Genomic DNA, 144179 nt, shown 5'->3' on the forward strand with positions numbered 1-144179 from the left:
CTACATAAAAAATTTTCATTTATGTTCATTTAAATTATACAATGGACTACAATATGTAAATGTTTCATGATATTTGTTATATTATATCACCTTTATCTATCAATATTGTTGAAATGAAGATCAAATAGCTGTATGTTGAAATATGTTGAAAAAGTCAAAACTTTACATGGGGTGTACTTACTTTTTTACGTGACTGTATATATATAGTGTTGCGGATATGAGGACTGTATATTTTTTTGATTGTGTGAATTATTATTATTGTTTATTCTGCGCCTCCTGCCTCCGGAGCTGTGTAAAGGTCAAAGGGCATCCCATAATTAGTCCATAAAGCATCCACACCACAGCCAATCATAGAATACCCCTGTTCAATAGTTATATCTTATTATGTGTTTTAGGGTAAGGCTGTGTCTCCCATTAATTGAAATACTCCATTGCACCAGTGAAAGAGATAGATTCCCTTCATTCCCCACTCCCAACACTTCCATTCCCCCCTTTTCGTCAATTGCAATTCGCATTGCCAACTGCATGTTGGGCGGTTTTCCCTTCATCCGCCATTGACCACGAGGCAGGGTTGGGGAAGAAAGGCGGGTCCCCACCTCGTCATAGAGGGGAGGAGTGAGTCAGCCCCACTGAACCAACCACGAACAAGGGGTTGGACTTGGAGAGGGTGTGGAGAGAAACATCGAGGAGGTTCGCGAAGGTTGAGGGGCGGGGCCTATATAACCCGCAGGCAGGGCGTGTCCAAGGCAGATGAGCTTTGACGGGATGAGCTACGACAAGAGCGGAGTGTGTGGTTTTTTTGGTCAGAGCTGGGTTGGTCGTCAGTGGTGGTCAGTGTTTGCGGAGAGTGGAGGGGTTGCGTTGAGTTGTCGGTGGTGAGGAAGAGTTGGACTAAGCAAGAGAGAAAGAGTCCTGGAGTTAGTAAGAGAGAGAACCCGTCACGCGAGAAAACCCGTCACGCCAGACCCCCCACCAGCAGCGTTGGCTTGGCTCCACCAAGCAGCTCCGACCCGCTACCCCGCGCACACGACAGGATCGGTGGCATCGGCGGCCGTCCGAGGTCCAGCCCGACCTCCCGTGCGGGATCAAACTCCAGCCAGCTCCGGGCCTTCCTCCAGCCACCCACCTCCTGTCATTCCTGCCTGCAATTTCCATCCATTTGCGTACGTGAGTTTGTTTTGTTCGTGCTGTCCTGGGTAGTAACAATAAGTCTGTATAAGCTAAAGATTGCACTGTGTCACCTGCGTCTCATGTCCCTGTAAATAAACGTGACTGCTTGCTTCCTACTTATATGTGTAAATAATAAATCCAATTACTCTTCTGTCCGTCTTCTCGTCTTATTCCTTTTCCTCTTTGCATTCGGTCGTTTTAGAGTTTTCCAGATTGGGCAGCTGCGGTGCGATACGGCCAAAGTTTGGGTGGAATCGGGTTCTAGTCGGGGAATAACTGTTCGGTCGCGGTCATACCAACCGCTCGGTCAAAATAACATCTTAACCGCGTCCGCTACAATTGGTGTCGAGGAGTGGGATACGAGGCCCGAAGCGCGCTTAACGCGCTCAAAATTACAAAGTGCTGGAAATTTGTGTTGTTGTAAAGGAAAACCCGAATTTTGAAATCGCGCCATGGCTGGTCAAGGCGATCGGATGCCGGTGGGTGAGCTAGAGGAGGGGTTAGGAGTAACCCAGGATCAAATGGAGGGGAGCAATGAGGAGGCGGTTGAGGGAGTATCAGACGCACAAAATGGCGCTCTCGCGCACGTGGTATCAGACGCACAAAGTGGCAGCTCGCACGAGCGCGGGGTAGCCGCGCCCGCTGCGCAAATAGCGGGAATTGATGTGCGGGACCTCATGGCGCAGATTAATGCAGCCATACTAATGGCAAATATGGGGCTAGAAGCAAAAATGGATGCTCAGGGTGAGTGAATGGGACAAATGGGGAACCAGATGGATGCTCAGAGTGAGCAATTGGGGGTAATGAGGGACGAAGCGAGGGGTACCGGTGAGGGGTTAGACAATAATTTTAAGGGGTTAGACAAGAAATTTGGGAAGTTAGACAATAATTTTGAGGGGTTAGACAACGGGATAAAAGAGGTGAAAAATGGGTTAATGGGGTTAGAAAATAGGATGGAGGACAAATTGCGGGAAATAGGGGAACAATCTGCCCGGGAAATCAAACTAATGGGGAACCAGATAGAGGAGGTGCAAATCGGGTTAGAAAGTAAACTGGATGCTCAGAGGGATGAATTGGGACAGATGAGGGTGGCATCTACAAAAGAGAGGGAGGAGATGAAAGAGGAGATACGACGAGGTGTAAGTGAGGAGGTTTCGGGGCTACGCGAGGAGGTAAAGCCAGGTGAGAAGCGTATGGAGAAAGAGGTGAGGAATAATACGGCGAGGTTACAAGGGGGAATAGAGGGTCTGACGAAGGGAGTAGAACAGCTGACATTGGGACAAAAAGAACTAGTGGAGCAGGTACAAAAGAACACTGCGGTACTAGGAGGGTTAAAGGCGACACAAAAATAAATTAAAAATGACTTAATAGCGACACAGAGGCAATGTCAGATGGTACGTGAGGGACTGACAATGAGGTTGGACGAGGTGACAGAGGTAATGGAGACGAAGGACCGGCAGGTGAGGATGCACCTAGAGACGGTCACGGTAGCCTTAGAGGACGAACTTGAGGAGACGCACCGGGAAATAAAAGAGGTGAAGCAAAAATTAGAGGAAGTGGAAGAAGAGGTGAGTGAAATTAAGAAGGGACGGACAGAAACTAAGAGGGAGATAAAGGAGGAAGTAATGGAATTGGTACAAAGTCGGTGCTCAACTCATGATGTGCTGCTCACTAACCAAATAAAGAGTCTGCAGGTGGCAGAGGAGGTGAGGAGACGAGGTGCCAAGGTGAGTGGCGATATACGAGGAAATGTACATGATGTGAGGGGAGCTTCAGTCGGCTTGGGGATTGGTTTGGATCCGGGTGTTCGTGAGAGGCCGTTGGTGAAGTGTGTGACAGGTCAGGTGTGCGAAAAAAGAGGTGTGCGAGAATGTCCGCCCATGGGGTGTGTGAGGAAAAAGTGCGCGCCGACCAGTGAGTGTGCTGTCGAGAGTGAGTCGGTCGTAGCGCGTGTGCGAGGGAGCACATGGAAGCGCGTAGTGAGGAGTGTTACAGAGGATGTAACGGAAGCATGCACGCCTGTGGTGAGTGTTACGGCGGAAGTAACGGGAGAGTGTGCGCAAGAGGATGCGCGAGAAAGGTGTGTAACGGACAGGTGCATGGGGAAAGAGTGCGCTGTCAAGAGTAAGGGTGAGTGCGCGACCGAGAGTGGAGGTGAGAGTAGTGAGAGTGACACGGAGCGTGAGTTGGTTGTGACAGGTGAGCGAGGATGTACACCTGGAATGGTAGAGCGTGTGTGGGAATGCACACTTGAGTTGGTCGTGAGGCACGTGGTTGGGTGTGCGAGTGAGAGCACACCTGTGATTGTCACAGAGGAGGTGACCGAGGAGGGGGCGCGAAGAGGTGTGTTGGTGAGGTGTGCGAGCGACGAATGTGTGCCAAGGTGTTCGGTGGGCAGGTGTGTGACCAAGTCTGCGAGCGGAATGAGTGTACCGAGGTGTGTAAGGAAAGGTACGAGGAGCATGGGAACAGCTGGAGGTATGAGCAAGAAAGGGGTAGCGTATGCGTGTAAGCATGCAGGTGAGGCATCGACGGTAACCGGGTTAGCGGTTAGAGCGACTTTTAGCCGAATCGGGCCCTCGGTGCGTGCCGGGCTTCGCGTGCCGCGAGAACCAGCGGGGATCCGAGCCACGGCGGGTTCGAAAGGACCGCCGTACGCGATCCACGCTGTGCCTCGCTTGGAACGGCCGCGTCCGGGCTCCACTAGGCGGAGCGGGCAGCCCGATAGGAAGGGTCGTCATGGCGACCACTTTTTATTGAGACGTTCCGGCAGGTCGAGATCGGGCAATTGGATGGCTCCGCGCCGAGGTGGTGCGTGGGATCTCGGCGCGGGTAAGCCCCTGTCCCTGCACCGAGTGCCGGACGCATCCAGCCGCCGGCACCAAAGAAACCGCGTTCATTGCTCGGCTGTACGAAGCCGAGCTTTAGAAGGGAATTGGCGCACCGAGAGGATCTAATAAGTAGACGGGTGATGAGGATAGTGTTTTGGCCCCGAAATTAGAAAAAAGCAAAATTTGATGATGGTAGAGTGATTGGCAAATTTTTGATTTATTGAATTTGGACGAACAAACTTTATAGTGAGAGACCCCCGATGTGGTGGGATGGCAAATCCACCATCCCTCACGGAGGGGGGGCAAAGGAGCACTAGATTATGGGGTTGATGGCAGTGAAAACTAGCCCGGGTGGGATAGGATATTGTGTGTAGGGCCCTAGAAGATGACATTAGGTAACGTTAAGATTAGTTAGTGACTGATACCTGTAGTGGGGACGCAGGTACTTTAGTGTGGATGATAATGACGTGGGAGCTAAATAGTTTAAAGGGACGACTGGGAAGCGCAAGTTTCAGAGGGGAGTAGTTAGATGAGATGATGCCGTGTGTTTGAGGATTGAACAGGTGTGATTGCACAGGTGTGCAACTGAACAGGTGTGTGGAGCAGTGTATGAGTGAGTGAAGGTGATTGTGTATTGTGCTGACCCAATGGTCCAGGAAGAGGAGGAGGGTGCAGGTGGCACCAGGTGTGAGTGCACAGGTGTGCAACAACAGGTATGAGGAACAGGTGTATGGAATAAATGGTATGGAGTATTGGAATGGATGGTCGTGGAGTGAGTATGATGGAAATTGTGGAGTGGAGCGGATGGTGCGGAGGTGTGAATGGGGGAAGAGTGGACCCCCATCACGGATACCCGGGGCGGGTAGTGTAAGTGTTAGGTAGCGGGTACAGGTAAATTGTGGTTGGATATTGGCATCTGTGGTGCGGGTGGAAGAATGGTGATTGGATGGGTGCATTAGTGTTGTGGAAATGGCTGGGCGTGTAGCCTGTTAGTGTGTGTAGTTGGTTTGGGCACTCCACCACTGTGAGGATGTCGGCCAGGTGAGGCCGCGGGTGGGCTCTGGGAGCCGTTAGTTGTGGATGGGGCCCGAGGATCCGGAGGACGGACCCGGGTAGCCCAGTGCCAGAGGGCACCGAGTGGGGTGACAGAGCCAGGAGGGGCCTTCCCCAGTTAGTTAGGTTAGGGTGAGGAGCTAGGTAAGCTCGGGTGGCAACTGCAGTGGTGGAGGTGTGCAGGTGGGTAGACCTGCTGGGAGAGCTACACGTCACAGCCCAGAAATTGTGCAAGGGCACCGGGAGATGAATCGGGGGGAGTGAGACCCCAAATTGAGAAGCACCACAGTTTGGTCAATGGGAATTGGTTTTTAGAACCCATAGTGTAAGTGGCCAATGGATTGGCAGGGAAAGACCCCGGGTAGTGTAAAGTGTGTTAAAGTCATTTAGAGGATAGTTAGGAAGAAGGATCTCCTCGCACCATCTGCATCCACTCACCTGAGGTGACAGGTACTCCACACCATGCCATGTTTAATTATTTTTGATGCAAATGTTTTGGATTGTGAGACGCATCATGACGTGGGTGTGACATTGTGCTTGATGTTCCATCTCTTCCTCCTTATGAGGATTGATGATGAATTGGGTGATGGCAAATTTTGGTTAGAGGGATTGTGGTGACGAATTTGGTATAGAGGAAATATGGGGAGACGTGACAGTAGCGACGGATTGGTAATGTGTAGATTTTGTACATATGGGGTAAAGGCAATGATAGTGTAGGTGACAGGGGGGGTGACGTACGGTAGGGACGAGCTTTCTCACTTCGCTCTCCGTACGCACTTCACCTTGCATTGCCTTTATGGATGTGTACCCTTGTGACCTTACCCCTCGCTCATTTCTCTTGTCCCCCTTTTGTCTCCCACATGACCTGTGCGCCATTGGGCGCCGAGGGGAGCGTGCGTGAGTCGGCCATTGTGCGCCCGGAACTCTCAGAACCAGCTGTCTGCATCGATGCACCACATTATGGACCACATATCTGTGGCCGAGCACCACTTATGGACCCCATGGGTTGGGGCATGGCCCCTCTGCTGGAACCGGCCATGAGGGCCTGAAATCTTGCTGGCGGACCTTGGCCACAGGGCACCGATGCCCCACAGGTGAACCACACGTAGTCGGCCCTGTGGGCCATAAATAAAATAAATAAAATGGACACGTTTGGGCAAGCTTTATTGCAAATAGGCCGCCAGTAAGAAAATGAAAGAAAGACAACAACTGGAAGACAATAATAATAACCAGCAGAGGGAGCCGAAGAGCAAGAGACCACCTGCAGGGTTAGGGGTTGTTGTTTTTATTTTCATGAACAATGGTGACTGCACCGATTGGTGCTTGGGTGTGTATTGGTGCGTTTTTGGGTGCTTTAATGGTGCATTGATGCAGAGCAGACTGTCTCCCCCCCCAGAAAGAACAATCACAGGTCCTGGGTTAGTTTTGTAAATAAAGTAAATAATGCTCCCCACCGTCAATGTGTAGTTTGAAGACCATTCCGCAATTCGGTTAACTGTGGGCGTAAGTCTGTTAGGCAGGGTGCAATGGAGCAGCGGGACACATTTATTTATGTTTTAAAACTGTCGCACTCAGGGTCAGGTTAAAAGTAGAGGGAACTACACCTACGTGTCACACTAAATAAAAGTTGTAGGCCTGGGACGTGCCTAAGAGGAGGAGGGTGCAGTGTTGCGGATATGAGGACTGTATATTTTTTTGATTGTGTGAATTATTATTATTGTTTATTCTGCGCCTCCTGCCTCCGGAGCTGTGTAAAGGTCAAAGGGCATCCCATAATTAGTCCATAAAGCATCCACACCACAGCCAATTATAGAATACCCCTGATCAATAGTTATATCTTATTATGTGTTTTAGGGTAAGGCTGTGTCTCCCATTAATCGAAATACTCCATTGCACCAGTGAAAGAGATAGATTCCCTTCATTCCCACTCCCAACACTTCCATTCCCCCCTTTTCGTCAATTGCAATTCGCATTGCCAACTGCATGTTGGGCGGTTTTCCCTTCATCCGCCATTGACCACGAGGCAGGGTTGGGGAAGAAAGGCGGGTCCCCACCTCGTCATAGAGGGGAGGAGTGAGTCAGCCCCACTCAACCAACCACGAACAAGGGGTTGGACTTGGAGAGGGTGTGGAGAGAAACATTGAGGAGGTTCGCGAAGGTTGAGGGGCGGGGCCTATATAACCCGCAGGCAGGGCGTGTCCAAGGCAGATGAGCTTTGACGGGATGAGCTACGACAAGAGCGGAGTGTGTGGTTTTTTTGGTCAGAGCTGGGTTGGTCGTCAGTGGTGGTCAGTGTTTGCGGAGAGTGGAGGGGTTGCGTTGAGTTGTCGGTGGTGAGGAAGAGTTGGACTAAGCAAGAGAGAAAGAGTCCTGGAGTTAGTAAGAGAGAGAACCCGTCACGCGAGAAAACCCGTCACGCCAGACCCCCCACCAGCAGCGTTGGCTTGGCTCCACCAAGCAGCTCCGACCCGCTACCCCGCGCACACGACAGGATCGGTGGCATCGGCGGCCATCGAGGTCCAGCCCGACGTCCCGTGCGGGATCAAACTCCAGCCAGCTCCGGGCCTTCCTCCAGCCACCCACCTCCTGTCATTCCTGCCTGCAATTTCCATCCATTTGCGTACGTGAGTTTGTTTTGTTCGTGCTGTCCTGGGTAGTAACAATAAGTCTGTATAAGCTAAAGATTGCACTGTGTCACCTGCGTCTCATGTCCCTGTAAATAAACGTGACTGCTTGCTTACTACTTATATGTGTAAATAATAAATCCAATTACTCTTCTGTCCATCTTCTCGTCTTATTCCTTTTCCTCTTTGCATTCGGTCATTTTAGAGTTTTCCAGATTGGGCAGCTGCGGTGCGATACGGCCAAAGTTTGGGTGGAATCGGGTTCTAGTCGGGGAATAACTGTTCGGTCGCGGTCATACCAACCGCTCGGTCAAAATAACATCTTAACCGCGTCCGCAACAATATATACAGTGAAACCTTGACTTACGAGTGCACCAACTTACGAGTTTTCCGAGTATGAGCCGTCGCTCGGTCGATTTTTTGCTTTGTGATGCGAGCCGAGATCTGAGTTACGAGCGAGCGAGCTTGGATATAAAACACGTAATCGTCGAAAAACATGAGCGAGGTGTGCGTGTTGTCGACTTGGCGAGGCAGTACCATCGTAGTACTTCTACAATATGTACAATTTTGAAGCAGAAGGAGTCGATAAAGGCTATAACGCCAGCCAAGGGCGTTAAGATTATTTCAAAGCTCCGGACCTCTGTCCATGAAGAGATGGAGAAGTTGTTGTTTGTGTGGTTGACGGGGAAGCAGCTCGCAGGAGATACCGTGACCGAGAGCATCATCTGTGAGAAGGCACGAGACATTTACGGGGATTTGGTGCAGCAGACGGCGGGAACATCAACGGACGAGGCATCGGAAGAGTCATTCAAAGCCAGTCGGGGATGGTTTGATAATTTTAAGAAGAGGACCGGCATTCACTCCGTCGTCAGGCATGGTGAGGCAGCAAGCTCGGATGTGAAGGCAGCTGAAGATTTTATTATAACTTTTGCTGAACTGATAGAAGCCGAAGGATACATCCCCCAGCAAATCTTCAACTGTGACGAGACAGGGCTCTTCTGGAAAAAGATGCGGAGGAGGACGTATATAACGGCAGAGGAGAAGAGCATGCCAGGCCACAACTTGTTCAGAGTGCCGGCGATAGCTCGCCTTCTCTTTGTGGAAGACACGGTGAGATCCTTAACATCCAACAACTAATGGGACGCAAACGGGGTGCCCAGTTTAGCGGTACACACATTGATGATTCACCCTGCCTGTAAAACACCGACATGACAGGTTATAGCTGGGTCGGGATTCAAACCCAGGCTGGACAGTTTAGAGTCAAGTGTGCGTACCTCCAGTCCAGGCCATCCTACCAACTTGTATGCTGCATACAGGTGAAATATAAAGCGCGAGATATTTATATATATATATTTCAAAAAAAATTGGTGTGGTTTTGGGGGGCTGGAACGGATTAATAGCATTTCAATTCATTTTAATGGGGAAATTTAATTTGAGAAACGAGCAAATTGAGTTACGAGCTCGGTCACAGAACGAATTAAACTCGTAAGTCAAGGTTTCACTGTATGTATATATATATATATATATATATATATATATATATATATATATATATATATATATATATATATATCGCATGCCTACCTGCACATGCTAAGGTGGATGTGTGCAGTTCGTTATTCAAAGGAGACTGTAATGCAACTTCAGTGATGTGGCGACGTGTGGGTTTACAATCCTGCAATATATATATATATATATATTGTGAGAAACCACCGGTGAAACCACCTGTTCTCACCCAGATTTGGTGCCCCGCCCACCGCGTGACGTGGCCTCCTTGGAGCCTCACGCGATCGGGAGGCGATTCGGCACGTGATTGGTCGAGAGTCCAGAGAGCGCGGTCGCCATCTTATGCAACGGACGCGACTCTCGAAGGCTCCGAGTGGGAAGTAGATAAAGGGATTTCCCTTAATCTTCACGACAGCCGCGTTGGGCTGATCGTTTACCGTTCTGTATTTTACGAGTGAGTAACTCCGGAAGAGAACGAGTGATTCCCGGATCTCGTGGATTGGAACCGTGAGTCAGATATTGCCTGCGTCGTGTTGGAGCTGCTGGCCGACCGTTCCTGCAGGCCTTGTGCGGTGTATTCCACTCTGTTACCCTCCGAGTCCCGGAGATCGTCGATTGGAACCGCGAGTGATCTTGCCTGCGTCCTGTTTGGAGCTTCTGGGGCCGACAGTTCCTGCAGGCTTTGTGCAGTGTATTCCATTCTGTTACCATTTATGGTTTTTGTGATCGAGCCAATAAAGCATCGTGCCTTACCCCTAGAAGGCCGATTAAAACACAATTGTGTTTATTGAGTTCTCTCTGTCCACTCCGTGGACTACTTGAAGCCCGGACATTAACGTCCGTATTCCGTGCTGGGAACCATTTCACAGCCGGGATCGCGACAAATGGGTTGCTCGTCCTAGGATCATTCAAGTAAGAGACATTCGAATTGAGACGGGAATTCTGCATCTGCATCTTCTTTGCATCTGCTCACCAGCGGACGCCGTCTTGGAGGAGCCTTCTCACCAGCGGACGCCGTCTTGGAGGAGCCTTCTCGCCAGCGGGCGCCGTCTTGGAGGAGCCTTCTCGCCGTGGGACGCTGTCTTGGGTGGTGCTTCACTGCCGAATAAGTGAATAGCTTCGGATCCCTCCAAACAACCGACAAAAAAAAAAAAAAAAAAAAACGTGAGTATTTGTACGTGGTATTTTTCTCATTGGCAATTTGATGTGCGGTGGTGATATTGTGTAGTTCGTGTCGTATTTCCCCAACAGAGCGTTGTGTTTGAGCGTTGTGTTTTGTGCCTTGTCTTATGATAACTCGTAGCCAAGCTATGTCGACCAGAGAAGTGAGAGTTCAACCTGATCATGTTGACAGTCGCGTGGGTGGCGATGCGAGCGACGCAATCAGCCTTGACCCAGTCACTAAACCCGATATGTTAGGAAGCGATTCCATCATGACTAAATGCATGCGTTCGCCCTTCTGGACCGGGCTGACTCCGGTTCAACAACTTGACATGTATAACAGGGAGAATGACAGGGCAGAGGCAGAGCGTGCGGCAGCAGAGAGAGAGCGTGAGAGAGAGAGAGAGCGTGCGGCAGCAGCAGAGGCAGAGCGTGCTGCGGCAGCAGAGAGAGAGCATGCGGCAGCAGAGAGAGAACGTGAGAGAGAGAGAGAGAGCGTGCGGCAGCAGCAGAGGCAGCAGCAGAAGCTGAACACGTCAGAGAGCATGAGTTGCGAATGTTGACTGAACGACCGCGGGCAGAGGGGTCTGCTGCAAGAGTCCCGGAAACTGTTCATGTTCGTTTGCCGGACTGGACGGGAGACACGAAGCCAGAAGCGTATCTGGAGATGGCGGAGAAGTTGTTGGCTGCCGGTGGCATTGATGAGAGCTTGTGGGTCGGCCATCTTGTGAGCCATCTATCTGAGAAGGCGAGGGAGGTATATGCGAGGATGGCAACCGAGGACGCAAACAAATACAGGGCATTGAAGGCCGAGATTTTGAACGCCTATGCGGTGTCCGGGTGTATTTATAGGAGAAATTTTTTCAGCTGGACTCGTCAGTCCAGTCAAACCTATGAGGAACATTCGCGGGCCTTGTTGGAACAGCTGCAGAGATGGTTCAAGGGGAGCAAGGTGGAGTTACCTCAAGCGGTTGCGGAACTCCTGGTGCGTTACCGTATCGATCAACAGCTTCCGCCTGACTTAGCATTGTTTCTTGTCGACAAAGACACTGTTTCCTTGGCAGACTGCGTCAACCTTATTGATAAACATGTTTTGGCGTGCAAAATGCTGCAAGTCACGCAGTCGCGTCGTAAGACGGAGGAGTCTGCGATCAAGACCGCCCCCCGTCTGCCCGGCGGCTGGATCGAGGGGAGGGGTTCTCCGATGCCCTCCACTGGTGGCGGTCGCGAGCCGCAGACCAGGGCAGGGCCCTGGTGCGATTTCTGCAAACGCGTGGGGCACGGTGAAAACCGCTGCTTCTCTAATCCCGCTAGTCCGGCCTACCGAGGCAACCCTCCTGTTAAGTCGGAGGGAGATCAGTGGAGCTCATCCGCCGGGCCCTCGCACACGACGGTGGCATCGGTGACCGAGGTCACTGCCACCGAGGCTAATTCCATTCATCCACTGTACCAGGATTATTCAGGGACAGCCTTAGTGGGTGGCCCTGATTCGATGCTGAAGTTTGAGGCCCAATACCTTCGGGATACTGGGGCGACACGGTGTGTTCTCCGGGCGGGGGTAGTTCCGGCCTCTCAGATGCGTTATACCGGCGAGTATACCCTCCTTCGGGGCATTGACCGGGTTCTTGGCCGGTATCCCCTTGCCCTCCTCGAGGTCCGGAGTGACATTTTTAAGGGTCCAGTGACCTGTGTGGTGGTACCCTACTACCCGATACCCGGGGTCTCCTTGCTGATTGGCAATGATGCCATGGCCAGGGAGGAGTCATTGACTCTGACCTGTGGGGGGGTCACTAGATCCCAGAGTAAACAGGCGGTGAGAGTGGCGGAGTCAGACATATCTTCACTCTGGCCCGAGGAGCCTAGCGCCTCGACTCCAGTTCCCGACGGTGACGTTGCGTCAGCTGAAGTCCACCCGAGCCTCCCGTCAAGCCACCCTCAGGTGCCGTGCTCCTCAGGGACCGCTCCCGCCATGTCGCGATTCAGCAGGAACGCTAATGCCAAGGTATATGTGGGAAACCTGGGCAATGGAGCAGCGAAAGCCGAGCTAGGGAGGGTCTTCGAACATTACGGACCACTCCGCAACGTATGGGTTGCTCGAAACCCACCTGGATTTGCAGTTGTTGAGTTTGAAGAGCCACGAGATGCTGAAGATTCGGTCAGAGCCCTTGATGGAAGGTTAATTTGCGGATCGCGTGTGTGCGTCGAGATGTCGAATGGCATGTCGCGGCGGCCTCGTTTCAGACGCCCTTTGGTCCGCAGGCCTTTCGACCCGAACGATCGATGTTACCAGTGCGGTGAAAGGGGTCATTACGCATATGACTGTTGTTCTCGACACCGGAGGAGTACCCGCCGCTCTAGGTCTCGGCCCGTTTCCTTCCTGTCAACGCTTCCCCCAACTTGAGTTTGGCCCCCTTGCCTCTCTATTGTGCTTTGTGTGAAGTGTAACTCTTGTAGGGTAGATATTAATGTGGTGTATGGTGTTAAAATTTGTGTGTGAAAAAAAAAAAAACCAAACTGGTTCATTGTTAACCTGTTAATGCCTGTTAATTGCCTGTGCGTTAATAATTGCGTTATTGTTGCGCTATTGCGTTGCGTTGTATTGTTGCGTTGTTGCGTTATTGTTGTTAATAAGTGTTAATAATTGTTAATTGCGTTAATTGCCTGTTAGCGATTACCGCCATCATCTTGCCATGTGATTTGCACCTACTACAAATACTGGTTTTAAAAACGCCGTCTATTCGACGGGGTTTTTACTTAGGGGGGGAGGACTGTGAGAAACCACCGGTGAAACCACCTGTTCTCACCCAGATTTGGTGCCCCGCCCACCGCGTGACGTGGCCTCCTTGGAGCCTCACGCGATCGGGAGGCGATTCGGCACGTGATTGGTCGAGAGTCCAGAGAGCGCGGTCGCCATCTTATGCAACGGACGCGACTCTCGAAGGCTCCGAGTGGGAAGTAGATAAAGGGATTTCCCTTAATCTTCACGACAGCCGCGTTGGGCTGATCGTTTACCGTTCTGTATTTTACGAGTGAGTAACTCCGGAAGAGAACGAGTGATTCCCGGATCTCGTGGATTGGAACCGTGAGTCAGATATTGCCTGCGTCGTGTTGGAGCTGCTGGCCGACCGTTCCTGCAGGCCTTGTGCGGTGTATTCCACTCTGTTACCCTCCGAGTCCCGGAGATCGTCGATTGGAACCGCGAGTGATCTTGCCTGCGTCCTGTTTGGAGCTTCTGGGGCCGACAGTTCCTGCAGGCTTTGTGCAGTGTATTCCATTCTGTTACCATTTATGGTTTTTGTGATCGAGCCAATAAAGCATCGTGCCTTACCCCTAGAAGGCCGATTAAAACACAATTGTGTTTATTGAGTTCTCTCTGTCCACTCCGTGGACTACTTGAAGCCCGGACATTAACGTCCGTATTCCGTGCTGGGAACCATTTCACAGCCGGGATCGCGGCAATATATATATATATATATATATATATATATATATATATATATATATATATATATATATATATATATATATATATATATATATATATATATATATATATATATATATATATATAATGTATATATTATATATATAATAATAATAATAATGCATTTATTTTATATAGCGCTTTTCAGGAAGCCCAAAGACGCTTTGACAGAGTGCAAAACATAATGCATAGCAAAACATAAAAACAATTGCAAAAAAAGAAGAATCAATAGGGAAATATTCAAAGCACAAAGGAGGGAGAAGGAGAGGAGATAGTCAGGGGTTAGATGCTGTGGGTTAAATGTTGAATGCAGTGTTGAACAGGTGGGTCTTGAGTGATGTTTTGAATGTGGTGAGTGAGGAGGAGTCTCTGATGGTGTGAGGTAGCGAGTTCCAGAGGGTGGGAGCAGCGATGGAGAAGGCCCTGTCCCCCCAGGATCTAAATTTGGTCCGGATGGGGGGGGGGGGGTCAGGAGGTTGGTACCAGCAGAGCGGAGGTTGTGGGTGGGAGTGTGTCTGGAGAGGAGGTCAGCCAGGTAGGATGGGGCCAGGTTATGGAGGGCTTTGTAGGTCAAGAGGAGGATTTTGTACTGGATTCTCTGGGAGATGGGGAGCCAGTGAAGCTTTTAAAGGACGGGGGTGATGTGGTCACGGGTCCGGGAATGGGTGAGTAGACGGGCAGCGGAGTTCTGAATGTATTGGAGTTTATTGGTGATTGTTGAGGGTGAACCATAAAGGAGGCTATTGCAGTAGTCCAGACGGGAAGTGATGAAGGCGTGGATGAGGGTTTCTGCAGCCACGGAGGAGAGGGATGGACGGAGACGGGCGATGTTTTTCAGGTGAAAGAAGGCTGTCTTTGTGATCAGCTAGGCTGATCTAGGCTGATTTGTGATCAGCTTTGTGAAGGCTCTGTTTAGTGTATTTGTCGAAGGAGAGGGTTTGGTCAAAGATGATGCCAAGATTCCGGATGTGAGGGGAGGTGGATACTGGGAAACCCTCGATGTTGAGGGCAAAGTTATGGGTGGACTTGGTGAGCGTTTTTGGGCCAATGATGATTATTTCAGATTTATCACAGTTAAGTTTGAGGAAGTTGATTTGAAGCCAGGATTTTATTTCAGTGATGAAGTTCGTCAGGATAGAGTGGGTGGCGGTGGAGATGGACTTGGTGGAGATGAAAAGCTGGATGTCATCAGCGAAGCAGTGGAATTGGAGACCATGACGGCGGATTAAGTGACCGAGGGGGGACAGGTAAAGGATGAAGAGGAGGGGGCCAAGAACTGAACCTTGGGGGACACCTTGGGGGAGGGGAGCAGTGGGGGATTTGCAGTTATTGATGGAGATGAACTGACGTCTGTCAGAGAGGTATGATTTAATCCAAGAGAGGGCAGTGCCGGTAATGTTAAAGGTGGTTTCAAGTCGGGTGAGGAGGATGGTGTGATCGATGGTGTCAAAGGCGGCGCTGAGGTCGAGGAGGATGAGAATGTTGAGGTTGCCAGCGTCAGAGGAGAGGAGAAGGTCGTTGGTGATTTTGAGGAGAGCAGTTTCAGTGCTGTGGTTGGAGCGGAATCCGGATTGGAATGTTTCATACAGGTTATTGGCAGAGAGGTGATGTTTGAGTTGAGTGGCTACAGCGCGTTCCAAAACCTTTGACAGAAAGGGTAGGTTGGAGATGGGTCTGAAGTTATTTAGGGTGTCAGGGTTTAGTCCAGGTTTTTTCAGAATGGGGGTAACAGCAGCAATTTTGAGGGATGGTGGGACGATGCCTGTAGACAGGGAGGAGTTTATTGTTGCAATGATAAGTGGAGAGAGAGCAGGAAAGGAGGCCTTGACAAAGCTGGAGGGGATGGGGTCAAGAGTGCAGGTGGCAGTTTTCATTCCGATGAGGAGTTCAGAGAGGTCAGTAGGGGAGACTGGGGAGAATTGAGACAGGGGATGGCAGGATAAGGGGGGGCAGGTGGTTTGAGGGGGAGCGGGTGCGGCGGTGGTCAAGCTGTTGTAGATGTTTTCAATTTTGCGTTGGAATTGGAATTGCGTTGGAATGTATATAATATATATATTTATTTTTATTTATATATATATATATATATATATATATATATATATATATATATATATATATATATATATATATATATATATATATATATATATATACATATATATATATATTATATATATATATATATATACTATATATATATGAAGAGTTCAGGCGCAAAAACCGATAAACGCCATTTTTGATGAAACTGAACTATGTTTACCGAAGTATATGTTTCAATACCTCCGTTTCAGTAGGCAAATCATTTTCTCCCAAAACCCGATCGCGTCCACGTATTTTAAGATACAGCCCATGTCATTTTGATGGGTTTCACCTGGAATGCACAGCAGAAAATCTTGATTTTCTCATTTCAGCAAAAATGTATATATCTGTTTTTGCATCTGAACTCTTCATATGTATATGTATATATATATATATATATGTATATGTATATATATATATATATGTATATGTATATATATATATATATATATGTATATATATATATACTGTATATATATATATATATATATATATATATATATATAATGTATATAATATATATATTTATATATATTTATATATATATATATATATATATATACATACATATATATATATATATATATATATATATATATATATATATATATATAATGTATATAATGTATATATATATATATATATATATATATATATATATATATATATATATGTATATATATATATATATATATATATATATTGTTACTGATCGCGGTTTAGGATGTTGTTTGCCGAGCAAAGGCTCCGCGACCGAACAGTTGTTCCCCGACTCACCCGATTCACCCATAACTTTGGCCGTATCGCACCGCAGCTGCCCAATCTGGAAAAGACTAAAACGACGAAATGCAAAGAGGAAAAGGAATAAGACGAGAAGACGGACAGAAGAGTAATTGGATTTATTATACACACAAGCAAAAAGAAAGCAGTCACGTTTATTTACAACACATAAGACGCAGGTGACACAGTGCAAATACTAGCTTATACAGACTTAATTAAATACCCAGGGACAAGACACACAGAACAAACTCACGTACGCAAGAAGGGTGGAAAGGCAGGAGGTGGATGGCTGGAGGGAGAGGAAGGTCCAAGGGGGTCCTGCAGCACGATCGGCGCGTTTAGCAGCCGCCGTTCCTTCGCGGCCCTGCTCAAAACCGCCGTCCAGGCCCCAAGCGGCTGTTGGGTGTTGTTGCTGCTGTGGCCGCCGCTTGCTTTGCCAGGACTCGTCTGACTCATCTGGTCCAAACCCTCAACTCAACAACACTCTTGCACGTCTCCCTGTCCAACCACTCTTTCTCTCTTGGTCCAACCACTCTTTCTCTTTCTTGGTTCAACCACTCTTTCTCTCTCTTGGTCCACTCACTCCTCACCACCGACCACCCCACGCTTCTTGCGCACGCGCCTTTATAGCGCCTCCGGCGATCAAGCCGCCGGCCTTCAGGACACGCCCATCGGGGTGCTCACCTCGGCCCTGGTTGGTCACGCGACCCTCTGGCTCCATCCTTGATGACGACGGGCGGGCACGCCCCTCTTCCCTGACCCAAGCACATATTCAATGGTGGTTTTGGAGGGGATGTAATTGGCAATCGAGGCTTGGCAATGACGAAAGGGGATGTGAAAGGAAATGGAGATTTTGGGGATGGGAATGAAAGGGGATCTATTCTCTTTCACTGGTGCAATGGAGTACTTCAATTAATGGGAGACACAGCCTTACCCTAAAACACAGAATATGATATAACTATCGAACAGGGGTATTCTATTATTGGCTGACGTGTATGCTTGTGGACTAATTATGGGATGCCCTTTCACCTTTACACAGCTCCGGAGGCAGGGGGCGCAGAATAAACAATAATAATAATTCACACAATCAAAAAAAAGTATACAGTCCACATATCCGCAACACTGCACCCTCCTCCTCTTAGGCACGTCCCGGGCCGACAACTTTTATTTAGTGTGACACGTAGGTGTAGTTCCCTCTACTTTTAACCTGACCCTGAGTGCGACAGTTTTAAAACATAAATAAATGTGTCCCGCTGCTCCATTGCACCCTGCCTAACAGACTTACGCCCACAGTTAACCGAATTGCGGAATGGTCTTCAAACTATACACTGACGGTGGGGAGCATTATTTACAATGACGCTATTTTTATTTACAAAACTAACCCAGGACCTGTGATTGTTCTTTCTGGGGGGGAGACAGTCTGCTCTGCATCAATGCACCATGAAAGCACCCAAAAACGCACCGATACACACCCAAGCACCAATCGGTGCAGTCACCATTGTTCAAGAATAAAAAATAAATCAACAACCCCTAACCCTGCAGGTGATCTCTTGCTCTTCGGCTCCCTCTGCTGGTTATTATTATTTGTTCTTCCAGATGTTGTCATTCCTTTGCTTTGCTTACTGGCGGCCTATTTGTATTAAAACTTGCACCCAATGTGTCCTTTTTATTTTAGTTTATTTATGGCCCACAGGGCCGACTACGTGTGGTTCACCTGTGGGGCATCGGTGCCCTGTGGCCAAGGTCCGCCAGCAAGATTTCGGGCCCTCATGGCCGGTTCCAGCAGAGGGGCCATGCCCCAACCCATGGGGTCCATCAGTGGTGCTCGGCCACAGGCATGTGGTCCATAATGTGGTGCATCGATGCAGACAGCTGGTTCTGGGAATTCCGGGCGCACAATGGAGGACTCACGCACGCTCCCCTCGGCACCCAATGGCACACAGGTCATGTGGGAGACAAAAGAGACAATTGAGCGAGGGGTAAGGTCACAAGGGTACACATCAATAAGTCAATGCAAGACGAAATGCGTACGGAGGGCGAAGTGAGAAAGCTCGTCCCTACCGTACGTCACCCCCCTGTCACCTACACTACCCTTGCCCTTACCCCATATTTACAAAATCTACCCATTTACAAATTCATCACTACTGTCACGTCTTCCCCATATTTCTCCTATACCAAATTCGTCTCCACAATCCCTCTACTTCAAAATTTGCCATCACCAAATTCATCATCAATCCTCATAAGGAGGAAGAGATGGAACATCAAAGCACAATGTCACACCCACGTCATGATGCGTCTCACAATCCAAACATTTGCACAGTAAAAAATAATCAAAACATGGCATGGTGTGGAGTACCTGTCACCTCAGGTGAGTGGATGCAGATGGTGCGAGGAGATCCTTCATCCTAACTATCCTCTAAATGACCTTAACACACTTTACACTACCCGGGGTCTCTCCCTGCCAATCCATTGGCCAACTTACACAATGGGTTCTAAAAACCAATTCCCATTGACCAAACTGTGGTGCTTCTCAATTTGGGGTCTCACTCCCCCGATTCATCTCCCGGTGCCCTCACACAATTTCTGGGCTGCGACGTGTAGCTCTCCCAGCAGGTCTACCCACCTGCACACCTCCACCACTGTAGTTGCCACCCGAGCTTACCTAGCTCCTCACCCTAACCTAACTAACTGGGGAAGACCCCTCCTGGCTCTGTCACCCCACTCGGTGCCCTCTGGCACTGGGCTACCCGGGTCCGTCCTCCGGATCCTCGGGCCCCATCCACAACAACTACTACCGGCTCCCAGAGCCCACCTGCGGCCTCACCTGGCCGACATCCTCACAGTGGTGGAGTGCCCAAACCAACTACACACACTAACAGGCTACACGCCCAGCCATTTCCACAACACTAATGCACCCATCCAAAGACCATTCTTTCACCCGCACCACAGATGCCAATATCCAACCACAATTTACCTGTACCCTCTACCTAACACTTACACTACCCGCCCCGGGTATCCGTGATGGGGGTCCACTCTTCCCCCATTCACACCTTCGCACCATCCACTCCACTCCACAATTTCCACCATACTCACTCCACGACCATCCATTCCAATACTCCATACCATTTATTCCATACACCTGTCCTCCATTCACCTGTCGTTGCACACCTGTGCAATCATACCTGGTGCCACCTGCACCCTCCTCCTCTTCCTGGACCAGTTGGTCAACACAACACACATCACCATCACTCACTCATACACTGCTCCACACACCTGTTCAGTTGCACACCTGTGCAATCACACCTGTTCAATCCTCAAACACACGGCATCATCTCATCTAACTACTCCCCTCTGAAACTTGCGCTTCCCAGTCGCCCCTTTAAACTATTGCGCTCCCACGTCATTATCATCCACTCTAATCTACCTGCGTCCCCACTACAGGTATCATTGTCACTAACTAACCTTAACGTTACCTAATGTCATCTTCTAGGTCCCTACACACAATATCCTAACCCACCCGGGCTAGTTTTCACTGCCATAAACCCCATAATCTAGTGCTCCTTTGCCCCCCCCCCCCCTGTGAGGGATGGTGGATTTGCCATCCCACCACATCGGGGAGGTCCTATCAATTTCGCTCGTCCAAATCCAACAAATCAAAAATTTGCCATTTACTGCTAATCACCGTACCAATCATCAAATTTTGCCTTTTTCTAATTTTGGGTCCAAAACACTATCCTCATCACCCGTCTACTTATTAGATCCTCTCGGTGCGCCAATTCCCTTCTAAAGCTCGGCTTCGTACAGCCGAGCAATGAATGCGGGTGGTTTTGTGCCAGCGGCTGGATACGTCCCGCATTCGGGCCAGGGACGGGGGCTTACCCGGGCCGAGATCCCACGCACCACCTCGGCGTGGAGCCATCCAATGTCCCGATCTCGACCTGCCGGCACGTCTCAACAAAAAGTGGTCGCCATGACGACCCTTCCTATCGAGCTGCCCGCTCCGCCTAGTGGAGCACGGACGCGGCCGTTCCAAGCGAGGCCCAGCGTGGATCGCGTACGGCGGTCCTTTCGAACCCGCCGTGGCTCGGATCCCCGCTGGTTCTCGCGGCACGCGAAGCCCGGCACGCACCGAGGGCCCGATTCGGCAAAAAGTCGCTCTAACCGCTAACCCGGTTACCGTTGATGCCTCACCTGCATGCTTACACGCATACGCTACCCCTTTCTTGCTCATACCTCCAGCTGTTCCCATGCTCCTCGTACCTTTCCTTACACACCTCGGTACACTCATTCCGCTCACAGACTTGGTCACACACCTGACCACCGAGCACCTTGGCACACATTCGTCGCTCGCACACCTCACCAACACACCTCTTCGCGCCCCTTCCTCGGTCACCTCCTCTGTGACAATCACAGGTGTGCTTTCACTCGCACACCCAACCACGTGCTTCACGACCAACTCAAGTGTGCATTCCCACACACGCTCTACCATTCCAGGTGTGCATCCTGCCATTCCAGGTGTACATCCTCGCTCACCTGTCACAACCAACTCACGCTCCGTGTCACTCTCACTACTCTCACCTCCATTCTTGACAGCGCACTCACCCTTACTCTCGATAGCACACTCTTTCCTCATGCCCCTGTCCGTTACACACCTTTCTCGCGCACACTCTTGCGCACACTCTCCTGTTACACCCTCTGTAACACTCACCACAGGTGTACACTCTCTCGTTACTTCCTCTGTAACACTCACCACAGGTGTACACTCTCTCGTTACTTCCTCCGTAACACTCACCACAGGCGTGCATTCTCCCTTACTCTTGACAGCATGTGCTTTCCCCATGCACCCGTCCGTTACACACCTTTCTCGCGCATCCTCTTGCGCACACTTTTTCGTTACTTCCTCCGTAACACTCCCCACACCGCGCTTCCATGTGCTCCCTCGCACACGCGCTACTACCGACTCACTCTCGACAGCACACTCACTGGTCGGCGCGCACTTTTTCCTCACACACCCCATGGTCGGACATTCTCGCACACCTCTTTTTTCGCACACCAGACCTGTCGCACACTTCACCAACGGCCTTTCATGAACACCCGGATCCAAACCAATCCCCAAGCCGACTGAAGCTTTCCTCACATCATGTACATTTCCGATTATATCGCCACTCACCTTGGCACCTCGTCGTCGCACCTCCTCTGCCACCTGCAAACTTTTTATTTGGTTAGTGAGAACCTCATCATGATTTGAACACAGACCTTGTACATATTCCATGACTTCCTCCTTTATCTCCCTCTTAGTTTCCCTCCGTCTCTTCTTAATTTCACTCACCCCCTCTTCCACCTCCTCTAATTTTTCCTTTACCTCCCTCATCTCCCGGTGCGCCTCCTCTATCTCTTCCTCTAACGCCACCTTAACCGTTTCTATGTGCGTCCTCACCTCTCGGTCCTTCGTCTCCATTACTTCTGTCACCTCCTCCAACTTCTTCGTCAACCCCTCACGTACCATCTGACATTGCCTCTGTGTCGCTATTAAGTCTTCCTTGATGTCTCTTTGTGTCGCTTTTAACCCTCCTAGTACCGCAGTGTTCCTTTGAACCTGCTCCACTAACTCCGTTTGTCCCTCTGTCAGCTGTTCCACCTCCTCCGTCAGATCTTCTATTCCCCCTTGTAACTTTGCCGCCCCATTTCTCACCTCTTTCTCCATACGCTTCTCACCTCGCTTTACCTCCTCGCGTAGCCCCGAGACCTCCTCACTCACACCTCGTCGTATCCCCTCTTTCATCTCCTCCATCTCTTTTGTAGATGCCACCCTCATCTGTCCCAATTCATCCCTCTGAGCATCCAATTTGGTTTCTACCCCGATTTTTACCTCCTCTATCTGCTCTCCCATTTGTTTAATTTCTCGGGCGGATTGCTCCCCTATCTCCCGCAATTTGCCTTCCATCCTATTTTCTAGCCCCATTAACCCATTTTTCATCCCCTCTATCTGATTCTCCTGGGCAGCCATTCTATTTTCCACCCCCGTTAACCCATGTTTCATCCCTTCTATCCCAATTGTCTAACCCCTCAAATTTCTTGTCTAATTCCCCGATTTGATTTCCTAGTCGCTCCCCCATTCTGTTTTCCATTTTCTCACTATCAGCCCTCAATTCGTCCCTCATTACCCCCATACTGTTTTTCAAACCTCCAATTTGGTCTCCCATACTCATCTGTACAGCTGCCTGTAGCTGCGCAATGAGGGCCTGCATGTCAATCGGCTGCATGTTAAAGCCCGCTGATACAGCGGGCTCGGCTACGGCGCGCTCGTGCGAGGCGCCTTTTTGCGCGCCTGAAACCTCGTGCGCGAGAGCGCCATTTTGTGCGCCTGATACCCCCTCAACCACATTGCCAATGTTCTCCTCCTCTCTTTCATCCACATACATTTCCCTGAGGTCCTGGGTCGATTCTACCCCGTCTATCTCTCCCACCGGCATCCCGTCGCCTTGACCAGCCATGGCGCGATTTCAAAATTCGGGTTTTGTAAAACAAAAGCAATTTCGGTACTTTGTAATTTTGAGCGCGTTAAGCGCGCTTCGGGTCCAATCTCACTTCCTGACACCAATTGTTACTGATCGCGGTTTAGGATGTTGTTTGCCAAGCGAAGGCTCCGCGACCGAACAGTTGTTCCCCGACTCACCCGATTCACCCAGAACTTTGGCCGTATCGCACCGCAGCTGCCCAATCTGGAAAAGACTAAAACGACGAAATGCAAAGAGGAAAAGGAATAAGACGAGAAGACGGACAGAAGAGTAATTGGATTTATTATACACACAAGCAAAAAGAAAGCAGTCACGTTTATTTACAACACATAAGACGCAGGTGACACAGTGCAAATACTAGCTTATACAGACTTAATTAAATACCCAGGGACAAGACACACAGAACAAACTCACGTACACAAGAAGGGTGGAAAGGCAGGAGGTGGATGGCTGGAGGGAGAGGAAGGTCCAAGGGGGTCCTGCAGCACGATCGGCGCGTTTAGCAGCCGCCGTTCCTTCGCGGCCCTGCTCAAAACCGCCGTCCAGGCCCCAAGCGGCTGTTGGGTGTTGTTGCTGCTGTGGCCGCCGCTTGCTTTGCCAGGACTCGTCTGACTCGTCTGGTCCAAACCCTCAACTCAACAACACTCTTGCACGTCTCCCTGTCCAACCACTTTTTCTCTCTTGGTCCAACCACTCTTTCTCTCTCTTGGTCCACTCATTCCTCACCACCGACCACCCCACGCTTCTTGCGCGCGCGCCTTTATAGCGCCTCCGGCGATCAAGCCGCCGGCCTTCAGGACACGCCCATCGGGGTGCTCACCTCGGCCCTGGTTGGTCACGCGACCCTCTGGCTCCGCCCTTGATGACGACGGGCGGGCACGCCCCTCTTCCCCGACCCGAGCACATGTTCAATGGTGGTTTTGGAGGGGATGTAATTGGCAATCGAGGCTTGGCAATGACGAAAGGGGATGTGAAAGGAAATGGAGATTTTGGGGATGGGAATGAAAGGGGATCTATTCTCTTTCACTGGTGCAATGGAGTACTTCAATTAATGGGAGACACAGCCTTACCCTAAAACACAGAATAAGATATAACTATCGAACAGGGGTATTCTATTATTGGCTGACGTGTATGCTTGTGGACTAATTATGGGATGCCCTTTCACCTTTACACAGCTCCGGAGGCAGGGGGCGCAGAATAAACAATAATAATAATTCACACAATCAAAAAAAAGTATACAGTCCTCATATCCGCAACAATATATATATATATATATATATATATATATATATATATATATATATATATATATATATATATTGCAGGATTGTCACCACATCACTGAAGTTGCATTACAGTCTCCTTTGAATAACGAACTGGACACATCCACCTTAGCATGTGCAGGTAGGCATGCGACATGGTATGCATTGCTTTCGAGCAACATGGCACTGCTCACACCAAGCTTGACGTTTGGATCAACCCAAACCAATCCGCGATCTCCCGGCGTTATTTGATTCGACACAGCGAGTCCGGGTGGACGTGTTTTTCAGGGCGGTCACCACAGGGTGAAATGGTTCGAGTCGGTGTTGGTGACGCAATGCGTACGCGCAGCCACGCACAGGCTCCTGCATTGCGGCAGCGCGTGCCATATTTAAGTGTGGTGGGGTGGAGGGGAGGGAGCCACCGGGACTCGCGCTATAAGATCCGGGCAGGGGGCCGCGGGGTTTCGGCCTCACCACCGGCTGCATGATCGCTGCCCATCCCGAGCCGAACCTTTCCTCCGAGGTAGGTGGTACACACCTTGAGCGCTCTTTACGCATTCCTCACCCATTGGGCTCGCTCAGGTGCTGTTCACAGCAAATGCGTAAATTTAGCGACATCGTTGATCGATGCAAACACACCTGTACGCCTCTTTAACACCCCCATTGAAATACTGTGCTGAAATGTTTTATGATCCAAATGTCGGGATTCGAACCTGTTGCTATGGTGTCCCCTCTCCCCCTCCCTCCTTCATTAATTTTACTATTTATATCTATTTAGCTGTCGGAAATTCACTGATGCTATACATGTTTTTTCACCACAATATTACGGTGCACGTAACAGGTGTGTCGGTTTCCCCTTTCTATCCTAAGACGGTGTGTGTCACGCACTTGGTAAATTGTTGATGGTGCACAAGCTGGTACCTAGCACACTGACAAAGCAAACCGTGTAACCAGGTATCCAAGAATACCAGACCCCTTGCTACCCAGATTTCAGGCATGTTTTTGGAACTTGTCCAGGGTGCCGGTGATAGCTCGCCGACTCTTCGCGAAGAAAACACCGTGGGATCGTTAACATCCACCAGGAAAAGCTAGCCGGTGGAATTCCCAGTTGAACGTCCATCCCATGGATGATGCGCGCATTGATGCAAAATACCAGGATAGCAATTCATAGGTACGTTGAGATGCGATCCCCGAATAATATAAGCATCCACCTGCAGGTAAAGTAAATAATCCCTTGGGAAAATGTCCTATACAGGAATATTGCATGAAAGCATTCTACATTATAACAATAATAAGGAAATTATGCCAATAATAAGTTTATTTTATTCCTTGAAGCATTTTGTTATTTTGTTCACCAATGATGATCACATTCTATAACTGGGACCATTCCTGAAGGAATATCCTGCAGAATGGCTCGAATTTTTGTTTGCATAATGTACATCTTTTGTGGGATTCGTGGAGGATATTTCAGTAATACACACAAACGCACACAACTTTGGTGCAGGAGGAGGCCATTCAGCCCATCATGCCTGTGCTGCATCATCACCCATCCACACACGAGCTACCCACACAAGTCTTGCCAATATCCACATACCACTCTATCTCCAATGCATCCAGGTACCGATATAATTCCCATTTAAATATATCCACCCCCTCCACTGCCACTACCTTTCCAGGGAGACCATTCCATGCATCAACCTCTCTCCCTGATTTTAAACTTTCCTAGCTCTCGTATTCTTTACCCTCAAGCTATGGCCCCTCATCCTAACATTGTCCACTCTGCTGAAAAGCTCCACTGCACCTATCTCGTCCACAACCTTTATTATCTTAAACATCTCGATCATATCCCATTGTAATCGCCCCTTCCTATGTATAAAGTCATGTCTCCTTCATGTGCTCCTCATAGCCTAGTCTAGGTACCCTTGAAAACATTCTAGTAGCTGGATGCTGAACCCTCTTTTTGGTAGATATTTCCTTCCTTAAATGTGGTGACCCAAACTGAACCCAATATTCAGGACTTCAGGACTGCCCTCTTGCATCAGGTACAGTAGTGGTTAAAAAATATTGGCACCCTTGCACCTTTTTCAAAGAATGCACTGTTTCTTCCAGAAAATTGTTGAAATTAAAAAATATTTTGGTATCCATAATGTATTTCTTTAGTTTGCAGTAGAACAAAACAAAAAAGCTGAAAAAATTATTAAATATTAGCTTATTCCACACAGAAATTCTAAAATGGCCCAGACAATATTAATGGCACCTTTTAGAAGTTGTTAGAAATAATTACATTTCAAGCAGGTGATTCTCTTTTACTTTGGAAGTGAACTCACCTGTGGTGAGTTGCAGGTGCCTGCAATATAAAAATAACTCATTCAACCAGTTTGAATCGAGAAAAGGGGTCATTCTGCTGTTTTGTGTCACTGTGTGTCGGAGCAATGTTGATCGTGGAGAAAAGAAAGAAAACCAGATAATTGTCTGAGGAGGTCAGACACAAGATTGTAGCCAAGCACGGACAATCACAAGGCTACTACTCCATCTCCAGAGACCTTGACGTTCCTGTGTCCACGGTACGCAGTTTTATCAGGAAGTTTAAGGCCCATGGTACAGTGGCCAACCTCCATGGACGTGGCCGCAAGAGAAAACTTGATCGTAGATTGCAGCGAAGGATTGTTTGAATGGTGGAGAAAGCACCTCGATCAACTGCCAAACAGATTCAAGCTGACCTTCAGACACAAGGTACGACAGTTTTAACTCGCACCATCTGTCACAACCTCAATGAAAGGACACCAAGGAGGACCCCACTGCTGAGAAAGAGACATAAGAAAGCCCGAATGGAGTTTTCCAAAACACACCTGAACAAGCCAAAATCCTTCTGGGAGAATGTCATGTGGACAGATGAGACCAAATTAGAGCTTTTTGGTAAAGCACATAATCTCTATGTTTACAGAAAACAAAATGAAGCCTTCAAAGAAAAGAACACCTTCCCTACAGTCAAACATGGAGGAGGTTCAGTGATGTTTTGGGGCTGCTGTGCTGCCTCTGGCACTGGGTGCCTTGAATGTGTGGATGGCATCATGAAATCAGGAGATTACAAAGACATTTTGGAGCGCAATGTTTAACCCAGCATCAGAAAGCTGGGTCTCCATCAAAGGTCATGGGTCTTGCAGCAGGACAATGACCCCAAACACACATCAAAAAGCACCCATGAATGGTTCAAGACAAAACGCTGGACTGTTCTGAAGTGGCCAGCAATGAGTTCAGATCTAAATCCCATTGAACACCTGTGGGGAAATCTGAAAACAGCAGTTGGGAGAAGGAAGCCTTCAAATCTGGGAGAACTCGAGCAGTTTGCACAAGAAGAGTGGGCCAAACTGCCAGTGGAGAGGTGTAGGAAGCACATTCATGGCTATAGGAAGTGCTTGACTGCAGTTTTCTTGTCCAAATGCCGTGCTACCAAATATTAAGTCTCGGGTGTCGATAATTTTGTCAATGCCATTTCTTTTTATTTTCTGAATTAAAAGGATATATTAAGTTATGAATCAAAAACAAAGGTTATGTTATATTAACAGTGAAATAAAGAATTGTGGAGACCAAATGCTTTTATCAATTTCAACTTATTATTAGAGAAAATTGTGAGTTCTTTGAAAAAAATGCAAGGGTGCCAATATTTTTTGGCCATGACTGTAATCCCTATTTTCATTATTTCTGACCCATCCCCAGCACCTTACATTTCTTTATGCCAAACTGCATCTACCAATCGTTTGCCCAAAGTATCCAGACATTCCTGAATTTGATCTCCACCCTCTCTGCTATCTGATTATGTCGAATCTCCTCGGGCAATGATGGCATTGCCTTTCTATGGCTGGTACACACGGGTAAATGTGTGGTATCGATGGGGGTCGCCACTCCTCTCCGTCTCTCTGCTGGCCGTTGGGGAATTCACCCTCTTCCGCCCCTGCTGTTGGAGTCAACTGGACTATCATCCACCAGATGTGCAGAGCCATCTGCCATTTAAACCGCATGGCTGCAGACCGTTACCCTGGTAAAGGGGGGCTGACAGGTACTACACCTTTCCCACAGGAAAGTGGGCTTTTTCCCTTTTTCCACTTTTCCCCTTTCCCACAGGAGCATCTTCTCTTCTGGACTTGGTTATGACTAACTTCCCTGAAAATATTTGCTGCTCTTCTTCTGCTCCAATCGGCTCATCTGATCATGTGCTTGTTAAAGTGGACATCTCTCTGACCATTCTCAGAAGCCTCCTCAGCGTCGACGAGTCTGGCATTTCACTCAGGCCAACTGGCACGGTCTTCAAGCAGCCATCAATCATCTGGACTGATCTCCCATCTCTACCGCCTCTGACATCAACTCATCCTGGGAATTCTTCCAAAGTAAATTGCTCTCGCTCATGCACAGATTTATCCCATCTTGTGTCATATGTCATACCCTTCCTCCTGTCCATGGAACTGGTACCTGTCCACTGGTACCTGTCCACACTCCCACCATCTTGTGGTGAGGCTGTTGCCCAGAAACAACTTGTTTTCATCTCCTGGAAAGCAAATCCAACGGAATGAAATCTCATTTCCTTTCACAAACCCCGAAACAAGTGTGTGTCCACCCTCAGGAGAGCCAGGAAACAATATCTCTCCGTTCTCAAGACCGAACTCTCTTATCTGTCTCCCTCTTCCAAATCCTGGTGGCGTCTGGTAAAATCTGTTTCTGGTGTTTGTTCCCCCTCCATCCCCTCCCTCACCTCAAACGGCTACACGGCTGACTTCGCACGTGAAAAAGCTGAATGCCTCAACTCTGTGTTTGCCTCTAAATCTTGTGTCCCAAACCCATCCCTCTCTGTACCCACCGTACCCAGTCGTACCCAGCTGCTCCTGGACTCTGTGTCCTTTCCTCCTGACAAGGTGGAAAAGTTTCTGTCAACCCTCGACTCTGATTCTGCAACTGGACCTGACGGCATCAGCCCACGGGTCCTAAAATCCTGTTCTTCCACTCTTTCACTCCCTCTCTCTGTTCTCTTCACCCTCTCTTTTGCTCAAGGTCATCTTCCATCTGCTTGGAAATCAGCCAACATCACCGCTTTGCACAAAAAACGGGGAAAAACAGATCCGAGCAACTACAGACCAATCGGCCTTCTCCCAATTATCAGCAAAGTCATGGAATCCATCATTGCTTCAGACATGAAATCTTTCCTCTTCTCCAATGGCTTGATCTCTGATCATCAATTTGGTTTCAGACCTGGTCACTCTACTCTGGACATGCTGCTTCTGCTTTCTCAACAATGGATGGAGGTCCTCAATGCCAAACAGGAAATTAGAGCTGTCTCCCTTGACATATCACGTGCCTTCGATACGGTCTGGCACCCCGCTCTGCTCACCAAACTCTCCTCCTTTGGTATCCATGGAAATCTCCACGCATGGCTGGCTGACTTCCTCTCTAGTTGTAGTCAATGTGTGGCCCTGAATGGGTTTCTCTCATCTCCTCTTCCTGTTCAGGCTGGAGTTCCCAAAGGCAGTGTTCTGGGCCCTGTGCTTTTTCTGGTCTTCATCAATGATCTCTCTGACTCTCTTGAAAATCCTCTCTATCTCTTTGCTGATGAATCTACTCTCTGTTGCTCCATTCCTCATCCCTCAGATCGGCAGTCTGCAGCCTCCTCACTCTCTGCAGACCTGGACAAAATCACAGACTGGGCAAACAAGTGGAACATATTGTTGCGGATCTCAAGGTCGGCCCCTTTTCCCCTTACCAAGGGGGAATTAATCCCCTTGTCTGCGACTGACCGACGTGAGTCCTGAAGCTGCCCAGCTCCCTCCAGAGAGGCAGGTGAGCAACCTCGTTCGAGACTGCGGACAAGATGTTAATTTGCCGAGAGGATTAGCAGCCGCGGCTCGAACCATTAACAGAAACTAGACCCGATTCTTAGTCGTTGGCCAAATCGTGCCACAGGTATTCAATGATGGAAAAGACAAGGACGAACGGATGTGAAGGAAAGAAGGCAAGGTAGGAAGAACAGGATTTATTATTAACTATTATGTACAAGACCAAAGAAACCAAGGAAGAAGGAAAAATACGAAAATAATTTACAGAAGAGGAAGACACAGTGCAAATATTAACTTATCTATACAGGCTTAACTTATACCCAGGACAACACGGACAAACAGACGACAGTCAGACTTACACGGGGATGATGACAGGAATGGCAGGAGGTGGATGGCTGGACGGATGCGAAGGTCGGACCACAGGGCGGGAAGGATGCGGGTCCGGTTGGTGCGATCGCGCGGCTCGAGGTGGGCAGCCGCCGACCCTCCTCAATCATATCCGCACGGCGGCCTTGCTTCGTAGTCGCGGCCGAAACCGCTGTCAAAGCTCAAAGCTGCGGTGATCAAAACTGCGGTGGTCTCAAAGCTGCCGTGGTCTCAAAGCTGCGGTGGTCTCAAAGCTGCGGTGGTCTCAAAGCTGCGGTGGTCTCAAAGCTGCGGTGGTCTCAAAGCTCATGTGTGTTTCATCTGCCGCATCTCTCGCATCTGACGCATCTGACTCCGCGGGCGCTTTTATAACGCGCTCCGAGATCAATCCGCGCCACGCCCGTGATGGTATCTCACCAGCCCTGATTGGCTGGTGGGGGCTCGCTGGCTCCACCTTCCGATGACGAGGGGCAGGCAACGCCCTTGTTCGTGGGCTTGACCGCGTGCGTAATGGAGTCTTGGGGTAAAGGTGGTGCCAATAACCCCACCCAAAGTTACTGGCACTTCGAAGATGCCATGGGGGTGTCGGAGGGATCCTATCTTATTTCAATTCGGTGCAATGCAGTGTCAATTAATGGGAGACAGAGCCTTATACTGACATAGAATAAAGAAATAACTATAGAAAGGTTCTATGGTGGCCTACGTGCTTGTACATGGACTAGCTATGGTGCACTCATTTCAATTAACAGACAATTAAAGGGGAAATGTACATAGGAAATTTTAATACTAAATTTACAAAGTGAAGGTTCTCAAAACCGTAACACAGCACCCTCATTCCTCACGGCACGACTCGGGCCGACAAAACTTTAACTTAGTGTGGCACGTAGGTGTAGTTCCATCTACAATTAACCTGACCCTGAGTGCGACAGTTTTAAAACACAAATAAGTATGTCCCTCTGCTGCATTGCACCCTACCTAACAGATTCACACCCACAGGATAACCGAATTGCGGAATTGTTCTCAAACTACACATGAACGGTGGGGAGCATTATTTACAAGTGATGCTACTTGGACTATTTGCAAAACGCAACCCAGGACCTGTGATTTTTCTTTGGGGGGGGGGGGGGGGGGGGGAAGGAGACAGCCTGAAGCTGCATCGACGCACAAGCACCAGAGTGCACCAAAAAAAAACAACCCCTGCTGGTGGTCTTGCTCTTTGGCTCCCTCTGCTGGCCATTGTTCTTCCAGATGTTGTCAACTTCTTCTTACTGGCGGCCTATTTGGTGGATATAAAAATGAAAAATGCACAAAACGTGTCCGTTTTTTATTTATGGCCCACAGGGGCCGACTATGGGTGGTTCACCTGTGGGCTTGGTGCCACCTCACCGGGTCCGCAAGCAAGATATTGGGCCATCGTGGCCGGTTCCAGCAGAGGGGCCATGCCCCAACCCGTGGGGTCCATGTGTGGTGCTCAGCCACAGACATGTGGTCCATAAGTGGTGCATTGATGCAGGCAGCTGGTTGCGGGGGTTCGGGCACACCGACGCGGCCCCTCGCACGCTCCCCTCCGTGCCCAGAGAGCACGATCCATGGGTCGGGGAAGGAAGACAGAGACGACAGGTGAGTGAGGCGTAAGGTCACAAGGGTACACATCAATGAAGGCAATGCAGAGTGAGGTGCGTCTGGAGACTGAGCGGAGAAAAGCTCGTCCCTACCGTACGTCACCCCCCTGTTACCTACTTTACCCTTGCCCTTACCCCATATTTACAAAAACCTACACATTTACAAATCCGTCACTACGTCTCGTCCTCCCTATATTTCCCCTATACCAAATTCGTCACAATCCCACGAATCCAAAATTTGCCATCACCAATTCATCATCAATCCTCATAAGGAGGGAGAGATGGAACATCAGCACAATGTCACACCCACGTCATGATGCGTCTCACAATCCAAACATTTGCACAAAAAATAATAAAAACATGGCATGGTGTGGAGTTACGTCACCCCAGGTGAGTGGATGTAGATGGTGCGAGGAGATTTCCATCCTATCTACCTTCTAAATGACATTAACACACTTTACACTACCCGGGGTCTTTCCCTGCCAATCCATTGGCATCTTACTCTATGCGGTTTTAAAAACCAATTCCCATTGACCAAACTGTGGTGCTTCATCAATTTGGGGTCTCACTCCCCCGATTCAACTCCCTGTGCCTTTGCACAATTTCAGGACTGGGTCGTGTGGCTCTCCCAGCAGGTCTACCCACCTGCACCCCACCACTGCAGTTGCCTCCGAGCTTACCTGCTCCTTACCCTAACCTATCTACCTGGGGAAGGCCCTCTGGCGCTCTCCCCACTCGGTGCCCTCTCTGGCACTGGGCTACCCGGGTCCGTCCTCTGGATCCTCGGGCCCCATCCACAACTCTACCGGCTCCCAGAGCCCACCTGCGGCCTCACCTTGCCGACATCCTAACAGTGGCGGAGTGCCCATTTAACTACACACACTAACAGGCCACACGCCCAGCCATTTCCACGACACTAATGCACCCATCCAAACACTATTCTTCCACCACGCACCACAGATGCCAATATCCAACCACAATTTACCTACTCCCTCTACCTAACTCTTAAACTACCCTCCCCGGGTATTCGTGATGGGGTCCATCCTCCCCATACACACCTTCGCACCCATCCACTCCACTCCACAGTTTTCACCATACTCACTCCACACCATCCATTCCATACTCCATACATTCCAGACCATTTATTCCATTCAACCATTCTCCATACACCTGTATTTGCACACCTGTGCAATCACTCCTGGTGCCACCTGCACCCTCCTTCCTCCCAGGCTTCTTCAATCATTCAATACAATGCACAACCACAATTGTTCCTCATGCACTGCTCCATACACTTCCACGCTCAATACAATTCACAATCACCTCACAATTTCCACAATACACTTCTAAATCTCCAAACCATTGCCTCAGGCACCCAAATTCTCCCACGCTCACACACACATCCTTCCCGAGCATTGCCTAGCAATTCCTCATTTCACCAAGCGCAAGAGGCACCCATCGGCTGCACCACAGACACACCCACCTGGCTGCTCCACGGACACACCCACCGGCTGCACCACGGACACACCCACTGGCTGCACCATGGACACACCCACCTGGCTGCACCACGGACACACCCACCAGCTGCACCACGGACACACCCACCGGCTGCACCACGGACACACCCACCGGCTGCACCACGGACACACCCACCGGCTGCACCACGGACACACCCACCGGCTGCACCACGGACACACCCACCGGCGGCACCACGGACACACCCACCGGCTGCACCACGGACACACCCACCGGCTGCACCACGGACACACCCACCGGCTGCACCACGGACACACCCACCGGCTGCACCACGGACACACCCACCGGCTGCACCATGGACACACCCACCGGCTGCACCGCGGACACACCCACCGGCTGCACCGCGGACACACCCACCGGCTACACCGCGGACACACCCACCGGCGGCACCACGGACACACCCACCGGCGGCACCATGGACACACCCACCGGCTGCACCACGGACACACCCACCGGCTGCACCACGGACACACCCACCGGCTGCACCACGGACACACCCACCGGCTGCACCACGGACACACCCACCGGCTGCACCACGGACACACCCACCGGCTGCACCACGGACACACCCACCGGCTGCACCACGGACACACCCACCGGCTGCACCACGGACACACCCACCGGCTGCACCACGGACACACCCACCGGCTGCACCACGGACACACCCCAGGCTGCACCTCGGACACACCCACCGGCTGCACCACGGACACACCCACCGGCTGCACCACGGACACACCAACCGGTGGCACCACGGACACACCCACCGGCTGCACCATGGACACACCCACCGGCTGCACCACGGACACACCCTCCTGGCTGCACCTCGGACACACCCCCCGGCTGCACCTCGGACACGCCTGAACCTCGGACATACCCACCAAGCATTCTACACACCTGTTCTTCCCTTGCACCCCATGCAAGCTCATTCACTCAACACAATGTCACTCATCTCACACTTCTCACAATACCCTTCCGAATACACTTTCAATTCTCAAACACATGGCATCATCTGATCTACCTGGTGCCCTGCTAAAACTCATGCTTCCCTGTCGCCTCTTACATTATTGCGCTCCCTCGTTGTTATAATCCAAACTAATCTACCTACATCCCCACTACAGGTGGAATGTCGCTACTTACCTCTACCGTTACCTATGGTCAATCTTCTCGAGATCCCTATCATTTTATCCTAACCCTCCCGGGCTAGTTTTCACTGCCATAACCCCATAGCTAGTGCTCATGTGCCCCATATTTCGATGTGAGGGATGGCAGAGTTGCCATCCCACCACATCGGGTATCTCCCATTATCAATTTTGCCATCAAATTCCTGCAAATCAAAATTTGCAAATCTCTGCCAATCAGTTACCAATCAAATTTTTGCCAATCACAAATTCCCTATCCTTACCAAATGTCCTTTAACTTGAGCCTCGGTGCGTCTTTACATTTCCAAAGCCCGGCTTCGCAAAGCCGAGCAATGAATGCGGGTGGTTCGTTGCCGGCGGTTGGATCCGTCCGGCATTCGGTGCAGGGAAGGGGGTTTGCTCAGGCCGTGATCCCAAGGTCCACCTCGGCGCGGAGCCGTCCGGTCTCCCGCCTGATCTCGCCCTGCCGGAATGCCTCAACCACAAGGGGTCGCCGTGCCGACCCTTCCTACCTGTCCTTGAACAGGGCCGCCCGCTCCGCTTAGCGGGGCACGGACGCGACCGTTCGGAGCGAGGCCCGGCGTGGATCGCGCACGGCGGTTCTTTCGAAACCGCCGTGGTTACGATCCCCGCTGGTTCCCGCTGCACACAAAGCCCGGCACGAACCGAGGGCTCGCTTCGGCTCAAAGTCGATCTAACCACTGCTCCGTTTAACGTCGATGCTTCACTTGCATGCTCACACCACGCGTTCCGTTCCTTATTCACACATCCAGGTGTCTCCATACACTCCGTCATTGCACCTTCTCTTACACAACACCCAGGTACACTCATTCCGCTCACAGACTTTGCTACACACCTGTTCACCGCACACCTTGGCACACACTCGTCGTTCACACACCTCACCAACACACCTCTTCACGCCCACTCCTTGGTCACATCCTCTGTGACAACCACGGGTGTGCACTCATCTGCACACCCAATCACGTGCTTCACTACCAACTCAAGTGTGCTTTCCCACATGCGCTCGACCATTCCAGGTGTGCATCCTTTCATTCCAGGTGTACATTCTCTCTCACCTGCCACAACCAACTCGTGCTCCGTGTCACTCTCACTACTCTCACCACCACACTCGGTCGCGCATTCACCCTTACTCTCGACAGCGCACTCTGTAATCATGCACTCCTCTGTTACACACCTTTCTCGTGCATCCTCTTGCGCACACTCTCCCGTTACGCCCTCCGTAACACTCACCACAGGTGTGCACTCTTCCGCTACATCCCCTGTAACACTCCCCATCACGTGCTTCCATGTGCCCTCTCGCACCTGCGCCACGACCAACTCACTCTCGACAGCACACTCACTCCTCGGCGCGCACTTTTTCCTCACACACCCCATAGTCGGACATCCTCGCACACCTCCTCCTTCACACACTGTACCTGTCGCACACTTCACCTGCGGCCTCTCACGAACACCCGGGTCTACACCAACACCCAAGCCCCCTGAATCTCTCCTCACAACATATACATTTCCAAGTATATCGCCACTCACCTCGGCACCTCGTCACCTCGTCTTCGCTCCTCCTCCGCCACCTGCAAACTCTTTATTTGGTTAGTAAGCACATCATCACGATTTGAGCACAGACCTTGCACCAATTCCCTCACCTCCTCCTTTATCTCCCTCTGAGTTTCCCTCCGTCTCTTCTTAATTTCACTCACCCCCTCTTCCACGTCCTCTAATTTTTGCTTTACCTCTTTCATTTCCTGGTGCGCCCCCTCAATTTCTTCCTCTAATGCCACCTTGGTCATTTCTATGTGCGTCCTTACTTCCCGTTCTTTCGTCTCCATTGCCCCTGTTACCTCGTCCAACCACTTTGTCAACCCCTCATGTACCATCTGACATTCCCTCTTCGTCGCTACGAGTTCTTTTTTTTATCTCTTTCTGTGTCGCCTTCAACCCCACGATTACCGCAGTGTTCTTCTCCACTTGCTCCCCTAATTCCTTTTGTCCCACCATCAGCTGCTCTACTCCCCTCGTCAGATCCTCTATTCCCCCCTGTAACCTAGCCGTACTTTTTCTCACCTCTTTCTCCATACGCTCCTCACCTCGCTTTACCTCTTTGCGTACCCCCGCGACCTCCTCGCCCACACCTCGTCTGATCTCCTCCCCCATTTCTCCCATCTCCTTGGTAGATGCTGCCCTCATCTGTTCCAAATCATTCCTCTGGGCATCCAATTTAGTTTCCAACCCGATTTTCACCTCCTCTATTTGATCTCCCATTTGTTTAATTTCCCGGGCGGATTGCTCCCCTATTTCCCTCAATTTGCCTTCCATTGTGTTTTCTAACCCCGTTAACCCATTCTTCACCCCTTTCATCCCGTTGTCTAACCCCTCAAATTTGTTGTCTAAACCCTCAAATTTACTGTCTAAACCAGGGGTTCCCTAACTTGGGTGCATGAACCCCCAGGGGGTGCGTGAGTCCATCCCAGGGGGTTCGTGAGACGTTTCTGAAAGTCAAAACTAGAGTACTTTTTGTTGAAATAAAATCTGATGTATCATATAATTTATATCAACATCATATTTTTTTATTATTTTTTCACAGATTCAGACCGCAATCCATGATGTCTAAGAAGCGCAAATACGATGATTCGTACATCAAGTGGGGGTTCATGAAGTTTGTGGAGAAGGATGGGACTGAACGTCCGCAATGCGTTCTGTGTTACAAAGTGCTGGCGGAGGCGTCGATGAAGCCATCGAAGCTAAAAGCCCACCTTGCCAGCACCCATCCGACTCATCAGAACGACTTTGAAGACGTGTTCCGAAGCAAGAAAGCTCGCTTCATGGCGAAGCGTAGCTTGACTCGGCACGGGTTCCAACCGTCGACGAAGCCTATCCTTGAAGCCTCCTACGAAGTAGCGCTCCTCATTGCAAAAGACAAAAAGGCTCATACGATTGGCGAAACGCTTGTAAAGCCCTGCGCCGTGGTGATGGCGAACTTGGTTTGCGGACCCGAGGAGGCCAAGAAACTCAAGAGTGTTTCCCTGTGCAACAACACCATCAAGCGCAGAATTGAAGACATGTCAAAGGATATTGTGGCTCAGGTCACACAAGAACTCCGGGAATCGCGCTGCCGTTTCAGCTTGCAACTCGACGAATCCACCGACGTAGCGAGCTGCAGTCAATTGCTGGTTTTTGCACGCTACTTGGTGGGATTTGCTGTGAAGGAAGAGTTCCTGTTCTGTTCTCCTCTCAAAACAACAACCAAATCGGTGGACATTATGAATATCGTGAACCATTTCATGGAAGAAAACGGCATCGAGTGGACGAAGCTCGGATCGTTGTGTACGGATGGGGCCCCGGCGATGATGGGAAAGTGATCCGGGTTCGTTGCGCTGGTGAAAGACAAGTGCCCCGACGTCATCGTGACACACTGTGTGCTCCATCGCCACGCCCTTGCGACCAAGACGCTCCCCAAGGAGCTCGGTGATGTAATGGCTATCGTTGTCACAGCAGTGAACTTCATCCGCGCTCGGGCTCTCAACCACCGCCTCTTCCAGGTCTTCTGTGAAGACATCAGTGCTGCATACACTCATCTTCTGTACTACACCGAGGTGCGTTGGCTATCCCGGGACCAAATTCTGAACCGCGTCCTCCAGCTGCGTCAGGAGATTGAAATTTTCCTGCGTGAGAAAGGCAACGACTTGGCGGACTACTTTGGCGACCCTGTCTTCGTCGCGAGGCTTGCGTACATCAGCGACATTTTCGGGCACCTTAACGCTCTCAACATATCACTTCAAGGGAGCAGCCTCACGATCGTCGAAGCAGCGGAACGGATCAACTCGCTTCGAGAAAAGCTGCGGCTTTGGAGCAACCGCGTGGAGAAGCGGTCATTCGTCAACTTCCCGGAGCTCGCTCAAATCCTCGCGGATGACGACGCTCAGAATGATTTCTGCTCCACGCTTGTCGTCGACATCAAGGGTCATCTGAAGTCTCTGTCTGACAGTTTTGATGGATACTTTCCGAATCTGTCGGTCGATCCGTGGATACAGGATCCTTTCACGATTCTAATTGACAACATCGACGACGACAACGAGCTCAAGGATGATCTGATCGAGCTGAAGGCCTCTGGCCGCCTGAAGATGCAGTTCTCCACCGTCGCCAGTCCCTCGGAGTTATGGGCAAGCAACTACGAGGCCTTCCCCAATGTAGCGGCGAAAGCGCTCCGAATGACACTGCCTTTCGTCACGACCTACCTCTGCGAAGCCGGGTTCTCCGCGTTGGTCGTCATGAAAACAAAGCTGCGGGCACGCCTTGACGTCGGCCCCGACATGAGGGTGGCCCTCTCCAAGACAGCTCCGATGATCAAACGCCTCATGGAGGAAAAACAGGAGCATCCGTCTCATCGTGTGTGATGGGTGATCGATGCGTGATACAATTCGTGATCTGATCTTGAAGTTTCCGAATAAATATTTGTTCATCTCTTGTTTTTTTTCATTACAATATTACACTATGAACTTGATCTTTTACGAAGCACTGTTATGCGTATTATAGTATAATAATAACTCAGATCGTGTCTTGATCAAACGCCTCGTGGAGGAAAAACAGGAGCATCCGTCTCATCGTGTGTGATGGGTGATCGATGCGTGATACAATTCGTGATCTGATCTTGAAGTTTCCGAATAAATATTTGTTCATCTCTTGTTTTTTTTCATTACAATATTACACTATGAACTTGATCTTTTACGAAGCACTGTTATGCGTATTATAGTATAATAATAACTCAGATCGTGTCTCGAAAAGTTGGGGGTTCGTGGACACCTCTGACATCCACAGGGGGTTCGTGGGGGGATAAAGTTAGGGAAACACTGGACTCTAAACCCTCAAATTTGGCTTCTAGCCCCCCGATTTGATTTCCCATATTACTTAACCCATCTCTCAATCCCCCGATTTGGTTTTCTAATCGCTCCCCCATTCTGTTTTCCAATCCTACAATTTGGTTTCCCATGTCATTCCTCAATTCCCTAATTTGGGCACTAGTACCCCTTGCTTCGTCCCTCATTTCTCCCATTTGGCTTCCCAATTTCTCAATATTCCTTTCCATCATTTGTTCCATTTCTCTGCTGGATTTTTCAGCCATTTTTGCCATATACCCCATCATCTGCGCCATGAAGAGGTCCAATTTCACCAGTGCCGTGGGCTCGGCTGCCGCAGCGCCGCCATTTTGTGCCTCTGCAACCACGTGCGCGAGGGCGCCATCTTGTGCACCTGATACCCCCACAATCACATCCTCACTGCTCTCCTCTTCTCTCTCCCCCATATACATTTCCCTGGGGTCCTGGGTCGCTTCTACCCCTTCTATCTCTCCCACCGGCACCCGATCGCCTTGATTATCCATGGCACGATTTCTAAATTTGGATGTTAAATAAATAATTTTTTACCACTCGTAATTTGAGTGCGCTAAGCGCACTTCAGGTCCGAATCTCACTCCTGACACCAATTGTTGCGGATCTCAACGTCGGCCCCTTTTCCCCTTACCAAGGGGGAATTAATCCCCTTGTCTGCGACTGACCGACGTGAGTCCTGAAGCTGCCCAGCTCCCTCCAGAGAGGCAGGTGAGCAACCTCGTTCGAGACCGCGGACAAGATGTTAATTTGCCGAGCGGATTAGCAGCCGCGGCTCGAACCATTAACAGAAACTAGACCCGATTCTTAGTCGTTGACCAAATCGTGCCACAGGTATTCAATGATGGAAAAGACAAGGACGAACGGATGTGAAGGAAAGAAGGCAAGGTAGGAAGAACAGGATTTATTATTAACTATTATGTACAAGACCAAAGAAACCAAGGAAGAAGGAAAAATACGAAAATAATTTACAGAAGAGGAAGACACTGCAAATATTAACTTATCTATACAGGCTTAACTTATACCCAGGACAACACGGACAAACAGACGACAGTCAGACTTACACGGGGATGATGACAGGAATGGCAGGAGGTGGATGGCTGGATGGATGCGAAGGTCGGACCACAGGGTGGGAAGGATGCGGGTCCGGTTGGTGCGATCGCGCGGCTCGAGGTGAGCAGCCGCCGACCCTCCTCAATCGTATCCGCACGGCGGTGTTGCTTCGTAGCCGCGGCCGAAACCGCTGTCAAAGCTCACAGCTGCGGTGGTCAAAACTGCGGTGGTCTCAAAGCTGCGGTGGTCTCAAAGCTGCGGTGGTCTCAAAGCTGCGGTGGTCTTAAAGCTCATGTGTGGTTCATCTACCGCATCTCTCGCATCTGACTCCGCGGGCGCTTTTATAATGCGCTCCGGGATCAATCCGCGCCACGCCCGTGATGGTATCTCACCAGCTCTCTCTGGAGAAGCCGACTCCTCTCTGGCCTTGCCCCCCCAGCTCTCTCTGGGCTCTGTCCCGCAAATATTCCTACAGGTCGCACAAGATCTGCCTGCAACCCTCATGGTTAAACTGCCAAAATCAAGACTCTCTGCTCACCTTCACTCCTTCATTCCTCTTTTCTCCCGCCTCTGGAACAAACTCCCTCACTCTCTTCAATCCCACTCCACCCTCCAAGTCTTTAAAACAGCTGTTCACCACCATCTCTTATCTTCCCCCATCCAAAACCTTGATCTTTTCTACCCCCGCTAATTTCACCCCAATTCCACTTTTTTGAAATACCAACTTCTGTCCAGGAAGTCCTTGGTGTCCTTGTGTTTTATACTTCTCCCCCCCCCCCCCCCCTTCCCATGCCTACTCCACCCGGGCCCTCTCCCTTCCACACATCTCCCTGCTCTCGGATGTTGTGTTTGTGTGCTTCCCCTTCTCTCCCCATCTTGTCTTCCGCTCCCTCTTTTTGGGTATTTTGTTTGTCTGGTTGATTTGTTTGTGAAGTAAATGTTAGCTCTTTCACGAGCCTCGATTCAGTATACAAAAAAAGAAAAAAAAAGCCCTGATTGGCTGGTGGGGTCTCGCTGACTCCACCTTCCGATGACGAGGGGCGGGCAACGCCCTTGTTCGTGGGCTTGACCGCGTGCGTAATGGAGTCTTGGGGTAAAGGTGGTGCCAATAACCCCACCCAAAGTTACTGGCACTTCGAAGATGCCATGGGGGTGTCGGAGGGATCCTATCTTATTTCAATTCGGTGCAATGCAGTGTCAATTAATGGGAGACAGAGCCTTATACTGACATATAATAAAGAAATAACTATAGAAAGGTTCTATGGTGGCCTACGTGCTTGTACATGGACTAGCTACAGTGCACTCATTTCAATTAACAGCCAATTAAAGGGGAAATGTACATAGGAAATTTTAATACTAAATTTACAAAGTGAAGGTTCTAAAAACCGTAACAATATCCTTCAATCCTGACAAATCTCACACTCTTACGATGTCTCTCCGAAAAGACCGACTGGACAACCATCCCATCCACTTTCTGAATAATCCTCTCCAAGAAATTCTGTCACTCAAGCTTTTGGGTCTCACTATCTGCCATGATCTTTCCTGGGAAAACCACATTTCAAATCTGGCCTCCAAAGCCAGTCGCCGACTGGGCATCCTCCGTCGTGCGAAGTCCTTCCTTGGCACACCTGAGCTCCTCACCACATACAAGGCTTTCATCCGCAGCTCAATGGAATACTGCTCTCCCCTCTGGGCCCGTGCTCCTGCCTCACACCTAGCTCGTCTTCACGCTGTTGAAACCAAAGCATTCAGAATCATTGGAATCTTCCGCGATGAAGCTAACTCCAAGGGCCTCTCACTCACTCACCGCAGGCAGGTTGGTGGTCTTTCCGTCTTCTACCGACTCCTCTCTGGCCTTGCCCCCCCAGCTCTCTCTGGGCTCTGTCCCCCAAATATTCCTACAGGTCGCACAAGATCTGCCTGCAACCCTCTTATGGTTAAACTGCCAAAATCAAGACTCTCTGCTCACCTTCACTCCTCTTTTCTCCCGCCTCTGGAACAAACTCCCTCACTCTCTTCAATCCCACTCCACCCTCCAGGTCTTTAAAACAGCTGTTCACCACCATCTCTTATCTTCCCCCATCCAAAACCTTGATCTTTTCTATCCCCTCTAATTTCACCCCAATTCCACTTTTTTGAAATACCAACTTCTGTCCTGGAAGTCCTTCGTGTCCTTGTGTTTTATACTTCTCCCACCCCCCCCCCCCCTCCTTCCCACGCCTCCTCCCCCCAAGCCCTCTCCTCCCACACATCTCCCTGCTCTCAAATGTTGTGTTTGTGTGCTTCCCCTTCTCTCCCCATCTTGTCTTCCACTCCTTCTTTTTATATATTTTGTTTGTCTGGTTGATTTGTTTGTGAAGTAAATGTCAGCTCTTTCACGAGCCTCGATTCAGTATACCAAAAAAAAAGAAAAAAAAGGTGACCTGGGGTTATGAAAGGCAGTGGCATCCATCTCCCTGAGGTATCAGAAGACACCCACATACCCATGAATAAGAAGACACCCGCTATCTGCCTTAACTCCAAGCTTCATTTCATCTGCAAGTTTAGAAAAGCAGACCTTTAACCCCACTATCTAAATAATTGATGTAAATTATGAATAATATTACACCTGGTACTGATCCCTGAGGTATTCCACTGCACTAACACCACGTTCGTCGGCTTTTCCACCTCCCTCAATAGTCTGGGATGAATATTTTCTGGCCTTGGAGCTTCATCATCCCTAAATTTTTCGAGCTGCTTCTTCACTTCATCTACTCCTACTTGGATGTCTTCTAAAAGTCCTTGCTCACCCCTGACATACTAACTCTTTTGGGTTACGGGGCTATTGGACGTTCCCCTGACTCTTCCCGTGTAAATGTAGAAGTAAAAAACAAAAGGATTTAGTAAGGATGCCATCTCATCTTCACCGTCCACAAATTCTCCTGTGCTATTCCTCAATGGGCCCAAACTCCTCTTAACCATTTCCTAACCCGTTATATTCTTAAATAATGAATGTCGTGCTGTTTATGGTTAATATTCTTAGCGATGTCCTTTTCATATTCCCTTTTGGCCTACCGAGTTCTTTTCTCAACTGGTCTGTTTCCTAGATGAGAGTCAAACTCTTGTCCTGTTGTTTTGTATTGAATAAGATGCCAACTTATCTTTAATTACACTGCGAACCTACCTGCTTAACCACCCTGGTCTCTTTTTGCGTCTATCTATACACCTCACTGGAGTATATACCTACTCTGCACCCGACACATTTGCTCCTTGAATGTTGCCCACCTCTCTGATGCAGACTGCCCACTTATTAACCTTACCCGTTAACTTTACCTAAAACTCCCAAATTACTTCTCATACCCTCAAAGTTTGCACTCCTAAAATCCAATAGCCTTACACCACTCTCCAGAAATTTACATCTCAACAATATAGTTGCGCTTACTATGTTGTGGTCGCTTGTCCCCACTCATCTCCACCTCCTCCACCATATTGGGATCATTGGCTGGTCCCTTTCTGCAAGTGGGCAGTAATGAGTTAAATATTGTGGAAATGGTTCTTTCATAATGATGTTATAAAATTTATTTTTGGGGACGGAGTTGAGTGGAGCCTCATCACCCCTGGCCTACCAGTGAGTGTTGATTAAAATTCCACTTCTCCTTCAAAATGAATCTCCGAACATAGAAACGATCTTTGCAAAAGATGAGAAATTGTTGAGAAACGTTCCGCAGGAGTTCCAATGATATGGCGGCAACAAGTCAGCGACTAAATCATCGGGAGTGCATGTGCGATCCTCACGAGATGGGGGAAGCCTCACCTCAGGGGTCAGTGGATCGTGACTATATAAACCAGTCGCGCTCAGACAACACTGGTGGACAGGAGACAGAGTCGAGAGACTCGTCGGGAGCGACCAGAGGAGAGTCAGTCATCGAGAGGGACACGAGGAGGGCGAGTCAGCGCAAACAGTGAAACCGAGGAGAGTCGAGAGGAGACAGTCTTTACCTGAAGCTCCCGAAAGAAGAGAGATGGCAGCGGAGCATCCCGCACAAGTGCAGAACCTGACCAACCTTGCGCCTCCTGACACTCCGCAAAAGGGACGATGACTACAACCTCTACCTCATCTATCCTGTCTATTCTTTCGTTGTCTTGTGTCCCTTGAGTCTGCCTGTAATTTTTGTTTGATGTGAATTCACTACCTCACACCATCAAAGACTCCTCCTCACTCACCACATTCAAAACATCACTAAAGACCCACCTGTTCAACACTGCATTCAACATTCAACCCACAGCATTTAACCCCTGACTATCTCTTCTCCTTCTCCCTCCTTTTGCTTTAAATATTTCCCTATTGATTCTTGTCTTTTTGCAATTGTTGTTTTCATGTATTGTTATGCATTATGTTTGCCACTCTGTCAAAGCGCCTTTGGGCTTCTGGAAAAGCGCTATACAAAATAAATGAATTATTATTATTATTATTACAGACTAGGAGACTGTTACTGTTTAGTTAAGTGCACCGGTGGGTTTCTTTATCTATATTCCCTCATCCTAATTTATTAAACCTTTTAATTTTTAATGCGTATTCTCTGTGGATTTTGAGCCATGGAATCACCCTCCAGAGTACCAAATTCACATTAAAACTGTAGGCACCATGTGCTAAAACTGTCGCGTGGCCAAATTCATTCATCTCTACTTCCCTGGAGAGGGAAGTAGAGGTACCCTCAAGCAGCCTAACCCTACCCAACAGCCTAGTCCTGAGCACCAGTGCTGGAGTGATGCTCCCCAGGGGAAGACTTCTTGGTTCAAGTAATCTAATGGCCATGTTTCATGAACTAAGGGCCAACATTTCGGTTAACACGAAATAGCAGCAGCTGAAAGACCAAGATGACCGACATGGCAACTACAATGGAGCCAAGAAAGATACAATGAAGGTCGGGTTAGAAAGCCAGCGAAAAATAATAGTGAACTTTAGAACAAACATCAGGGCTGGCATACGTGAAACGGTGGAGATCAGTGTGCCACCGAGGAGAGAGGCTAGCGTAGCCCAAATTGTAAGTGGGAGTGTAGGGACTCTCGTTAAGTGTGTAGAGGACCCTGTTGTGAGTAAAGGGTTGGATACCGTGGTAAGGAGTGGCGTCAACCCTGTAGAAGATAGTCATGTGGACCCCATGAGCAGTGAAGGAGAAGAGCCCCAAGGGAGCAGTGTTAAACCCACAGGCTGTACAGCTGTGAGGATGCCAGGCTGTACAGCTGTTAAACCCACAGGCTGTACAAACCCACAGGCTGTACAGCCAAAAGAGGCTGGCTTAAAACACATGGAGGCAAGTATCAAACTCATAGCAGGCGTAATAGAGACCAAGGGGACGGTAGCGCCAGACACCATGGTTTGGTGCATAGTTTCACAGGGCACTGGGTGTGGTATGACTAAAGAGATCACAGGGACGGTAAGTGTCGCAGAGGCCACAGGAGTAGAGAATTTTAGTCGCCGCTACATTAGGAGAGGAGGAGGAAGTGATTTTGTGCCTAGTAGCTGTGGGAGCTGATGTGGTGAAGATTAAGGACTGACCGTCTCGATGATAGATGTGGTGGGACCCCACAGGGATTGAGACTATTGACCAGGGCTCAGGGCCCAGGGCGCCCATATGAGCAGGAAAAGCCGGATGCAGCACCATAGGAGCCAATAGCAGGACAGGTCTATAGCAGAACAGGCCGACGGAGCTCTCTTGGTGATAGACTAATGGCCAACAGGTGGTAGCAGCCCCACAGGGATTGAGACTATTGACCAGGGCTCAGCTCCGCGAGCAGAAAAGGAGACGTGGTGGCTGCCCCAGGCTCAACAGAGGCTGAGGATGAAAGAGGGGGCTGCTGCAGATAGCTGTGTCGGGCCCACGGGCCTTGAAGGAAAGGCAGGCATAGGCATTGGCAACCATGTTGGCTCCACCAGTCTTGGAGGAAAGGTGGCGGTTACTAAGGGCATTGAAATCGGGCCCAGTGCGCCAATATGAGCAGGAAAGGCCAGGTGCAACACCGTAGGAGCCAATAGCAGGACAGGCCTATCGAGCTCTCTTGGTGACAGCAGGCAGTGGCAGTGACAGACTAATGGCCAACAGGTGGTAGCAGCAGAGGACATAGGACCATCAAATTGGTGTACAAATTGTGTGGGATAATTGGCATTTGAAGAGAATTTTTTTTGGAAAATGGTCCATAATTTTAGAGAAGTTGAAGCAAAAATTTAAAATGGTTTGAATTTGTTTTTGTTTTGTGACTATAGGATTTGAGTTTGCCTTTTTCCTCGCCTTTCTTGCTCCGGCAGATTTGGGATGAGTGAAGAGTGTGTGAAAGATGTCTGATTTTTGGAAAATGTAGGCTGCACAGCTGCTGACCATTGGGCATGGTAAATTGGTTGTAGGAATTAATAGTTGGGAGTGCAAATGTATAATTTATGGCATGGGAGTGGGGGCCGAGAGTTATACATGTAATTATTGAAAACATCAAGTCTTGGGGACTTCTGAGCGGTTGGGAGACGCCATGAGGGCAAGGTAGTTAGGATTGGGGTACCTGGGCACCTAAAGAGAGGGCCAGCGGTCACGAGGGCACAGTGGGAGTCAGGAAGAGGCACAAGGTGGGAGCCAGGGAGGACCCCACAATTAGTTAGGGAGCGCTGGGTGGACACTTCAGGTTTGCTCCAAGGTCTCGGGTAACACTACAAGATAACACCAGGTGAGGAGGCCTGAGTCGATGCCACACTATCCATCCATCTAATTGTGATAGAGCACAGAGTTTGGAGAAAGCATGAGGGTCATGCCCAAATTCATAGGATCTGACCAGCAATTAAGCAGTGGGTAAATTGAGAAGAAAGAAAATGGTTGATTTATCCACCCTGAAAGATGAAAAGTGGCTGACGTTTACCCTCTGTCGAAGCAAAACAAAAGGTGGGAGAGGAACGTCAGTTTGAAATACTGACTTTTTGCCAGTCTTTGAAATACTGACTTGTAAAAGGGCCAAATGTACATCACCAAGGAGTCACAACCTCAATCAAAAGTGCGACGGATTCGGCACTTATTATTATTACTGCTGTTATTATTATTGTGGGTTCGAAGTATTATGGGTGTTGTTGTTTAAGGAAAATGGTTATTGTGGTTAAAAGGTTAAAAGCGCTCATGGTAAAAATGAGACAGGAAATCGGATCGTGACCCGGAAGGAAAAAAGGGGGAAGAAGAAGAAGTTGGGAGGGGTGAAAGGCATTCTGAAAAAGCTCCGTACCTAGCCTGGTCGAGTGTACCTGGCGAATGAACTTTGAGTCCTTGAAAGGAATCTCGGGCCATCGGGGTTATCGCTGGAGGTGTGGAAAAGCCTGCGAAGCCAGGTACAAGGGTGAAATTCCGGAGAATCTTCGCCTCAAGGCCGCGGCTCGTGTGAGAGCCGTCCGCCATTTCATCCCGCGCGCTACCTTCATCGGACAAGGTGTTTGTCGTGTCGGTTGGGCTTATCCTCCGGTGGTTTGCCGGGGACAGCTGTGCAATAAAGCGGCGTCTGAAGATTGCCCTGCGGTTCGCTGATTGAACGGCAAAGGTGTACGCGCTCGTCTTTGGAGATTTCCCTTTCTACCGCGAGTGCTGGGTGTTGGACCACGTGACTTCTGTGTCACTTCGACTGTCTACGCCTCGGTTGCTCTTGATCGGACATTGTTCCAACGATCGCCGGAGCGCATCAACTTCGCCTTGGAGGGTTATAGAGACATTGAGGAGGGCTCGGTTCCATTTCCTGGGAGTGCCGTGAGTTTGGGGTTACGTGACGAGATAAGGTGGTACTATCTTAAGATTTGATTGTAGGGTTGATTGCCCCATTGGTGTATGGTTCTTTTTGTGTGCTTTTAATATAATATTTGTTCATTGACAACCAAGGGTGTGGTTTCCTTATTGATTTGGATTGTTTCCTTTGGTGGTTTCATTAGTGATTGATTGCGACACAGAATAACATATATATCTTTCTGCCGGGGTTCCTCTCGGGGTTCGGAGGTTACCGAGACCAGGAGACTGCAGAGGACCCCGTAACAAAAGTGAAAGTTCAAAAGTTATCCATCACTTTTCGATTTCCTCGATAATAAAATGTAATGGAAGGAGGATGGAATGTGAGTGTACATAACGTTAAAAGAGATGGTGAAGAAAGTGTCTCAGGCTAAAATACAAGTGAAATAAAAGGTTTGAGCAGGTGCTGTAAAATAACTTGATCCAATATATATATATTTTTCGAGATGCTACTAAATTGTCAGGAGCCGACAGTCGAGCTTGATCCCCACAGCAATACAAAGTCTGTACTTTGCAGGCAACGGTTCAAGGACGATTGTAACCATGGGTAAGGAGAAGACCCACATAAACATCGTGGTTATTGGTCACGTGGACTCGGGCAAGTCCACCAGCACGGGCCACTTGATCTACAAGTGTGGTGGCATCGACAAGCGAACCATCGAGAAGTTTGAGAAGGAGGCCGCTGAGGTAGGTTATTCCTTCCGCTTAGTGGAGGCTTCTCCATTTACTTGAATATCGCTTCTGTAAAGTAGACTTGACCTTACAAATGCATATTAGACAGGTTAATTAATTACTTGCAGCCACTCGCAGATTATACTCTTGCAGAGAAACCTATCACACTCTGGGATAACTCTGTTGTTATACCTGCAAGTATAGCCAAGTTAATCCACTGTTATTGAAACGATCGAAGTAGTGGTCAAGATCATTTGTCACATGTTTAGCTGCAGGCATTTTCTACAATATGACATAATGCTAAGTATTTCCATCAGGATTACATATATATATATATATATATATATATATATATATATATATATATATATATATATATATATATATACCGTATATATACACAGTATGCATGTACAGTGCATTCAGAAAGTATTCAGACCCCTTCCCTTTTTTCACATTTTGTTATGTTGCAGCCTTATGCTGAAATCGTTTAAATTCATTTTTTCCCTCATCAATCTACACTCAATATCCCATAATGACAAAGAGAAAACAGGGTTTTCGAAAGGTTTGCAAATTTATTAAAAAGAAAAAACTGAAATATCACAATGACATAAGTATTCAGACCCTTTGCTATGACACTTGAAATTTAGCTCAGGTGCCTCCCCTTTCTCTTGATCATCTTTGAGATGTGTCTACACCTTGATTGGAGTCAACCTGTGGTAAATTCAATTGATTGGACATGATTTGGAAAGGCACACACCTGTCTATATAAGGTCTCACAGCTGACAATGCATATCAGAGCAAAAACCAAGCCATGAGGTCGAAGGAACTGCCTGCAGAGCTCAGAGACAGGATTGTGTCGAGGCACTGATCTGGGGAAGCCCACAAAAAAATTTCTGCTGCATTGAAGGTTCCCAAGAGCACAGTGGCCTCCATAATTCTTAAATGGAAGAGGTTTGGAACAACCAGGACTCTTCCTAGAGCTGGCCAAACTGAGCAATTGGGGGAGAACGGCCTTGGTAAGAGAGGTGACCAAGAACCCGATGGTCACAGGCTGAGCTCCAGAGATCCTGTGTGGAGATGGGAGAAACTTCCAGAAGGACAACCATCACTGCAACACTCCACCGATCTGGGCTTTATGGCAGAGTGGCCAGACGGAAGCCTCTCCTTCGTGAAAGACACATGAAAGCCCGCTTGGAGTTTGCAAAAAAGCACCTGAAGGACTCTCAGACTGTGAGAAACAAGATTCTGTGGTCTGATGAAACCAAGATTGAACTATTTGGCCTCAGTTCTAAGCGTCATGTCTGGCGGAAACCAGGCACCGCTCATCACCTGCCCAATAGCATTCCAACCGTGAAGCATGGTGGTTGCAGCATCATGCTGTGGGGGTGTTTTTCAGCAGCAGGGACTGGGAGACTGGTCAGGGTTGAGGGAACAATGAACGGAGCAAAGTACAGAGATATCCTTAATGAAAACCTGAAACAGAGCGCTCAGAACCTCAGACTGGGCCGAAGGTTCACCTTCCAACAGGACAATGGCCCTAAGCAGACAGCCAAGACAATGCAGGAGTGGCTTCGGGACAACTCTGTGAAGGTCCTTGAGTGGCCCAGCCAGAGCCCTGACTTGAACCCAATCGAACATATCTGGAGAGACCTGAAAATGGCTGTCCACCGACGGTCCCCATCCAACCTGACAGAGCTTGAGAGGATCTGCAGAGAAGAATGGCAGAAAATCCCCAAATCCAGGTGTGCAAAGCTTGTCGCGTCATACCCATGAAGACTCGAGGCTGTAATCGCTGCCAAAGGTGCTTCAACTAAATACTGAGTTAAGGGTTTGAATGCTTATGTCAATGTGATATTTCAGTTTTTTCTTTTTAATAAATTTGCAAAACGTTCTAAAATCCTGTTTTCTCTTTGTCATTATGGGGTATTGAGTGTAGATTGATGAGGGAAAAAATGAATTTAAACAATTTCAGCATAAGGCTGCAACATAACAAAATGTGAAAAAAGTGAAGGGGTCTGAATACTTTCTGAATGCACTGCATACATCAGACAGTGGCCTGAGACAAGAAGAGCCTCTTGGAGTGCAAATGACAAATGCTGTAATTTTCAGATGAAAAGTGAATCAACCAAGTAATTTCACCTTTAATGAAAAGTGCAGCTGCCGACTGTTTTCACCCATGATGAAAAGTGAAGTTGCTGACAAGTTTCACCTTTAATGAAAAGTGAAGCTGCTGACAAGTTTCACCTTTAATGAAAAGTGAAGCTGCTGACAAGTTTCACCCTCAATGAAAAGCGAAGCTGCCGACTGTTTTCATTCTTAATGACAAGTTATGCTACTTACTAGTTTCACCCTTAATGAAAAGCGAAGCTGCTAATGTAGCGGCTACCGCTGGGTTTTCACAATCGCCTTGCACCTATCAAGGACACGGAGCGATCACCATGCCGGGCTCGTCCAGGATGCCCGGGCAGGCCCGCGCTCAACTTGCCAGGCCTCGGTCGGGACACCCGGGCATGACCGGGCAGGCTCGCCCTCAACTTGCCAGGCCGCAGCCAGGACGCTCGGCCACGCCCCCTCTCGCCTTTCCTGGGCAAACGCTCCGGGATAATGTGTGTATATATATATTGCTTCCCGATAAACGGGCTTTTCAGAGTACCTGAGTGTTTTGTTTGAATAAAGCAACTCGGACGAATTCCAGCTTTTTGTTGCGTCCATTCTTCCGATCGACGTGGGAGCCCGAGCTCCTTCATTGGTGACCTACCGACATGGACACGGCAGTGGCCCTTAAACTGCCTACCTTCTGGGAGGCTCACGCGGCGGTTTGGTTCGCACAGGCGGACTCCCTGTTCGCCCTGCGAGGCATCACGGCCGACGACACCCGCTTCCACCATGTGGTAGCAGCGCTCGGTTCAGCCACCGCAGCCCGCGCCCTGAGCCTCCTCGAGAGCCCGCCAGCCACTGACAAATATGGCGCGATTAAAAAGCTCCTCCTCGACACTTTCACCCTCCCATCGGCGGAACGCGCACGGCGCCTGCTCGACCTGCCCGAGCTCGGCGACACGCGCCCTTCCGAGCGAATGGACTACATGCTTTCGCTGCTCGGCGAAGCACTCTCCGGCATTCCTGTTCCGGGAGCTGTTCCTCCGTCAGCTGCCTAGCCCGGTACGCCTCGCCCTGGCAAGCACGACGATCACGGATCCCCGTGCCCTTGCCAGGGAAGCCGACAAGATCTCCGCCGCAGGCCAGCGCATCGCAGCAGCGACCTGGGGCCCACCGCCGTCCGACGCAACGAATTCCAGCTTTTTGTCACATCCATTCTTCCGATCGACTTGGGAGCCCGAGCTCCTTCACTAACAGGTTTTACCCTTCATGAAAAGCGAAGCTGCCGGATAATTTCACCCTTAATGAAAAGCTAAGCTGCTAACATGTTTTACCCTCAATGAAAAGCAAAGCTGCCGACTAGTTTTACCCTTCATGAAAAGCGAAGCTGCCGAATAAGTTCACCCTTAAATAAAAGCAAAGCTGCCGACTAGTTTTACCCTTCATGAAAAGCGAAGCTGCCGAATAAGTTCACCCTTAATGAAAAGCAAAGCTGCCGACTAGTTTTACCCTTCATGAAAAGCGAAGCTGCCGAATAAGTTCACCCTTAATGAAAAGTGAAGCTGCCGAATAGTTTCACCCTGAATGAAAAGGGAAGCTGCCGACTTGTTTCACCCTTCATGAAAAGCGAAGCTGCTGAATAATTTCACCCTTAATGAAAAGTGAAGCTGCCGACTTGTTTCACCCTGAATGAAAAGGGAAGCTGCCGACTTGTTTCACCCTGAATGAAAAGGGAAGCTGCCGACTTGTTTCACCCTTCATGAAAAGCGAAGCTGCCGAATAATTTCACCCTTAATGAAAAGCGAAGCTGCTAACATGTTTTACCCTCAATGAAAAGGGAAGCTGCCGACTTGTTTCACCCTTCATGAAAAGCGAAGCTGCTGAATAATTTCACCCTTAATGAAAAGTGAAGCTGCCGACTTGTTTCACCCTGAATGAAAAGGGAAGCTGCCGACTTGTTTCACCCTTCATGAAAAGCGAAGCTGCCGAATAATTTCACCCTTTATGGAAAGTGAAGCTGCCGACTTGTTTCACCCTTAATGAAAAGGGAAGCTGCCGACTTGTTTTACCCTTCATGAAAAGGGAAGCTGCCGACTTGTTTTACCCTTCATGAAAAGCGAAGCTGCCAAATAATTTCACCCTTCATGAAAAGTGAAGCTGCCGACTGTTTTTACCCAAAAAGAAAAGTGTAGCTGCCGACTAGTTTTACCCTTCATGAAAAGCAAAGCTGCTGAATAATTTCACCCTTCATGAAAAGCAAAGCTGCTGAATAATTTCACCCTTCATGAAAATTGAAGCTGCCGACTGTTTTTTACCCTAAAAGAAAAGTGAAGCTGCTGACTCTTCACCCTTCATGAAAAGTGAAGCTGCCGTCTAGTTTTACCCTTCATGAAAAATGAAGCTGCCGAATAATTTCACCCTAAAAGAAAAGTGTAGCTGCTGACTAGTTTTACCCTTCATGAAAAATGAAGCTGCCAAATAATTTCACCCTGAATGAAAAGGGAATCTGCCAACCAGTTTCACCTTTAATTAAAAGCGAAGCTGCCGACTTGTTTCACCCTTAATGAAAAGTGTAGCTGCCGACTAGTTTTACCCTTCATGAAAAGTGAAGCTGCCGACTGTTTTTTACCCTAAAAGAAAAGTGAAGCTGCTGACTCGTTTTACCTTTAATGAAAAGTGAAGCTGCTGACTCGTTTCACCCTGAATGAAAAGTGAAGCTGCCGACTAGTTTTACCTTTAATGAAAAGTGAAGCTGCTGACAAGTTTCATTTGGTCTCAGTTGGAGAACTGATGAATCATCTTCATTGTAACTCCCAACCACTAAACTCACCTAACCAACTCACCTGACCAACTCATTCACCTAGTTCAGTCATAAGTCATCGATAACGTTTTAAAATATCATGTTATATATCGCTTTTTGCCCGATCCCTCAATTGTGAAGAATCATTTAGGAATCAAATAATTCTCATATCCGAATCCATATTCAGATCTTCACCAAAATAGAATCATTTTGTCCATGTCACACACCCAATCGGTCCACCAAGTTTCGTCCAAATCCGTCCACAACTTTTTGAGATATCCTGCTATGAATCCTTTTTGGCCCCATCTCCCATTGATGAAGAATCACTTAAAATTTTATACTAGCCGGATCCGAATCTTCACCAAAATCTAATCGTTTCGTCCGTGTCTAATACACTACCTCTCTGCCAAATTTCGTACGAATCCGTCCACAACCTTTTGAGATATCTTGTTCACAGACAGACAAACAAACAGACAGACAGACAGACAGGGGTGAAAACATAACCTCCATCCACCTTTGGTGGAGGAGCTAACAGCATGGAAACTTGCGGATAGCAACAGGAACAGGGAAAGGCCACATCTGTGATGGAGGGATGACATAGACAAATATTGGGGAAGAGTCAATTGGAACAACAAAGAAAGAGACAAAACCAAGAACAACATAGCTTCGACACGCTGAGGCTTACGTCCAGCAGTGGACTGAAAATAGCTGATTTTGATCATAATGAAAGGCTTCATTGCACTGGTGCATTTCAAAGTTTAGACTTTCCCTAAATTTCCTTGCTAAGTTCTACATTCTAATCTGGCAGTTTGTAGAGTTTCTCATTCAGGCAGTTTTTTTGTCTCATTGATAATCATTGCAATATGTGCTGCTGGACCTGCAGATGGGTAAAGGCTCCTTCAAGTATGCCTGGGTCCTGGATAAGCTGAAGGCCGAGCGAGAGCGTGGCATCACAATTGACATCTCCTTGTGGAAATTTGAAACTCCAAAGTTCTATGTGACCATCATCGATGCTCCAGGCCATCGAGACTTTATCAAGAACATGATCACAGGCACTTCTCAGGTATGCGGTGATTGTGATTTGGGGAGAGGTAGGGGGTAAGGCGGTACAAGAGGTGAGGAAATATAATAATACATATAAGTGTATTACGTTGAGTGACGTCTCAATAATTAGCACAACATTGAATTTTGAAAGAATTTTAATTATATCTATATAAACATTCTCAAGTGTTTTGGGTTGTTATCTCCATATGCGGGTTTCAGAAGGTGGAATACCCCGACTGGAGTATTCCAAGTCTCAAAATCCTCCCATAAACAGAAATGCTGCAGAGATATTTGACTTGGTAATACCTTATGTGTTGAATGTGACACCTGACGGACTTCCACTTCCAAAACCACAACATGTGTGTGTATATATATATATATATATATATATATATGTATGTATGTATGTATATATATATATATATACAGACTTGGCATTTAATATGGAATATTTTTTTTGTGGGGGTGAACTTACTTTTCAAGATGTCTTAGAACCAAAAGTTCATTGGAATTATGTTGAAATTATTCTAGATTTTGTTAATGTGACCTTTAAAAGAAACAAAAACCACATTTGACATTTCGAAACAAATAAATTGATCCTTGAAAGTGATGTAAACTGATATCGAACTCAATTCATGGACAGTACTGTGTTAAACTTCTGTACGTTTTCCAGAAGTATCTCTTTATTTTGCACATTAGCCAAATTTTTTTTAAACAAAAACAAAAGTTAAATTACGACTGGGATTACGGACAGTAAAATTACAGTTCAGTACTTCGTGTAACCCCCACGAGCATTCAGGAGAGCACGTACACGTTGAGGCATGCTGTTCACGAGATTTGCCAAGGTTTGGTCAGGAATCGCTTGCCATGCAGTGACAATAGCCTGCTGCAATTCACGCACAGAGGTCGGCTGCTGGTCCAAGTGGTCGATTTGACGCATTAATTCTGCCCACAAGTTCTCCATCGGATTCATATCCGGGGACATGGCAGGCCACACCATATGCTCCACACCACGGTCAGCAAGAAAGTTTTGGATCATGCGAGTACGATGAGGCCGTGCAGTCATCTTGGAAGACAAAGTTTCCTCGAAAGGCTGCACGAGCAAATGGAAGCAATGTTTCTTCCAGAATGGCCCTGTACTTGAACTGGTTCAGGTTTCCATTCAGAACAACCAGGTCAGTTTTGCCCCCTGCATGAAATGCAGCCCAAACGGTCACCCCACCACCTCCAGCTTGGACTCTTGGCACCATACAATCTTTGTTGTAGGCTTCATGCACTTGTCTGCGCACTCGGACGCAGCCATCTTGACAATAGACCAGAAATCTAGACTCATCACTGAAGATCACGTGATTCCAGTGTCCTAGCTGCCATTGACGGTGCTCTCTGGCCCACTGCAATCGGTGCTGGCGGTGTTGTCTGGTCAGGCGTGGCTTTCTCAGAGGACGCCTGGCACGATAGCCTGCTTGAACCAGTCGTTGGTTGACTAGCCTTCTGGATACAGGCACATTTGTCAGTTGCTGCCACTCAGCCCTAAGCCGATTAGCTGACTTGGTACGGCCATTGCGGACTAACCGGTGCAACCGGTGCAGCTGGCGGTCATCCCTCCTTGTGGTTCTGCGGGGACGTGTTGGCCTCGGTATTGGAGTAGGGACACCACTCTGAGCATTTCGTTTCAGGATCTTTGACACCTGATCTTGAGTGATGCCATACGGCCGAGCAATAGCACACTGTTTCATGCCGTAATTTCGTAAAGCCACCACTCCATGACAAACAGCATTGTCGAGTTGACGGACCATCTCCAGAGGAAGCGGCAATAACTTTTGGAGACGTGCAGCAGTTGTTTTCCACTAATACAGAACGCAACAACCCTTGTATACCCGACTGTGAAGCCAATCATCAAATGCACCTGTCCGTACATTTTGCCACGCCACCTGTGATATAATCCTGTTGTTGACTTCTTGCTGCGACAGACAATCAGTGACATGGTTCTTTTAACAAATAAATCACCAAAGTGTAAAAGAAACTCACCAGATTGATATACTGATTTCAAAAAATAAACCCAAGTCAAGAAGAAAAAAAATTCCATATTAAATGCCAAGTCTGTATATATATATATATATTGCATAAGGATAATAAAACACTGTGTATTCAATGTAAATATGCGTTTATGAAAATCTTATTGTGATGCACAACATTCCATCATGTACACTAAAATACTAGATCGGTGAAATTTCCAAATTTCCAAATTTCCAAATTGCTGTTTGCATGGCAACTGTTGTTCATTTGAATTTTTGAAACAAGTATCATGCTGTCGTGTCATGTCGTATCATGCTATACACGACGTCTTTCTTGGTATTTCCGAAAATCTAAGAATTTTAAAAGTACATTGGTTGGTCGAGTTGTTATTCTGTCTGTTTGTCTGTATATCAATCGCAATTTTAAACCGATCTTCATGAAACTTCACCAAATGGAAGAGTTGGTCATAAGCAAGAAGCCTAATGATTTGAGGTTAAAAGGTCAACATATGTAATGCCAAAGGTCAAACTTTGGGTCCGATTTCTAAAATCCTCAATTTTCATCCGATTGACTTGAAATTTGAAGAGGATTTGCATATCTGGTCACTGAATTCAACCACAAAGCAGTCATCGCACGGGGGATGGAGCTATATTAACTAAGTAGGGATTAAAGTTGGTTTTCCCCCAGTTTGTGATTGCCTCCTGTGGCTTTTCCCTACGTTTTTTTTTTGTTTGTTTGTTTTTTACAAGGCCGGCCATAAAACCCTTGATACGACAATAACAACAACCTCCCATTAACCATTCATTCGCTCTTCCCTCTCTCCCTCAAAAGATTAAAGCTTTGACTGCACACACTGTTCTCATTAAAACTCACCACATTCTGCTCTCATTACCCCTCCCCTTTTCCTTGTTTGTCTTTCCATTGCGGGATCGGCACATGTCCGTCGACGCGTGCCGAGGGTGAGTCAGAGGTCTACCATATACTTTGCCCAACCTCTTTATGCTCTACCTCCTCTCTATATTTTTTCCTTAATTATTTTGTTGGAGCCATGTTTTGTGTACAAATAAATAAGTAAGAATGCCTCAGGGGGGAATAAGTGCTATGGGTAAGATCTGCTCTTTTGTGCCTTTCTTGATGTTTGGTGCTTGTAAATATGTGCCTCATTATTATTGAATCTTGTGTGCTTCTAGAGCCTGGTGTTGGCTTAGCGGTTAGGGTGCCGGCTTGGGATCCTAGGATCCTGGGTTCGATTCCCAGTCAATCGCTGAATTAACGTCAGGGAGTTTGACTCAGCCTGTCATCCTTCCGAGGTCGGCAAATTGAGTACCAGTTCACTGGTAATTCCCTGTGTGTCGCAAGAGGCGACTAAGGGCATCCGGCCATAATCCATTGCTCCAAAAAAGGGGACCACAGTGCCTCAAAAAAGGCCAAAAAAAAGGCCAACAAAAAGGCCCTGCTCTGCGGGGAAAAATGACTTCGAAAGGCGGTTCTTTTGTTCTTCTTTGTCAATTTTCATCCTGATTGACTTTAAATTTGAAGGGGATTTTCATATTTTGTCGTTGAATTCAACCACCAATTATTTTTAAGGTCAAATCTGTTTAAGGACTTCTACAAGTATCACACTCTACACGACGTCTTTCTTTTTTGCTTGTTTGTGAGCAGGAAATCTCGGATGAATTGATGGTGTGACTGGGATAAACTGATCCGATTTTGCTGAAGATCCGAAATGTGAGATTTTAAAAAGGATATATGAAGTGATTCTTCACCATTAAGCGATGGGGCCAAAAACGATATATACAGTCACGTGAAAAAGTAAGTACACCCCATGTAAAGTTTTGTCTCTTTCAACATATTTCAACATACAGCTATTTGATCTTCATTTCAACAATATTGATAGATAAAGGTGATATAATACAACAAATATCATGAAACATTTACATTTTGTAGTCCATTGTATAATTTAAATAAACATAAATGCAAATTTCACATGTGGAAAAAGTAAGTACACCCCTACATTTATCACTACTTCAAATACCTAAAATTAGAATCAGGTGCACCACCTCAGGTGCAAATGATTAGAACATCATTAGAGAGGATCTTGGAGGAACCTGTCTTATTTACTTACTTACTTACTTACTGCGTCGAGCGAGCTCGGCATTCCATGACACGTTTCTTCCATTCATCTCTGTCACTCATGGCATTAGGTAGTTCGTTAACCAGACACCCAGTATCATTTGTAAGCTGATCGATATATGTTTTCGCAGGTCTCCCTGGTGCCTGTTTGCCGTGAGTTGGTAACCAAAGTAAAACATCGCTTGCGAGCTCATCTTTGTTTCTCCAGCAGTGCCCAGCAAATCTTAATCTACGTTGACGTATGGTTACACTGATTGGTGGGATTTTTGCATACAATTCATATTTTGTGGGGTGCTCTTTCCATGAGATGTTAATGGCTGCTCTGAGCATGCGAGTGTATGTACCATCCAGGGCCTTTTCTAGTGACGATGTCAAGGTCCATGTAATTGCCCCATATACAAGAACTGATTCAACAGCTGCTCTAAAGAAGTTTCGTTTCAGCTCTATTGGAAGCGCAGATTTCCAAATCTTGCCTAGACTGTTTAAAGCTCCCCAAGCCTTTCCAAGTCTGATGTCGACATCTCTTTTTGATGAGGCGATGTTGCTTCCCAGGTATGTGAATTCGTCAACCTTTTTGAGGTTTTCACCAGTGAGTGATTTTATGTCTACAACTTGATCTACAACTTGATCTGTCTTATTTAAACCTCAGATATTTAGTTTGGTTTGCTCTTTGTTGTTGAAGTGTGCAGTGTCACCATGCCTCGATCAAAAGAGCTCTCTGATGCCTTTTATTTAGAAAGAAGGTTATAGATGCCTATGAGTCTGGGAAGGGATTTAAAAAGATCTCCAAACAATTTCAAATCAATCATTCGACTGTCCGGAAGATCATCTACAAGTGGAGAAGATTCCAAACAACTGCCAACTTGTTCAGGCCAGGCCGCCCCAGCAAGTTCAGTCCGAGAGCAGACCGCAAGATGCTGAAAGAAGTCTCTAAGAACCCCAGAATGTCATCACGGGACCTACAGGTAGCTCTTGCCACTGTTGATGTCAAAAGTGCATGAGTCTACCATTAGAAAGAGGCTGCACAAATTTGATCTACATGGGAGGTGTGCCAGGAGGAAACTTTTGCTGTCCAGAAAGAACATCAGGGCAAGACTAAAGTTTGCCAATGAACACCGATGCAAAGACCAGCACTTCTGGAACAATGTGCTCTGGACAGATGAGTCAAAGGTAGAGCTATTTGGCCACAGTACCAGAAGACATGTTTGGTGAAAACCAAAGACAGCATTTGACCACAAGAACCTGATACCAACTGTAAAGCATGGTGGTGGAAATATTATGGTTTGGGCAGCTTTGCTGCATCAGGGCCTGGGCAGCTCACCATCATATAATCCACTATGAATTCTTCATTGTACCAGAGGGTGCTTGAGGATAATGTGAGGCCATCTGTCGGAAAGTTGAAGCTCAACCGAAGGTGGACCTTGCAACATGACAATGACCCTAAACATACCAGTAAATCCACCAAGGAATGGCTGAAAAGAAAGAAATGGAGGGTTCTGGAATGGCCAAGTCAAAGCCCAGATCTAAATCCCATCGAGATGTTGTGGGGGGATTTGAAACGAGCTGTGCATGCAAGAAACCCCTCAAACATCGCACAGCTGAAAGAATTCTGCAAGGAGGAGTGGGCAAAAATTTCTCCCAGTCGATGTCAGAGACTGGTAGACAGTTATAAGAAACGCCTACTTGAGGTTGTTTCTGCCAAAGGGGGCAATACCACCGATTAGAGCTAAGGATGTGCTTACTTTTTCCACATGCGAAATTTGCATTTATGTTTATTTAAATTATACAATGGACTACAAAATGTAAATGTTTCATGATATTTGTTATATTATATCACCTATATCTATCAATATTGTTGAAATGAAGATCAAATAGCTGTATGTTGAAATATGTTGAAAAAGTCAAAACTTTACATGGGGTGTACTTACTTTTTCACATGACTGAAGCATGATATTTCAAAAAGTTGCAGATGGCATGACAAAACTAGGTGGACGAGTTGGTTAGGTGACAAGAACAAGCCAATTAGATTCTGGATAATGTCTGGATCCAGATCTGACCCATCAATGGGATAAAAACGTGAACTGTTCAGCCTGGCAGTGGTATGCGATCTACCGAGTGCTGCTCTAGTTTGACAATGTTCTTTTGAATTTGGGTGACGATGATTTTCCATGATGCAGACAAACAACTTTGAATTATGTCTTAAAGGTGAGGAAATTTTTTGAAAGATATTTCAGAAAGAATGGTCTCCCCATACACAACCCGGAAGTGGATGTGTACAAGTTCGTACTTTAAGCATCATTCATGGGCACCTGTTTCCCTAAAGCATCATTGTTAAGAGATGATCAGCTTAAAATTCAGAGGGTAGTTTCACTAGTTTTCAAGAACACACGTAGAGTTTGTGGAACTGTGTTTACAAAACTGATCCTCTCCCCTATTATTGTATTAGTTTCCATTCCTCATTTTGCAAGCACTATTTGGTGAAAATAATGTGATCTCCTTCATTCCATCCATCTTTTCTGGTCTCAGGCGGACTGTGCGGTGCTCGTTGTGGCTGCAGGCACGGGAGAGTTTGAGGCAGGCATTTCGAAGAGCGGGCAGACCCGTGAGCATGCCTTGCTCGCCTACACGCTTGGAGTTAAACAGCTCATCGTTGGCGTCAACAAGATGGACTCCACGGAGCCTCCTTACAGCCAGAAGCGTTACAATGAGATTGTGAAGGAAGTAAGCAGTTACGTGAAGAAGATTGGATTCAACCCGGCAAGCGTTGCCTTCGTGCCCATTTCTGGCTGGCACGGGGACAACATGCTGGAGCCCAGCAAGAACGTAAGTGGACCGCAATTACTTACACCTTTTTGACATTGTTGATACATGAGCATAGTTGAGTCGTTGAAGTAGCAAACTTGTTTATAACCCACAAATTGCTTTGTGGTGTTCTTATAGATGTCCTGGTTCAAAGGATGGTCCATAGACCGCCGAGAAGGTAGTGCCAGTGGTGTGACACTTCTGGAGGCACTTGATTCCATCTTACCGCCATCACGACCCACAGACAAGCCCTTGCGTCTTCCTCTGCAGGATGTGTACAAGATTGGAGGTACATTGCATGGAATCGCATTGGATTGGAGGTACATCTTTAGGTAGTAGGTTGTAGACAGCAACAGCTCAGGGTAGTACTACCGTCCTGACTTAGGAGCGTTAAAGTGGTGCCCGGAACCCTCTTACACTCTCCGTGTCAGGATTGCTGGTCTTACTGTCTCACTCAAACTACATTTACCAGGCCAGCTTGAATCTCTCTTTCTCACAAACAAACACCATACACTTTTCATCATACACTTTTCTTCTCTTTTAGTTGAGGCCCCGCCTCGATAAGGGCTATACAGTCCATGACTGGAGCCTTCAACATAAAAAAAAATCAAACAAACCAGTAAATAGTCCTGCATTTGCAAATTAGTGTCACAAGCTTGGCATGTGAGGTCAAAAGGATAATATTAGCTTGTTTGCAGGTATTGGTACGGTGCCAGTTGGCAGGGTGGAGACAGGTGTTTTGAAACCGGGTATGGTTGTTACCTTTGCACCCGCAAACCTGACGACGGAAGTTAAGTCCGTGGAGATGCATCACGAAGCTCTGCAGGAGGCTCTACCAGGCGACAATGTGGGATTCAATGTGAAGAACGTGTCCATTAAAGACATCCGTCGTGGAAATGTAGCCGGAGAGAGCAAAAACGACCCTCCTGTCGAGGCTTTGGGTTTTACAGCTCAGGTATGTTCTACTGAGCAATCTTTTTTCGTTGGAAATCATAAAACCAAGTCTTTTGAGACATCAGTTGTTGAGGCAGGTGGCAGGTGCTATTATTTGCAATGTTCCATTATTACACTACCGGTCAAAAATTTTAAAACACTTCAATTTTTCCAGTTTTTATTGAAATTTACACAGTTTAATGTCTCAATGTACTCTGAAATTAAGCATAGAACAAATAAACAATTGGAGATTTAAAAAGAAATCATATAATCATTTTGTTTAACAAAATTTAATTTAAAATTTTGACTCAGCAAAGTAGCCACCTTTTGCAGATATAACCGCCGAACACACTCGTGGCATTCTTTCTGCAATGGAAATCAAATATTGTTCGGGAAGTTCTTCCCAACACTGTTGGAGAAGTTCCCTCAAATCTGTTGCACTTGTCGGTTGCTTTGCTTTCACCCTTCTGTCCAGTTCATCCCAAACCAGCTCGATGGGGTTTAAGTCTGGAGACTGTGCTGGCAATTCCATCATTTGAAGCCTACCGTCTTGTTCTTTTCCTCGAAGGTAGTTTTGACATAGCCTGGAGGTGTGTTTAGGGTCATTATCTTGCTGTAGGATGAACCCCTGACCAACTAGGCGTATACCAGAGGGTATTGCATCATGCTGCAAAATGCTGTGGTAGCCCTTTTGGTTCAGGGTGCCAGTCACTCTGTGCAAGTCGCTGACTCTGGATCCAGCAAAAGAGCCCCAGACCATCACGCTTCCTCTTCCATGTTTGACAGTTGGTGTCACACACTGAGGAACCATCCTTTCGCCTACTCGACGGCGTACAAAAACCCTGTGTGATGAAACAAAGATTTCAAATTTTGATTCATTGGTCCATAAGACCTTCTTCCAGTCTTCAGTAGTCCACTGGCAGTGCTTCATGGCCCAGGCAAGCCTCTTTTCCTTATTTTGCCATCTTAGCAATGGCTTTCTTACTGTCACTCGACCTGTCAAACCTGCAGCTTGAAGTCTTCTCTTCACAGTTGAAACTGAGACTTGCTTACTTCGACCAGTGTTAAGCTGTGCTTGAAGCTGTTGTCCTGTGAGCCGCCTATCACGCAAGCTGTTGACTCTCAGAAACTTGTCTTCTGATTCTGTTGTGGCTTTGGGTCTGCCAGACCTCTTCCTGTCAGAGTTTCCTCCAGTTTCCAATGTACTACTTCCTGCAGTGCAATATTGTCCAAATAATGCTTCAGAGGGTGTAATAACAGTCGGTTCCAATACTGCTTTTATGCAGACCGGAGGTTTGTAATCAAGTAATCAGCAGAGGTTGGGACACCTGTAGGAATTGTTTGCATCAACTTTCAAGCCTTAATTTACTTACATTGCTGCAGAACAGCTGTAAGTTGTTAACCCATTACTTGTTCCCTGAAGGCCTTTTTTTTACAATATAATTGTGTAATTTACATTATTTTCCAGTTTTTGCTCATCTAAACTTTTTTTTTTAACCTTGAGCAGTTTACTGCTTACCTTTGTACCATTTCAGGTTATTCACTGGACATTACACTGTGTAAATTTCAATAAAAACCGGAAAAATTGAAGCGTTCTAAAACTTTTGACCGGCAGTGTACACACAAAATAATTCTTCCATTTCCATTTTAAAAGTTTCTTGTGATAAGGTTCTTGCCACATCACATTAAGTGGATTTGAAAATGGAAATGTAAGTGATATTTTGCATGTGATAATTGAGATCAATGGTCATTAAAATGTTCATTGGATCTCAATCATGTCTTTGCCAATGCGCATCACCTTTAAAATACCGACCGACCGATGATTGATGTAAAATGATGTAACCAGTGCAAGATGCGCTGATTCCACCTTTGATTGAATTGGCTTCAGGTGGGATATTATGAAAAGTAGACCATCCAAAGCATAATATTTTTGTATGAGATTGTCTCTATGCGGTCCTGTGCATATACAGGGTCTGCCAAAAATGTGACTATTTCAAACTGCAATGTAGGAAATTAGAAGAATGTTGTTCTGAATATATAAGATGGAAATGAAAGAACACACTTTGGAGATTGTTCACAATTTATTTTGTGGAAATCAAATCCATAAATGACCACCATGGGCATCCACACAAAATTGTGCCTGCTGCGCAACACACTCCATCACTGATGCCAGTGTTTCCAACTGAATGTGCTTAGGATTTCTAACAAGAATAACAAGAAAGAGCAATTGGAGATTGCAGACCCTTGCCAGGATGTGTTTGTGTGGTGTATTTTGTGTGGTGTTTATTAGCTGCTGTGTTTCTGTGGTTTATTGACAATGCAGATTTATGTTCAATGCAATATGGCTGCCGAACCACGTGACAGATGACATCATCAATTTAATTATCCCATACAATGTTTGTGTAGATCATGCTCAATAAATTTCAAACTGATCGGATCAAGCGTTCTACTTGTCTAATTATGACGTCATAATGAAAGCACCAATGACATCATCATGAATATATGTTGTTCCCCATGGGAAGTACTTGACAGTGAGCCATGTTTCAATTTTTTCCATGGAGTGGTTTCGGAGATATAGAGGTGCAATTTTTTTTCCCGTGTTTCCAAGATGACGCCCGTACTACGTGACCTATGACGTCATAATTATCATAAAAAAATTCTACAGGAGGCGGCGCTCCTATGGTGAAAATTTCTTGGCAATCAGACCAATGGTTGCAGAGAAAAACATACCCATGTTCTATGCAGACAAACAGACAGACAAACTGACCTAAATGCAATACCCTCTCCTCTGGCAAGGGGACCAAATTTGACTTCATTGTCCCATTACTTATGGAGGGCACTGTAAGTTGGTGAAAGACATTTTATTACGAACGGTTTTGCATGACAGTTCAAATAAACTCATTTTGGGGAAAAAAGTTTACATTTAAATATCGCCTCTTACTTTTGTCTGTCTGTATTTTGTCTTATCTCTGTTGGCATCGGGAAGGCGTCAGGAAGTCAGTCAGGGTTGGCGTCAGGAAGGGCATCCGGCTATAAAAACATTGCCTCAAAACAGGGAACCATGATTGTCATGGGGCCCGCAAGGTTAACCCCCGCTCTCGCGGGGAAAAATGGCCTTAAAACGATCATTCATTCATTCATTCTGTCTGGATGACTTTTGATGATACATACACAAGGGAATTAGATGCAGGAGGATGCCCTCGTAACGTCTCCTTTCTAATGTATAAAGCCCTGTCTCCTTCAGCCGCTCTTCATAGCTGAGTCGAAGTCAATTCCATCATAATATTTTAAACTCCTGGTATTGGTAAACAATATGTTTAACTTTTCCCTTCCTGAAACTCTATTTTCTTGCCTGGCCTTACCAATCACAATTACATCATCAGTTCCTGACATGAATCATCATTGGTCTATTCAGGTCATCATACTGAACCATCCTGGACAAATCAATGCTGGTTACTCCCCTGTGGTGGACTGCCACACCGCCCACATCTCATGCAAGTTTGCTGAGTTGAAGGAGAAGATTGACCGGCGCTCAGGCAAGAAACTCGAAGACAACCCCAAATTCGTGAAGTCGGGCGATGCTGCTATTGTGGACATGGTTCCTGGAAAGCCCATGTGTGTGGAGAGTTTCTCCCAGTACCCACCGCTGGGTAAGTACTTTTTATAACCTGGTTCTTTCTATATATGTGGAACCATATCCTTCATACACATTATTATGGGCGTGGATCAAATAAATGGGTGAGTCGATCAAATAAAAGGAGACAATAGCTGTGGAGAGACACTATGGAGTCTGGGAAATCATGTGGAAGGAAGGATTATGTGGCCTGGTTTATCAGCAGTAGCCTGGATTGAGAGATCTGTCAGGTTGGAGTGAAGGCCTTGGATGTTTGAGTTCCACACGGTTAGGGACAGGCGAGGACAGTGTTTCCCAACATTTTTCGCTATGTGGCCCAACTGGCTTTTGACCTGACATGTCATGGCCCAGTGGGGATCATAGCAATTTTTTGAAACCAAAGAAATGTCAATAAGAACCACAACTTAATTCAATTTATACTTTTAGAGTATTTAATGGAACAATATTTCTCATTTGAACAATTTATTTGTGAAATGAATTAATGCGAGTGAAGTAAAGCAAATTTATTTGTGACAAAGGGTCTTGCGAGAAATTTTTAGAACAGAACATCATGAAAATCAATTGAAAGGGCAAATGAACACTTCAGACTTCAAGGCTTTTCCATAAAAAAACAAATATTTATTTTAAATTAAGAAATGAAACTCTATTAACACATTGCAATAATAACCAGGAAAATAAAAAATATTTGAAAACTCATCTCCATGGTGCTTTGCTTGTGGGCTGTAACACAAAACATTGCAGTATCTGCCAATTGAAAAAAAACTCAAACCAGTTTAACCTAAAGCTACTTTAATGAGAGATGTTCTGAATTTTCTGCACCAGTTTCCAAATCCTAAGTTCTGTTGTAGAAAGCGCACATCTAAGATCTGCCTCACATTCAAGGCGGTTCCGAGCCTTTGTCTTCAGCTGCACCAATGTTGAGAAGCCTGATTCACAAAGATAAGTTGTTGCAAAGGGCAGGAGTTTCCGAAGGCATTCCTTTGCAATGTTGGGGTAGCTTCCCATCATTTTTGGCCAAAACTCAGACATAGAGGAAGCTTCAAAGACATCTATGCATCCAGAATCATTTTGAAATTCAATCAGTTCATCTTGCAGGTCATCCTGGACGTCACTGACTTTAACAAGAAAAGGATTCCTCATGAGCGCCAGTCCTTCTCTCCCAATTTCTGGAAACTACTGCAGAAATTCTTCTCAGAGACAGCTGAGGTGTGTCACAACATCCTTTGCAACGCCAGGATCCAACGGCTCATTAATAGTGACTTCTGAAAGAGATTCAAACATGGTAAAGTTCCCTTCCTCAGCCTTTCGTTTCCAGTTTTCAAGCTTCTGTATAAATGCACTGAGAGTGTCAATGAACTGAATGATAGTTGTTCCCTTTCCTTGCAGCTTTAGATTCAGTCTGTTTAGTTGATAAAAAATATCCACAAGGTATGCGAGGCGAAAGACCCACAGATTTTCATGGAAGGAAGCTTCAAGTTTGTGCTTTTCTTGCATCTGTCGGAAACTCTGCATCTCTTCTCAGAGTTCAAACACTCGTGCCACAACATTTCCTTTTGATAGCCAACACACCTTCATGTAGTAAAGCAGGTTCTTATGCTCTGAATCCATTTCTGTGCACAATTGCTTGAACAGTCGGGAATTCAGAGCACTGCTTTTCACATAGTTCACAATTTTGATGACTTGTTCAAGAACATCCTGAAGATGAGATGGAAGGGTTTTTGAAGCAAGAGCTTGCCGATGAATCAGACAATGAACAGAAATGATGCCTGGAGATAGATTTCGAACAAGCGCTTGGAAGCCACTTTTTGCTCCTAGCATAGCTGGGGCGCCATCGGTGCACACTCCACAGAGATTGTGCCAGTTCAGTTCCTCATGGTCAAAGAACTGTTACTTTTTCCATCACATCCACAGCTCTGGTATTTCTTTCGAGAGAACAGCAGAATAGGAATTCTTCCTTGATGGAATCACCCTTCACATACCGAATGAAGGCAAGAAGCTGGGAACAGGATGAAACATCTGTGGATTCATCCAACTGAATTGAGAACAATCCAAATGCAGCGTCTTTGATTTCAGCAATCACCTGCTCTTTTATGTCGCTAGACAAGTCAGCAATCCTCCTTTGAACCGTATTATTAGACAGAGCAGTTTTGTTGAACTTTTTTTCAGCTTCTTCTCCAAGCAGAATCCTAGCCATCTTCAGAGCACATGGCTTGATCAGAGTCTCTCCGACTGAGTGAGGTTTCTTCTGTTGCGCAATGAGGAGGCTGATGGCAAAAGAAGCGTCCGTAAGATGCTTGTTTTGCTGAAATAATGTTCCACTTTGATCCAAGCGCTGGCACTTCACGTTCTCCTCCATTCACTTGAAGAAGTCCACATCCTTATGTTGATGATGTGGATGAATCTTCTCCAAATGGAGCTTCAACTTCGATGGCCACAAAGATTGATTTCTGAGAACTTTCTGGCAAAGGACGAACATTGTCCCTTTAATTCTCCACGATCATGTAAGGATGTGAATCCAAACTTTATGTATTGCTCATCATTTCCTCATTTTGTCATTTCAGAAGGGTTTCTGGAAAAAAAAAAAAAAAAAAAGACTAAAAAAATATGCAGGGAATAGTGGGTGGCTACCACTGGCCACCACCAACACACACAGAATTGAACTCTTGTTTTAGGCCTTGTGCGTGCAGAGATTATATTAATTGGGCAAATATTGGGCAGTCTCTGTGGCCCACCTGGAAAACGTGCTGTGGCCCACTGATTGGGAACCCATGGGCTAGGAGGTAGTGGTAAGGAATGAGAGGGAGGGCTTGAGAGGTTAAAGGCTGGGATGGTTTGAGGGAGGAGACTGGTAGGATGCAGTGTGGAGAGGACACTGGTGATCGGGGAAGGTTGGAGGGGAGTGGGATGGGGGGTGGGAGGGGGAGGCTGGGAGGTTGTGGAGCGGTCGGTTGCCAGGTGGGTTAAGAATGGGGGTGGGGAGAAGCTGGGACGGTGAAGGATGGAGGGAGCGGGAGGTGGTTTGGGGTTGATGGGGAAGCTTTGAGAGGGTGGGGCGAGGGGAAATGCCAGGGACATGAAACTTTGAGGGGACGGCGTAAGGGCGATGAAGAAAGAGGGGATATGAAGTGGAGGGATGCTAAAAAGGGGAGGACATAAAATGGGTGGGGTTTGAAGGATGCAGGCTTGTCGAAGATGTTGTACTGAAAAGGAGGGATTTGATTTTCGTGACCAGACAACCTCTGCAAACTGGACTTAAATATTCCCAAAACTGGACATACGGAGATAAATATCAGGGGATAGGTGTAAGGAGTTTTTTGTTGACGGCACAGAGAAAGGTGGTGCTGTTGGTACGGGAGGAGGGTTGATGGACAAAGTGCTTTGGTGAGATACAGGCTTGTAAAGTATGCCTTATGAAGAAGAAGAGGAGGAATAGATCATCATGGAGAAATAAGGAAAGTGAAGCAATTTTAAATGTTTAATCCATCAATTCATGAAGTGTTGTCAATGTCCATGTCCAACATACTAAAATACGCAATTTGGTGTCTGTCTGTCTGTGACGATTTTTGACCGAGATACATTCGGTCATTACTTATTTCATCGCAACCAAACTTGACAGGGAGACTAAGGGTCACACGTTGGAGATTGTAGCGATTTAACTTCTTCCCCAACCTAAGGGGGGTTTCCCTGCCAAGGGAGTTGCATGTTGAGGTGTATATCCGTGCTAAGATAGCTTGAGTGTAGCGTTTTTCCAAAGCCGCTTCTAATAACAAAAGTACCAATAACACGATTGATAATAGCATAATATTGTTATGACAAAACAATATTAATACCAATCATATTCCACCTTCCTAAAGGGTTTTTCCTCTTTGAACACATACCGTGTTAGCGTGTATAAACAGCATATCTTGCTGTTTTAGTGGGAGCACTCCTACCAGAAGTAAAAATATGATAAACCACAAACACATTTGATTACCTTTTGAAACAGTCACTAATCTACTGTAATCTATATACCCCACAGAGGAATGGCCCTCTGGTAGTGCTGTTTAACATCCAACTGAAAGGGTGAAACCCATGGTATGTTTAGTTACCAAGCAGCTAGCTAGCACTTGCCAAGCCAGCCGTTCCTTATCAATGGTTTTGAATGGAGTGTTTCCTGGAATGCTTGAGACACCTGGCGAGCTCTCTGAAAGAAACTTGGTAACGGAACACATCCCTGATGTTATTGAGGCCGGACCCTATATCTACTGCAATCTACTGCAATCTATATGCTATGCGCAATCAGTAGATTTGCGCTATCGACCAATCACGCTGCGCTATCAATGGATCCATCGTTCGTGCAGGCATCGATAGATGGCGCAGGCATCGATCGATCGCGCTCTATCGACCGATCCCGCTGTCGGCTATTTCCTGCATATGTCGTCTGAAGTTATCATCCATGTTGTATCGTCTATCACTCACTGGGAAGTGTCTGGCAAACAGGAGAAAGAGGACCCATTTTATAGGCCAGTGACCCATGAAAACGACCCAAAAGTTGTGAAATCGACGAACTTTCTGATCACTAGAACAAAGACAGGGCAAACAAAGGATGCAATTAAGTATCTCAAAAGCTGGTCACATACACGATCGATCGATGCCTGCGCCATCTACCGATGCCTGCACGAACGATGGATCCATTGATAGCGCAGCGTGATCGGTCGATAGCGCAAATCTACCGATGGCGAATAACATCAACATACTCGTATATACTCCAGAGAGGAATGGCCCTTCCTGTCGCTCCCACAGGGAATGGGTGTACTAGTATTATTAAATTCACAATTCCCCTGAGTTTTTTGATGACTTCACATTTTCTGACGAGGCATCTTCTACATTAGTGGTAATAACCACATTTGGGGGACTGAAAAACCTTACGCCTGATATATGATAGCAAGTGCAGGTACATTCGTAACCACAGTTAAAACCCCCAACTACCATTTATCTTCCTCTTTGATAAATTATTCCCACTGTGCTAATATGAAATAAGCAAATCCAAGAAAGGAACGAAGAACCGCAGGCAACGAAATAACTGAAAAATATTTATGGTACTGTGGCAGCGCCGTGTCATCATGAGGTATTCAAAGTCGTGATCACCTGTCGTGAACCTCGTTATTTTAAGGCATCACCTTAAACACAAACTATGTTTTAAGCTGCGATGAGCAGCTCCATGAGAGGACCGCGTTGTTGTTCTTGTTGTTGCGGTGCCTTTTTGAATAGCGCATGCGCATACACTCGGCCGTGCGTTGGTATGAGGTAAGAACATCGCGGACTAAAATCGCGATTTGTTTGAAGAAACCAGAATAAATTTAGCAACAACGATTATCCCTCTGCCACCCAGAATTAACATTAACAAGTGAATCCACTTGGATTCCGCCCAGGTTGGCACATGGAAATTATGATGTAGCATAATTATCATCTCGGGTCAAGATTTGAAATTATGCCATGGTTTTTGTAAAATTGCTACTAGTATTCACATTATGTACTTTTCTTTTGATTTAAACATCCATAAATACAAAACAAATAGTTTTGTAATCTTAAAAATTTATTAAATGTACAAAAAATGGCATTTGTACAAAAAATGACATTTGTAAGAATATAAATGACATATTACAAAATCATATTTTCTGCTCTGGGTGTTTATTACAATATTATATTGTTAACCATTAAGCCTTTGAGTGAAAAAACCTACTGGCGAAGAAAGATGACAGTGCTATGATTGTAAATGTAGGAAAAGCACTCAAAGAGACACGTTGCGCCATCAAGCGTGCCACAGCTGTTAACAAAAAGCTGTCTTAATGTAGTGAGTCCTGCCACAGCTGCTAACAAAAAGCTGTCTTAATGCAGTGAGTCATACATGTTTGCCATTTGTAGTGTCCAGCACCTAGTCAATACTCCAGTAGATCAAATTAGAACTGTCTAGAGAAGTACTGTGTGTTTGGCATTCGTAGTGTCCAGCAGCTAGTACCAGAGGGTCATTTGGGTCCTCTGGGTCATTTGGGTCCTCTGGGTCATTTGGGTCCTCTGGGTCATTTGGGTCCTCTGGGTCATTTGGGTCCTCTGGGTCATTTGGGTCCTCTGGGTCATTTGGGTCCTCTGGGTCATTTGGGTCCTCTGGGTAATTTGGGTCCTCTGGGTCATTTGGGTCCTCTGGGTCATTTGGGTCCTCTGGGTCATTTGGGTCCTCTGGGTCATTTGGGTCATTTGGGTCCTCTGGGTCATTTGGGTCATTTGGGTCATTTGGGTCCTCTGGGTCATTTGGGTCCTCTGGGTCATTTGGGTCCTCTGGGTCATTTGGGTCCTCTGGGTCATTTGGGTCCTATATTCCTATCCTATAACATATATATCCTATAACCTATCCTATATATATCCTATATCATATAACATATATCCTATATATCCTATAACATAACATATAACAAATATATCCTATATTATGTACTAGCGAGCGGCCGCGTACCAGCCAAAGGGGTAGCCCATGGTTAGCCTAAATATAGATTTGATGACGTCATGTTTACACATCTGAGCGACAGAAACTGTCTACACATCTGAGTGACAGAAACGTCTACACTGTTGGAGCTTCACTTTTGGAGAGACAGAAATTCTGGGTCATTTGGGTCCTCTGGGTCATTTGGGTCATTTGGGTCATTTGGGTCCTCTGGGTCATTTGGGTCCTCTGGGTCATTTGGGTCCTCTGGGTCATTTGGGTCCTCTGGGTCATTTGGGTCCTCTGGGTCATTTGGGTCCTCTGGGTCATTTGGGTCCTCTGGGTCATTTGGGTCATTTGGGTCATTTGGGTCCTCTGGGTCATTTGGGTCCTCTGGGTCATTTGGGTCCTCTGGGTCATTTGGGTCCTCTGGGTCATTTGGGTCATTTGGGTCCTCTGGGTCATTTGGGTCCTCTGGGTCATTTGGGTCCTCTGGGTCATTTGGGTCCTCTGGGTCATTTGGGTCATTTGGGTCATTTGGGTCCTCTGGGTCATTTGGGTCATTTGGGTCATTTGGGTCCTCTGGGTCATTTGGGTCCTCTGGGTCATTTGGGTCCTCTGGGTCATTTGGGTCCTCTGGGTCATTTGGGTCCTCTGGGTCATTTGGGTCCTATATTCCTATCCTATAACATATATATCCTATAACCTATCCTATATATATCCTATATCATATAACATATATCCTATAACATAACATATAACAAATATATCCTATATTATGTACTAGCGAGCGGCCGCGTACCAGCCAAAGGGGTAGCCCATGGTTAGCCTAAATATAGATTTGATGACGTCATGTTTACACATCTGAGCGACAGAAACTGTCTACACATCTGAGCAACAGAAACGTCTACACTGTTGGAGCTTCACTTTTGGAGAGACAGAAATTCTGGGTCATTTGGGTCCTCTGGGTCATTTGGGTCATTTGGGTCCTCTGGGTCATTTGGGTCCTCTGGGTCATTTGGGTCCTCTGGGTCATTTGGGTCCTCTGGGTCATTTGGGTCCTCTGGGTCATTTGGGTCCTCTGGGTCATTTGGGTCCTCTGGGTCATTTGGGTCCTCTGGGTCATTTGGGTCCTCTGGGTCATTTGGGTCCTCTGGGTCATTTGGGTCCTCTGGGTCATTTGGGTCCTCTGGGTCATTTGGGTCATTTGGGTCATTTGGGTCCTCTGGGTCATTTGGGTCCTCTGGGTCATTTGGGTCCTCTGGGTCATTTGGGTCATTTGGGTCCTCTGGGTCATTTGGGTCATTTGGGTCCTCTGGGTCATTTGGGTCCTCTGGGTCATTTGGGTCCTCTGGGTCATTTGGGTCCTCTGGGTCATTTGGGTCCTCTGGGTCATTTGGGTCCTCTGGGTCATTTGGGTCCTCTGGGTCATTTGGGTCCTCTGGGTCATTTGGGTCCTCTGGGTCATTTGGATCCTCTGGGTCATTTGGGTCCTCTGGGTCATTTGGGTCATTTGGGTCATTTGGGTCCTCTGGGTCATTTGGGTCCTCTGGGTCATTTGGGTCCTCTGGGTCATTTGGGTCCTCTGGGTCATTTGGGTCCTATATTCCTATCCTATAACATATATATCCTATAACCTATCCTATATATATCCTATATCATATAACATATATCCTATATATCCTATAACATAACATATAACAAATATATCCTATATTATGTACGAGCGAGCGGCCGCGTACCAGCCAAAGGGGTAGCCCATGGTTAGCCTAAATATAGATTTGATGACGTCATGTTTACACATCTGAGCGACAGAAACTGTCTACACATCTGAGCGACAGAAACGTCTACACTGTTGGAGCTTCACTTTTGGAGAGACAGAAATTCCCAGGCAAACGCTATAACGCACCAGGTTTACAACCTGTGCGTTAATAAGTAACATTAATGAATTAACATTAACATTAACAGAAATAACATTCACGTCCATACATTATATGTAATCAGTTGATGAAGCATGTTGCGTCGCAAAACAAAGGACAAGACCAGAACTGAAAGACAAAAAGACGCGAGTGCATGCGTATAATTTAATGACTGGTCGAATTTGGTAGCGCACATTGCATCGGATATCCTCATGATTCTACACGTCGCAGCTGGTGAGCACACTGTGGTCATTTTTCGCTTGTTTTTATCTCCTTTGGTTTGTTATCCGAGTTTTTATTGATTTCTAGTCTACAAGATATCAGTACATGAAAGTTTTGTTTTTCCTTTTATCTTGGCGAATATACCCACAATGCAATAGAAACAAATATGGCTTCCACATTATGGGGTAGAGAGTTTATTTTTCATTTCAGTTGTCACACATATATATAGATAGATAGATAGATAGATAGATAGATAGATAGAATTCATACATACAAAACGAACTTTTGGTTTTTTATGAAGAGCACTGATGTGAACATGCTGTTCCCAGGTCGCTTTGCCGTGCGCGACATGCGGCAGACTGTGGCCGTCGGCGTCATCAAGGGCGTAGAGAAGAAGGTTGGGGCCGGCGGGAAGGTGACCAAGTCAGCACAGAAGGCACAACGGTCCAAGTGAAGCAAGGATTTTCTCCATGTGATGCAACCCCCACGGCCCTTTTCTCCACTCGGATTCTCATACCGCCATTGGCGTTTGGGCCTAGCCTTGCTGCTAATTCGCATACAATGGAAGCATCACCGGCGGAAAGGATTTCAGTCAAATGATTCGGCTAAAGGTGTTGTACAATAAAGACTAATGGTAAAAGTTGTTTCCAGCAAAACATTTCCATGGGAAAATGACATAGGGTGGAAGCAAGCATCAATTATATACAGTCACGTGAAAAAGTAAGTACACCCCATGTAAAGTTTTGACGTTTTCAACATATTTCAACATACAGCTATTTGATCTTCATTTCAACAATATTGATAGATAAAGGTGATATAATATAACAAATATCATGAAACATTTACATTTTGTAGTCCATTGTATAATTTAAATAAACATAAATGCAAATTTCGCATGTGGAAAAAGTAAGTACACCCCTAAATTTATCACTACTTCAAATACCTAAAATTAGAATCCGGTGCACCAGCTCAGATGCAAATGATTAGAACATCGTTAGAGAAGATCTTGGAGCAACCTGTCTTATTTACACCTCAGACATTTCGTTTGGTTTGCTCTTTGTTGTTGAAGTGTGCGGCGTCACCATGCCGAGATCAAAAGAGCTCTCTGAGGCCTTCAGAAAGAAGGTTATAGATGCCTACGAGTCTGGGAAGGGATTTAAAAAGATCTCCAAACAATTTGAAATCAATCATTCGACTGTCCGGAAGATCATCTACAAGTGGAGAAGATTCCAAACAACTGCCAACTTCTTCAGGCCAGGCTGCCCCAGCAAGTTCAGCCCGAGAGCAGACCGCAAGATGCTGAAAGAAGTCTCCAAGAACCCCAGAATGTCATTACGGGACCTACAGGTAGCTCTTGCCACTGTTGATGTCAAAGAGCACGAGTCTACGATGAGAAAGAGGCTGCACAAATTTGATCTACATGGGAGGTGTGCCAGGAGGAAACCTTTGCTGTCCAGAAAGAACATCCAAAGCTTGTGGAGCTCGAGCTCCAAAGAAGCTCCAAAGCTTGTGGAGCTCGAGCTCCAAAGAAGCTCCAAAGCTTGTGGAGCTCGAGCTCCAAAGAAGCTCCAAAGCTTGTGGAGCTCGAGCTCCAAAGCTCCAAATCTTGTGGAGCTCGAGCTCCAAAGCTCCAAAGCTTGTGGAGCTCGAGCTCCAAAGCTCCAAAGTTTGTGGAGCTCGAGCTCCAAATCTCCAAACGCTTGTGGAGCTCGAGCTACAAAGCTTGTGGAGCTCGAGCTCCAAAGCTTGTGGAGCTCCAAAGCTTGTGGAGCTCGAGCTCCAAAGCTCCAAAGCTTGTGGAGCTGGTCCTCCTCCTCCTCCTCCTCCTCTCTCGACCTCAGCACCTCTTGTTGCACCATCTGCACCACCACCACCAGCACCTGATCATGTCGCCACCTGTATTGTCCTGCTACCAATGCTGCTGAACATGCACTTGCTGCACCGTTCCCACACCTCCACACAAATAACATCTCTCCTCCTGCAACAACCCCCACAATCTCAAGTTTACTGGTGACGGAAGCACATTATACGTTGTCCGCAACAAGTAATTCAACAATATTGGCTCCATCCTCCAAATCTCTTGCCACTTTAACATCCTCACCCGCACACCTTCCCACCTAGTCCAAGCTCCTTGCTGTGCCTGACCGACTGCTTTCACATATCTCCCCTCTTCCTTTCTTCTCACCTCCTTCTCAACCATCTTCTTCCTCTTTCACACATGCCTTTCCCCATCGCTCATGCTTCATCCACCCCAAGCCATGCTTCCCGTGCTGTACCATCCCCATGACCTCCTCCTGTTGCAACCGCTCCTCCATCTCGTCCAGCTCTGCTCTTGCATTCCACTTCCGACTTCCCTTCTTCTCTGGGAGAGCATTCTTTACCACTGTATCACTTGAATCCCGCAACATCATGAACTCCCGCACCCTCACCACCTTAAACTCCTCGGTTAATGATGTCAAGGGAAACTGGAGTTTTCCACCCTGACCATCAAAGGCAATGTTCGTCAAACAGCGTGGCACTCCCAACCACCTCCTCACAAACCCGCTCACCACAACCTCTAGCCTCTCTACATGCCCAAACGCAATATAATACATCATCAATGGCCTCAATACTTGTGGCATCAATCCAAACTTCAAACACCATACCTTCAACTTACCTGGCAAACCACATCCATCAATCCTCTTCAAACTTCTCAAAAGCTTGTTTCTGACCTCCTCCACTCTTCCCACATCATTCAACTCCACTGTATACCATCTTCCCAAACTCTTCACAGTGGCCTCTACCAATGATGGAACCACCTCCGTCCCAGCTCAAACCTGTGCATGTTATCCACCACTCCACGTCTCACTACCACACTCCTCGACTTTCTTGCTTTAAATCCCATTCTTGCCCACCGCATCAACCTTTCCAGTCTTCCCATTACCTCTACTGCTGCATCAGCGGTCTGCTGGACAACCAGACATATTTTGTGTGTATATATATATATATATATATATATATATATATATATATATATATTGTATATATATATATATTTTGTATACAGGATTGTGGCTCGTGAAAGATCTAACATTTATCACACAAAAAAAAAATCAAACAGACACACAAAGCATACAATACGGGGAGCGGCAGACAAGATGGGGAGAGAAGGGGAAGCACACAAACACAACATTTGAGAGCAGGGACATCGGGAGATCTGTGGGAGGGAGAGGGCTTGGGGGGGAGGAGGCGTGGGAAGGGGGGTGGGGAAGGGGTGGGAGAAGTATAAAACACAAGGACACTGCAAGGACTTCCAGGAAGGAAGTTGGTATTTCAAAAAAGTGAACCTGGGATGAAATTAGCGGGGGGGAGAAAAGATCAAGGTTTTGGATGGGGGAAGATAAGAGATGGTGGTGAACAGCTGTTTTAAAGACCTGGAGGGAGGAGTGGGATTGAAGAGAGTGAGGGAGTTTGTTCCAGAGGCAGGAGAAAAGAGGAATGAAGGAGTGAAGGTGAGCAGAGAGTCTTGATTTTAGCAGTTTAACCATAAGAGGGTTGCTGGCAGATCTTGTGTGACCTGTAGGAATATTTGGGGGACAGAGCACAGACAGAGCTGGGGGAGCTAGGCCGGAGAGGAGTCGGTAGAAGACAGAAAGACCACCAACCTGTCAGCAGTGAGTGAATTAAAGGCCCTCGGAGTTAGCTTCATCGCGGGAGATTCCAATGATTCTGAAAGCTTTGGTTTCAACAGCGTGAGGCCGAGCGAGGTGTGAGGAAGGAGCACCAGCCCAAAGGGGAGAACAGTATTCCATTGAGCTGCGGTTGAAAGCTTTGTATGTGGTGAGGAGCTCAGGTGTGCCAAGGAAGGACTTCACACGACGGATGATGCCCAGACGGCGACTGGCTTTGGAGACCAGTTTGGAAATGTGGTTTTCCCACGAAAGATGATGGCAGATAGTAAGACCCAAAAGCTTGAGTGACAGAACTTCTTGGAGAGGATTGTTGAGAAAGTAGATGGGAGGGTTGTCCAGACGTTCATTTCAGAGAGACATAGTGAGAGTGTGAGATTTGTCAGGATTGAAAGACATGTTCCACTTGTTTGACCAGTCTAATTTTTTCCAGATCTGCAGAGAGTGAGGAGGCTGCAGACTGCCGATCTGAGGGATGAGGTCTGGAGCGCCAGAGAGTGGAGTCATCAGCAAAGAGATAGAGAGGATTTTCCAGAGAGTCTGAGAGATCATTGATGAAGACCAGAAAAAGCACAGGGCCCAGAACACTGCCTTGTGGAACTCCAACCTGAACAGGAAGGGGAGATGAGAGAAATCCATTCAGGGCCACACGTTGACTACTACCAGAGAGGAAATCCACAAGCCACGCATGGAGATTTCCATGGATGCTGTAGGAGGAGAGTTTGGAGGGCAGAGTGGGGTGCCAGACCATATCGAAGGCATGTGATATGTCAAGGGAGACAGCTCTGGTTTCCTGTTTGGCATTAAGGACCTCCATCCATTGTTGAGACATTAGCAGTAGCCTGTCCAGCATCGAATGACCTGGTCTGAATCCAAATTGATGATCCAAGATCAAGCCATTGGAGAAGAGGCAGGATTTGATGTCATAAGCGATGATTGATTCCATGACCTTGCTGATTATTGGGATCAAGCTGATTAGTCTGTCATTACAAGGATCTATTTTTGCACCTTTTTGTGCAAAGCGGTAATGTTGGCCGATTTCCAAGCTGATGGCAGATGATCTTGAGCAAAAGAGAGAGTGAAGAAATCAGAGAGAGTGTGAGATAGAGCGGCAGAGCAGGATTTTAGGACCCATGGGCTGATGCCGTCTCGTCCAGTTGAAGAATCAGAGTCCAGATTTGACGAAAACTTCACCACCTTGTCAGGAGAGGACGACAGAGTCCTGGAGCAGCTGAGTTCAACTGGGAAAGGTGGGTACAGAGAGGGATGGGTTCGGGACACAAGATTTTGAGGCAAACAGAGTTGAGGTATTCGGCTTTTTCATGTGCGGAGTCAGCTGTGTCACCGTTTGAGGTAAGGGAGGGGATGGAAGCGGAACAAACACCAGAAACAGATTTGACCAGATGCCACAAAGATTTGGAGGAGGGAGACAGGTTTGAGAGTTTCGTCTTGAGAGTAGAGAGAAGAGAGACAATGTTTCCTGGCTCTTAGTGTAGGCTGCTATGTCTTAAAAATGGCTGTCGTGTTTTTTTTGTTAAAAGCAAAATGCCACTTGATTCCTTGTCTTTGGGGTGTCACATGTTCGAAAAAATAGGTTGTTAATTTTTTAAAACAGATTAAGGGTGTCAAATCCAAGATGGCCGCCAAAATATATAAATTCCATTAAAACTGGTATTCTGAACACAGTATGAGGTCCAAATTAATGATAATACCCATAATTTCAATACCAAGGAGTTCAGAAACAATTAATTTCAATATGGCATTCAAATTCAAAAGTTGGGACAGTTTGAAAGCAATCCAGCACCAATTCAACACTACATCCGTAACTACTTGAGGCAGTTTGAAACTATCCTTCAGTATGTTAGAGCTACCAGACAACGGGACCTGCTGCTGCATATGGAAAGCACTGAAGCTCTTATCAAGTACTTCTTTGCTCACGACCACCTGAACTACGCACGTTTGCTCCCTTTGTACCTGTCAACAATGCAGCAAACAGAACAAGTTTTTCCACATGTCTGGGCAGAACTCCTGAAAGGAAATTTCTGTGTGACGAAGGGGATTGCTGCATTCACTTCAATAGGTCCAGATCACGGAATTGAGCAGGAGAACCGCAAACTCAAGGTCATTGGAGGCATTACTGGAATAACCCAAATTGAGAGAGCTCTAGACCGTTTCTTCCTGATTGCACCTGACTTGTCTAATCTAGTAGAGGAGTTTCAAAGAGAATATGGCATGGAAGGTGCTGATACCAGAGACCAACACCATGAGATCACAGGGGGAAAGTCCACCTGAGTAATGAGAAATTCCGCTAGATTGACAGAGGTATTTGTTGTTCATGGAGACCCATTCGTAACCGATGAGAGTGACCTGTGTAACCTTCTTACCAAGAAAGTAATTGATGAAAAGGTAACAAAGGACATAGTAGCCCACGATGCCATCGGACAACAGTTGTTCCAGACATTTGTCAAAGAATGCCTTACAGAAGGAAAACTTTCAGTGTGGGATCCAATGAAGAGAAAGAACATAGGCACTTTCAAAAGTGCCAACACAGTGAAGAAAGTGAAAGCAGGTGACAAACTCATTAAAGTCAAAGAAGAACGAGGACTCCTACAGAGGTTTATAGTAGCATCAAGAAGCCGTCCAGACCTTGATCTAAAGGACTGTATTGGGAAGTATGAATTTGGAATTGTTCCACGTGCCCTTTTCGCTTCGGATGGGTCACTTCTCCTAGCATATGACAAGGCTAAGGTCCTTCATCATCTTGAAGCGCTAGTTACCAAGGAGAAACCTAGCCCAACAGAAGCCACAAGCGATCCAGCTAATGCCATACCGAGTGTTTCTGGCGACCAAGTATTGAGTGAAAACTCCCAAACTGAAGTACCACCCCAAGCCGAGGCGCCTGAAGTACAAGAAGCGCAGCCTGAGCAAGAAGCTTCAACTGACATGTCCGACATGTCTGAGAAATTTAAAGTTGTAGTCATAGATGGCATGGCCCTCGTTAACTCCATCTCCAAGACAGACAAAATGAAAACATGCAGTGATTTTGCCATGTCATTTCTTGAAAAGCTTATCAGGATTGCAGCTAACTACGACGAAGTAAGACTGGTATTTGACAGATACGTCGAAAGTTCTCTGAAAGAGCAAATGAGAAAAAGAGAACAAAGGGAAACTCGACCTACTATCACATCCAAGATAGTACACTGATCCAGAATATTTCCTTGAAGGACTTCCTTTCAAGTGTCAAAACCAAGGCAGAACTTGTAGAGTATTTAGCTGCAAAGACTCTGGATCACAGCAACAGCTCTGCCAACAAATTGAAGAAGTTCATGGTAACCTTCGGCACTGAGACAAAAGGCAATGTAAGTGTGCCTGATGAATTGGTAAAACACGGTCATGAAGAAGCGGATACGTTACTCTTGCTCCATGCCCTAACAGTTAACGGCGATGTAGAACTTGTAATAGACTCTCCAGATACCGATGTCTTCTTGCTGATGATCCACATGTATCCACAGCTACCTGCTGAGACATATTTCCTTACCGGAAAAGGAGAACTGAATAGGAAAATTGCAGTCAAACCTATCTTTGAAAAGTTAGGAGTTAACCGCGCCTCAGCTATTCTCGGGTTTCATTCTTTCACAGGATCAGATATGTGTGGCAGGTTCGCCGGCAGGACAAAGGACTGGTGTATGAAGGTGTTCATGTCCTGCGATGATATGATACTGGATTCACTTGCTTCACTTGGCAAATCTGCTGCTACACCCTCTCCAAACGCAATTGACCAACTGGAAAGGTTCGTTTGCTTGATGTACAGATCCAAAACACACACCAAAGTAAATGCACTACGATGGTTCTTGTACTCAAATCGACAGGCCGAGGGAGAGAGTCTGCCTCCAACCTCTGGATCATTGACACCACACATTCTGCGAGCACATTATATTGCAATGATATGGATGCAGGCATGCGAAAGTCAACCGTCCCTTCCTTCTCCCACTGACTACGGATGGAAGTCAGAGGAAAATAGATTTCTTCCGGTGATGTGTTTGAACCCTCCAGCACCAGAGGCCGTGACTAAGCTGGTAAAATGTGGCTGCAAATCAGGATGCAAAGGAAACTCCTGTAGTTGCCGCAGCAATAAACTCCCATGCACAGTGGTCTGTAGCTGTTTGAACTACGGCTGTAGCAACAATGAACAATCAGCTCAGAACATTGTGGGAGATGAACACGAGGACTTGAAAGGTAAAACGGATGATTGTGAGACAGGAATATTTAAATATGGTCAAACAGGAAATTACATTATGCTATCATTGTTATAGCAATGTGGACCTTTGTGTAAAACAGTGGTAGCCATATTGGATTTTCTCACTATTTCTCACTATGGCTGGCATCCACCGATTTCAACGAATCAGTAACATGTTTCCCCAACGGCCTAGCATTACTTATGTGGGCATTACCACCAAAATGGACCTATTTCATCATTCACAATTTGTGTTGTCAAGAACATTAAGTTTTTGTACTGTGGTTATTTAAGAAGTGGCGGCCATCTTGGATTTTTCCACCATTTTGAATTTGACTGCCATATTGAAATTAATTGTTTTTGAACTCCTTGGTATTGAAATTATGGGTATTATCATTAATTTGGACCTCATACTGTGTTCAGAATACCAGTTTTAATGGAATTTATATATTTTGGCGGCCATCTTGGATTTGACACCCTTAATCCGTTTTAAAAAATTAACAACCTATTTTTTCGAACATGTGACACCCCAAAGACAAGGAATCAAGTGGAATTTTGCTTTTAACAAAAAAAAAACACGAAATGACATAACAGCCTACACTATCTCCTGAGGGTAGACACACACTTGTTCCGAGCTTTGTGAAAGGAACCGAGATTTCCTTCAGTTGAATTAGCCTTCCATGAGGTGAAGGCAAGTTGCTTCATGGCAACTGCCTCACCACAAGCTTCAGTGTACCATGGACGGGAGGAAGGGTATGCCAACTGAAGACGAGATAGGATAAATCTGTGCATGAGAGAGCAATTTACTTTGGAAGAATTCCCAGGAAGAGTTGATGTCAGAGGCAGTAAAGATGGAAGACGAGTCCAGATGATTGATGGCTGCTTGCAGACCGTGCCAGTCAGCCCGAGTGAAATGCCAGACTCGTCGACGCTGAGGAGGCTCTCTGAGAATGGCCAGAGAGATGTCCACTTTAACAAGCACATGATCAGAAGAACCGATTGGAGCAAAAGAAGAGCAGGAGACATTTGCAGGGAAGTTTGTCATAATCAAGTCTAGAAGAGAAGATACTCCATTGTCTGAGATCTGGGTCGGGAAATTGACAGATTGTGTCAGTCCCAATGAGTTTCAGAAGTCCTTTGCTGAGGTGCCCTGGGTGATGTGAGAGGAACCCACACCCACATCCACAACCCACATCATGCCAGCTGGCATGATGACAGTTGAAGTCACCACATATGAGGAAGAGAGAGTTGGGATGAGTGGACAGAAGTTGGTCCATGTTGTCAGACATGGAGATGTAAATGGAGTCATCACTGTTTGGAGAACGGGACAGAACACATGAACAAAAGGTGGGAGCGAAGGGGAAGCCGTATCCAGAGGTACTTCTAAGAGTGGGGTGAAGAGAGGGCAGTACAGGGAGAGTGAGGAAGAGAGTTTTTGATGAAGATAATTATTTTTAATTTTGATTTGAGGTATTTAGTTAATATCGATTAAGTACTTAGATATTTCTTCTCTCTTCTGGGCATTATCTCAGGCACCTTTTGAGTTAGGAAGCTGATATTTGGACATGCCAATGACCAAGTGATTTGGTTGTAAGGCTATTTTGATTTATTGATGAATCAATTAATGGCTGAATTATTTAATTATTCGATTAATGACTTAATTAATTTAAAATAAATTAAGTTGGAGATTCGGATGAAATGGTGGTGGTTTATGTATTCTATCAGCCGATTGATTAATTATTTCATGATTATTATTTATTTATTTTCATTATTAGTCATTTATTTATTTTCTTTCTCATCTGGGCAATATCTCAGTTACCATTTGAGCAAGGAAGCTGATATTTAGACACGACAGTGACCAAGTAATGTGGCTATAAAGGATATTTTTGATTTATTGATTAATCGATGAATTATATATTTATTGATTAATCGATGAATTATTTATTGATTAATCAATTAATTTTTCTGATTAATGACTTATTTAACAATTTTTTAAAAAGTTACAGCTTCGGATGAAGCACCAGTGGTTTAGGCATGCTGTTAGACAATTTATGAAGAAAATATTGTCTGATCATTATTTGTTGACTTTCATTTTGCAATAAATGAAGCAATTCTTGTCCACCTCTCCCTCCCAATACAGATTCTATGAGCTGCATGGTGGCAAAGGTGCCCCGGCAATGCCACGCTGGAGGATATTTATTTATTTGGCATGAGGGCGGTGTGCTTTGAATGTATCTGTAATTGTTTGTCCTTTTTCATTTTTAATTCCGTCAACCTTTTTACAATGGCCATCGCAAGTGAGGTTTGAACGTGCACTGAGAGGCTTCAGCACACCGAGGAGGCGGAGGAGGAGCAGGAAGGGGAGGGGGATAAGGAGGCTAAGGAAGAGAATAATTATGAGTGGGAAGAATATTAAAGAGAGAAGGAACCCACAAACCAGTGTGTACAACGATGTTCCCTTTTCACTCAACGGAGTTGAATTTTAAACACTTCTCCAACGGCAGAAAATGTCATAAAAGTTTTAGTTTAAGAATCTTTTCTTTGTTTTCAAAGTCTCCCCCCCCCCCCTCCCAAGGGGGGTGCACCGTTCCTGGCTGTACTGCAATACCGGGTCGATGCGTGGAGCGGACGTAGCAAGCCCCTAATCCAACTCCCGATACCAAAAATGCATTTAATAGACTAGTCCCACATTGCGGGGCATATCAGCTATTAAACTGATAACAGATACTACGACGATTTTTTATTAAAAAATAAAACCGACTAATCAAATGTCTCACCTCAAAGGCCAACAATCATAGGTTTGAACATGCAATCAGCATAACATATTCCGCAAATCATGAGGAAAATTTCTTAAAAAGAAGGCAAGTACAAATTTCATCGGGAAATGAGGCACACCAAAACATGCCGACACCAAATCAAATAATCCAAAATATCCAAACAAATAAATAAAACCAACCACCATAGGTTTACACATCACTCGTATAACATATTCCGCAAATCATGATAAAGGAACATTTCTTTCTTGAATAAGGCAAGTACAAAATTCTTCGAAAAGTGATGCATCCCAAAACATGCCGACGCGCGAGCTTGACACAGCGCCATTTTCGCACAATTCAAAATTCTCCAAAAGCTCTTCTGTGTCGGCTTACAATCATCCCCAAAAGGTCCAAACAGAAGCATCTCCCAACTTAACAAAAACCTGACCTTTAACCGGCACAAAATCTTTGCTAAAACCTCATTCCAAATTGAGGCAGCAAACACACAGTCCCACCAAAAATGCCGAACCAATTCCTTCTCGTTACAACCGACATACGGGCATTTATTAGTTGAGGAATGGCCTTTTTCCTCCTGCACTGCCCTACATGGTAGCAGCTGGCACACTGCCAACCAGGCTAGGTCACTCTGGGCCCCTGTCAGAACCTGAGATGACACATTCTGCCACACCACCGGAACTCTTCCTGGATTAAGGCCACCTATTAGCATAACCTCTTCTGCTTTGCTCTGCTTCACCAAGGTTTTATATAACCAATCTGGTACCTCTCTGTAGCGACCCTCCTGAATAACATCTTTCAGCACCGAATAGGGATACCCCGGATCCCATCCATATGGTCTATTCAAGCACGTCCTCTTGCCTCGAACCCGGTTTAGCTCGGGTAACGCATAATATGCCTCAGCAGAGGAAAAGACATCAAATTCCTTCATAGCCATCGACATGTGCAACGCCACAAAGGCCAACTTTAAGTTATCGACTAAATTCGGGCTCTCCCTTCCCCCTTGAAGCTGACCCGCCTCCAGACGGCCATGGGAAGGACGATAGAACCATGGCTTGCACATAAACTTATACACTAAACTTCTTAGCTTAATTGCAATCCTCTCTGTTGGAGGAAACACCTCTGCCACAAACCTCAACATCGGAAAAATTTGCCCTTTAATAACAAATCCTCTTCCGACAGATGAGAGGGTCCTCTGGCCCCATTCACCCAGCAAACTTTCAACCTAACTTAATAATGCCTCCCAATTCTTTGCAACACAACAACAGACCCCAACCACACCCTCAAAACACAAATGCAGCCCTCCGCTATCCGAAATCTCTGCACAATGTCCCCTTCCCAAGACTCCCCCTCCCACAACCAGCAAGTTTGATTTGTCAAGATTCACTTGCAAACCACTACTCGCAGCAAACTCCTCGCAAACCCGCATGATGACCTCGAGGTCTCCACTTTGTTTAACACATACCACGACATTGTCCATATACGCTAAGCAGGGGACACTGCAACCCCCCGAACCCGGCACCAATAATCCCTCAACACGTACTGACAATCTGTGCAGCAAGGATTCCAAGGCGAGAACAAACAATAAGGGGGACAGTGGACATCCCTGCCGAACCCCCCCCCCCCCTGGAAATCTCAAAGGGACGAGACAATTCGCCGTTTATATTGACACGCCCAACTGAAGAGGTGTACAGGGTTTTAATCAGCTTCACCACTGCTTCTCCAAATCCCCATTTTCCCAAGACAGAAAACAAATATTCCCTTGAAAGCGTGTCATACGCCTTTGCAAAATCCAAACTGAGAAACCCTGCTGACTGTCCCCTACTTTTAACCAACATGATCAGGTCACGAAGGACAATTAACACGTCAGTAGCCTTGCGCCCTCTCACCACACACCTCTGAAAGATGCTCAGCCGATCCCCGAATGCAACTTGCATCTTCCCCAGCAAGACTGTCGTTTGAATTTTGAAATCTCCATTCAACAACGTGATGGGCCTCCAATTACTGAAACAATGGTGATCACCCTTTTTTGGAAGCAAACTAATATTACACCCAGCCCAAGAGGGTGGACACACTCCCGAACACAATACCTCATTGAACAATGCGACCAATGGGTATTTCAATGGGTCTTTCAATTCCTCCCAGAAACATTTATAAAATTCTGCAGGCAGCCCATCTGGTCCCGGAGCAGATCCCCTCTTCCCTTCCCGAACCACCTACTGCACCTCGTCAGCAGAGAAGCCCGTGAGCGGCACCCCATTTTCCAACCTGTGATCCCAGCCGACCAAGAAATCTTAACCATCACTGTCAACATCCCCTGGACCCTGAGAAAAGAGACGGGTGAAATGTTACACCACAGCAGCCTCCATATCAAACCATGACTCTAAAAGCGCCCCCTCCTCCACCAATCCCTTCATGCATGCCCTCTTAACTAATTTGCGAAAGAAAGGGGACGAACATGTCTCCTCCCTTTCTCTCCGCAACCCACTCGTGCTGGTGTTCAAAACCACTTATCACACTTGTTTTAGAGTTGCAAAGCCACTTTCCGCACATGTGTTATTGTTGCAAAAAACACTTTCGGCACTCGTACTGGCGTTGAAAACCACTCATCGCACTTGTGTTAGTGTTGCAAAACCACTTTCGCACTTGTGTTAGTGTTGCAAAATGACTTTTCGCACTTGGGTTAGTGTTGCAAATCCACTTTTCGCACTTGCGATAGTGTTGAAAACCACAATTCGCATTTGTCTTAGTGTTGCAAAACCACTTTTCACATTTGTGTTAGTGTTGCAAAACCACTTTCCGCACTTGCGCTTGTGTTGGGAACCACTTTTTGCACTTGCGCTGGTGTTGAAAATCCACAATTCGCAATGGGGTTAGTGTTGCAAAACCTCTTATCGCACTTGTGCTCGTGTTGAAAACCACTTTCCACACTTGTGTTAGTGTTGCAAACCACTTTCCGCACTCGTGCTTGTGTTGTAAACCATTATTCGCTTTTGTTTTAGTGTTGCAAAAACCATTTTCCACACTTGTGCTGGCATTGAAAACCACTTTTCACACATGTGCTAGTATTGCAAAACCACTTTCCACGCTTGCATTGGTGTTGAAAACCTCAAATCGCATTTGGCTTAGTGTTGCAAAACCACTTGTCGCACTTGTGCTCGTTTTGAAAACCACTTTCCACACTTGTGTTATTGTTGCAAAACCAATTTTCACACTTGTGCTTGCATTGAAAACCATTTTCCGCAATCGTGCTCATGTTGGAAACCACTTTTCGCAATTGGTTTTGTGTTGCAAAACCACTTATCGCACTTGTGCTGGTGTTGAAAACCACTTTCCACAATTGTGTTAGTGTTGCAAACCACTTTCCGCACTCGTTCTCGTGCTGTAAACCATTATTCGCATTTGTGTTGGTGTTGCAAAAACCAATTTCCACACATCTGCTGCCGTTGAAAACCACTTTCAGCACTCGTGCTGGTGTTGAAAACCACTTTTCACACATGTGCTACTATTGCAAAACCACTTTCCCCACTTGTGCTGGCGTTGAACACCACTTTTTGCACATCTGCTAGTGTTGAAAACCACTTTTCGCGCTCCTGTTAGTGTTCAAAACCACTTTTTGCACTTGTATTAGTGTTGCAAAACCATTTGTCTCACTTGTGTTGCTGTTGCAGAACCACTTTTCTCACTTGTCCTGGAATTGAAAACCACTTTTTGCACATTTGCTAGTATTGCAAAACCACTTTCTGCACTTGTGCTGGCATTGAATACCACTCTCCGCAGTTGAGCTAGTGTTGTAAAATCACTTTCCACAATTGCGCTCGTGTTGAAAACCACCTTCTACACTTGTGCCTGTGTTGCAAAACCACTTTTTGCACTTGTGTTAGTGTTGCAAAACCACTTTTCGCACTTGCATTGGTGTTGAAAACCACAATTCGCATTTGGCTAAGTGTTGCAAAATCAATTTCCACACTTGTGCTGGCTTTGAAAACCACTTTCCGCACATGTGCTAATGTTGAAAACCACTTTTCGTTCTTTGGTTAGTGTTGCAAAACCACTTGTCGCACTTGTGCTCGTTTTGAAAACCACTTTCCACACTTGTGTTATTGTTGCAAACCACTTTCCGCACTCGTGCTCGTGCTGTAAACCATTATTCGCATTTGTGTTAGTGTTGCAAAAACCAATTTCCACACATATGCTGGCGTTGAAAACCACTTTCCGCATTCGTGCTCGTGTTGAAAACGACTTTTCGCAATTGGGTTGGTGTTGCAAAACCACTTATTGCATTTGTGCTCGTGTTGAAACCACATTCTAGAGTTATGCATGTGTTGCAAAACCACTTTTCGCACTTGTGCTCGTGTTGAAGACAACTTTTTTCACTTTGTTTTGTGTTGAAAACCACTTTTTGCAATTGTTTTCGTGTTGAAAACCACATTTCGCACTTGTTAGTTTTGCAAAACCACTTTCGCAGTGGCGCCAGTGTTGAAAACCACAATTCGCATTTGTCTTAGTGTTGCAAAACAAATTTCCACACTTGTGCTGGCATTGAAAACCACTTTCCGCACTCGTGCTAATGTTGAAAAAACAATTTCCACACTTGTGATTGTATTTAAAACCACTTTCCGCACTGGTGTTAGTGTTGCAAACCACTTTCCGCACTCATGCTACTGTTGTAAACCATTATTCGCATTTGGGTTAGTGTTGCAAAAACCAATTTCCACACTTACGCTTGTGTTGAAAACCACTTTCAGCACTCGTGCTTGGGTTGAAAACCACTTTACGCACTTGAGCTAGTGTTGCAGACCATTTTCCGCACTTGTGCTGGTGTTGAAAACCACTTTTCACACATGTGCCAATATTGCAAAACCACTTTCCTCACTCGAACTGGCATTGAAAACCACTTATCGCACTTGAGCCAGTATTTTAAAACCACTTTCCACACTTGCGCTCGTGTTGAAACCACGTTCTACAGTTATGCATGTGTTGCAAAAGCACTTTTCGCACTTGAGCTTGTGTTGCAAAACCACTTTTCACACTTGTGCTGGTGTTGAAAAGCACTTTCCGCACTTCAGCTTGTGTTGCAAAACCACTTTTCACACAAACTTTCACTTTTTTTTCACTTTCACTTTCCACAAAACCACTTGTGTTGGTGTTGCAAAACCACTTTTTGCACTTGCGCTAGTGTTGAAAACCTAGATGGGTTTTTTGATGACTTCACATTTTCTGACGAGGCACCTTCTACATTAGTGGTAATAACCACATTTGGGGGACTGAAAAACCTTACGCCTGATATATGATAGCAAGTGCAGGTACATTCATAACCACAGTTAAAACCCCCAACTACCATTTATCTTCCTCTTTGATAAATTATTCCCACTGTGCTAATATGAAATAAGCAAATCCAAGAAAGGAACGAAGAACCGCAGGAAACGAAATAACTGAAAAATATTTACGGTACCGTGTCATCATGAGGTATTCAAAGTCGTGATCACCTGTCGTGAACCTCGTTATTTTAAGGCATCACCTTAAACACAAACTATGTTTTAAGCTGCGATGAGCAGCTCTATGAGAGGACCGCGTTGTTGTTCTTGTTGTTGGGGTGCCTTTTTGAATAGCGCATGCGCATACACTCGGCCGTGCGTTGGTATGAGGTAAGAACATCGCGGACTAAAATCGCGATTTGTTTGAAGAAACCAGAATAAATTTAGCAACAAAGATTATCCCTCTGCCACCCAGAATTAACATTAATAAGTAACATTAATGAATTAACATTAACATTAACAGAAATAACATTCACGTCCATACATTATATGTAATCAGTTGATGAAGCATGTTGCGTCGCAAAACAAAGGACAAGACCAGAACTGAAAGACAAAAAGGCGCTCGTGCATGCGTATAATTTAATGACTGGTCGAATTTGGTAGCGCATATTGCATCGGATATCCTCATGATTCTACACGTCGCAGCTGGTGACCACACTGTGGTCATTTTTCGCTTGTTTTTATCTCCTTTGGTTTGTTATCCGAGTTTTTATTGATTTCTAGTCTACAAGATATCAGTACATGAAAGTTTTGTTTTTCCTTTTGTCTTGGCGAATATACCCACAATGCAATAGAAACAAATATGGCGGCCACATTATGGGGTAGAGAGTTTCTTCTTCATTTCAGTTGTCACATATATATATATATACATAGATAGATAGATAGATAGATATAGATATAATTCAAACATACAAAACGAACTTTTGGTTTTTTTATGAAGAGCACTGATGTGAACATGCTGTTCCCAGGTCGCTTTGCCGTGCGCGACATGCGGCAGACTGTGGCCGTCGGCGTCATCAAGGGCATAGAGAAGAAGGTTGGGGCCGGCGGGAAGGTGATCAAGTCAGCACAGAAGGCACAACGGTCCAAGTGAAGCAAGGATTTTCTCCATGTGATGCAACCCCCACGGTCCTTTTCTCCACTCGGATTCTCATACCGCCATTGGCGTTTGGGCCTAGCCTTGCTGCTAATTCGCATACAATGGAAGCATCACCGGCGGAAAGGATTTCAGTCAAATGATTCGGCTAAAGGTGTTGTACAATAAAGACTAATGGTAAAAGTTGTTTCCAGCAAAACATTTCCATGGGAAAATGATATAGGGTGGAAGCAAGCATCAATTATATACAGTCACGTGAAAAAGTAAGTACACCCTATGTAAAGTTTTGACGTTTTCAACATATTTCAACATACAGCTATTTGATCTTCATTTCAACAATATTGACAGATAAAGGTGATATAATATAAGAAATATCATGAAACATTTACATTTTGTAGTCCATTGTATAATTTAAATAAACATAAATGCAAATTTTGCGTGTGGAAAAAGTAAGTACACCCCTACATTTATCACTACTTCAAATACCTAAAATTAGAATCCGGTGCACCAGCTCAGGTGCAAATGATTAGAACATCGCTAGAGAAGATCTTGGAGCAACCTGTCTTATTTAAACCTCAGACATTTAGTTTGGTTTGCTCTTTGTTGTTGAAGTGTGTGGCGTCACCATGCCGAGATCAAAATAGCTCTCTGAGGCCTTCAGAAAGAAGGTTATAGATGCCTACGAGTCTGGGAAGGGATTTAAAAAGATCTCCAAACAATTTGAAATCAATCATTCGACTGTCCGGAAGATCATCTACAAGTGGAGAAGATTCAAAACAACTGCCAACTTGTTCAGGCCAGGCTGCCCCAGCAAGTTCAGTCCAAGAGCAGACCGCAAGATGCTGAAAGAAGTCTCCAAGAACCCCAGAATGTCATCACGGGACCTACAGGTAGCTCTTGCCACTGTTGATGTCAAAGTGCACGAGTCTACGATGAGAAAGAGGCTGCACAAATTTGATCTACATAGGAGGTGTGCCAGGAGGAAACCTTTGCTGTCCAGAAAGAACATCCAAAGCTTGTGGAGCTCGAGCTCCAAAGAAGCTCCAAAGCTTGTGGAGCTCGAGCTCCAACGAAGCTCCAAAGCTTGTGGAGCTCGAGCTCCAAAGAAGCTCCAAAGCTTGTGGAGCTCGAGCTCCAAAGAAGCTCCAAAGCTTGTGGAGCTCAAGCTCCAAAGCTCCAAATCTTGTGGAGCTCGAGCTCCAAAGCTCCAAAGCTTGTGGAGCTCGAGCTCCAAAGCTCCAAAGCTTGTGGACCTCGAGCTCCAAAGCTTCAAAGTTTGTGGAGCTCGAGCTCCAAATCTCCAAACGCTTGTGGAGCTCGAGCTACAAAGCTTGTGGAGCTCGAGCTCCAAAACTCCAAAGCTTGTGGAGCTGGTCCTCCTCCTCCTCCTCCTCCTCTCTCGACCTCAGCACCTCTTGTTGCACCATCTGCACCACCACCACCAGCACCTGATCATGTCGCCACCTGTATTGTCCTGCTACCAATGCTGCTGAACATGCACTTGCTGCACCGTTCCCACACCTCCACACAAATAACATCTCTCCTCCTGCAACAACCCCCACAATCTCAAGTTTACTGGTGACGGAAGCACATCATACGTTGTCCGCAACAAGTAATTCAACAATATTGGCTCCATCCTCCAAATCTCTTGCCACTTTAACATCCTCACCCGCACACCTTCCCACCTAGTCCAAGCTCCTTGCTGTGCCTGACCGACTGCTTTCACATATCTCCCCTCTTCCTTTCTTCTCACCTCCTTCTCAACCATCTTCTTCCTCTTTCACACATGCCTTTCCCCATCGCTCATGCTTCATCCACCCCAAGCCATGCTTCCCGTGCTGTACCATCCCCATGACCTCCTCCTGTTGCAACCGCTCATCCATCTCGTCCAGCTCTGCTCTTGCATTCCACTTCCGACTTCCCTTCTTCTCTGGGAGAGCATTCTTTACCACTGCATCACTTGAATCCTGCAACATCATGAACTCCCGCACCCTCACCACCTGAAACACCTCGGTTAATGATGTCAAGGGAAACTGGAGTTTTCCACCCTGACCATAAAAGGCAATGTTCGTCAAACAGCGTGGCACTCCCAACCACCTCCTCACAAGCCCGCTCACCACAACCTCCATCCTCTCTACATGCCCAAACGCAATATAATACATCACCATTGGCCTCAATACCCGTGGCATCAATCCAAACTTCAAACACCATACCTTCAACTTACCTGGCAAACCACATCCATCAATCCTCTTCAAACTTCTCAAAAGCTTGTTTCTGACCTCCTCCACTCTTCCCACATCATTCAACTCCACTGTATACCATCTTCCCAAACTCTTCACAGGGGCCTCTACCAATGATGGAACCAACTCCGTCCCAGCTTAAACCTGTGCATGTTATCCACCACTCCTCGTCTCACTACCACACTCCTCGACTTTCTTGCTTTAAATCCCATTCTTGCCCACCGCATCAACCTTTCCAGTCTTCCCATTACCTCTACTGCTACATCAGCGGACTGCTGGACAACCAGACATATTTTGTGTGTGTGTGTATATGTGAAGAAGCGGCTCTTCGTTTGCAAAAGAAGTCCACAAACAGTTTGAAAATGACGCAGCTTTATTAAAAACCAACTTATACAGATCCGGAGGAGACAGACATCTACAGCAAGAACCAGCTTCATGCCACGTCTAGCCTTCCTGAAGCACATTGATTCGCAGTCCGTATAAATAGGGACAAGTTTATCAGAAAATCTCCGAGAGAACAAAGCGACTGGCGAGAGTCCCTCACCGTCATCCCTAGCCCCCACCGTCATCCGTCCCTTATCTGGACCAGATGTTTCTCTGGGCTCCGAGGAGACAGAAAATATAACTCATTAAAGGGAGGGTGCATTCTTTGGCTTCGATAAGGCCATAAAATATATGGGTTTGTTCAAATGAGTAATTCAAAGCATGTTTATACAGAGTCAAGCGTCGCTGTGATTAATACAAAATATATATGGTTTTAACGATAGGTTTATGTCTGCAATCTAATCATTCTACTAGCGTTACACAAAATCACGCGCATGTGAGCGTGATTTTACGACCGGCCTTATCTAGCCTCGAAAAAGCACACGTATACAATTGTCCAGCACGACCCAAGCGAGCCTTTCCTCATTTTAAACTAAAACGAAGCAAAAACCTTTTATTAACTTTATGAAAATAGCATATAAGCAACATTAAAATCATAACATATTATTCAAGACGTCTTATACAGAATTCTTAGCAATAACGAATCTACGACTTGACATTCCTTCCTCTTGTCTCGTCGAGACAAAGTATCTTAAGAGACAACGTGCCACATCGGGCTTTATTGAAAGACAATCGTGTAATGCGGGTATCTCCCGAGGGCATACCGTGCGCCCATAGCGCCTCGCCCGTGCATTTGGGGAACGTGTCGTGTGGTGCGTGCTTTGAACCTGAGGGCTCAGAACATGAAAGTCCATTAACGTTTCGGATCCACAACGAAGACGTCTGGTCCAGATGAGGTTCTGCCCCGCCAGAGGGCCCACAACCTCCCCTGCGGAACTTTCTCCCCCCACCCTTTGCAGACGCAGTCCTTGCAGATCTTCGAAGTTAATCAACGGTCATGCCCATGAGGTCCCTCACGTGCTGCTGTTCTGGGGAATACAAAATGTCGTCAGTATCTTGTGTCTCAATTTCCTGATCAGGGTACAGAGCGTAAAAATCCGATTCACTTGAAGCATTTGAACTTAAAACATTTGGAGAAAAGAGAGGGACTTCCTTTATGTCAAAGTCTCCCATGGGCGCCTGGTCGGCTTGCGGGTCTAAGATATCCACGTCGGGTCCCTCGACCGCCAGACCCAGTGTCGCAATCAGATCCATAGTTGGGTCGGAAGGGGGCGTGCAGCTGTCAGCTTGTAATACATAAGCAGCGTTAGCCAGTACACGCAAGGGGTTTATAGCACAAGTATCACAGTCATCACATACACCGTTACAGGCAGCAGCCAGTTCCCACATGGGATCCACACAAGTATCACAGTTGTCACAAAATTCAATACAATTTTCTGGAGCGTTGGTCGCAACTGCCTTGTTGAAGGACCCGTTCAGGTCGACGGCCTCTGTGGTCAGAGCCATAGTCGTTGTCGGCGGCTTCTTCACTTTCCATCCTGTAAAATACTTTCTCATACAGAGGAGGACTAGAGATTTCATTAGTGCCCCCCAAATTACTACCCCGATTATCACAGCCAGTGCGGTCAATAACCACTTCACTATGGTGCCCGTCCATCCCCGGAACCAGTCAGTGAGCCAGCTAAATGTATAAGAATTTTCGCGCGCGATCCGATCGATCGTCAGGGCGTGGCTAGTTTCCCTTAGTCTCACTATTGCGGCTGACACTCCTTCAGATGGATCGGGTATGTAAGTGCAACATTTTCCCTCTATAATTCCGCATACCCCTCCTTTCTCTGCCAAGAGCATGTCCAAAGCCACCCGATTCTGCATCACCATTGTACGCATGTGAATCACCGTATCCAATAGTATGTCATGAGCCGTAGCGGTGTCGTTTGCCACCTTTTCTAGGGCCAAAGCCAATTTATCTATCCGGAAACTATCCATGACTGTGCCCGCTCCTGGGAAGAAGAAACCAAACACCTTTTCCCATAGGCTCCCGTGTAGTTTAGTGGTTCCATCTTCGTTCATGACTGACCTCTTATAACGCCTGTCCAAGGACTTTGGGTCTAGCTCATCCAGTATCTCAACATCAGGAAGGACTGAACCCAGATAACATGTGCCCCCCCAATTATTTGGTAAATAGGGGTAAGCCTTGTCGCCGCATATAAACATTGTCCCATGGGGTGGGACCAGGTGGGTGGATAAGCACCGGAGTCCCTTTACCACCCCATTAATCCTACTAACCCCCCTGGAGAATGTTATAGCCGTTATGTTGTGGTTGTGTTTATCTTGCAGTACTATTCGTAATGTAATCCCTGAGCTCCCTTGTCCCAGCTTCCCGGGGAGAGTGTAGGCGCATTCTGATTCTCCCATACGCAAGTGGCCGGAACCCTGGAGGCAGACCCTCCCTTTCTGTGGTTTGACCCAGACGGGGGCAGGCCTCTCGGCCACATGGGCAATCATTGACGGGCGATAATTAAATTGTCGATTGCAACTCTTGCCGTTGTCAACCCCTTCTCTTTCCAGCGTGGTGACTAAACATGGGGAATCGATAGGTTGTGAGCAGAGGTCATTGAGGGACAGAGGTAGCACTATCATGTGTATTCCTGTGGTGCCTGCTTGGGGAAAGTGCATGCACGACCAGCAGTGTGTCCTATTTTGAATTGTTGCCACCTCCCTGGCCACTTTCCAATATGTGTTTTCCCCCCTCTTTGGGGCCTTATCCTGGGGGTGTGGCGTGAGTATGTATTCGATGCATGGTGTGTGTTTAGTTTCACCACTGGCCGCTCCTGGGGTCCAGACGCTGCACCGGACCTGCATAGTCATGCCTTTCTCTAGGCGCGTGCGTGTTTGTAGCTTAAAATCAGGGGTTCCCCATTTGTATCCTGGTTGGGCCAAGGTCTCAATGCTAGCTTGCCCGTTTTCCCGGAACTCTCGTTGCTTTTGTAGTACCATGCCAACGCGTCCAGGCCCTGCCGACGGTGCTAGCCAATTTATGTTCACCCAATTTGTGTGCAGGGCTTTCTGTTCGAAACATGGTAGTGATACTCTTTGTCCCCATGTTACGGTGAGGTGTCGGGTTTCGTTTTCGCATCTATTGGAATCGGAGTTTCCCCTAGCTGCTGTCGCTATCAATAGTATTGTACCTATGATTAGGCCCATCCTTACTGTGGTTGCTGTGGTGTAGTGTCTGGTGCTTGTATGGCCAACTTACAGTGCGTGGCGTGGATCCACGAAGTCTTGCCCTCGCAAAAGACTGCCGTTGGTGTAGTCAGCAACACCTGGACTGGTCCCTTCCACCTTGGTTCCAAGGCGTTCTTGCAGGTGAAGTGCTCCACGAACACCTGGTCTTTTCCTCTGGTGGAACACCTGGTCCACAAGTCTCCTGGGAACGCCTGGTCTACAGGTCTCCAATTCATCTATCTAGATTCAATTCATTCAATTCATAGTTTCATAGAACACCTTTTCTCCAATTTCCTAATCCACTTTTTTCAAGTGGATCCAATTTTATCCAATATTCAATTTTTAAATTCAATCCCATTTAATCCAGTCCAATTCAAATTAAATTCAATCCTTCTCTCAGCATCCCATTACCTGTTTCCAACATCAATAAAAATAAAATTATAAAATTAATAAAAATCAATCATCTCAAATCTCAAATCAAATCAAAAAATCAATCAAAATCATAAAAAATCAATAAAATAATAAAAATAAACGAAAATTACTTCAGCTAGAGTTTCAACTAGAATTAACACAAACAAACCACCATTAACCTCCATTAACACAAACAAACCACCATTAACCTCCCCCTATTATTTATTTATTTTCACGAATAAACAAATAATAGAAATAACCTGGTCTACTTCCAATTTCAATTCTGGTCAGTTCTGGTGTCTGGTCACACACAATGTTTTCCTCACCCACTGTGATTCGCTCAAAATAGATTCTCACTGTTATGTCTGAAATTCGTCTCATGAAAACCCATTCAAGAGTCTGGTGTAACAGACAGCCAAACACATAGACACGCCGAAGACCCCAGGGTACCCATCAAACTAGCTTGTCCCCAGATCCACAACACAGCGAAACATGTAACTTTACTAAAACTAGAACGGGCACTCGGTAGAGCGCATACCTTCGCCGCAGCTACTTTTGTTGCCAAAATAAAAGACTACAAGATCTGTGTAGCAAAGCCACACCTACGTTGTCATGCGGGAAGATTTGTTTCAAATTAAACCATTCTATCCCGCCAAAAGTTTGATATTGTAATCACATCCATGACCTTTTCATGACCTTGACCTTGACCTTTGACCCGATCGATTCCAAAATCTAATCAAATGGTTCCCGGATAATAACCTATCATCCCACCAAATTTCATGCGAATCGGTTGAATACCTTTTGAGTTATGCGAATAACATACACATACACACACACACACACACACACACAGACATACAAATAAATACACAGCGATCAAAACATAACCTTCCGCTTTTGCGAAGGTAATAATCACTTACTCATAACTAATACTCATAATAACTCATAATTACTTATGTAATTACTCATGCCAATACTTACTTAAAATAATGTAATATCCCAATCTTCACCCCCTATGCAAATCGAAGCACCCCGGACAATCCACAACCAATATCAACCACTATAGCCGCCTTCCCGACTCCAGGCAGCCACACACAGCCACATACATCTCCATCCCCGTCACACAAGACAACAGCCAACGAGTGTGTCCACCACACAGAAACCTTTGGCAATGCAACAACCGAACTCCCAGACAACCAACAACAAAACCCAATCCATCTCCATGGCTCATCAAGCAGTTCCAACTTAATCCAGCTTCACATACCGATTTCCCCAAAAACTCGTGAAACTTCACCCCCATTCTGGAAAAACCCTGGACTAAACCCTGACACCCTAAATAACTTCAGACCCATCTCCAACCTACCCTTTCTGTCAAAAGTTTTGGAACGTGCTGTGGCCACTCAACTCAAACATCACCACTCTGCCAATAACCTGTATGAAACATCCCAATCCGGATTCTGCTCCAGCCACAGTACTGAAACTGCTCTCCTCAAAATCACCAGCGACCTTTTCTCTCCTCTGATGCCGGCAACCTCAACATTTTCATCCTCCTCACCTCAACGCCTCCTTTGACATCATCAATCACACCATCCTCCTCACCCTGTTTAGACCAGCTTGTGCCTATTAAACCCAAATCAGTTCACTCCCAAGCCTACAAGGACCACCTACAGCACTGCAAAGATGTCCTCTACTCCACCTACTACTCTCAAATTATCCACTCTGGCTCCGGAATCCCAAAAGCACTCTTCTCTACAATAAACAAACTAAATAAACAAATAAATAAACAAACTTTACAACGTGAACAAACTCCTCAGCGCCCTGGATACCACCACCTGTCATTCAGAGTAGACAACAGCATCTCCTTTCTGGCTTTCAGCATCTCCTTTCTCCTTTCTGGCATCCAAATAAACTTCTGGCTTCAAATCAACTTCCTCGAACTTAACTATGATAAATCTAAATTAATCTTCGTTTGCCCAAAACCACTCACCAAATCCACCCATAACTTTGCCCCCAACATCGATGGTTTCCCAGTATCCACCTTTTATGAATTTTATGAATCTTCTCATTATTCGAAAGTTTACAAAATGTCCCAAATCTGTATATTATTTTCTACTGTGGTTATATTAAACCATTATTTTACAAAATCCAACTTTCAATAAACTGAAAAATGCTTCGCCATGGAATAGTCCACCACTCATATAAATAATCATAAGAGTTCTGCGAAACATCTCCATCTTTAAAACTTAGCCAACCATTTTTAAACCACATGTTTTCCCCCCCAAAAAACAAGTCACATTCTTTGAATATTGCCAACATTGTTCATCGTTTAAGTATCATCCAGAACTAATTTTTTATAAACCATCAACTTGTAGATGCATTTATTTATATCCCATTAACCCAAGAACTCTCAATTGCTTGGTTATATTTTAGTAATGTCATATATCCATATTTCTTTTCCAAAATGTTCCTGATATACACATTAATCCCATCTGTCTTTGTTTCCAGATCAACTCAAATCAAGAAATCGACACAAATCCTTATTACCTCCAATCAACTCAAAATTAAATCAAACAATTCAAAACCAGATCGGATCAGCGATCAGAAATCACTTTTCCCTGATTCATTGACCTTATATCCCATCCCAGGTCCAAATTTTGTGACTCACAGTACCTGCCTCCATGGAACAATGACGCCTGAGCACTCAATTAGCCCTCCCAGTACCAAAGACTTACAATCAGACCGACAGGCAGACAAATAACAGAGGCATGTCGCCAGCCCCAGCACAGGACATCACCTTTCCGGGCAGGCACAATATAATCCACAGTATCGAAATGCCAATTTCTATCCGGAGCCTCGCAAAGCCAAAATCGGGCATGTTCACTGCATTTCAACCTCCAACCACACGGGGTGTTCCACCCTGCGCCTGCTCCACCATGCAACCCGATCTGTACTTGGTGCGCCCGGCGCCCCCTATAATCAGCGAGTTATAATAACCACAATATACTTACTTGGTGTACCAATATACCAATATACAGCACCCACCTCTTGATACCACAACTTAATTCATGTTACTTGCATCTCTTTGCATCTTCCCAATTGTCCTCCATTTACCATGACTATCCCCATTGCTCGGTCACACACGTCACTGTGCTCGGCCCGGTTAAATTAAACTCAAGCGTACTGTACCTGACGCTTCCGGTCGGCACCGGAAGTCTGTTTATTTCTTGAGACCCCTGAATCGGGACATCAACGACAATTACAACGACAAACAGAACTCGATATTCTCTGTTCACTAATTACGTACGTGATTTCAGTTTTAACCCACAATATAATGTCCCGATATTCTCCAGATTTAAGTCCTATATATCCTGCCGTTAAATCAACCTCCAGTAGACTGACAGCCTGTCGTTCTTCCAAGGTTAGTGAATTATCTCCGACCTCTTTCTCTTACAAATCTCGAACAAAGGTCAAATGAACTTTAAAAGGTCAAACTTCAAACGGAGAAAGGTGGTACCAGTTCTCATTCCACAACTAATACAAGTCCGGCGACATTCCCGTTCCTTGCAAGAACTCCACATCCGGACAGACAAACGACCACTATCGTGGCTCCACATCGCAAAATGCTAGCTTCTACGAATCCAACAACCGTATAACTCCACAGACAGACAAACACAACCACATCCTCCTCGCGCCCACACCTTGGCACAAGCCACACCACATACCGACAGTTGAAACCTCGACCGTCCTCCTTCCTCGGATAAGCGTTCTGTTGAAAACGTGACATTTGACCCACAATGCATTTGGGCACACATCCTCCTCTGAGAGTGGGCGAGTTATCGCCGGCACTCTGAGCAAATCTCATGCTCTGAACCCAATTCAACAAACTCAACAACAACTGCTCTTATTTCCCATCCTGACAAAACAATTACAACGACAACTGCCCAAAACCGAGAGCCCCCATTCAGCGCACACGTGACTCGCGGTTCGCTCGGCTCCTGCCCGAACGCACAATAACTCTACCCAAACTTCCACGGAGCCGCACGGCGGAAACACAGGTTTGTACCACACTTTAATTAAACGAACATCGCCAGGATTCTCGGATAGACGTTAATTTCACAACACACATGACAAAAATCCGATTTAAATTCAGAGATCGCCGATCGACCTGGCACAACCATCTCAACGCGACGACGCCACGCCGCCCTCCGTCCTGGCGCGCACCCTCGTGCCTCCACACGAATCCCAACACTCCCAAACAGATGAAGATCCGGACTCAGTTCAGGACCTCACCTGTTCCCTCGGATAGTCGCTAGGGAATGTCAAGTAGACCACTTACAAAGCTACACACCGAAACCCTCTGCTTTGCATATGTCATACAGACAAATACATTGGCCAGATACACACGTCAATTAACATCCCAATATACATTCATTCCTCATTCATGTTACGTCTCTCATTCAAGGAAAAGGATTTTTGGGACGGGTTGGACGGGGTGGGTTGAGGTGAAAAAGGGAAGGCAGGGCGGGGTGTTGGGGTGTTGCCTAGAGCCCCGGGACTGAGCTCAGGTCTTGGGGGGGTGGGGGGTGTTGCCTAGAGCCCCGGGACTGAGCTCAGGTCTTGGGGGGGTGGGGGGTCTTGGTCTGGCATCTGGTCCAGCGGCATCACTCGCTGATTTACTTGCTTAACTACCTCCTTAATTGTTTTGTCCTGAACCTTGTCTGCTTGTTTCTTTTGGCCCTGAAGCTTCAGTACTTCCCCTGCCAAGCTAGCCTGTCTTGAGGCTGCCAGTCGCTTCATTCCTTCCTTTTCCCACCAGCCATACACTTTCCAGTAATCGGGTGGGAAGTGTTTCCTTTCCCTTTCTAGCTTATCCAAAGCTCCGTACAACACTTCCAACTTGTCAAGTGCAAACGACCCCTCCTCTGGCCAGGGATTATTTAAATCTTTAGTTAACACAGCCCAGTCCTTTACTGGTCTTACCGCGGCAAAATGATGCCTCTTAAACATGAAAGATGCCGGGGTTCCCTTAAGGGGTTCCCCTTCTTTCATTAGCTTGCTTCCCATCTTATTGCTCTGGGCTGATCCTTCCTGGAAAGTTCTCGGCCTGGCTCAACCTTTACGGCTGTCCGACCTCACTTTTCCCCTTTCCCTTGTTTAACTATAACGTTACCCTTATCGAACGTTATCTTTACCGATATCCTGCGCAAATCCTTTTACTGGCCATGTTCTTATGGCCCTCTAAGTTAGCCACAGCCCTTCGTTCCCTGGCATGCAATGGCATACCTCATCTTGTCTCTGGGCTGTTCCTTCCTGGAAAAATCTTGGCCACCTGGCTTCAACCTATATGGCTGTCCGACCTCATTTTCCCCTCCTGGTGCTAACTGTAACTTTAAGCTTACTGTTAAGTCCTTACTGGTATCCTGCGCAAAATCTATTCTTAGCTTTACCCTTAATGTTTATCCTGGCTTTAACAAAGCCACGTCATTCTGAGGCCTAAAATGAGCCTTTACTTACAATTCTGTTCGAGTGCAGGCAGCGCGGAGACAGGGAGACTGGAGCCGCTCGAGGGAGGAAGGTACGAATTTGGAATAATAGCCCTCTGATATAAAACAACTCTCACCTTTAATCAAATCAGCGTGCCGGCGCCGGCCTCAGGCAGCCTTCCTCCTGTCCTTCGGGCTCCGTCTCCCGTCGTCCGGTGCTGCACCCCACTCCTGGTACCATCTGTGAAGAAGCGGCTCTTCGTTTGCAAAAGAAGTCCACAAACAGTTTGAAAATGACGCAGCTTTATTAAAAACCAACTTATACAGATCCGGAGGAGACAGACATCTACAGCAAGAACCAGCTTCATGCCACGTCTAGCCTTCCTGAAGCACATTGATTCGCAGTCCGTATAAATAGGGACAAGTTTATCAGAAAATCTCCGAGAGAACAAAGCGACTGGCGAGAGTCCCTCACCGTCATCCCTAGCCCCCACCGTCATCCGTCCCTTATCTGGACCAGATGTTTCTCTGGGCTCCGAGGAGACAGAAAATATAACCCATTAAAGGGAGGGTGCATTCTTTGGCTTCGATAAGGCCATAAAATATATGGGTTTGTTCAAATGAGTAATTCAAAGCATGTTTATACAGAGTCAAGCGTCGCTGTGATTAATACAAAATATATATGGTTTTAACGATAGGTTTATGTCTGCAATCTAATCATTCTACTAGCGTTACACAAAATCACGCGCATGTGAGCGTGATTTTACGACCGGCCTTATCTAGCCTCGAAAAAGCACACGTATACAATTGTCCAGCACGACCCAAGCGAGCCTTTCCTCATTTTAAACTAAAACGAAGCAAAAACCTTTTATTAACTTTATGAAAATAGCATATAAGCAACATTAAAATCATAACATATTATTCAAGACGTCTTATACAGAATTCTTAGCAATAACGAATCTACGACTTGACATTCCTTCCTCTTGTCTCGTCGAGACAAAGTATCTTAAGAGACAACGTGCCACATCGGGCTTTATTGAAAGACAATCGTGTAATGCGGGTATCTCCCGAGGGCATACCGTGCGCCCATAGCGCCTCGCCCGTGCATTTGGGGAACGTGTCGTGTGGTGCGTGCTTTGAACCTGAGGGCTCAGAACATGAAAGTCCATTAACGTTTCGGATCCACAACGAAGACGTCTGGTCCAGATGAGGTTCTGCCCCGCCAGAGGGCCCACAACCTCCCCTGCGGAACTTGCTCCCCCCACCCTTTGCAGACGCAGTCCTTGCAGATCTTCGAAGTTAATCAACGGTCATGCCCATGAGGTCCCTCACGTGCTGCTGTTCTGGGGAATACAAAATGTCGTCAGTATCTTGTGTCTCAATTTCCTGATCAGGGTACAGAGCGTAAAAATCCGATTCACTTGAAGCATTTGAACTTAAAACATTTGGAGAAAAGAGAGGGACTTCCTTTATGTCAAAGTCTCCCATGGGCGCCTGGTCGGCTTGCGGGTCTAAGATATCCACGTCGGGTCCCTCGACCGCCAGACCCAGTGTCGCAATCAGATCCATAGTTGGGTCGGAAGGGGGCGTGCAGCTGTCAGCTTGTAATACATAAGCAGCGTTAGCCAGTACACGCAAGGGGTTTATAGCACAAGTATCACAGTCATCACATACACCGTTACAGGCAGCAGCCAGTTCCCACATGGGATCCACACAAGTATCACAGTTGTCACAAAATTCAATACAATTTTCTGGAGCGTTGGTCGCAACTGCCTTGTTGAAGGACCCGTTCAGGTCGACGGCCTCTGTGGTCAGAGCCATAGTCGTTGTCGGCGGCTTCTTCACTTTCCATCCTGTAAAATACTTTCTCATACAGAGGAGGACTAGAGATTTCATTAGTGCCCCCCAAATTACTACCCCGATTATCACAGCCAGTGCGGTCAATAACCACTTCACTATGGTGCCCGTCCATCCCCGGAACCAGTCAGTGAGCCAGCTAAATGTATAAGAATTTTCGCGCGCGATCCGATCGATCGTCAGGGCGTGGCTAGTTTCCCTTAGTCTCACTATTGCGGCTGACACTCCTTCAGATGGATCGGGTATGTAAGTGCAACATTTTCCCTCTATAATTCCGCATACCCCTCCTTTCTCTGCCAAGAGCATGTCCAAAGCCACCCGATTCTGCATCACCATTGTACGCATGTGAATCACCATATCCAATAGTATGTCATGAGCCGTAGCGGTGTCGTTTGCCACCTTTTCTAGGGCCAAAGCCAATTTATCTATCCGGAAACTATCCATGACTGTGCCCGCTCCTGGGAAGAAGAAACCAAACACCTTTTCCCATAGGCTCCCGTGTAGTTTAGTGGTTCCATCTTCGTTCATGACTGACCTCTTATAACGCCTGTCCAAGGACTTTGGGTCTAGCTCATCCAGTATCTCAACATCAGGAAGGACTGAACCCAGATAACATGTGCCCCCCCAATTATTTGGTAAATAGGGGTAAGCCTTGTCGCCGCATATAAACATTGTCCCATGGGGTGGGACCAGGTGGGTGGATAAGCACCGGAGTCCCTTTACCACCCCATTAATCCTACTAACCCCCCTGGAGAATGTTATAGCCGTTATGTTGTGGTTGTGTTTATCTTGCAGTACTATTCGTAATGTAATCCCTGAGCTCCCTTGTCCCAGCTTCCCGGGGAGAGTGTAGGCGCATTCTGATTCTCCCATACGCAAGTGGCCGGAACCCTGGAGGCAGACCCTCCCTTTCTGTGGTTTGACCCAGACGGGGGCAGGCCTCTCGGCCACATGGGCAATCATTGACGGGCGATAATTAAATTGTCGATTGCAACTCTTGCCATTGTCAACCCCTTCTCTTTCCAGCGTGGTGACTAAACATGGGGAATCGATAGGTTGTGAGCAGAGGTCATTGAGGGACAGAGGTAGCACTATCATGTGTATTCCTGTGGTGCCTGCTTGGGGAAAGTGCATGCACGACCAGCAGTGTGTCCTATTTTGAATTGTTGCCACCTCCCTGGCCACTTTCCAATATGTGTTTTCCCCCCTCTTTGGGGCCTTATCCTGGGGGTGTGGCGTGAGTATGTATTCGATGCATGGTGTGTGTTTAGTTTCGCCACTGGCCGCTCCTGGGGTCCAGACGCTGCACCGGACCTGCATAGTCATGCCTTTCTCTAGGCGCGTGCGTGTTTGTAGCTTAAAATCAGGGGTTCCCCATTTGTATCCTGGTTGGGCCAAGGTCTCAATGCTAGCTTGCCCGTTTTCCCGGAACTCTCGTTGCTTTTGTAGTACCATGCCAACGCGTCCAGGCCCTGCCGACGGTGCTAGCCAATTTATGTTCACCCAATTTGTGTGCAGGGCTTTCTGTTCGAAACATGGTAGTGATACTCTTTGTCCCCATGTTACGGTGAGGTGTCGGGTTTCGTTTTCGCATCTATTGGAATCGGAGTTTCCCCTAGCTGCTGTCGCTATCAATAGTATTGTACCTATGATTAGGCCCATCCTTACTGTGGTTGCTGTGGTGTAGTGTCTGGTGCTTGTATGGCCAACTTACAGTGCGTGGCGTGGATCCACGAAGTCTTGCCCTCGCAAAAGACTGCCGTTGGTGTAGTCAGCAACACCTGGACTGGTCCCTTCCACCTTGGTTCCAAGGCGTTCTTGCAGGTGAAGTGCTCCACGAACACCTGGTCTTTTCCTCTGGTGGAACACCTGGTCCACAAGTCTCCTGGGAACGCCTGGTCTACAGGTCTCCAATTCATCTATCTAGATTCAATTCATTCAATTCATAGTTTCATAGAACACCTTTTCTCCAATTTCCTAATCCACTTTTTTCAAGTGGATCCAATTTTATCCAATATTCAATTTTTAAATTCAATCCCATTTAATCCAGTCCAATTCAAATTAAATTCAATCCTTCTCTCAGCATCCCATTACCTGTTTCCAACATCAATAAAAATAAAATTATAAAATTAATAAAAATCAATCATCTCAAATCTCAAATCAAATCAAAAAATCAATCAAAATCATAAAAAATCAATAAAATAATAAAAATAAACGAAAATTACTTCAGCTAGAGTTTCAACTAGAATTAACACAAACAAACCACCATTAACCTCCATTAACACAAACAAACCACCATTAACCTCCCCCTATTATTTATTTATTTTCACGAATAAACAAATAATAGAAATAACCTGGTCTACTTCCAATTTCAATTCTGGTCAGTTCTGGTGTCTGGTCACACACAATGTTTTCCTCACCCACTGTGATTCGCTCAAAATAGATTCTCACTGTTATGTCTGAAATTCGTCTCATGAAAACCCATTCAAGAGTCTGGTGTAACAGACAGCCAAACACATAGACACGCCGAAGACCCCAGGGTACCCATCAAACTAGCTTGTCCCCAGATCCACAACACAGCGAAACATGTAACTTTACTAAAACTAGAACGGGCACTCGGTAGAGCGCATACCTTCGCCGCAGCTACTTTTGTTGCCAAAATAAAAGACTACAAGATCTGTGTAGCAAAGCCACACCTACGTTGTCATGCGGGAAGATTTGTTTCAAATTAAACCATTCTATCCCGCCAAAAGTTTGATATTGTAATCACATCCATGACCTTTTCATGACCTTGACCTTGACCTTTGACCCGATCGATTCCAAAATCTAATCAAATGGTTCCCGGATAATAACCTATCATCCCACCAAATTTCATGCGAATCGGTTGAATACCTTTTGAGTTATGCGAATAACATACACATACACACACACACACACACACAGACATACAAATAAATACACAGCGATCAAAACATAACCTTCCGCTTTTGCGAAGGTAATAATCACTTACTCATAACTAATACTCATAATAACTCATAATTACTTATGTAATTACTCATGCCAATACTTACTTAAAATAATGTAATATCCCAATCTTCACCCCCTATGCAAATCGAAGCACCCCGGACAATCCACAACCAATATCAACCACTATAGCCGCCTTCCCGACTCCAGGCAGCCACACACAGCCACATACATCTCCATCCCCGTCACACAAGACAACAGCCAACGAGTGTGTCCACCACACAGAAACCTTTGGCAATGCAACAACCGAACTCCCAGACAACCAACAACAAAACCCAATCCATCTCCATGGCTCATCAAGCAGTTCCAACTTAATCCAGCTTCACATACCGATTTCCCCAAAAACTCGTGAAACTTCACCCCCATTCTGGAAAAACCCTGGACTAAACCCTGACACCCTAAATAACTTCAGACCCATCTCCAACCTACCCTTTCTGTCAAAAGTTTTGGAACGTGCTGTGGCCACTCAACTCAAACATCACCACTCTGCCAATAACCTGTATGAAACATCCCAATCCGGATTCTGCTCCAGCCACAGTACTGAAACTGCTCTCCTCAAAATCACCAGCGACCTTTTCTCTCCTCTGATGCCGGCAACCTCAACATTTTCATCCTCCTCACCTCAACGCCTCCTTTGACATCATCAATCACACCATCCTCCTCACCCTGTTTAGACCAGCTTGTGCCTATTAAACCCAAATCAGTTCACTCCCAAGCCTACAAGGACCACCTACAGCACTGCAAAGATGTCCTCTACTCCACCTACTACTCTCAAATTATCCACTCTGGCTCCGGAATCCCAAAAGCACTCTTCTCTACAATAAACAAACTAAATAAACAAATAAATAAACAAACTTTACAACGTGAACAAACTCCTCAGCGCCCTGGATACCACCACCTGTCATTCAGAGTAGACAACAGCATCTCCTTTCTGGCTTTCAGCATCTCCTTTCTCCTTTCTGGCATCCAAATAAACTTCTGGCTTCAAATCAACTTCCTCGAACTTAACTATGATAAATCTAAATTAATCTTCGTTTGCCCAAAACCACTCACCAAATCCACCCATAACTTTGCCCCCAACATCGATGGTTTCCCAGTATCCACCTTTTATGAATTTTATGAATCTTCTCATTATTCGAAAGTTTACAAAATGTCCCAAATCTGTATATTATTTTCTACTGTGGTTATATTAAACCATTATTTTACAAAATCCAACTTTCAATAAACTGAAAAATGCTTCGCCATGGAATAGTCCACCACTCATATAAATAATCATAAGAGTTCTGCGAAACATCTCCATCTTTAAAACTTAGCCAACCATTTTTAAACCACATGTTTTCCCCCCCAAAAAACAAGTCACATTCTTTGAATATTGCCAACATTGTTCATCGTTTAAGTATCATCCAGAACTAATTTTTTATAAACCATCAACTTGTAGATGCATTTATTTATATCCCATTAACCCAAGAACTCTCAATTGCTTGGTTATATTTTAGTAATGTCATATATCCATATTTCTTTTCCAAAATGTTCCTGATATACACATTAATCCCATCTGTCTTTGTTTCCAGATCAACTCAAATCAAGAAATCGACACAAATCCTTATTACCTCCAATCAACTCAAAATTAAATCAAACAATTCAAAACCAGATCGGATCAGCGATCAGAAATCACTTTTCCCTGATTCATTGACCTTATATCCCATCCCAGGTCCAAATTTTGTGACTCACAGTACCTGCCTCCATGGAACAATGACGCCTGAGCACTCAATTAGCCCTCCCAGTACCAAAGACTTACAATCAGACCGACAGGCAGACAAATAACAGAGGCATGTCGCCAGCCCCAGCACAGGACATCACCTTTCCGGGCAGGCACAATATAATCCACAGTATCAAAATGCCAATTTCTATCCGGAGCCTCGCAAAGCCAAAATCGGGCATGTTCACTGCATTTCAACCTCCAACCACACGGGGTGTTCCACCCTGCGCCTGCTCCACCATGCAACCCGATCTGTACTTGGTGCGCCCGGCGCCCCCTATAATCAGCGAGTTATAATAACCACAATATACTTACTTGGTGTACCAATATACCAATATACAGCACCCACCTCTTGATACCACAACTTAATTCATGTTACTTGCATCTCTTTGCATCTTCCCAATTGTCCTCCATTTACCATGACTATCCCCATTGCTCGGTCACACACGTCACTGTGCTCGGCCCGGTTAAATTAAACTCAAGCGTACTGTACCTGACGCTTCCGGTCGGCACCGGAAGTCTGTTTATTTCTTGAGACCCCTGAATCGGGACATCAACGACAATTACAACGACAAACAGAACTCGATATTCTCTGTTCACTAATTACGTACGTGATTTCAGTTTTAACCCACAATATAATGTCCCGATATTCTCCAGATTTAAGTCCTATATATCCTGCCGTTAAATCAACCTCCAGTAGACTGACAGCCTGTCGTTCTTCCAAGGTTAGTGAATTATCTCCGACCTCTTTCTCTTACAAATCTCGAACAAAGGTCAAATGAACTTTAAAAGGTCAAACTTCAAACGGAGAAAGGTGGTACCAGTTCTCATTCCACAACTAATACAAGTCCGGCGACATTCCCGTTCCTTGCAAGAACTCCACATCCGGACAGACAAACGACCACTATCGTGGCTCCACATCGCAAAATGCTAGCTTCTACGAATCCAACAACCGTATAACTCCACAGACAGACAAACACAACCACATCCTCCTCGCGCCCACACCTTGGCACAAGCCACACCACATACCGACAGTTGAAACCTCGACCGTCCTCCTTCCTCGGATAAGCGTTCTGTTGAAAACGTGACATTTGACCCACAATGCATTTGGGCACACATCCTCCTCTGAGAGTGGGCGAGTTATCGCCGGCACTCTGAGCAAATCTCATGCTCTGAACCCAATTCAACAAACTCAACAACAACTGCTCTTATTTCCCATCCTGACAAAACAATTACAACGACAACTGCCCAAAACCGAGAGCCCCCATTCAGCGCACACGTGACTCGCGGTTCGCTCGGCTCCTGCCCGAACGCACAATAACTCTACCCAAACTTCCACGGAGCCGCACGGCAGAAACACAGGTTTGTACCACACTTTAATTAAACGAACATCGCCAGGATTCTCGGATAGACGTTAATTTCACAACACACATGACAAAAATCCGATTTAAATTCAGAGATCGCCGATCGACCTGGCACAACCATCTCAACGCGACGACGCCACGCCGCCCTCCGTCCTGGCGCGCACCCTCGTGCCTCCACACGAATCCCAACACTCCCAAACAGATGAAGATCCGGACTCAGTTCAGGACCTCACCTGTTCCCTCGGATAGTCGCTAGGGAATGTCAAGTAGACCACTTACAAAGCTACACACCGAAACCCTCTGCTTTGCATATGTCATACAGACAAATACATTGGCCAGATACACACGTCAATTAACATCCCAATATACATTCATTCCTCATTCATGTTACGTCTCTCATTCAAGGAAAAGGATTTTTGGGACGGGTTGGACGGGGTGGGTTGAGGTGAAAAAGGGAAGGCAGGGCGGGGTGTTGGGGTGTTGCCTAGAGCCCCGGGACTGAGCTCAGGTCTTGGGGGGGTGGGGGGTGTTGCCTAGAGCCCCGGGACTGAGCTCAGGTCTTGGGGGGGTGGGGGGTCTTGGTCTGGCATCTGGTCCAGCGGCATCACTCGCTGATTTACTTGCTTAACTACCTCCTTAATTGTTTTGTCCTGAACCTTGTCTGCTTGTTTCTTTTGGCCCTGAAGCTTCAGTACTTCCCCTGCCAAGCTAGCCTGTCTTGAGGCTGCCAGTCGCTTCATTCCTTCCTTTTCCCACCAGCCATACACTTTCCAGTAATCGGGTGGGAAGTGTTTCCTTTCCCTTTCTAGCTTATCCAAAGCTCCGTACAACACTTCCAACTTGTCAAGTGCAAACGACCCCTCCTCTGGCCAGGGATTATTTAAATCTTTAGTTAACACAGCCCAGTCCTTTACTGGTCTTACCGCGGCAAAATGATGCCTCTTAAACATGAAAGATGCCGGGGTTCCCTTAAGGGGTTCCCCTTCTTTCATTAGCTTGCTTCCCATCTTATTGCTCTGGGCTGATCCTTCCTGGAAAGTTCTCGGCCTGGCTCAACCTTTACGGCTGTCCGACCTCACTTTTCCCCTTTCCCTTGTTTAACTATAACGTTACCCTTATCGAACGTTATCTTTACCGATATCCTGCGCAAATCCTTTTACTGGCCATGTTCTTATGGCCCTCTAAGTTAGCCACAGCCCTTCGTTCCCTGGCATGCAATGGCATACCTCATCTTGTCTCTGGGCTGTTCCTTCCTGGAAAAATCTTGGCCACCTGGCTTCAACCTATATGGCTGTCCGACCTCATTTTCCCCTCCTGGTGCTAACTGTAACTTTAAGCTTACTGTTAAGTCCTTACTGGTATCCTGCGCAAAATCTATTCTTAGCTTTACCCTTAATGTTTATCCTGGCTTTAACAAAGCCACGTCATTCTGAGGCCTAAAATGAGCCTTTACTTACAATTCTGTTCGAGTGCAGGCAGCGCGGAGACAGGGAGACTGGAGCCGCTCGAGGGAGGAAGGTACGAATTTGGAATAATAGCCCTCTGATATAAAACAACTCTCACCTTTAATCAAATCAGCGTGCCGGCGCCGGCCTCAGGCAGCCTTCCTCCTGTCCTTCGGGCTCCGTCTCCCGTCGTCCGGTGCTGCACCCCACTCCTGGTACCATCTGTGAAGAAGCGGCTCTTCGTTTGCAAAAGAAGTCCACAAACAGTTTGAAAATGACGCAGCTTTATTAAAAACCAACTTATACAGATCCGGAGGAGACAGACATCTACAGCAAGAACCAGCTTCATGCCACGTCTAGCCTTCCTGAAGCACATTGATTCGCAGTCCGTATAAATAGGGACAAGTTTATCAGAAAATCTCCGAGAGAACAAAGCGACTGGCGAGAGTCCCTCACCGTCATCCCTAGCCCCCACCGTCATCCGTCCCTTATCTGGACCAGATGTTTCTCTGGGCTCCGAGGAGACAGAAAATATAACCCATTAAAGGGAGGGTGCATTCTTTGGCTTCGATAAGGCCATAAAATATATGGGTTTGTTCAAATGAGTAATTCAAAGCATGTTTATACAGAGTCAAGCGTCGCTGTGATTAATACAAAATATATATGGTTTTAACGATAGGTTTATGTCTGCAATCTAATCATTCTACTAGCGTTACACAAAATCACGCGCATGTGAGCGTGATTTTACGACCGGCCTTATCTAGCCTCGAAAAAGCACACGTATACAATTGTCCAGCACGACCCAAGCGAGCCTTTCCTCATTTTAAACTAAAACGAAGCAAAAACCTTTTATTAACTTTATGAAAATAGCATATAAGCAACATTAAAATCATAACATATTATTCAAGACGTCTTATACAGAATTCTTAGCAATAACGAATCTACGACTTGACATATATATATATATATATATATATATATATATATATATATATATATATATATATATATATATATATGAGTGGGATTGAAGAGAGTGAGGGAGTTTGTTCCAGAGGCAGGAGAAAAGAGGAATGAAGGAGTGAAGGTGAGCAGAGAGTCTTGATTTTAGCAGTTTAACCATAAGAGGGTTGCTGGCAGATCTTGTGTGACCTGTAGGAATATTTGGGGGACAGAGCACAGACAGAGCTGGGGGAGCTAGGCCGGAGAGGAGTCGGTAGAAGACAGAAAGACCACCAACCTGTCAGCAGTGAGTGAATTAAAGGCCCTCGGAGTTAGCTTCATCGCGGGAGATTCCAATGATTCTGAAAACTTTGGTTTCAACAGCGTGAGGCCGAGCGAGGTGTGAGGAAGGAGCACAAGCCCAAAGGGGAGAACGGTATTCCATTGAGCTGCGGTTGAAAGCTTTGTATGTGGTGAGGAGCTCAGGTGTGCCAAGGAAGGACTTCACACGACGGATGATGCCCAGACGGCGACTGGCTTTGGAGACCAGTTTGGAAATGTGGTTTTCCCACGAAAGATGATGGCAGATAGTAAGACCCAAAAGCTTGAGTGACAGAACTTCTTGGAGAGGATTGTTGAGAAAGTAGTTGGGAAGGTTGTCCAGACGGTCATTTCAGAGAGACATAGTGAGAGTGTGAGATTTGTCAGGATTGAAAGACATGTTCCACTTGTTTGACCAGTCTAATTTTTTCCAGATCTGCAGAGAGTGAGGAGGCTGCAGACTGCCGATCTGAGGGATGAGGTCTGGAGTGCCAGAGAGTGGAGTCATCAGCAAAGAGAAAGAGAGGATTTTCCAGAGAGTCTGAGAGATCATTGATGAAGACCAGAAAAAGCACAGGGCCCAGAACACTGCCTTGTGGAACTCCAACCTGAACAGGAAGGGGAGATGAGAGAAATCCATTCAGGGCCACACGTTGACTACTACCAGAGAGGAAGTCCACAAGCCACGCATGGAGATTTCCATGGATGCTGTAGGAGGAGAGTTTGGAGGGCAGAGTGGGGTGCCAGACCATATCGAAAGCATGTGATATGTCAAGGGAGACAGCTCTGATTTCCTGTTTGGCATTAAGGACCTCCATCCATTGTTGAGACATTAGCAGTAGCCTGTCCAGCATAGAATGACCTGGTCTGAATCCAAATTGATGATCCAAGATCAAGCCATTGGAGAAGAGGAAGGATTTGATGTCATAAGCGATGATTGATTCCATGACCTTGCTGATTATTGGGATCAAGCTCATTAGTCTGTCATTACAAGGATCTATTTTTGCACCTTTTTGTGCAAAGCGGTAATGTTGGCCGATTTCCAAGCTGATGGCAGATGATCTTGAGCAAAAGAGAGAGTGAAGAAATCAGAGAGAGTGTGAGATAGAGTGGCAGAGCAGGATTTTAGGACCCATGGGCTGATGCCGTCTCGTCCAGTTGAAGAATCAGAGTCCAGGTTTGATGAAAACTTCACCACCTTGTCAGGAGAGAACGACAGAGTCCTGGAGCAGCTGAGTTCAACTGGGAAAGGTGGGTACAGAGAGGGATGGGTTCGGGACACAAGATTTTGAGGCAAACAGAGTTGAGGTATTCGGCTTTTTCACGTGCGGAGTAAGCTGTGTCACCGTTTGAGGTAAGGGAGGGGATGGAAGGTTAACAAACACCAGCAACAGATTTGACCAGATGCCACAAAGATTTAGAGGAGGGAGACAGGTTTGAGAGTTTCGTCTTGAGAGTAGAGAGTAGAGAGACAATGTTTCCTGGCTCTCCTGAGGGTAGACACACACTTGTTCCGAGCTTTGTGAAAGGAACCGAGATTTCCTTCAGTTGAATTAGCCTTCCATGAGGTGAACGCAAGTTGCTTCATGGCAACTGCCTCACCACAAGCTTCAGTGTACCATGGACGGGAGGAAGGGTATGCCAACTGAAGACGAGATAGGATAAATCTGTGCATGAGAGAGCAATTTACTTTGGAAGAATTCCCAGGAAGAGTTGATGTCAGAGGCAGTAAAGATGGAAGACGAGTCCAGATGATTGATGGCTGCTTGAAGACCGTGCCAGTCAGCCTGAGTGAAATGCCAGACTCGTCGACGCTGAGGAGGCTCTCTGAGAATGGCCAGAGAGATGTCCACTTTAACAAGCACATGATCAGAAGAACCGATTGGAGCAAAAGAAGAGCAGGAGACATTTGCAGGGAAGTTTGTCATAATCAAGTCTAGAAGAGAAGATACTCCATTGTCTGAGATCTGGGTCGGTAAATTGACAGATTGTGTCAATCCCAATGAGTTGCAGAAGTCCCCGATTAATCCATTTTAGCCTGATTAAGCCATTATAGCCCAATTAAGCCATTTTAGCCCGATTAATCCATTTTAGCCCAATTAAGCCATTTTAGCCCGATTAAGCCATTTTAGCCCGATTAAGCCATTATAGCCCAATTAAGCCATTTTAGCCCAATTAAGCCATTATAGCCTGATTAAGCCATTATAGCCCAATTAAGCCATTTTAGCCCGATTAAGCCATTTTAGCCCGATTAAGCCATTTTAGCCCAATTAAGCCATTATAGCCCGATTAAGCCATTATAGCCCAATTAAGCCATTTTAGCCCAATTAAGCCATTTTAGCCCGATTAAGGCATTTTAGCCCAATTAAGGCATTTTAGCCCGATTAATCCATTTTAGCCCAATTAAGCCATTTTAGCCCAATTAAGCCATTATAGCCTGATTAAGCCATTATAGCCCAATTAAGCCATTTAGCCCGATTAAGCCATTTTAGCCAGATTAAGCCATTTTAGCCCAATTAAGCCATTTTAGCCCAATTAAGCCATTTTAGCCCAATTAAGCCATTTTAGCCCGATTAATCCATTTTAGCCCAATTAAGCCATTTTAGCCCAATTAAGCCATTTTAGCCCAATTAAGCCATTATAGCCTGATTAAGCCATTATAGCCCAATTAAGCCATTTTAGCCCAATTAAGCCATTTTAGCCCGATTAAGCCATTTTAGCCCGATTAAGCCACTTTAGCCCGATTAATCCATTTTAGCCCGATTAAGCCATTATAGCCCAATTAAGCCATTTTAGCCCGATTAATCCATTTTAGCCCAATTAAGCCATTTTAGCCCAATTAAGCCATTTTAGCCCGATTAAGCCATTTTAGCCCAATTAAGCCATTTTAGCTCGATTAAGCCATTTTAGCCCGATTAAGCCATTTTAGCCCGATTAAGCCATTTTAGCCCGATTAATCCATTTTAGCCCAATTAAGCCATTTTAGCCCAATTAAGCCATTATAGCCTGATTAAGCCATTATAGCCCAATTAAGCCATTTTAGCCCAATTAAGCCATTTTAGCCCGATTAAGCCATTTTAGCCCAATTAAGCCATTTTAGCCCAATTAAGCCATTATAGCCTGATTAAGCCATAAGAGCCCGATTAAGCCATTTTAGCCCAATTAAGCCATTATAGCCCGATTAAGCCATTTTAGCCCAATTAAGCCATTTTAGCCCAATTAAGCCATTTTAGCCCAATTAAGCCATTATAGCTTGATTATGCCATTATAGCCCGATTAATCAATTTTAGCCTGATTAAGCCATTTTAGCCCGATTAAGCCATTTTAGCCCGATTAAGCCATTTTAGCCCGATTAAGCCATTTTAGCCTGATTAAGCCATTTTAGCCCAATTAAGCCATTATAGCCTGATTAAGCCATTATAGCCCAATTAAGCCATTTTAGCCCAATTAAGCCATTTTCGCCCAATTAATCCATTTTAGCCCGATTAAGCCATTTTAGCCTGATTAAGCCATTTTAGCCCGATTAATCCATTATAGCCCAATTAAGCCATTTTAGCCCGATTAAGCCATTTTAGCCCGATTAATCCATTTTAGCCCAATTAAGCCATTATAGCCTGATTATGCCATTATAGCCCAATTAAGCCATTTTAGCCCAATTAAGCCATTTTAGCCCGATTAAGCCATTTTAGCCTGATTAAGCCATTATAGCCCGATTAAGCCATAAGAGCCCGATTAAGCCATTTTAGCCCAATTAAGCCATTATAGCCCGATTAAGCCATTTTAGCCCAATTAAGCCATTTTAGCCCAATTAAGCCATTATAGCTTGATTATGCCATTATAGCCCGATTAATCCATTTTAGCCTGATTAAGCCATTTTAGCCCGATTAAGCCATTTTAGCCCGATTAAGCCATTTTAGCCCGATTAATCCATTTTAGCCCGATTAAGCCATTTTAGCCCAATTAAGCCATTTTAGCCCAATTAAGCCATTATAGCTTGATTATGCCATTATAGCCCGATTAAACCATTTTAGCCTGATTAAGCCATTTTAGCCCGATTAAGCCATTTTAGCCCGATTAAGCCATTTTAGCCCGATTAATCCATTTTAGCCCGATTAAGCCATTTTAGCCTGATTAAGCCATTTTAGCCCAATTAAGCCATTATAGCCCGATTAAGCCATTTTAGCCCAATTAAGCCATTTTAGCCCAATTAAGCCATTTTAGCCCGATTAAGCCATTTTAGCCTGATTAAGCCATTATAGCCAGATTAAGCCATTTTAGCCCGATTAATCCATTTGAGCCCAATTAAGCCATTATAGCCTGATTAAGCCATTTTAGCCCAATTAAGCCATTTTAGCCCGATTAAGCCACTTTAGCCCGATTAATCCATTTTAGCCCGATTAAGCCATTATAGCCCAATTAAGCCATTTTAGCCCGATTAATCCATTTTAGCCCAATTAAGCCATTTTAGCCCGATTAAGCCATTTTAGCCCAATGAAGCCATTTTAGCCCAATTAAGCCATTTTAGCCCAATTAAGCCATTTTAGCCCGATTAATCCATTTTAGCCCAATTAAGCCATTTTAGCTCGATTAAGCCATTTTAGCCCGATTAAGCCATTTTAGCCCGATTAAGCCATTTTAGCCCGATTAATCCATTTTAGCCCAATTAAGCCATTTTAGCCCGATTAAGCCATTATAGCCTGATTAAGCCATTATAGCCCAATTAAGCCATTTTGGCCCGATGAAGCCATTTTAGCCCGATTAATCCATTTTAGCCCGATTAAGCCATTTTAGCCCGATTAAGCCATTTTAGCCCGATTAAGCCATTATCGCCCAATTAAGCCATTTTAGCCCCATTAAGCCATTTTAGCCCAATTAACCCATTTTAGCCCAATTAAGCCATTATAGCCTGATTAAGCCATTATAGCCCAATTAAGCCCTTTTAGCCCAATTAAGCCATTTTAGCCCGATTAATCCATTATAGCCCAATTAAGCCATTTTAGCCCAATTAAGCCATTTTAGCCCAATTAAGCCATTATAGCCCAATTAAGCCATTATAGCCTGATTAAGCCATTATAGCCCAATTAAGCCATTTTAGTCCAATTAAGCCATTATAGCCTGATTAAGCCATTATAGCCCAATTAAGCCATTTTAGCCCAATTAAGCCATTTTAGCCCAATTAAGCCATTTTAGCCCGATTAAGCCATTTTAGCCCGATTAAGCCATTTTAGCCCAATTAAGCCATTTTAGCCCAATTAAGCCATTTTAGCCCAATTAAGCCATTTTAGCCCAATTAAGCCATTATAGCCCGATTAAGCCATTATAGCCCGATTAAGCCATTTTAGCCCAATTAAGCCATTTTATCCCGATTAAGCCATTTTAGCCCAATTAAGCCATTTTAGCCCAATTAAGCCTTTTTAGTCAAATTACGCCATTATAGCCCGATTAAGCCATTATAGCCCAATTAAGCCATTTTAGCCCAATTAAGCCATTTTAGCCCGATTAATCCATTTTAGCCCAATTAAGCCATTTTAGCCCGATTAAGCCATTTTAGACCGATTAAGCCATTATGGCCTGATTAAGCCATTATAGCCCCATTAAGCCATTTTAGCCCAATTAAGCCATTTTAGCCCAATTAATCCATTTTAGCCCAATTAAGCCATTTTAGCCCAATTAAGCCATTTTAGCCCAATTAAGCCATTTTAGCCCGATTAATCCATTTTAGCCTGATTAAGCCATTTTAGCCTGATCCATTTTAGCCCAATTAAGCCATTTTAGCCCGATTAAGCCATTTTAGCCCGATTAAGCCATTTTAGCCCGATTAAGCCATTATGGCCTGATTAAGCAATTATAGCCCCATTAAGCCATTTTAGCCCAATTAAGCCATTTTAGCCCAATTAAGCCATTTTAGCCCAATTAATCCATTTTAGCCCAATTAAGCCATTTTAGCCCAATTAAGCCATTTTAGCCCAATTAAGCCATTTTAGCCCGATTAATCCATTTTAGCCTGATTAAGCCATTTTAGCCCGATTAATCCATTTTAGCCCAATTAAGCCATTTTAGCCCGATTAAGCCATTTTAGCCCGATTAAGCCATTATGGCCTGATTAAGCCATTATAGCCCCATTAAGCCATTTTAGCCCAATTAAGCCATTTTAGCCAGATTAAGCCATTTTAGCCCGATTAATCCATTTTAGCCCAATTAAGCCATTTTAGCCCGATTAAGTCATTTTAGCCCGATTAAGCCATTATAGCCTGATTAAGCCATTATAGCCCAATTAAGCCATTATAGCCTGATTAAGCCATTATAGCCCAATTAAGCCATTTTAGCCTGATTAAGCAATTATAGCCCAATTAATCCATTTTAGCCTGATTAAGCCATTTTAGCCCGATTAAACCATTTTAGCCTGATTAAGCCATTATAGCCCAATTAAGCCATTTTAGCCCGATTAAGCCATTTTAGCCCGATTAAGCCATTTTAGCTCGATTAATCCATTTTAGCCTGATTAAGCCATTTTCGCCCAATTAAGCCATTTTAGCCCGATTAATCCATTTTAGCCTGATTAAGCCATTTTAGCCCGATTAATCCATTATAGCCCAATTAAGCCATTTTAGCCCGATTAAGCCATTTTAGCCCGATTAATCCATTTTAGCCCGATTAAGCCATTTTAGCCCAATTAAGCCATTAAAGCCCGATTAAGCCATTTTAGCCCAATTAAGGCATTTTAGCCCAATTAAGCCATTTTAGCCCGATTAAGCCATTTTAGCCTGATTAAGCCATTATAGCCCGATTAAGCCATTTTAGCCCGATTAATCCATTTGAGCCCAATTAAGCCATTATAGCCTGATTAAGCCATTTTAGCCCAATTAAGCCATTTTAGCCCGATTAAGCCACTTTAGCCCGATTAATCCATTTTAGCCCGATTAAGCCATTATAGCCCAATTAAGCCATTTTAGCCCGATTAATCCATTTTAGCCCAATTAAGCCATTTTAGCCCGATTAAGCCATTTTAGCCCAATGAAGCCATTTTAGCCCAATGAAGCCATTTTAGCCCAATTAAGCCATTTTAGCCCGATTAAGCCATTTTAGCCCAATTAAGCCATTTTAGCTCAATTAAGCCATTTTAGGCCGATTAAGCCATTTTAGCCCGATTAAGCCATTTTAGCCCGATTAATCCATTTTAGCCCAATTAAGCCATTTTAGCCCAATTAAGCCATTATAACCTGATTAAGCCATTATAGCCCAATTAAGCCATTATAGCCTGATTAAGCCATTATAGCCCAATTAAGCCATTTTAGCCTGATTAAGCAATTATAGCCCAATTAATCCATTTTAGCCTGATTTAGCCATTTTAGCCCGATTAATCCATTTTAGCCTGATTAAGCCATTATAGCCCAATTAAGCCATTTTAGCCAGATTAAGCCATTTTAGCCCGATTAAGCCATTTTAGCCCGATTAATCCATTTTAGCCTGATTAATCCATTTTAGCCCGATTAATCCATTTGAGCCCAATTAAGCCATTATAGCCTGATTAAGCCATTTTAGCCCAATTAAGCCATTTTAGCCCGATTAAGCCACTTTAGCCCGATTAATCCATTTTAGCCCGATTAAGCCATTATAGCCCAATTAAGCCATTTTAGCCCGATTAATCCATTTTAGCCCAATTAAGCCATTTTAGCCCGATTAAGCCATTTTAGCCCAATGAAGCCATTTTAGCCCAATTAAGCCATTTTAGCCCAATTAAGCCATTTTAGCCCGATTAAGCCATTTTAGCCCAATTAAGCCATTTTAGCTCGATTAAGCCATTTTAGCCCGATTAAGCCATTTTAGCCCGATTAAGCCATTTTAGCCCGATTAATCCATTTTAGCCCAATTAAGCCATTTTAGCCCAATTAAGCCATTATAGCCTGATTAAGCCATTATAGCCCAATTAAGCCATTTTAGCCTGATTAAGCAATTATAGCCCAATTAATCCATTTTAGCCTGATTAAGCCATTTTAGCCCGATTAATCCATTTTAGCCCGATTAAGCCATTTTAGCCTGATTAAGCCATTATGGCCTGATTAAGCCATTTTAGCCGGATTAATCCATTTGAGCCCAATTAAGCCATTATAGCCTGATTAAGCCATTTTAGCCCAATTAAGCCATTTTAGCCCGATTAAGCCACTTTAGCCCGATTAATCCATTTTAGCCCGATTAAGCCATTATAGCCCAATTAAGCCATTTTAGCCCGATTAATCCATTTTAGCCCAATTAAGCCATTTTAGCCCGATTAAGCCATTTTAGCCCAATGAAGCCATTTTAGCCCAATTAAGCCATTTTAGCCCAATTAAGCCATTTTAGCCCGATTAAGCCATTTTAGCCCTATTAAGCCATTTTAGCTCGATTAAGCCATTTTAGCCCGATTAAGCCATTATAGCCCAATTAAGCCATTTTAGCCCGATTAATCCATTTTAGCCCAATTAAGCCATTTTAGCCCAATTAAGCCATTTTAGCCCAATTAAGCCATTTTAGCCCGATTAAGCCATTTTAGCCCAATTAAGCCATTTTAGCTCGATTAAGCCATTTTAGCCCGATTAAGCCATTTTAGCCCGATTAAGCCATTTTAGCCCGATTAATCCATTTTAGCCCAATTAAGCCATTTTAGCCCAATTAAGCCATTATAGCCTGATTAAGCCATTATAGCCCAATTAAGCCATTTTAGCCCAATTAAGCCATTTTAGCCCGATTAAGCCATTTTAGCCCAATTAAGCCATTTTAGCCCAATTAAGCCATTATAGCCTGATTAAGCCATAAGAGCCCGATTAAGCCATTTTAGCCCAATTAAGCCATTATAGCCCGATTAAGCCATTTTAGCCCAATTAAGCCATTTTAGCCCAATTAAGCCATTTTAGCCCAATTAAGCCATTATAGCTTGATTATGCCATTATAGCCCGATTAATCAATTTTAGCCTGATTAAGCCATTTTAGCCCGATTAAGCCATTTTAGCCCGATTAAGCCATTTTAGCCCGATTAAGCCATTTTAGCCTGATTAAGCCATTTTAGCCCAATTAAGCCATTATAGCCTGATTAATCCATTTTAGCCCGATTAAGCCATTTTAGCCCAATTAAGCCATTTTCGCCCAATTAATCCATTTTAGCCCGATTAAGCCATTTTAGCCTGATTAAGCCATTTTAGCCCGATTAATCCATTATAGCCCAATTAAGCCATTTTAGCCCGATTAAGCCATTTTAGCCCGATTAATCCATTTTAGCCCAATTAAGCCATTATAGCCTGATTATGCCATTATAGCCCAATTAAGCCATTTTAGCCCAATTAAGCCATTTTAGCCCGATTAAGCCATTTTAGCCTGATTAAGCCATTATAGCCCGATTAAGCCATAAGAGCCCGATTAAGCCATTTTAGCCTGATTAAGCCATTATAGCCCGATTAAGCCATAAGAGCCCGATTAAGCCATTTTAGCCCAATTAAGCCATTATAGCCCGATTAAGCCATTTTAGCCCAATTAAGCCATTTTAGCCCGATTAAGCCATTATAGCTTGATTATGCCATTATAGCCCGATTAAGCCATTTTAGCCCGATTAAGCCATTTTAGCCCGATTAAGCCATTTTAGCCCGATTAATCCATTTTAGCCCGATTAAGCCATTTTAGCCCAATTAAGCCATTTTAGCCCGATTAAGCCATTATAGCTTGATTATGCCATTATAGCCCGATTAAACCATTTTAGCCTGATTAAGCCATTTTAGCCCGATTAAGCCATTTTAGCCCGATTAAGCCATTTTAGCCCGATTAATCCATTTTAGCCCGATTAAGCCATTTTAGCCTGATTAAGCCATTTTAGCCCAATTAAGCCATTATAGCCCGATTAAGCCATTTTAGCCCGATTAAGCCATTTTAGCCCAATTAAGCCATTTTAGCCCGATTAAGCCATTTTAGCCTGATTAAGCCATTATAGCCAGATTAAGCCATTTTAGCCCGATTAATCCATTTGAGCCCAATTAAGCCATTATAGCCTGATTAAGCCATTTTAGCCCAATTAAGCCATTTTAGCCCGATTAAGCCACTTTAGCCCGATTAATCCATTTTAGCCCGATTAAGCCATTATAGCCCAATTAAGCCATTTTAGCCCGATTAATCCATTTTAGCCCAATTAAGCCATTTTAGCCCGATTAAGCCATTTTAGCCCAATGAAGCCATTTTAGCCCAATTAAGCCATTTTAGCCCAATTAAGCCATTTTAGCCCGATTAATCCATTTTAGCCCGATTAAGCCATTTTAGCCCGATTAATCCATTTTAGCCCAATTAAGCCATTTTAGCCCAATTAAGCCATTATAGCCCGATTAAGCCATTATAGCCCAATTAAGCCATTTTGGCCCGATGAAGCCATTTTAGCCCGATTAATCCATTTTAGCCCGATTAAGCCATTTTAGCCCGATGAAGCCATTTTAGCCCGATTAATCCATTTTAGCCCAATTAAGCCATTTTAGCCCCATTAAGCCATTTTAGCCCAATTAACCCATTTTAGCCCAATTAAGCCATTATAGCCTGATTAAGCCATTATAGCCCAATTAAGCCCTTTTAGCCCAATTAAGCCATTATAGCCTGATTAAGCCATTATAGCCCAATTAAGCCCTTTTAGCCCAATTAAGCCATTTTAGCCCGATTAATCCATTATAGCCCAATTAAGCCATTATAGCCTGATTAAGCCATTTTAGCCCAATTAAGCCATTATAGCCCAATTAAGCCATTATAGCCTGATTAAGCCATTATAGCCCAATTAAGCCATTTTAGTCCAATTAAGCCATTATAGCCTGATTAAGCCATTATAGCCCAATTAAGCCATTTTAGCCCAATTAAGCCATTTTAGCCCTATTAAGCCATTTTAGCCCGATTAATCCATTTTATCCCGATTAAGCCATTTTAGCCCGATTAAGCCATTTTAGCCCAATTAAGCCATTTTAGCCCAATTAAGCCATTATAGCCCGATTAAGCCATTTTAGCCCAATTAAGCCATTATAGCCCGATTAAGCCATTATAGCCCAATTAAGCCATTTTAGCCCGATTAAGCCATTTTAGTCCGATTAAGCCATTTTAGCCCGATTAAGCCATTTTAGCCCGATTAACCATTATGGCCTGATTAAGCCATTTTAGCCCAATTAAGCCATTTTAGCCCGATTAATCCATTTTAGCCCGATTAAGCCATTTTAGCCCAATTAAGCCATTTTAGCCCGATTAATCCATTTTAGCCCAATTAAGCCATTTTAGCCCAATTAAGCCTTTTTAGTCAAATTACGCCATTATAGCCCGATTAAGCCATTATAGCCCAATTAAGCCATTTTAGCCCAATTAAGCCATTTTAGCCCGATTAATCCATTTTAGCCCAATTAAGCCATTTTAGCCCGATTAAGCCATTTTAGACCGATTAAGCCATTATGGCCTGATTAAGCCATTATAGCCCCATTAAGCCATTTTAGCCCAATTAAGCCATTTTAGCCCAATTAAGCCATTTTAGCCCAATTAAGCCATTTTAGCCCAATTAAGCCATTTTAGCCCGATTAATCCATTTTAGCCTGATTAAGCCATTTTAGCCTGATCCATTTTAGCTCAATTAAGCCATTTTAGCCCGATTAAGCCATTTTAGCCCGATTAAGCCATTTTAGCCCGATTAAGCCATTATGGCCTGATTAAGCAATTATAGCCCCATTAAGCCATTTTAGCCCAATTAAGCCATTTTAGCCCAATTAAGCCATTTTAGCCCAATTAATCCATTTTAGCCCAATTAAGCCATTTTAGCCCAATTAAGCCATTTTAGCCCAATTAAGCCATTTTAGCCCGATTAATCCATTTTAGCCCGATTAAGCCATTTTAGCCCGATTAATCCATTTTAGCCCAATTAAGCCATTTTAGCCCGATTAAGCCATTTTAGCCCGATTAAGCCATTATGGCCTGATTAAGCCATTATAGCCCCATTAAGCCATTTTAGCCCAATTAAGCCATTTTAGCCCAATTAATCCATTTTAGCCCAATTAAGCCATTTTAGCCCAATTAAGCCATTTTAGCCCAATTAAGCAATTTTCGCCCGATTAATCCATTTTAGCCTGATTAAGCCATTTTAGCCCGATTAATCCATTTTAGCCCAATTAAGCCATTTTAGCCCGATTAAGTCATTTTAGCCCGATTAAGCCATTATAGCCGGATTAAGCCATTATAGCCCAATTAAGCCATTATAGCCTGATTAAGCCATTATAGCCCAATTAAGCCATTTTAGCCTGATTAAGCAATTATAGCCCAATTAATCCATTTTAGCCTGATTAAGCCATTTTAGCCCGATTAAACCATTTTAGCCTGATTAAGCCATTATAGCCCAATTAAGCCATTTTAGCCCGATTAAGCCATTTTAGCCCGATTAAGCCATTTTAGCTCGATTAATCCATTTTAGCCTGATTAAGCCATTTTCGCCCAATTAAGCCATTTTAGCCCGATTAATCCATTTTAGCCTGATTAAGCCATTTTAGCCCAATTAAGCCATTTTCGCCCAATTAAGCCATTTTAGCCCGATTAATCCATTTTAGCCTGATTAAGCCATTTTAGCCCGATTAATCCATTATAGCCCAATTAAGCCATTTTAGCCCGATTAAGCCATTTTAGCCCGATTAATCCATTTTAGCCCGATTAAGCCATTTTAGCCCAATTAAGCCATTATAGCCCGATTAAGCCATTTTAGCCCAATTAAGGCATTTTAGCCCAATTAAGCCATTTTAGCCCGATTAAGCCATTTTAGCCTGATTAAGCCATTATAGCCCGATTAAGCCATTTTAGCCCGATTAATCCATTTGAGCCCAATTAAGCCATTATAGCCTGATTAAGCCATTTTAGCCCAATTAAGCCATTTTAGCCCGATTAAGCCACTTTAGCCCGATTAATCCATTTTAGCCCGATTAAGCCATTATAGCCCAATTAAGCCATTTTAGCCCGATTAATCCATTTTAGCCCAATTAAGCCATTTTAGCCCGATTAAGCCATTTTAGCCCAATGAAGCCATTTTAGCCCAATGAAGCCATTTTAGCCCAATTAAGCCATTTTAGCCCGATTAAGCCATTTTAGCCCAATTAAGCCATTTTAGCTCGATTAAGCCATTTTAGGCCGATTAAGCCATTTTAGCCCGATTAAGCCATTTTAGCCCGATTAATCCATTTTAGCCCAATTAAACCATTTTAGCCCAATTAAGCCATTATAACCTGATTAAGCCATTATAGCCCAATTAAGCCATTATAGCCTGATTAAGCCATTATAGCCCAATTAAGCCATTTTAGCCTGATTTAGCCATTTTAGCCCGATTAATCCATTTTAGCCTGATTAAGCCATTATAGCCCAATTAAGCCATTTTAGCCCGATTAAGCCATTTTAGCCCGATTAAGCCATTTTAGCCCGATTAATCCATTTTAGCCTGATTAATCCATTTTAGCCCGATTAATCCATTTGAGCCCAATTAAGCCATTATAGCCTGATTAAGCCATTTTAGCCCAATTAAGCCATTTTAGCCCGATTAAGCCACTTTAGCCCGATTAATCCATTTTAGCCCGATTAAGCCATTATAGCCCAATTAAGCCATTTTAGCCCGATTAATCCATTTTAGCCCAATTAAGCCATTTTAGCCCGATTAAGCCATTTTAGCCCAATGAAGCCATTTTAGCCCAATTAAGCCATTTTAGCCCAATTAAGCCATTTTAGCCCGATTAAGCCATTTTAGCCCAATTAAGCCATTTTAGCTCGATTAAGCCATTTTAGCCCGATTAAGCCATTTTAGCCCGATTAAGCCATTTTAGCCCGATTAATCCATTTTAGCCCAATTAAGCCATTTTAGCCCAATTAAGCCATTATAGCCTGATTAAGCCATTATAGCCCAATTAAGCCATTATAGCCTGATTAAGCCATTATAGCCCAATTAAGCCATTTTAGCCTGATTAAGCAATTATAGCCCAATTAATCCATTTTAGCCTGATTAAGCCATTTTAGCCCGATTAATCCATTTTAGCCCGATTAAGCCATTTTAGCCTGATTAAGCCATTATGGCCTGATTAAGCCATTTTAGCCGGATTAATCCATTTGAGCCCAATTAAGCCATTATAGCCTGATTAAGCCATTTTAGCCCAATTAAGCCATTTTAGCCCGATTAAGCCACTTTAGCCCGATTAATCCATTTTAGCCCGATTAAGCCATTATAGCCCAATTAAGCCATTTTAGCCCGATTAATCCATTTTAGCCCAATTAAGGCATTTTAGCCCGATTAAGCCATTTTAGCCCAATGAAGCCATTTTAGCCCAATTAAGCCATTTTAGCCCAATTAAGCCATTTTAGCCCGATTAAGCCATTTTAGCCCAATTAAGCCATTTTAGCTCGATTAAGCCATTTTAGCCCGATTAAGCCATTTTAGCCCGATTAAGCCATTTTAACCCGATTAATCCATTTAGCCCAATTAAGCCATTTTAGCCCAATTAAGCCATTATGGCCTGATTAAGCCATTTTAGCCGGATTAATCCATTTGAGCCCAATTAAGCCATTATAGCCTGATTAAGCCATTTTAGCCCAATTAAGCCATTTTAGCCCGATTAAGCCACTTTAGCCCGATTAATCCATTTTAGCCCGATTAAGCCATTATAGCCCAATTAAGCCATTTTAGCCCGATTAATCCATTTTAGCCCAATTAAGCCATTTTAGCCCGATTAAGCCATTTTAGCCCAATGAAGCCATTTTAGCCCAATTAAGCCATTTTAGCCCAATTAAGCCATTTTAGCCCGATTAAGCCATTTTAGCCCAATTAAGCCATTTTAGCTCGATTAAGCCATTTTAGCCCGATTAAGCCATTTTAGCCCGATTAAGCCATTTTAACCCGATTAATCCATTTTAGCCCAATTAAGCCATTTTAGCCCAATTAAGCCATTATAGCCTGATTAAGCCATTATAGCCCAATTAAGCCATTATAGCCTGGTTAAGCCATTATAGCCCAATTAAGCCATTTTAGCCTGATTAAGCAATTATAGCCCAATTAATCCATTTTAGCCTGATTAAGCCATTTTAGCCCGATTAATCCATTTTAGCCCGATTAATCCATTTTAGCCCGATTAATCCATTTTAGCCCAATTAAGCCATTTTAGCCCAATTAAGCCATTTTAGTCAAATTACGCCATTATAGCCCGATTAAGCCATTATAGCCCAATCAAGCCATTTTAGCCCAATTAAGCCATTTTAGCCCGATTAATCCATTTTAGCCCAATTAAGCCATTTTAGCCCGATTAAGCCATTTTAGACCGATTAAGCCATTATGGCCTGATTAAGCCATTATAGCCCCATTAAGCCATTTTAGCCCAATTAAGCCATTTTAGCCCAATTAATCCATTTTAGCCCAATTAAGCCATTTTAGCCCAATTAAGCCATTTTAGCCCAATTAAGCCATTTTAGCCCGATTAATCCATTTTAGCCCGATTAAGCCATTTTAGCCCGATTAAGCCATTTTAGCCCGATTAAGCCATTTTAGCCCGATTAATCCATTTTAGCCCGATTAAGCCATTTTAGCCCAATTAAGCCATTTTAGCCCAATTAAGCCATTATAGCTTGATTATGCCATTATAGCCCGATTAAACCATTTTAGCCTGATTAAGCCATTTTAGCCCGATTAAGCCATTTTAGCCCGATTAAGCCATTTTAGCCCGATTAATCCATTTTAGCCCGATTAAGCCATTTTAGCCTGATTAAGCCATTTTAGCCCAATTAAGCCATTATAGCCCGATTAAGCCATTTTAGCCCAATTAAGCCATTTTAGCCCAATTAAGCCATTTTAGCCCGATTAAGCCATTTTAGCCTGATTAAGCCATTATAGCCAGATTAAGCCATTTTAGCCCGATTAATCCATTTGAGCCCAATTAAGCCATTATAGCCTGATTAAGCCATTTTAGCCCAATTAAGCCATTTTAGCCCGATTAAGCCACTTTAGCCCGATTAATCCATTTTAGCCCGATTAAGCCATTATAGCCCAATTAAGCCATTTTAGCCCGATTAATCCATTTTAGCCCAATTAAGCCATTTTAGCCCGATTAAGCCATTTTAGCCCAATGAAGCCATTTTAGCCCAATTAAGCCATTTTAGCCCAATTAAGCCATTTTAGCCCGATTAATCCATTTTAGCCCAATTAAGCCATTTTAGCTCGATTAAGCCATTTTAGCCCGATTAAGCCATTTTAGCCCGATTAAGCCATTTTAGCCCGATTAATCCATTTTAGCCCAATTAAGCCATTTTAGCCCGATTAAGCCATTATAGCCTGATTAAGCCATTATAGCCCAATTAAGCCATTTTGGCCCGATGAAGCCATTTTAGCCCGATTAATCCATTTTAGCCCGATTAAGCCATTTTAGCCCGATTAAGCCATTTTAGCCCGATTAAGCCATTATCGCCCAATTAAGCCATTTTAGCCCCATTAAGCCATTTTAGCCCAATTAACCCATTTTAGCCCAATTAAGCCATTATAGCCTGATTAAGCCATTATAGCCCAATTAAGCCCTTTTAGCCCAATTAAGCCATTTTAGCCCGATTAATCCATTATAGCCCAATTAAGCCATTTTAGCCCAATTAAGCCATTTTAGCCCAATTAAGCCATTATAGCCCAATTAAGCCATTATAGCCTGATTAAGCCATTATAGCCCAATTAAGCCATTTTAGTCCAATTAAGCCATTATAGCCTGATTAAGCCATTATAGCCCAATTAAGCCATTTTAGCCCAATTAAGCCATTTTAGCCCAATTAAGCCATTTTAGCCCGATTAAGCCATTTTAGCCCGATTAAGCCATTTTAGCCCAATTAAGCCATTTTAGCCCAATTAACCCATTTTAGCCCAATTAAGCCATTTTAGCCCAATTAAGCCATTATAGCCCGATTAAGCCATTATAGCCCGATTAAGCCATTTTAGCCCAATTAAGCCATTTTATCCCGATTAAGCCATTTTAGCCCAATTAAGCCATTTTAGCCCAATTAAGCCTTTTTAGTCAAATTACGCCATTATAGCCCGATTAAGCCATTATAGCCCAATTAAGCCATTTTAGCCCAATTAAGCCATTTTAGCCCGATTAATCCATTTTAGCCCAATTAAGCCATTTTAGCCCGATTAAGCCATTTTAGACCGATTAAGCCATTATGGCCTGATTAAGCCATTATAGCCCCATTAAGCCATTTTAGCCCAATTAAGCCATTTTAGCCCAATTAATCCATTTTAGCCCAATTAAGCCATTTTAGCCCAATTAAGCCATTTTAGCCCAATTAAGCCATTTTAGCCCGATTAATCCATTTTAGCCTGATTAAGCCATTTTAGCCTGATCCATTTTAGCCCAATTAAGCCATTTTAGCCCGATTAAGCCATTTTAGCCCGATTAAGCCATTTTAGCCCGATTAAGCCATTATGGCCTGATTAAGCAATTATAGCCCCATTAAGCCATTTTAGCCCAATTAAGCCATTTTAGCCCAATTAAGCCATTTTAGCCCAATTAATCCATTTTAGCCCAATTAAGCCATTTTAGCCCAATTAAGCCATTTTAGCCCAATTAAGCCATTTTAGCCCGATTAATCCATTTTAGCCTGATTAAGCCATTTTAGCCCGATTAATCCATTTTAGCCCAATTAAGCCATTTTAGCCCGATTAAGCCATTTTAGCCCGATTAAGCCATTATGGCCTGATTAAGCCATTATAGCCCCATTAAGCCATTTTAGCCCAATTAAGCCATTTTAGCCAGATTAAGCCATTTTAGCCCGATTAATCCATTTTAGCCCAATTAAGCCATTTTAGCCCGATTAAGTCATTTTAGCCCGATTAAGCCATTATAGCCTGATTAAGCCATTATAGCCCAATTAAGCCATTATAGCCTGATTAAGCCATTATAGCCCAATTAAGCCATTTTAGCCTGATTAAGCAATTATAGCCCAATTAATCCATTTTAGCCTGATTAAGCCATTTTAGCCCGATTAAACCATTTTAGCCTGATTAAGCCATTATAGCCCAATTAAGCCATTTTAGCCCGATTAAGCCATTTTAGCCCGATTAAGCCATTTTAGCTCGATTAATCCATTTTAGCCTGATTAAGCCATTTTCGCCCAATTAAGCCATTTTAGCCCGATTAATCCATTTTAGCCTGATTAAGCCATTTTAGCCCGATTAATCCATTATAGCCCAATTAAGCCATTTTAGCCCGATTAAGCCATTTTAGCCCGATTAATCCATTTTAGCCCGATTAAGCCATTTTAGCCCAATTAAGCCATTATAGCCCGATTAAGCCATTTTAGCCCAATTAAGGCATTTTAGCCCAATTAAGCCATTTTAGCCCGATTAAGCCATTTTAGCCTGATTAAGCCATTATAGCCCGATTAAGCCATTTTAGCCCGATTAATCCATTTGAGCCCAATTAAGCCATTATAGCCTGATTAAGCCATTTTAGCCCAATTAAGCCATTTTAGCCCGATTAAGCCACTTTAGCCCGATTAATCCATTTTAGCCCGATTAAGCCATTATAGCCCAATTAAGCCATTTTAGCCCGATTAATCCATTTTAGCCCAATTAAGCCATTTTAGCCCGATTAAGCCATTTTAGCCCAATGAAGCCATTTTAGCCCAATGAAGCCATTTTAGCCCAATTAAGCCATTTTAGCCCGATTAAGCCATTTTAGCCCAATTAAGCCATTTTAGCTCGATTAAGCCATTTTAGGCCGATTAAGCCATTTTAGCCCGATTAAGCCATTTTAGCCCGATTAATCCATTTTAGCCCAATTAAGCCATTTTAGCCCAATTAAGCCATTATAACCTGATTAAGCCATTATAGCCCAATTAAGCCATTATAGCCTGATTAAGCCATTATAGCCCAATTAAGCCATTTTAGCCTGATTAAGCAATTATAGCCCAATTAATCCATTTTAGCCTGATTTAGCCATTTTAGCCCGATTAATCCATTTTAGCCTGATTAAGCCATTATAGCCCAATTAAGCCATTTTAGCCAGATTAAGCCATTTTAGCCCGATTAAGCCATTTTAGCCCGATTAATCCATTTTAGCCTGATTAATCCATTTTAGCCCGATTAATCCATTTGAGCCCAATTAAGCCATTATAGCCTGATTAAGCCATTTTAGCCCAATTAAGCCATTTTAGCCCGATTAAGCCACTTTAGCCCGATTAATCCATTTTAGCCCGATTAAGCCATTATAGCCCAATTAAGCCATTTTAGCCCGATTAATCCATTTTAGCCCAATTAAGCCATTTTAGCCCGATTAAGCCATTTTAGCCCAATGAAGCCATTTTAGCCCAATTAAGCCATTTTAGCCCAATTAAGCCATTTTAGCCCGATTAAGCCATTTTAGCCCAATTAAGCCATTTTAGCTCGATTAAGCCATTTTAGCCCGATTAAGCCATTTTAGCCCGATTAAGCCATTTTAGCCCGATTAATCCATTTTAGCCCAATTAAGCCATTTTAGCCCAATTAAGCCATTATAGCCTGATTAAGCCATTATAGCCCAATTAAGCCATTTTAGCCTGATTAAGCAATTATAGCCCAATTAATCCATTTTAGCCTGATTAAGCCATTTTAGCCCGATTAATCCATTTTAGCCCGATTAAGCCATTTTAGCCTGATTAAGCCATTATGGCCTGATTAAGCCATTTTAGCCGGATTAATCCATTTGAGCCCAATTAAGCCATTATAGCCTGATTAAGCCATTTTAGCCCAATTAAGCCATTTTAGCCCGATTAAGCCACTTTAGCCCGATTAATCCATTTTAGCCCGATTAAGCCATTATAGCCCAATTAAGCCATTTTAGCCCGATTAATCCATTTTAGCCCAATTAAGCCATTTTAGCCCGATTAAGCCATTTTAGCCCAATGAAGCCATTTTAGCCCAATTAAGCCATTTTAGCCCAATTAAGCCATTTTAGCCCGATTAAGCCATTTTAGCCCTATTAAGCCATTTTAGCTCGATTAAGCCATTTTAGCCCGATTAAGCCATTATAGCCCAATTAAGCCATTTTAGCCCGATTAATCCATTTTAGCCCAATTAAGCCATTTTAGCCCAATTAAGCCATTTTAGCCCAATTAAGCCATTTTAGCCCGATTAAGCCATTTTAGCCCAATTAAGCCATTTTAGCTCGATTAAGCCATTTTAGCCCGATTAAGCCATTTTAGCCCGATTAAGCCATTTTAGCCCGATTAATCCATTTTAGCCCAATTAAGCCATTTTAGCCCAATTAAGCCATTATAGCCTGATTAAGCCATTATAGCCCAATTAAGCCATTTTAGCCCAATTAAGCCATTTTAGCCCGATTAAGCCATTTTAGCCCAATTAAGCCATTTTAGCCCAATTAAGCCATTATAGCCTGATTAAGCCATAAGAGCCCGATTAAGCCATTTTAGCCCAATTAAGCCATTATAGCCCGATTAAGCCATTTTAGCCCAATTAAGCCATTTTAGCCCAATTAAGCCATTTTAGCCCAATTAAGCCATTATAGCTTGATTATGCCATTATAGCCCGATTAATCAATTTTAGCCTGATTAAGCCATTTTAGCCCGATTAAGCCATTTTAGCCCGATTAAGCCATTTTAGCCCGATTAAGCCATTTTAGCCTGATTAAGCCATTTTAGCCCAATTAAGCCATTATAGCCTGATTAATCCATTTTAGCCCGATTAAGCCATTTTAGCCCAATTAAGCCATTTTCGCCCAATTAATCCATTTTAGCCCGATTAAGCCATTTTAGCCTGATTAAGCCATTTTAGCCCGATTAATCCATTATAGCCCAATTAAGCCATTTTAGCCCGATTAAGCCATTTTAGCCCGATTAATCCATTTTAGCCCAATTAAGCCATTATAGCCTGATTATGCCATTATAGCCCAATTAAGCCATTTTAGCCCAATTAAGCCATTTTAGCCCGATTAAGCCATTTTAGCCTGATTAAGCCATTATAGCCCGATTAAGCCATAAGAGCCCGATTAAGCCATTTTAGCCTGATTAAGCCATTATAGCCCGATTAAGCCATAAGAGCCCGATTAAGCCATTTTAGCCCAATTAAGCCATTATAGCCCGATTAAGCCATTTTAGCCCAATTAAGCCATTTTAGCCCGATTAAGCCATTATAGCTTGATTATGCCATTATAGCCCGATTAAGCCATTTTAGCCCGATTAAGCCATTTTAGCCCGATTAAGCCATTTTAGCCCGATTAATCCATTTTAGCCCGATTAAGCCATTTTAGCCCAATTAAGCCATTTTAGCCCGATTAAGCCATTATAGCTTGATTATGCCATTATAGCCCGATTAAACCATTTTAGCCTGATTAAGCCATTTTAGCCCGATTAAGCCATTTTAGCCCGATTAAGCCATTTTAGCCCGATTAATCCATTTTAGCCCGATTAAGCCATTTTAGCCTGATTAAGCCATTTTAGCCCAATTAAGCCATTATAGCCCGATTAAGCCATTTTAGCCCGATTAAGCCATTTTAGCCCAATTAAGCCATTATAGCCTGATTAAGCCATTTTAGCCCAATTAAGCCATTTTAGCCCGATTAAGCCACTTTAGCCCGATTAATCCATTTTAGCCCGATTAAGCCATTATAGCCCAATTAAGCCATTTTAGCCCGATTAATCCATTTTAGCCCAATTAAGCCATTTTAGCCCGATTAAGCCATTTTAGCCCAATGAAGCCATTTTAGCCCAATGAAGCCATTTTAGCCCAATTAAGCCATTTTAGCCCGATTAAGCCATTTTAGCCCAATTAAGCCATTTTAGCTCGATTAAGCCATTTTAGGCCGATTAAGCCATTTTAGCCCGATTAAGCCATTTTAGCCCGATTAATCCATTTTAGCCCAATTAAACCATTTTAGCCCAATTAAGCCATTATAACCTGATTAAGCCATTATAGCCCAATTAAGCCATTATAGCCTGATTAAGCCATTATAGCCCAATTAAGCCATTTTAGCCTGATTTAGCCATTTTAGCCCGATTAATCCATTTTAGCCTGATTAAGCCATTATAGCCCAATTAAGCCATTTTAGCCCGATTAAGCCATTTTAGCCCGATTAAGCCATTTTAGCCCGATTAATCCATTTTAGCCTGATTAATCCATTTTAGCCCGATTAATCCATTTGAGCCCAATTAAGCCATTATAGCCTGATTAAGCCATTTTAGCCCAATTAAGCCATTTTAGCCCGATTAAGCCACTTTAGCCCGATTAATCCATTTTAGCCCGATTAAGCCATTATAGCCCAATTAAGCCATTTTAGCCCGATTAATCCATTTTAGCCCAATTAAGCCATTTTAGCCCGATTAAGCCATTTTAGCCCAATGAAGCCATTTTAGCCCAATTAAGCCATTTTAGCCCAATTAAGCCATTTTAGCCCGATTAAGCCATTTTAGCCCAATTAAGCCATTTTAGCTCGATTAAGCCATTTTAGCCCGATTAAGCCATTTTAGCCCGATTAAGCCATTTTAGCCCGATTAATCCATTTTAGCCCAATTAAGCCATTTTAGCCCAATTAAGCCATTATAGCCTGATTAAGCCATTATAGCCCAATTAAGCCATTATAGCCTGATTAAGCCATTATAGCCCAATTAAGCCATTTTAGCCTGATTAAGCAATTATAGCCCAATTAATCCATTTTAGCCTGATTAAGCCATTTTAGCCCGATTAATCCATTTTAGCCCGATTAAGCCATTTTAGCCTGATTAAGCCATTATGGCCTGATTAAGCCATTTTAGCCGGATTAATCCATTTGAGCCCAATTAAGCCATTATAGCCTGATTAAGCCATTTTAGCCCAATTAAGCCATTTTAGCCCGATTAAGCCACTTTAGCCCGATTAATCCATTTTAGCCCGATTAAGCCATTATAGCCCAATTAAGCCATTTTAGCCCGATTAATCCATTTTAGCCCAATTAAGGCATTTTAGCCCGATTAAGCCATTTTAGCCCAATGAAGCCATTTTAGCCCAATTAAGCCATTTTAGCCCAATTAAGCCATTTTAGCCCGATTAAGCCATTTTAGCCCAATTAAGCCATTTTAGCTCGATTAAGCCATTTTAGCCCGATTAAGCCATTTTAGCCCGATTAAGCCATTTTAACCCGATTAATCCATTTTAGCCCAATTAAGCCATTTTAGCCCAATTAAGCCATTTTGGCCCGATTAAGCCATTATGGCCTGATTAAGCCATTTGAGCCCAATTAAGCCATTATAGCCTGATTAAGCCATTTTAGCCCAATTAAGCCATTTTAGCCCGATTAAGCCACTTTAGCCCGATTAATCCATTTTAGCCCGATTAAGCCATTATAGCCCAATTAAGCCATTTTAGCCCGATTAATCCATTTTAGCCCAATTAAGCCATTTTAGCCCGATTAAGCCATTTTAGCCCAATGAAGCCATTTTAGCCCAATTAAGCCATTTTAGCCCAATTAAGCCATTTTAGCCCGATTAAGCCATTTTAGCCCAATTAAGCCATTTTAGCTCGATTAAGCCATTTTAGCCCGATTAAGCCATTTTAGCCCGATTAAGCCATTTTAACCCGATTAATCCATTTTAGCCCAATTAAGCCATTTTAGCCCAATTAAGCCATTATAGCCTGATTAAGCCATTATAGCCCAATTAAGCCATTATAGCCTGGTTAAGCCATTATAGCCCAATTAAGCCATTTTAGCCTGATTAAGCAATTATAGCCCAATTAATCCATTTTAGCCTGATTAAGCCATTTTAGCCCGATTAATCCATTTTAGCCCGATTAATCCATTTTAGCCCGATTAATCCATTTTAGCCCAATTAAGCCATTTTAGCCCAATTAAGCCATTTTAGTCAAATTACGCCATTATAGCCCGATTAAGCCATTATAGCCCAATCAAGCCATTTTAGCCCAATTAAGCCATTTTAGCCCGATTAATCCATTTTAGCCCAATTAAGCCATTTTAGCCCGATTAAGCCATTTTAGACCGATTAAGCCATTATGGCCTGATTAAGCCATTATAGCCCCATTAAGCCATTTTAGCCCAATTAAGCCATTTTAGCCCAATTAATCCATTTTAGCCCAATTAAGCCATTTTAGCCCAATTAAGCCATTTTAGCCCAATTAAGCCATTTTAGCCCGATTAATCCATTTTAGCCCGATTAAGCCATTTTAGCCCGATTAAGCCATTTTAGCCCGATTAAGCCATTTTAGCCCGATTAATCCATTTTAGCCCGATTAAGCCATTTTAGCCCAATTAAGCCATTTTAGCCCAATTAAGCCATTATAGCTTGATTATGCCATTATAGCCCGATTAAACCATTTTAGCCTGATTAAGCCATTTTAGCCCGATTAAGCCATTTTAGCCCGATTAAGCCATTTTAGCCCGATTAATCCATTTTAGCCCGATTAAGCCATTTTAGCCTGATTAAGCCATTTTAGCCCAATTAAGCCATTATAGCCCGATTAAGCCATTTTAGCCCAATTAAGCCATTTTAGCCCAATTAAGCCATTTTAGCCCGATTAAGCCATTTTAGCCTGATTAAGCCATTATAGCCAGATTAAGCCATTTTAGCCCGATTAATCCATTTGAGCCCAATTAAGCCATTATAGCCTGATTAAGCCATTTTAGCCCAATTAAGCCATTTTAGCCCGATTAAGCCACTTTAGCCCGATTAATCCATTTTAGCCCGATTAAGCCATTATAGCCCAATTAAGCCATTTTAGCCCGATTAATCCATTTTAGCCCAATTAAGCCATTTTAGCCCGATTAAGCCATTTTAGCCCAATGAAGCCATTTTAGCCCAATTAAGCCATTTTAGCCCAATTAAGCCATTTTAGCCCGATTAATCCATTTTAGCCCAATTAAGCCATTTTAGCTCGATTAAGCCATTTTAGCCCGATTAAGCCATTTTAGCCCGATTAAGCCATTTTAGCCCGATTAATCCATTTTAGCCCAATTAAGCCATTTTAGCCCGATTAAGCCATTATAGCCTGATTAAGCCATTATAGCCCAATTAAGCCATTTTGGCCCGATGAAGCCATTTTAGCCCGATTAATCCATTTTAGCCCGATTAAGCCATTTTAGCCCGATTAAGCCATTTTAGCCCGATTAAGCCATTATCGCCCAATTAAGCCATTTTAGCCCCATTAAGCCATTTTAGCCCAATTAACCCATTTTAGCCCAATTAAGCCATTATAGCCTGATTAAGCCATTATAGCCCAATTAAGCCCTTTTAGCCCAATTAAGCCATTTTAGCCCGATTAATCCATTATAGCCCAATTAAGCCATTTTAGCCCAATTAAGCCATTTTAGCCCAATTAAGCCATTATAGCCCAATTAAGCCATTATAGCCTGATTAAGCCATTATAGCCCAATTAAGCCATTTTAGTCCAATTAAGCCATTATAGCCTGATTAAGCCATTATAGCCCAATTAAGCCATTTTAGCCCAATTAAGCCATTTTAGCCCAATTAAGCCATTTTAGCCCGATTAAGCCATTTTAGCCCGATTAAGCCATTTTAGCCCAATTAAGCCATTTTAGCCCAATTAAGCCATTTTAGCCCAATTAAGCCATTTTAGCCCAATTAAGCCATTATAGCCCGATTAAGCCATTATAGCCCGATTAAGCCATTTTAGCCCAATTAAGCCATTTTATCCCGATTAAGCCATTTTAGCCCAATTAAGCCATTTTAGCCCAATTAAGCCTTTTTAGTCAAATTACGCCATTATAGCCCGATTAAGCCATTATAGCCCAATTAAGCCATTTTAGCCCAATTAAGCCATTTTAGCCCGATTAATCCATTTTAGCCCAATTAAGCCATTTTAGCCCGATTAAGCCATTTTAGACCGATTAAGCCATTATGGCCTGATTAAGCCATTATAGCCCCATTAAGCCATTTTAGCCCAATTAAGCCATTTTAGCCCAATTAATCCATTTTAGCCCAATTAAGCCATTTTAGCCCAATTAAGCCATTTTAGCCCAATTAAGCCATTTTAGCCCGATTAAGCCATTTTAGCCCGATTAATCCATTTTAGCCTGATTAAGCCATTTTAGCCCGATTAATCCATTTTAGCCCAATTAAGCCATTATAGCCTGATTAAGCCATTTTAGCCCAATTAAGCCATTTTAGCCTGATTAAGCCATTATAGCCAGATTAAGCCATTTTAGCCCGATTAATCCATTTGAGCCCAATTAAGCCATTATAGCCTGATTAAGCCATTTTAGCCCAATTAAGCCATTTTAGCCCGATTAAGCCACTTTAGCCCGATTAATCCATTTTAGCCCGATTAAGCCATTATAGCCCAATTAAGCCATTTTAGCCCGATTAATCCATTTTAGCCCAATTAAGCCATTTTAGCCCGATTAAGCCATTTTAGCCCAATGAAGCCATTTTAGCCCAATTAAGCCATTTTAGCCCAATTAAGCCATTTTAGCCCGATTAATCCATTTTAGCCCGATTAAGCCATTTTAGCCCGATTAATCCATTTTAGCCCAATTAAGCCATTTTAGCCCAATTAAGCCATTATAGCCTGATTAAGCCATTATAGCCCAATTAAGCCATTTTGGCCCGATGAAGCCATTTTAGCCCGATTAATCCATTTTAGCCCGATTAAGCCATTTTAGCCCGATGAAGCCATTTTAGCCCGATTAATCCATTTTAGCCCAATTAAGCCATTTTAGCCCCATTAAGCCATTTTAGCCCAATTAACCCATTTTAGCCCAATTAAGCCATTATAGCCTGATTAAGCCATTATAGCCCAATTAAGCCCTTTTAGCCCAATTAAGCCATTATAGCCTGATTAAGCCATTATAGCCCAATTAAGCCCTTTTAGCCCAATTAAGCCATTTTAGCCCGATTAATCCATTATAGCCCAATTAAGCCATTATAGCCTGATTAAGCCATTTTAGCCCAATTAAGCCATTATAGCCCAATTAAGCCATTATAGCCTGATTAAGCCATTATAGCCCAATTAAGCCATTTTAGTCCAATTAAGCCATTATAGCCTGATTAAGCCATTATAGCCCAATTAAGCCATTTTAGCCCAATTAAGCCATTTTAGCCCTATTAAGCCATTTTAGCCCGATTAATCCATTTTATCCCGATTAAGCCATTTTAGCCCGATTAAGCCATTTTAGCCCAATTAAGCCATTTTAGCCCAATTAAGCCATTATAGCCCGATTAAGCCATTTTAGCCCAATTAAGCCATTATAGCCCGATTAAGCCATTATAGCCCAATTAAGCCATTTTAGCCCGATTAAGCCATTTTAGTCCGATTAAGCCATTTTAGCCCAATTAAGCCATTATAGCCCGATTAAGCCATTATAGCCCAATTAAGCCATTTTAGCCCAATTAAGCCATTTTAGCCCGATTAATCCATTTTAGCCCAATTAAGCCATTTTAGCCCGATTAAGCCATTTTAGACCGATTAAGCCATTATGGCCTGATTAAGCCATTATAGCCCCATTAAGCCATTTTAGCCCAATTAAGCCATTTTAGCCCAATTAAGCCATTTTAGCCCAATTAAGCCATTTTAGCCCAATTAAGCCATTTTAGCCCGATTAATCCATTTTAGCCTGATTAAGCCATTTTAGCCTGATCCATTTTAGCTCAATTAAGCCATTTTAGCCCGATTAAGCCATTTTAGCCCGATTAAGCCATTTTAGCCCGATTAAGCCATTATGGCCTGATTAAGCAATTATAGCCCCATTAAGCCATTTTAGCCCAATTAAGCCATTTTAGCCCAATTAAGCCATTTTAGCCCAATTAATCCATTTTAGCCCAATTAAGCCATTTTAGCCCAATTAAGCCATTTTAGCCCAATTAAGCCATTTTAGCCCGATTAATCCATTTTAGCCCGATTAAGCCATTTAGCCCGATTAATCCATTTTAGCCCAATTAAGCCATTTTAGCCCGATTAAGCCATTTTAGCCCGATTAAGCCATTATGGCCTGATTAAGCCATTATAGCCCCATTAAGCCATTTTAGCCCAATTAAGCCATTTTAGCCCAATTAATCCATTTTAGCCCAATTAAGCCATTTTAGCCCAATTAAGCCATTTTAGCCCAATTAAGCAATTTTCGCTCCGATTAATCCATTTTAGCCTGATTAAGCCATTTTAGCCCGATTAATCCATTTTAGCCCAATTAAGCCATTTTAGCCCGATTAAGTCATTTTAGCCCGATTAAGCCATTATAGCCGGATTAAGCCATTATAGCCCAATTAAGCCATTATAGCCTGATTAAGCCATTATAGCCCAATTAAGCCATTTTAGCCTGATTAAGCAATTATAGCCCAATTAATCCATTTTAGCCTGATTAAGCCATTTTAGCCCGATTAAACCATTTTAGCCTGATTAAGCCATTATAGCCCAATTAAGCCATTTTAGCCCGATTAAGCCATTTTAGCCCGATTAAGCCATTTTAGCTCGATTAATCCATTTTAGCCTGATTAAGCCATTTTCGCCCAATTAAGCCATTTTAGCCCGATTAATCCATTTTAGCCTGATTAAGCCATTTTAGCCCAATTAAGCCATTTTCGCCCAATTAAGCCATTTTAGCCCGATTAATCCATTTTAGCCTGATTAAGCCATTTTAGCCCGATTAATCCATTATAGCCCAATTAAGCCATTTTAGCCCGATTAAGCCATTTTAGCCCGATTAATCCATTTTAGCCCGATTAAGCCATTTTAGCCCAATTAAGCCATTATAGCCCGATTAAGCCATTTTAGCCCAATTAAGGCATTTTAGCCCAATTAAGCCATTTTAGCCCGATTAAGCCATTTTAGCCTGATTAAGCCATTATAGCCCGATTAAGCCATTTTAGCCCGATTAATCCATTTGAGCCCAATTAAGCCATTATAGCCTGATTAAGCCATTTTAGCCCAATTAAGCCATTTTAGCCCGATTAAGCCACTTTAGCCCGATTAATCCATTTTAGCCCGATTAAGCCATTATAGCCCAATTAAGCCATTTTAGCCCGATTAATCCATTTTAGCCCAATTAAGCCATTTTAGCCCGATTAAGCCATTTTAGCCCAATGAAGCCATTTTAGCCCAATGAAGCCATTTTAGCCCAATTAAGCCATTTTAGCCCGATTAAGCCATTTTAGCCCAATTAAGCCATTTTAGCTCGATTAAGCCATTTTAGGCCGATTAAGCCATTTTAGCCCGATTAAGCCATTTTAGCCCGATTAATCCATTTTAGCCCAATTAAACCATTT

The 144179-nt window shown here is 44.9% G+C and overlaps 1 protein-coding gene and 1 non-coding gene across 2 annotated transcripts; one reads left to right on the top strand and one right to left on the bottom strand.

Moving 5' to 3' along the window:
- The first annotated feature begins 24894 nt into the window (after nt 1-24894).
- Nucleotides 24895-76050, top strand: LOC137415329 (elongation factor 1-alpha 1). The gene is made up of 8 exons (XM_068100918.2): nt 24895-24991; nt 49200-49369; nt 55138-55317; nt 61974-62270; nt 62388-62538; nt 62948-63204; nt 66598-66832; nt 75744-76050. The coding sequence occupies exons 2-8, from the start codon at nt 49226-49228 to the stop codon at nt 75866-75868; spliced, it is 1389 nt and encodes a 462-aa protein (XP_067957019.1). The 5' UTR covers nt 24895-24991; nt 49200-49225; the 3' UTR covers nt 75869-76050.
- Nucleotides 76051-85890: 9840 nt separating this feature from the next.
- On the bottom strand, nt 85891-86077 carry LOC137415330 (U2 spliceosomal RNA). The gene has a single exon (XR_010982050.2). It is a non-coding gene; the product is annotated as a U2 spliceosomal RNA (small nuclear RNA).
- Nucleotides 86078-144179: the final 58102 nt, after the last annotated feature.

Source organism: Myxine glutinosa, chromosome 8 (genome assembly GCF_964187855.1).
Source record: "Myxine glutinosa chromosome 8, kmMyxGlut1.1, whole genome shotgun sequence".
Lineage (NCBI taxonomy): Eukaryota > Metazoa > Chordata > Myxini > Myxiniformes > Myxinidae > Myxine > Myxine glutinosa.

Excerpts from the sequence above, each read along its gene's own strand:
- LOC137415329 (XM_068100918.2), top strand. The coding sequence starts at position 49,226 with ATGGGTAAGGAGAAGACCCACATAAACATCGTGGTTATTGGTCACGTG. Across the intron at positions 49,370-55,137 it reads TTGAGAAGGAGGCCGCTGAG|ATGGGTAAAGGCTCCTTCAA; the intron begins GTAGGTTATTCC and ends CTGGACCTGCAG. Across the intron at positions 55,318-61,973 it reads TGATCACAGGCACTTCTCAG|GCGGACTGTGCGGTGCTCGT; the intron begins GTATGCGGTGAT and ends TTCTGGTCTCAG.